Source organism: Nicotiana tabacum, chromosome 21, assembly GCF_000715075.1.
Source record: "Nicotiana tabacum cultivar K326 chromosome 21, ASM71507v2, whole genome shotgun sequence".
Taxonomy (NCBI): domain Eukaryota; kingdom Viridiplantae; phylum Streptophyta; class Magnoliopsida; order Solanales; family Solanaceae; genus Nicotiana; species Nicotiana tabacum.
The window spans coordinates 89,677,807-89,821,985 of NC_134100.1; the positions used below are offsets into that span (position 1 = coordinate 89,677,807).

Sequence of the window (144,179 nt, forward strand, 5' to 3'; positions counted from 1 at the left end):
AAAAACTGGAGATTGCCCCTATTCTTCAGGCGGGATCCTGCTGTCTCTGACTTGAACTTGAAAACTGAAAGTTGACCCTGTTCTTCAGGCGGGCTCCTGATGCCTCTCTAACTTGAACTTGTAAACTGAAAATTGACCCTATTCTTCAGGCAGGCTCCTGATGCTTCTCTAACTTGAACTTGAAAATTGAAAGTTGACCCTGTTCTTTAGGCGGGCTCCTTATGCCCCTCTAACTTAAATTTGAAAATTGAAAGTTGACCCTGTTCTTCATGCGGGCTCCTGATGCATATCTAACTTGAACTTGTAAACTGAAAATTGACACTGTTCTTCAGGCGGGCTCCTGCTGCATCTAACTCGAACATGAAAATTAAAAGTTAACCTTGTTCTTCAGGCGGGCTCCTGGTGCCTCTAACTCAAACTCTAAAAGAATTCTGAAATGACTTCCCTCGTTCTCCAGGTAGGCCTGCTAATGACTTGAAACTTAAAATGAATTCCCTCATTCTCCAGGTGGGCGCCTGCGACTTAAAACCTGAAATAAATTCCCTCGTTCTCCAGGTGGGCGCCTGATGACTTAAAGATTGAAATGAATTCCCTCGTTCTCCAGGTGGGCGCCTGATGACTTAAAACTTGAAATAAATTCCCTCATTCTCCCGGTGGGCGCTTGATAACTTAAAACTTGAAATGAATTCCCTCGTTCTCCAGGTGGCCGCCTGATAACTTAAAACTTGAAATAAATTCTCTCATTCTCCAGGTGGGCGCCTGATGACTTAAAACTTGAAATGAATTCCCTCGTTCTCCAGGTGGCCACCTGATGACTTAAAACTTGAAATAAATTCCCTCATTCTCCTGGTGGGCGCCTGATGACTTAAAACTTGAAATGAATTCCCTCGTTCTCCAAGTGGCCGCCTGATGACTTACAACTTGAAATAAATTCCCTCATTCTCCAGGTGGGCGTCTGCGACTGACTTGAACTTAAAATAAATTCCCTTATTCTACAGGTGGGTGCCTGCTAATTACTTGAAACTTAAAATGAATATGCTCATTCTCTAGGTGGGCGCCTGATGACTTGAAACCTGAAATAAATTCCCTCATTCTCCAGGTGGGCGCCTGATGACTTAAAACCTGAAATAAATTCCCTCATTCTCCAAGTGGGCGCCTGATGACTTAAAACTTTAAATGAATTCCCTCGTTCTCCAGGTGGGCGCCTGATGACTTAAAACTTGAAATGAATTCTCTCGTTCTCCAGGTGGGCGCCTGATGACTTAAAACTTGAAATGAATTCCCTCATTCTCCAGGTGAGCGCCTGATGACTTAAAACTTGAAATAAATTCCCTCATTCTCCAGGTGGGCACTTGATGACTTAAAACTTAAAAACTAAAAATTCCCTCGTTCTCCAGGTGGGCGCCTGATGACATGAAATGCACACCCGAATTTGGATTTACGGATCGTGACCATGCCACGGGAACCGTACCCATGGTCACGATGATTTATTATTAATCGCGCCTAAAATGCCTAAACTGTATCAAGCGTTGTAAGAACACAACATTATCCCTAGCTTAAAAATATAAAGAAACAAAAGGGTAGCAGTTTTAGGATGTGTAGAGAAATATAGAGCAATTAACAAGTAAAATTCACAAAGATAAATCAGTAGGATTCCAGTATACTTATCAAAGTTAAAGCTGCTTTGCTTTTCCTTTAAACAAAAAAAAAGCTATTTAACTACACTAATCCTCACAAAAGAATGGTAATGGGCCTCACATGTGCATTATAGAAAAGATTAAAAGAAACAACAGCAAGAGCAAGCTTTTGGTGATCAAATTTTTAAGTCAGAATAAGAAAATATCAACGTGAAATCCATGTTTAATGCAAGTAAACAGATGAAACTAAAGTTTTAAGTAGCAAACCTTACCAAATTTTTAGTACTAAATTTCATAGAAACAGAACCCTCATTAACACATTAATGAAAACAGAAACTATCAAAATTAACGTGGCCAACGTAGTTTCGTTCATCTCACATTAACATAATTAAATAGGTAACTCAATGAAACACCGTTAAGGATAGTCAAAATTACGAAATTTATTTAAGAGTAGAAGAGAATGAACCTTTACAATTGCTTGACTGCTTCTTTCAAAATTTGAACAAGAGTGAACCTCTGACCGGAGCTTTTGCCGGTGAATCCGGACTGAACCGGCAACTCAAGACCTCAACGACAATCTTGATCGGAGTTATATCTAACCCGAAACTTATCCTCAATGTTTAATTCATCTCTGCTTTGCAATTTATTGAAGCTTTGGCAAAGAAAGTGATAGAGGACTGTGATCGAAAAAACCACCAAATCGCGAACTCGACTCGATCGGAACGGAATACCACCGTAACCGACCTCGGCAATGCCTATTTTCGTGTATGGTTTTAGTGACTGTTTGGGGTGTTCTTATAGAGGATTTTGGATCTGGTTTAATGATGTTAACAAGGATGAGCTACAAGTGGAAGAGCTAAGGATGGCGTTGACCGTGATGCTGTAGCGAGAGCTGCGTCACTACCATCTATGCGCAACAGTTGCTGCCATCTTTCTTAGCTCTATATGTTTTCTCTCGTGCCCTCCTACTCTCACGATCTATTTTTTTCTGTGTGTGTATTTATCTTTAGGTAGGGAGAAGGGGCTTAGGGTTAAGGATTGGGCTTGGATTTAGGAAATTGGGTTGGGTCCATGTCTTGTTGGATTTTAATTTTGGGCTAAGAAGACTAAAATAATATAATGTATTTATAAAAAATATAAAATTACTCTTAATTAATTAAAATAAACTTCTAAAATAAAACTAAATATTAAAACTGAAACTATTTTTGTATTTTCAATTTTTGTGCTTTAAAAAATAGAATTAAAATTAATAATAAAGTGAAATCCTATAGAAATAAACTCAAATAAATATTCTAAAAAATACTAGGACTATTAAAAATAATTTTAATCTGCGGGTCACAAATTACGTGCTTACACTTAACTAACGTGCAGGTAGATTCCACCCTTGCGGTGCTTCAAAGAAGGAAAAAGGCAATAGGCTGGACATTGGCGGATATTCGGGGTATAAGCCCCGCCTTCTGCATGCACAAAATCATATTGGAGGAAGATGCCAAACCCTCCGAGGAACATCAAAGGAGGTTGAATGAGTCCATGCAAGAGGTAGTCAAGAAAGATATCATCAAGTGGCTAGATACATGGGTTGTGTACCCTATTTCTGATAGTTCATGGACTTCGCCGGTACAATGTGTCCCAAAGAAGGAGGGCATGACTGTGATCACAAATAATAGAAATGAATTGATCCCCACAAGAACTGTCACTGGTTGGAGGGTATGCATGGATTATAGAAAGCTGAACAAAGTGACCCGCAAAGACCATTTTCCATTGCCATTTCTCGACCAAATGTTGGATAGACTTGCCGGGCGTGCTTATTATTAATTTTTGGATGGGTACTCCGGGTACAACCAGATTCTCATTGCACCTGACGACCAAGAGAAAACTACCTCCACCTGTCCGTATGGCACATTTGTATTCTCACGGATGCCGTTTGGTTTGTGTAATGCAATGGCTACCTTTCAGTGGTGTATGATGGCAATATTTACGAATATGGTGGAGGACTCCCTCGAGGTGTTCATGGATGATTTCAGTGTTGTGGGGGATTCCTTTGAAGAATGTTTGGATAATCTTGACAAAGTGTTGTCCCGATGTGAAGAGACCAATTAGTGCTTAATTGGGAAAAGTGCCACTTTATGGTGGAGGAGGGCATTGTCCTCGTCCATAAGATCTCCAAGAACGGTATTGAAGTGGACAAACCAAAAATTGAAATGATATCAAAACTCCCTCCTCCAACTTCCGCCAAGGGAGTGAGGAGCTTTCTTGGTCACGCGGGGTTTTATCGAAGGTTCATCAAGGATTTCTCAAAAGTGGTGAACCCCTTGTGCAAGTTGTTGGAAAAAGATGCAAAGTTTTTGTTCAACGATGATTGCATGAAAGCTTTTAAGCTTCTCAAGTATAGATTGACTACCACTCCCATCATTACCACACCCAATTGGAGCTTACCATTTGAGCTCATGTGCGATGCTAGCGACATTGCAGTAGGAGCGATTTTGGGGCAAATGATCAACAAGATATTTCATCTGGTTTATTATATAAGTAAAATAATGAACGACGCATAAGTCAACTATATGGTAACCAAGAAAGAGTTATTAGCCATTGTCTTCGCCATGAAAAAGTTCAGGCCATACCTCATGGGTGCCAAAGTGATTGTGCACACCGATCACGCGGTACTTCGTTATTTGATGAGTAAAAAGGACTCTAAGGCTAGGTTGATGAGATGGGTTCTTCTTCTACAAGAATTTGACCTTGAAGTCATAGAACATAAAGGGAGTGAGAATCAAGTGGCGGACCACTTGTCCCGCTTGGAAGAGGAGGGAAGGCCCCATGATGGCCTCGAGATTAATGATTCGTTTCCGGATGAACAACTCCTCTCCATGTCTGTGACTGGGACACCTTGGTTCGCCGATGTGGCTAACTTTCTTGTGACCGGCATTGTCCCGAATGCGCTCTCTTCAAACCAAAGGAAGAAGCTCAAACGGGACTGCTTGGATTATTATTGGGACGAGCCATTTCTTTTCAAAATTTGCAATGATGGTGTTATCCGGAGATGTGTTCCGCAAGAAGAGTAATTGAGTATTCTTGAAGCTTGCCATTCCTCACCCTATGGTGGTCACCATGGTGGGGCGAGAACTGCTACAAAAGTCCTAAGCTGTGGATTCTATTAGCCTACCTTGTGCAAAGACGCTAGCGAGCTCGTTAGGCATTGTGATGAATGCCAAAGAGCCGGTGGAATTTTCAAGAAGAATGAAATGCCTCTCACCACCATCCTTGAAATTGATATTTTTGACGTGTGGGGCATCGACTTTATGGGGCCATTTGTGAGTTCATGTGGGAACACTTATATTCTGGTTGCTGTTGATTATGTTTCCAAATGGGTTGAAGTTGTGGCTCTGCCCAACAATGAGGCACAGAGTGTGGTGGCTTTCTTAAAGAAAAATATCTTCACAAGGTTCGGCACCCCAAGGGCTATCATTAGTGATGGGGGTTCTCATTTTTGCAACAAAGCCTTCGACACTTTACTTTCTAAGTATGGTGTCAATCATAAGGTGTCAACCCCTTATCACCCATAGGCTAGTGGACAAGTTGAGGTCTCCAACAGGGAGATCAAGAGTATATTATCCAAGACTGTCAATGCAAACCGGACTGATTGGTCAAGGAAACTTAACGATGCTTTATGGGCCTATCGTACAACTTACAAGACTCCAATTGGTATGTCACCGTACTGGTTGGTATTTGGGAAAGCATGCCATCTTCCGATTGAATTAGAGCACAAGGCCATGTGGGCGCTGAAGAAGTTGAACCTTGAATGGGATGTAGCTGCAAATCTCCGAGTAGAGCAACTAAATGAACTTGATGAGTTCCGGTTCCATGCTTATTCCAGCTCGTCCTTATATAAGGACAAGATGAAGTACTTACATAAAAAATATATCCAGAACAAAGAATTCAAGGAGGCTGACTTGGTTCTTCTATTCAACTCTCGGTTACGGATTTTTCCGGGAAAGCTCAAGTCAAAGTGGAGTGGCCCTTTTGAAGTGGTGCATGTAACTTCGTTTGGTGTTCTCGATTTGAAAAAGAAAAATGGTGAAATCTTTAGAGTCAATGGGAACCGAGTGAAGCATTACCTTAGTAAGATTAATGATAGCCACGTAGTGGCCTTGATCCATTTCAAATGATGATGATAACATGCGTCGTGCCGCGACGTTAAATCAGGCGCTTCTTGGGAGGCAACCCATGTGTTTTTCTTTCTTTTGTTTTTTTCTTAGATTAGGCATTGTTTTGGATTAACTGGTTATGAAATGTATGTAGGAACTGGTTGTGCAGTGCAGGATTTTGACAGGAAAAATTTGACTAAGTGTTGGATGTTCGCGGACCGCGCCCAAAATTTCGCGATCCGCATGAGCATTTCGCGGGCGCATATTTTTGTCCACGGACGCGTACTTGGAAAGAGCAAAATGCCAACTCTCTAAAGTTAGACTGTCAAAAATCCTTCAGAGATCGCGGTCGCGCTCCAATTTCGCAGACCGCGTTGAATTTCGCGGCCGCGTCCAATATTTCGCGGACCGCGCCCATGTGCTTGAAGCTGGTCTACATAAGATAACATAGCGCGGACCGCGATAGAATTTCACGGCCGCGCTCGGGTAAGGCGGTGGGTTCCACAATTGATTAGTATAAATAAGGGTTCTTTAAACATTTTACAGTTTTCGAACCCTAACGTTTCACCGCACAAAAAAAAAGCACTGTTCATCTCATTCTACTCTCAATTTTCATCTCATTCACATTAAGAGTTCATTTCCTACTATAATTTTACAACTGGTATGTTCAATTCCATGGTGTGATTTTATCTTTTTCTTTTCTTTTCTATTTGTTTTAATTTTTCTTTGTTAGTTAGGGTTAGATGCATGCCATGATCTCAAATTAATGCTTAATTGATACTTAAATACATATGGGTAGTGTTTATATGCCTAATAGGGGTTAGGGTTAGTAACTTTATATGGTTAATTGAACTACGTTTTTGCACACTTAGTGAAAACTCTAGTTATCAGTGTTCATAGTACTGATATTATTGGAATTTTGCGGCCGCGGTCCATTTTACGCGGTCCGCGATAGGGTAGGCAGCCTCGTTCATTTGTTTCGCGGTCCGCGCTACCCCAGCTTTTAGTTACTGAGTGAGTGCTAAGAGTTCACGGCCGCGGTCACTTTTACGCGTTCCGCAGCTGCGTTCATGTTTTTGCGGTCCGTGCTTGTGAACTTCAAAGAGTCTGTTAATTGCTTTTGCGACCACGTTTAATTTTTTGCGGTCCGCGTGTGTCCAAGATCAGAGAGTCAGTAGTCTGTACCTGACCTCTTCACGATCGCGTTCACGTTTTAGCGGTCCGCGATGGGCATTCGCGACCGCGTCCACTTTTTTGCGGTCCACGATTCCCTGGTTTGAGAAGCCCTATTGTTCATTTCATCTATACTACTTTAAGGCACAATTGAACCCCAATTCTAATTGTCTTTCACTAATTGTGTGTTGTAGAAAATGGTGTGATCTCATAGAGGAGCAGACAAATCAAAAGGTAGGGCAGAATCCTCCTGAGGCCGGGACAAAGGAAAGCAGGCTTTGCCCTTAGCAGCTCAAAGAATCATAAATAAAAAGAAAACCCTCACTAGACCTCCTGCCGATTCATCAGACACAAGTGAATATCTCCCATCCCGGGAGATTTCTGAGGGGGAATCTACACAACCTCAACAAGAGGCCCAATCACAACCCTTTCGCCTAATCGATGAAGCTACATCCTCTTCTAGGTCGTCTGATGGCTCAGAGGGAGGTAGTGAGGCATCAGAGCCATCTCCCCCACCTGATGCAACTCCGGCCTTAACAACTGCTCCTATCATTGTAGATGAGGATGACGAGGTCTCGGATGATGGCAGAGGGGGTGATACCAATGTGGGTGGTCTTGCTAGATCAAGGAAGCCTGAGGTGTGGGAGGATAGATTCGTGAGCGAGAAAGCATACCTCAAATTCCAGGAATGGTGGCCCCAAAGGTCGCTCACCCTTGAGCGACAGTTTATAGAAAAAGATCTCCTTCCTCACAATCCAAATGTCAAGAGACAGTTTGAGGAGAGAAAATGGTGAAAGTACTTCACCAGCAAGGTTCCAGATGCCAATAAGTACCTTGTCAAGGAGTTCTACGCAAATGTTGCCCACATCAAAAAGGGCACCACTGTGATAAAGGTACAGAACTTGAAGATACGGTTTGATGGCGGCACCTTGAACAAATATGCCGGTTTTGAGGATGTGGAAGTTGTACAATATTTGGAGAAGATGGCCCTAGATGAAGCAGCCCGGCCTTGGCTAGCGGAAGTAATAGCCATCGCAGGAACAACACCGGCCTGGCTCGCAGCTGGAGTCCCAATTGCCAGAAACACCCTCAGCTTTGAAGCCAAAGGGTGGTGCACAAGTATGCAGCCGGCTTGATCCTAGCCACCATGATAGTGTCATCCCACTCTCCCGGGAGATCCTAATAGCTTCCATCATGGCAGGGTATCCAATCAATATGGGGAACCTCATGTCCCAATGCATCTCCAAAGCAACCGAAAAAGAAGAAAGTTCCTACCCCTACCCCAACTTCATCACTATGTATCTCGAGGACCAAAGGGTATAGGGGAAGCACTATGACATGAAGGTGAAGCCGAAGAAACCTTTCTCCTGGTATAGCCTCCAAGCACCGGACAACCCTAAAGCAAAAGGTAAATCCACTACCTCTACTAGCCAGCCTGAAGAGCCAAGGGTAGTGGCCACCGGGTCAGGGCCTTCCACAGTAGCGGGACCTTCAGCCGCCATGCCTCCTCCTTCATCCGGGCCATCCATCACTATGCCACTATCTGTGCCCTCATCTTCAACTTACCCCCAGATTGCACTGCGGGTTTCTCAGACCTTATCCAACATCAACAACTAGATGCAGGCAGCTATATCAAAGCTATCTATCTTATCCAGTGCATTAGCAGCACAGTCAGCCCCAACACAACTTCAGGTACCTCCATCAGTGGAGGATTCATTGAAGGAGCTTTTGGACAACCAGAAGAAGCTCCTGGACAACCAAAAGAAGTTTCTGGAGACTTTGGATACTCATGGCAAGGTGATCAAGGATTTGAGCAAGCAGGTAAAGAAGATGAGAAAGACTCAGGCCTCAAAGGAGTCAGTGGAGAAGCTAAGAAGGAGGTAGAGAAGTTCACTTCTGCTAGAGATATCTCACTTGACTTGCTTATAGAGGAGACTGCCCCAGCAACACAGGTAGTAGAGCATGAGGCATGCAGAGCTCCAGTTAGAGGATTTGTGGTCCCCCAGTAAGAGGATTTGGAGATCCAGTTAGAGGACCCGAAGGGAGCTGATGATCCTATGCAGTCCGAGGACCCCACTCATGTGCCTGACCCCATGCAGACAGAGACCACATAGGGAGTTTTCTTTACTCTCTAACCCTTCACTGGTCTTATTTTGATATTAGCATTGAGGAAAATGCTATCTTTTATTTGGGGGGAGGGGGGGGGTGGTCCATTTTGATTTGGTGACATTGGTATGTAATAACTATGATACTATTTTTCTTTACCTTTATTTATCGTTATTTTCACTTTTGTTATTTTTCACTTTTGGTATGTATATAACTTTACCATTCGATGTATATATTCATTTCCATTTTGTATATATTTGTTTCACTCCATTATTGTACTTATTCATTTTATTGTTCGTAGTTTACTTCATAACTTCTTTCGTATTTTTCCTTAATAGCTTAGCTTCTTATTTCCTTTAGTAGCTTATTTTTGATTTTTTAGCTTCTTTTTACATTTTGCGTGATCAATAAGCCTTTGGTTTTCTTAATGTCACGGTTCTTTCTAAAGGTGGAGGTTGTGTGAACCGGGTGGCTCTTCCCAATGATGGATGGTGTGACAACCTTCTTAAGGGATCGAGTCTGTTTTCTTTTTGTTTTGGTGTATATAGTAGTAGTAATGAATAAAAGTGTCTCAAGCAGGCTTCACTTGGTACTAACACATTTACCTTCGACCTCATGGTTAGAGACAAGTTGATTGGCAAAGATTAGCTCTAGTTGTGACCTTTAGACTCTTGCGTTGGCTAAAACAATCATCGAGTGGTTTCCTTGAGCCATTTGTGATTTTAAATCTTAGCTAGGGTTGTTGTGGGCTCTCGACTCTATTCTCTTTAACAATCCAGCGGCTTGAGAGTTGAGGTATTGATTTGCAAGTCCAAGTCCCGTGCCAAAACGTCTAGAACTTTCCCTGAATGTTTGTCTAGGCGAAATTCTAAGTGTAGCTCGACTTGAGAAATGATTGTAGGCTCTCCTTGGTACAAGTTGAACTTTGAAAGCTTCCATAGCCTACCATTATGAAATCCCTAGTCAACTCCTTTGAGCCTAAGCCTTTTTCATTCAATAGCCACATTACAAGCCTTTATCCGTCCTATAATGACCCTCTCTTGGCACCCAATCTTTCCTTAGCATTCATAATGAAAAATTGGCAAAAGCATAAGTTTGGGGGAGAGACGAGTAAATTGAAAGTGATAAAAGGTTCAAAGAAGAAAAAGAATTGTTGAAAAGGAAAGGCAAAGAAAAGGAAGAAAAGCCAAAAAGAAATACGTCAAAAAGAAAGAGAAGGTTGAAAGGATTCAAAGAACATAATGATGAAAGGCAAGGAATGATGAGAAAAGGAGAAAAATGATTGTCATGAGTAAGAAAGAGTGACGGTTTGTCTCTCTAGTTCCCCTAAGGAAGAAGAAAAATGACTCAAAGGGTCAAGAAAGTATGAGCCAAAATGAGAAAATGGAGTGCTTAAGGAAAGATGAAACCATCATAGTTCGTTATGTCCTACCTTGATCCAAAAGCATTCATTACATCCCTGCTAAAGCCCTATATGATTTCAAGTTGAGTGAGCTTACATTAGTGGTGATTTACATAAGGGGCAAGCTTATGGTACTTAGAGCCGGACTTGTGGCATTCTTTAGAGAGTGATGAGAGCACTTCTTCACAATCCTTGTTTTGAGGGTTACATTCTAAAAAGCGAGATTTGCTCATGGAGAGTAGAGGAGGAGGAGTTTAGGATCCACAATGACCTACGTGAGAGAGCGAGCTTCCTTGATGAATTGAGTCAACTCTTGATGCTCTAGTGTCACATTAGAACTATGGAACTAAAAAGGGCATAACACAACGTTGTTGATAATTCATTTGTGTTGAGGGTAATTGTTAGTTCCAATTGATGCTTGATAAAGGCACCTTAGGCCAACTGAAATATCCTTTTCTTTTTCTTGTGGAGGTGGGAATTACTTTATTTCCTTAAGGACAAGCAAAAGCTTAAGTTTGGGGGAGTTGATAAGTAGGGATTTTAGCCTATTAATTGCTCTCTTTTACTTGTGTTTTGGGCCTAAAATGCGTGAAGGTATTCCTAGAAACTAACTTAATATGCTTGCTTGCAAGGATTGTTCAAAATGAGCCAAAGGAGCCATAATCAACTCATAAAGGAGTCAAAACTTGAACAAAAACCAAAACTGGACCAAGAGGTGTGGAACGCAGACCGCGACAAAAAAGTGCGGCCGCAAAAGTATCAACGTGGACGCGGCCATTATTTCGTGGTCTGCGATATGAAGAATCAGAGAGAGTTTTTTTAGGCACAAACATGAACGCAGACCGTGATAAGAAGATGCGGCCGCGAAAGTACCAGCACGACCGTGATGGGAATTTCGCGGACCGCGGTTGCTAAGGATCAGAGAGTGCATAATTCAAGCAAAAATGAGAAGGGCGGTCCATGTCAAAGTTACGCGGCCGCGTAAGTCTCTCACGCGGACGCGGTAGAAATTTTTCAATTCGCAAAACAAGGTTTAACCCAGGTCCAGATGTGAAGAAACGCGGGCCACGTTTAGAATTACACGGCCGCGAAAGCAAGTGTGCGGTCGCGGTCAGAATTACGAAGCCGCGAAACTTCCGCAGGGGTATTTTTGTTCGGAAATTTCAGCTTAGTATAAATAGATCTTTTTGTCAATTCTAGGTTATGTTATGTTTTTACTGAGTACGTGAGACGTCTAGGTTTTCCTTTTTGGGAAATTTTGTACAAGATTTACTTTATAACATTAGATTTTCATCTTTTAATTTTGTATTATGGATTATATCTTCTCCTTATCTTTGATTTCTGCTATTATTATGAGTAGCTAGACTCATAGCTAGGGTTGTGACTCAACCCTAGTGTGGGTATTTAATGGGTCTTGAATTTTAGGGCTTAAATGTTTATAGGTTAGTGATATTTAGCTTAGTTCTTGCTAGAATTATAGAATTAGTGGTTGCAAACACTGATTCATGCCTTTATGATTTAGTCTCTTCTTGAGAAAGAGGGATTAAGTTTGGGAAAACTAGGCTAACAAGGAATTGGGATGAACTCAAGAAATTGATAGCCCAAATTAAAGGGTTAATCCTAGAGATAGTAATACCCGACTTGAGCTAATATCACATGACTTGCATGAATACCCAGTTGGACTTGAGAAAGCCAAACTGGGCAAAATCACTCAAACTATCGAGAGATATAGAGTGAGTACTTGGGTGTGATGGCTATATTACAATCCCAAATTAATCAAGCTTGCCCTAGATTCTTACTACCTGTTAGATGTCCACCTAGGCGAAAGTCACTACCATCGTCCTTTTAAACACTTGAAAACCAACATCAAAAATATTGTACTTAGCTTTAATCTTAGCATACAATAGAAATAGAATCAACACCATCATATTTGGAAGTGCAATTAGGAACAACACACGTATATAGACTAAGATATAAACCTAATTCCAAATCAATTAACTCCCTTTGGAAATCGATCCCGACCTTGTCGGGTAAAACTGCATCGACCATCCTCGCTACTCAATAGTGGTGTAGGTTAGGACCCAATCAGTGCGTGGCACGAAAATGGATGCGAAAAAGGAGAAAGGTGAAGGCACAAAACAGCTAAGTGAAGACAAGGCACAGATCGCTTTGCGAAATGGAAGAATTTCAAAAGCTGAATCCGCGTCAATGCGCGCGGCGCGCGAAGGCAGACGCGGATTCCAGCTTTTCCCATCCGAAAAGGGATTGAAACGTTCCGCCCCTTAGCAACCCTAAGTGATATAAATACATCAAAGAATGACTTTTTTAAGTGTTACACAACATCTTTGAAGGCAAGAACAAGCAAGGAGAAAGACAGAAGATTCAGAAACGAGTTTTTATCTTTTTTCTTTCCTTTTATATTATTGGTGATGAATTCTTATATTGTAGTTGTGAAAACAATTATGAGTAGCTAAAATCTTTATTCTAGGGTTTGATGGAACCTCTTGGAGGATGAATTTTTGTTGTATTTAATATAAGTTTGCCTTTGGATTTTCTCTACTCTTTCCACTACATGATTATTATGGTTAATTGAAGGGCCTGCAATTGACTATGCCTATTTAGTGTGTATTACTTGGAAAAGGGTATATATTTAGGTAGTTGTTGAACAATATCACTCCTAACGTATATGAGGGATCAATACAGAGGGTTTAAAGGTGGGATTAGGAATAACAAAACATTGGTGCGGTCTTAGTGAGCGATAAAGTAGTGTCAGCTAGCGTAGTTCAGAAGAATACGTCGAGTAAATTTTTTTATTTGCTCGAAAGAGAATTAAAACACCTAAAGTGCTCACGATCGGTAGAGAGTATCTAGGCGAATTTATAGGAGACGTAGCAGGGAGGATTCCGATAAGAGGGGAAATCGTAACCCTAGACCTTTCCAATCTTGTCTACAACATTTGCTTTGTTAGTAATAAAATTACAGCTTTTTAATTACCTTGCTTTTAGTTAGTAAACACTCAACTCATTATTCAATATTTCTGAAAGTTGATTACTTGAATTCTTGCGAAACTAGCAGTTGTGATTAGTAGGTTAATTCCCTGTGGGATTCGACTCCGAACTTGTAAACCAGATTATATTTGCAATGACCGCTTAGTCCTTTTTATAAGGCATAGTTGGGCGTGATCAAATTTTGGCGCCGTTGCCGAGGAATTAATGGTTTTATTAATTACATCTAGAAGAATTGCTAGGATTCTTAGTTTAGTCAATTTTATTCATTTAAAATTCAGTTTATTGAAATTCTAACATTTGTAGTCTTGGGGATTACAGGTGCATGCCTAAAAACTCCACAAGAACTGGTGAATTGTTTGAAGTATTATCGGATCCTGAGAAAGCTTTCAAGGCATTAAATCGTGTAAACAAGAAGGACAAACGACAACAGAACTCAACAAAACAAATCGAACTAGACATGTGTCACGACCTAATTTCCCCTCCGTGTGACGTCGTGGCGGCACCTAGTCTCTACAACTAGGTAAGCCTAACACTTTGCGGAATAATGAAACAAAAATATAAATTTAACCAACTATTCAAAAATATACAACAATCCCCAAAACCCGGAACATCGTGAATCACAAACTACAGAAGGAAAAGTCTAGTGTATCTATACATCATAATATAACAAGGAAGATACATAAAATAATGGACATGAGAAAGAGTAGAAGGGGACTATGAGGTCTGCGGACGCGGCAGATATACCTTGAAGTCTCCAAAGTTGTCCCAGCTCACTGATAGTACGGCTGATAAGGTGCACCTAGATCTGGACACGAAAAACATGTGCAGAGAGTAGCATGAGTACACCACAATGGTACCCAGTAAGTGCCAAGACTAACCTCAATCAAGTAGTGACGAGGTTAGGTAAACGCCCTACCGGAGTAAATATAATAAATTAAACAGTAAAATATATAAGTAAAATTTACAGTAACACAGTTAAAGAAATTCTCGAAAATTTAACAGTTAAAGGAGCCCTCGGCTCAGAACGAAGTAAACACAATGGGGAATCTCCCGTAGTTCCGAATGAATATGCAGTACAGGGGGATCTCCCGGAATATGTCCGTAGTCCCAAAGTAAATATGTAGTGCTGGGGGATCTCCCGAAATACGTCTGTAGTCCCAAAGTAATTATGCAGTGCTGGGGGATCTCCCGGAATACGTTCGTAGTCCCAAAGTAAATATGCAATGCAAGATAAAATGACAGGTATGGCCTCGAATCATACAGTTTACACTAATCACAGATAAGGAAAATAGGGATTTAACTAAGCATGGCGCACAGAATGTCAATTAGGCAGTTAAAACACGTAACCATGCTTTTCTAGTCTAAACTAAACAATTAAACATATTAGTGCAAATTCAATAAGAGAAACGATTTATGATTTTAAAAGGATAAATGGGATTTTTGCAATAACATCCCGTGTACATACTCGTCACCTCACGTACACGGTGCCCACACACCAAATAATATCGAAATATCCTAAGGGGAAAGTCCCCAACACAAGGTTAGACAAGCCACTTACCTCGAACCAAGCTCAATCAATCAGTCACCATGCCTTTCCCACGAATATCCGGCTCTGAATGGACCAAATCTAGCCAAAACAATTACATATCATAAATACAACCATAATAGACTCATCTAATTAATGAAATCAACATTTTAACAAAAATTCCGAAACTAACTCAAAAATCGCCTGTGGGGCCCACGTCTTGGAATCGGGTAAAAGTCACAAAATACGAACACCCATTCACTCACGAGTTTACTCGTACCAAAATTGCTCAAATCCAATACCAAAATCTCGATCAAAACCCCAAAATTCGGCCAAGAACGTTTCTCAATTTTCACCCCAAATCCGAAATTAAACGATGCATTCAAGTATAGATTAGTGGAATATAACCATAAAGGAGTTAAGAATCGTTACCCAATCGATAACTCTGAAAATCCCTCAATCCCTCAATCCCTCGTCCAAAATCCGAGCTCCCAACTCAAGTTTTTGATAAAAATGGCACAACCCCCGTTTTTGGAAACTTTAATACTGCCCAGACGCGTCCTTCTTCGCGAACGTGGCCACACCCTCTCGTTCGCAAAGTACAATTTTCTTCGGCCCAAAAATCCTCCATCGCGAATGTGATGCACATGTCGCAAACGCGAAGACCACTCAGCTTGACCCTTCGCGAACGCGAGATCTCCATCGCGAACGCGAAGCACGAAATCTCACCTGTCTCCAGTTCTTCTTTGCGAACGTGAGGACCATGTCGCGAACGCGTAGCTTCGAGGTTCCACACCTTTGCGAACACGAGAGCGAACTCATGGACGTGAAGAGTAATTCAGATGCCCTTCCCAGATACCTTACGTGAATGTGAGGACTCCCTCGCGAACGCGATGAAGAAAATGCCTGCAATTGAACACCAGAAATCTGTAATCTTCCAAAGTCCAAAAGTGATCCGTTAAGCATCCGAAACTCACCCGAGGCCCCCGGGACCTCGACCAAACATACCAACCAATCCTAAAATACCATAAGAACTTAGTCAAGCTCTCAAATCACATCAAACAATGCTAAAATTACGAATCACCCTCCAATTCAAACTTAAAGAACTTGAAACTTCAAAATTCTACACTGATGCCGAAACCTATCAAATCACGTCTGATTGGCCTCAAATTCTACACACAAGTCATAATAAACATTACGGACCTACTCCAACTTCCGGATTCGGAAAACGACCCCGATATCAAAAATTCCACTACCGTCCCAAAATTCCAAAAATTCGACTTTCGCCATTTCAAGTCTAAATGAGCTACGAAGCTCCAAAACACATTCTGGACACGCCCCTAAACCCAAATTCACCTAACAGAGCTAACGGAACCGACGGAATTCTATTCTGGAGTCGTCTTCATACAATTCCGACTACGGTCCAAATCCTAAGGCTTAAGCTCTCATTTAGGGACTAAGTGTCTCAAAACACTCCGAAACTCAAAACCAATCATCCAGGTAAGTCACAATAGCAGAAATAGATGGAAAACAGTTAATAGGGGCTCAGGGCTTTAAATCTCAAAACGATCGGCCAGGTCGTTACATCCTCCCCCTCTTAAAATCATCGTTCGTCCTCGAACGAGTATAAAGACATACTTGAAACTGTTAAAAGATGAGGGTACTGGCTGTGCATATCCTGCTCGGTCTCCCAAGTCGCCTCCCCGACCGGCTGACCTCTCCACTAGACCTATAATGAAGCAATATTCTTTGACCTGAGCTTTCTGACCTGCCTGTCCAAAATGACTACTGGCTCCTCAATATAAGACAGATCCTTGTCCAACTGGACTGAGCTGAAATCCAATACATTAGTCAGATTACCGTGATACTTCCGGAGCATAGACACGTGGAATACCGGGTGAACTCCTGCTAGACTGGGAGGCAAGGCAAGCTCATAAGCAACCTCCCCAACTCGCCGCAATATCTCAAAAGGACCAATGAACCTCGGGCTCAGCTTGCCCTTTTTCTAGAACCTCATGACGCCCTTCATAGGCGATACCCGAAGCAAGACCCGCTCACCAACCATAAATGCCAAGTCACGAACCTTCCGATCCACATAACTCTTCTGCCTAGAATGGGTTGTGCGAAGTCTCTCCTAAATCACCTTCACCTTATCCAGGGCATCCTGGACCAAATCTGTACCCAACAATCGGGCCTCGCCCGGCTCAAACCATCCCACTGGGGACCAGCACTGCCTACCATACAAAGCCCCAATGGTGCTATCTGAATGTTGGACTGGTAACTGTTGTTATAAGCGAACTCTGCAAGTGGCAAGTATTGGTCCCATGACCCTCCGAACTTCATCACACAGGCACGAAGCATATCCTTAAGAATCTGAATCGTGCACTCGGACTGCCCGTCCGTTTGAGGGTGAAAGGTTGTGCTCAACTCCACCCTAGTACCCAACTCCTGCTGTACGGCTCTCCAAAACCGTGATGTCAACTGTGTACCTCTGTCTGAAATGATGGATATTGGAATACCATGTAGGCGGACAATCTCTCTGATATAAATCCCAGCCAACCTCTCAGAAGAATAAGTGGTCAACACTGGAATAAAATGAGCTGACTTGGTCAGCCGATCCACGATTACCCAAATAGCATCAAACTTTCTAAAAGTCCGTGGAAGTCCAACTACAAAGTCCATGGTGATCCGCTCCCACTTCCACTCTGGGATCTCTAACCTCTAAAGTAATCCACCCGTCCTCTGGTGCTCATATTTGACCTGCTGACAGTTGAGACACTTGGCCACAAACCCAACTATATCCTTCTTCATCCTCCTCCACCAGTAGTGCTGTCTCAAATCCTGGTACATCTTCGCGGCACCAGGGTGAATGGAGTACCGCGAGCTGTGGGCCTCCTCGAGAATCAACTCCCGAAGTCCATCTACATTGGGCACATAGATCCGGCCTTGCATCCCCATCACACCATCATCACCAATAGTCACATCTTTGGCATCACCTCATCGAACCCTGTCCTGGAGAACTAGAAGATGAAGATCATCATACTGGTGCTCCCTGATACGGTCATAAAGAGAAGACCGAGCAACCACACAAGCTAATACCCAGCTAGGTTCTGAAATATCCAATCTCATGAACTGACTAGCTAAGGCCTGAACATCCAAAGCTAAGGGCTTCTCAGCTGCCGGAAGATACGCCAAACTCTCCAAACTCTCTGCCCGACGACTCAAGGCGTCGGCCACTACATTGGCCTTCCCCGGGTGGTATAATATAGTGATATCATAGTCTTTAAATAGATCCAACCACCTCCGCTAACGCAAATTAAGGTCCTTCTGCCTGAACAAGTGTTGCAAACTCCAGTGATCAGTGTAAATCTAACAGGGAACACCGTACAAATAGTGACGCTAGATCTTTACGGCGTGAACAATAGCTGCTAACTCGAGATCATGAACTGGATAATTCTTCTCATTCACCTTCAACTGTCTAGACGCATAGGCAATCACCCTACTGTCCTGCATCAATACCGCTCCAAGGCCAATTCTCGAGGCATCACAGTAGATAGTGTAGGAACCCGAACCTGTAGGCAATACTAATACTGGGGCTGTAGTCAAAGATGTCTTGAGCTTATGAAAACTCTCCTCACACTCCTTGGTCCACCTGAATGGAGCACCCTTCTGGGTCAATCTAGTCTTAGATGCCGCAATAGATGAAAATCCCTCTACAAAGCGACGGTAATACCCTGCCAAACCAAGAAAACTTCGGATCTCTGTAGCTGAGGACGGCTTGGGCCATCTCTGCACTGCTTCAATCTTATTCGTATCTACCTGGATCCCCTCACTCGATACTATATGACCCAAGAATGCCACTGAGTCTAACCAAAACTCACACTTTAAAATTTTTGCATACAACTTCTTTTCTCTCAAGGTCTGAAGTGCAGTCCTTAGGTGATGCTCATGATCTTCTCGAGACTGGGAATATACCAAGATGTCGTCAATAAATGCAATGACAAAGGAATCAAGATAAGGCCGGAACACACTGTGCATCAAATGCATAAAGGCTGCTGGGGCATTGGTCAGCCCAAATGACATGACAAGAAACTCATAGTGACCATATCTAGTCGTGAAAGCAGTCTTCGGGATTTTCGGCTCCCGAATCTTCAACTGATGATAGCCAGAACGCAAGTCAATCTTGGAAAACACCCTAGCACCCTGTAACTGATCAAATAAATCATCGATGCGAGGTAAAGGATACCTGTTCTTCACTGTAACTTTGTTCAACTGCCGATAATCAATACACATACGCATAGAGCCATCCTTCTTCTTCACAAATAAGACCAGAGCACCCCAAGGTGATACACTGGGCCTGATGAAACCCTTATCAAGCAACTCCTGCAACTGCTCCTTTAACTCCTTCAACTCAGGAGGAGCCATACGGTAAGGAGGAATAGAAATGGGCTGAGTGCCCGGCAACAAATCAATGCCAAAATCAATATCTCTATCGGGCGGCATACCTGGAAGATCAGCTGGAAACACATCAGGGAAGTCCCTCACTACTGGAACTGACTCGACTGTAGGGTATCAATACTGACATCTCTCACATAGGCCAAATACGCATCACACCCCTTCTCAACCATTCGCTGGGCCTTAAGAAATGAAATGACCCTGCGGGGAGTATACTCTAAGGTACCTCTCCACTCTAATCTCGGCAACCCTAGCATAGCCAGTATCACGGTCTTAGCGTGATAATCAAGAAAAGCATAATGGGGCGACAACCAATCCATGCCTAAGATAACATCAAAATCTACCATACTGAGTAATAACAAATCAGCTCTGGTCTCAAAACCACTAAGAGCAATCAAACACGACCGATATACGCGGTTCACAACGAGAGAATCTCCCACGGGAGTAGATACATAAACAGGGGAACTCAAAGAATCCCGAGATATCCCCAAATGTGGAGCAAAATAAGAAGACACATATGAATACGTAGAGCCTGGGTCAAATAATACCGATGCATCCCTATGACAGACAGGGACGATACCTGTGATGACTGAATCTGAAGCAACGGCCTCTAAACGGGCTGGAAGGGCATAATACCTAGTCTGGCCTCCCCCTCTAGGGCGACCTCGACCTCCCCGACCTCCACCTCGAGCAAACTGAGGAAGTGGGGTGGCAGTTGGTGGTGGAAGAATGGCTGGAGGAACTGGTGGAGCACGTAGAGGCTGATAAGTTTGTGGAGGTGCACCCCTCCTGGCTCTGGGGCAATCTCTAACCAGGTGACGAGTATCACCACACTCAAAACAACCTCTCGGAAAATGCGGCAGCTGAGACTGACTCGGACCTGGCCTGCTGGACTGGCCGGTAATAGCACCTCGAGTAGGAGGCATACTGGCTACTGGCGGTGCATAATAGGGCTCCTGAGGTCTAGGAGGAGCTGGAACACCACTGGCTACTGGAAGAGCTGAATGAACAGGGCGACTCACAAAGCCCCTACCATAGCGTGCTGCTGGCGCACAAGCTCCTGAATAATGACCAATCTCTCGAGACCTCTTGGCCTCTCTCTCATCTCTGTACCGGGCAAACATGCCCTCCACTCTCCTAGCAATGCTCACTGCCTGCTGATAAGTGATGTTCATCTCCAACTCCCTGGACATACTGGTCCGAATACTGGGGTGGAGTCCCTCAATGAAGCGACGAACCCTTTCTCTAACTGTAGCAACCAGAGCCGATGCATGGCCAGCTAACTCACTGAAACAGACTGCATATTCCGACACAATCATAGTACCCTGGCGCAACTGCTCAAACTCTGCACGCTAAGCATCCCTGAGGCTCTGAGGAACATACTCACGCAAGAACATCTCTGAGAACTAAGTCCAAGTGAGTGAGGCTGCCTCGTCCGGACTAATCAGCTCATAGGCACGCCACCACTGATTTGCCGCTCCCCTCAGCTGGAAAGCGGTGAAAGAAACCCCATTTGTCTCCACAATGCCCATAGTACGGAGAATACGATGACTCTCCTCAAGAAAACCCAGAGCATCATCTGAAGCTAGTACACTGAAAGTAAGTGGGTGGTACTTCTTGCACCTCTCAAGTCTGAGATGCTCTGCCTCAGAAGCTGCTGCCCTAACCTCGGGCTGAGCTGGAGCTACCGACTGCATTGGTATAACCTCTGGAACCTGGTCGACCTGAACCCGCTGCTCTGGAGTACCGGCGACGGGAGTGTGTGCTCCTCCCCCATCCTGAGATGTGGCAGGAGCAAGTGGAATCAATCTAGCTTGACCTACTGGGGCTCTTCTGTAGCGGCTCGTGCGGGTTCTTTGGCTGCACCATGTGGACGTTCTCGGCCTTTACCCCGGCCCCGGCCTCTCACAGCTCTAGCAGGGGGCACGGGTGCCTGGTTATCAGATCCGCTTGTACGTGTCCTCACCATCTGTGAGAGAATAGAATACAAAAGTTTAGAATCTTTGAAGTCAATAATTTTTCGCACGACAAGGAATCAAAGTAGTGAAATTTTCCTAACAGTTCCATAGCCTCACGAAGATAAGTACAGATGTCTCTATACCGATCCGCGAGACTCTAATAAACCGGTTTGTGACTCACGACACCTACGAACCTAGAGCTCTGATATCAACTTGTCACGACCCAATTTCCCCACCGTATGACGTCGTGATGACACCTAGTCTCTACAACTAGGTAAGCCTAACACTTTGCGGAATAATGAAAAAATATATATAAATTTAACCAACTATTCAAAAATATACAACAATCCCCAAAACCCGGAACATCGTGAATCACAAACTACAGAAGGAAAAGTCTAGTGTCTCTATACATTAGAATCTAACAAGGAAGATACATAAAATAATGGACATGAGAAAGAGTAGAAGGGGACTCCGAGGTCTGCGAACGCGGCAGATATACCTTGAAGTCTCCAAAGTTGTCCCGGCTCACTGATAGTACGGCTGATAAGGTGCACCTAGATCTGCACACGAAAACATGTGCAGAGAGTAGCATGAGTACACCACAATGGTACCCAGTAAGTGCCAAGACTAACCTCAATCAAGTAGTGACGAGGTTAGGTAAACGCCCTACCGGAGTAAATATAATAAATTAAACAGTAAAATATATAAGTAAAATTTACGGTAACACAGTTAAAGAAATTCTCAAAAATTTAACAGTTAAAGGAGCCCTCGGCTCAGAACGAAGTAAACACAATGGGGAATCTCCCGTAGTTCCGAATGAATATGCAGTACAGGGGGATCTCCCGGAATATGTCCGTAGTCCCAAAGTAAATATGTAGTGCTGGGGGATCTCCCGAAATACGTCTGTAGTCCCAAAGTAATTATGCAGTGCTGGGGGATCTCCCGGAATACGTTCGTAGTCCCAAAGTAAATATGCAATGCAAGATAAAATGACAGGTATGGCCTCGAATCATACAGTTTACACTAATCACAGATAAGGAAAATAGGGATTTAACTAAGCATGGCGCACAGAATGTCAATTAGGCAGTTAAAACACGTAACCATGCTTTTCTAGTCTAAACTAAACAATTAAACATATTAGTGCAAATTCAATAAGAGAAACGATTTATGATTTTAAAAGGATAAATGGGATTTTTGCAATAACATCCCGTGTACATACTCGTCACCTCACGTACACGGTGCCCACACACCAAATAATATCGAAATATCCTAAGGGGAAAGTCCCCAACACAAGGTTAGACAAGCCACTTACCTCGAACCAAGCTCAATCAATCAGTCACCATGCCTTTCCCACGAATATCCGGCTCTGAATGGACCAAATCTAGCCAAAACAATTACATATCATAAATACAACCATAATAGACTCATCTAATTAATGAAATCAACATTTTAACAAAAATTCCGAAACTAACTCAAAAATCGCCTGTGGGGCCCACGTCTTGGAATCGGGTAAAAGTCACAAAATACGAACACCCATTCACTCACGAGTTTACTCGTACCAAAATTGCTCAAATCCAATACCAAAATCTCGATCAAAACCCCAAAATTCGGCCAAGAACGTTTCTCAATTTTCACCCCAAATCCGAAATTAAACGATGCATTCAAGCATAGATTAGTGGAATATAACCATAAAGGAGTTAAGAATCGTTACCCAATCGATAACTCTGAAAATCCCTCAATCCCTCAATCCCTCGTCCAAAATCCGAGCTCCCAACTCAAGTTTTTGATAAAAATGGCACAACCCCCGTTTTTGGAAACTTTAATACTGCCCAGACGCGTCCTTCTTCGCGAACGCGGCCACACCCTCTCGTTCGCAAAGTACAATTTTCTTCGGCCCAAAATTCCTCCATCGCGAACGCGATGCATATGTCGCGAATGCGAAGACCACTCAGCTTGACCCTTTGCGAACGCGGGATCTCCATTGCGAACGCGAAGCACGAAATCTCGCCTGCCTCCAGTTCTTCTTCGCGAACGCGAGGACCATGTCTCGAACGCGTAGCTTCGAGGTTCCACACCTTCGCGAATGCGATTGCGACATCACGGATGCGAAGAGTAATTCAGATGCCCTTCCCAGATACCTTACGCGAACGCGAGGACTCCTTCGCGAACGCGATGAAGAAAATGCCTGCAATAGAACACCAGAAATCTGCAATCTTCCAAAGTCCAAAAGTGATCCGTTAAGCATCCGAAACTCACCCGAGGCCCCCCGGGACCTCGACCAAACATACCAACCACTCCTAAAATACCATACGAACTTAGTCGAGCTCTCAAATCACATCAAACAATTCTAAAATCACGAATCACCCTCCAATTCAAACTTAAAGAACTTAAAACTTCAAAATTCTACAACTGATGCCGAAACCTATCAAATCACGTCTGATTGACCTCAAATTTTGCACAAGTCATAATCAACATTACGGACCTACTCCAACTTCCGGAATTGGAAAATAACCCCGATATCAAAAATTCCACTACCGGCCCAAAACTCCAAAAATTCGACATTCGCCATTTCAAGCCTAAATCAGTTATAGAGCTCCAAAACACAATCTGGACACGCCCCTAAACCCAAATTCACCTAACAGAGCTAACGGAACCGACGGAATTTCATTCCGGAGTCGTCTTCATACAGTTCCGACTACGGTCCAAATCCTAAGGCTTAAGCTCTCATTTAGGGACTAAGTGTCCCAAAACACTCCGAAACTCAAAACCAATCATCCCGGCAAGTCACAATAGCAGAAATAGATATAGGGAAAACAGTTAATAGGGGCTCGGGGCTCTAACTCTCAAAACGACCTGCCGGGTCGTTACATAATTTCTAATAGACAACCCAAACAACAGAAATAATGGGAATGACCCAAAAATCAAGGTGTGGCACCTCTTATGCCAGAAGCGGCCTTGTATGATTGGGCATAACCCACCACTGAAAATCTAGCAACCGAAATTTCAGTCCCTTAGATACAAGCAGAGTCATTTCAAATCACAAACAACATGCAATATCTGTTGCAGAACAAGGGACTGTTCTCCGGGTCTTACATTGAAGATCCACAGCATCATCTGAAAAATGTTTTGTCAATTTGTATCACTCAAAGGCAACCGAATATGACACTGGAAGTAATTAGACTATTACTGTTTCCATTCTCAGTGACTGGAGAAGCTCAAACTTAGCTCAATTCGCTCCTCATAAACTCCATCACCACTTGGGAGGAAATAGTCAAGCAGTTTTTGAACAAGTTCTACCCACCCAATAAAACTACCAAGCAAGTTGATGAGATATTGAGCTTTAGGCAGAAACCAGCTGAAACACTATAAGAAATGTGGGAGAGGTTCAAAGGGATGCTAGTTAAGTGTCCACATCATGGAATTCCAAATCAGATGTTGGGACAAAGGTTTTACATTGGATTGGCAGATAGCTTGAAGGCCAACATTAATACTTCAGCAGGTGGAGCATTTTTTTTAGCAAAACTTTCAGAGAGTGTAAGGTCCTGCTAGATAAAATGGCTCAAAACTCAGGATGGATGACAAGAGACACTACAATCACCCCTGTAGTTCACTCAGTAGCTTTGGACCCAAATAACTCCATAGCCCAGAATATGGCTACGATGATGACGCAAATGAGTATCCTCACTAAGAAGATTGATGAATCAGGCCAGAAGCAGGTACACATAGTTGACACGACTAATGGGGGCTTATGTACACCATGCATTAACCAACCATATGTGTGCTCGTGGAGTGGTGAAAGTGACAACCATAACTATCAGGAGAATATGAACTATGTGGGCAACTATGGAGGCCAGAGACAAGGTGGTTAGACTTGGGGACAACAGAATCAACAATATAGGCTAGCACAACAGCAGTACAATAATAGCACTAATCCTGGAGTTATGCGACCACAGGGTCAAGTCGTGCCTTACCAAAGGCAATAAGGATACAATCAGCAAAATCAACAGCTAGCTTATCAGCAGCATCAACAACAACAGATAGTGAGACAAGATGATTAGTTATCTGAAATTAAAAGGATGTTGCAACAACTGATTGGGTCTAATGAAAAAATGCAAGAGAAGGTTGAAGCACATGACTCAGCGATAAAAGGCATTGAGATTCAATTAAGGCAGATATCTATGGATATGAATAATCGTCCCTAAGAGACGTTACCTATGGACACACATGTCAATCTAAAAGAGTAGGGCCCGAAGCAGCTTATGGCGGTGAGTCTATGAAATGGTAGAGATTTTGATCAAAAGCAAGAAATTGCTCGCGAAAGCCGACCAACTGAGATACTTGTGCCAGTACCAATTGAGGTAGATGATTCAACGGGGTTAACAAAGGTAACGGTACAACATGCACAAGAGGAAACAAGCAAAGAAAAAGAGGTTGCAAAGGAGACTGAGAAAGTGCAAGAGAAGGCATCGGAAAAAGTGCCGGAGCAGGATCTAACTCAAGTCACAGGAAGTAAGCGACCTCCAGCACCCTTCGCGCAGAGGTTGGCTAAATATCAGAAGGATGAACAATACAAAAAATTCATGGAAACTTTGAAGCAAATTCATGTAAACATTCCTCTAATTGATGCTTTGAGGGAGATGCCCGGGTATGCAAAAATGATGAAGGACTTGATGTCACGCAAGTTTGACTTTCAAGACTTGGAAACTGTGACATTGACTCAAACCTGTAGTGCTATTGTGACAAGACCTATAGCTGAGAAGCTATCTGACCCTGGAAGCTTCACAATTCCATGCACCATAGGTAGCTATGCATTCGCCAAAGCATTGTGTGATTTGGGGGCGAGCATAAATCTGATGCTATTGGCTATCTATAAAAAGTTAGGCATTGGAAGAGCAAGGCCCACATCCATGTTACTACAACTAGCTGATCGAATGGTGAAAAGTCCATTAGGTATACTTGACGATGTACTTATGCAAGTTGGAAAGTTTGTGTTTCCGGCAGATTTTGTCATTCTGGACTGCCAGGTTGATGAGGAGATTCCCATAATTTTGGGAAGGCCATTCTTGACCACAGGAAGAGCTTTGATTGATTGTGAAAGTGAGGATTTAAAGATGAGGCTGAATAATAAAGAAATAACATTTAATGTGCAAAAGTCCATGCGGTGACCCAGTGAGTTTGCAAATTGCAATTTGATAGAAGCTGTGGATGTGATCATGGAGGAAGGTGATGAGGCACTTAATACAAACGACCCTCTTACGGCATGCCTCATGAACTTAGAATAGGTAAATGGTGAGGACTTGGCAGAGTGGGTGTTGGCTCTTAAAGGCCAAGGGTACTGGAAAAGAGAGCTCAAATTCGAGTCTTTACACTTAGAAGAAAGAAAGACCCCTCCAGCTAAGCCATTGATCGAAGAGCCACAACAGTTGGAACTAAAACCGCTACCATCTCACCTCATGTATGCTTCCTTGGGACCTAACTCAACTTTACCCATTATTATCTCATCTGGTTTGTTAGATGTGCAGGCAAAACAACTTTTGCAGGTGTTAATGGAGTGCAAGACTGCAATTGGTTGGACCATTGCAGATATTAAGGGTATCAGCCCGACCTTCTGTATGCATAAGATTTTACTGAAAGATGGGCACAAACCTTCTAGAGAACATCAAAGAAAGCTGAACCCCAACATGAAAGAAGTCATGAAGAAGGAAGTGATCAAGTGGTTAGATGCAGAAATCATTTTCCCCATCTCCGACAATAACTGGATTAGCCTAGTTCAGTGCGTGCCAAAGAAAGGTGGAATGACTGTGGTGCAAAACAAGAACAATGAGTTGATCTCAACAAGAACAGTCACGAGATGGCGAATTTGTATGGACTATAGAAGATTGAACAAGACCACCCGAAAAGACCATTTTCCCCTGTTGTTTATTGATCAGATGGTAGATAGATTGGCAGGGAGGTCCCACTTCTGCTTTTTGGATGGATACTTGGGGTATAATCAGATCTCTATTGCCCCGGAGGATAGAGAGAAAACATCATTCACCTGTCCATATGGAATCTACGCTTTCCTGAGAATGTCATTTGATCTATGCAATGCACCCGCCACATTCCAAGGTACATGATGGCCATCTTCGCAGATATGGTAAAGGACATAATGGAAGTCTTTATGGATGATTTCTCAGTGGTGATAAACTCGTTCGATGACTGCCTTAGGAATCTGAAAAGAGTGTTGAAGAGATGTATAGAGACTAATTTGGTTCTAAACTGGGAAAAGAGCCATTTCATGGTACAGGAAGGTATAGTCTTGGTGCACCTAGTGTCAAGTAAGGGCATTGAGGTGGATCGTGCAAAGGTTGAGGTAATAGAAAATTTGCCACCACTCACTTCCATCAAGGCAATAAGAAGTTTCCTTGGCCATGCCGATTTCTACAGGCGGTTTATAAAAGATTTTTCCAAGATTGCTAACCCTTTGTGTAAATTGCTTGAAAAAGATCACCCCTTTGTGTTTTCTGATGACTGCAGGGTAACTTTTGAGGAATTGAAGAAGAGGCTGGTGTCTGCACCTATCATAGTTGCACCCTACTGGGAACAACCATTTGAGCTGATGTGCGATGCAAGCGATTATGCTATAGGAGCAGTACCGGGGCAGCGAAAGGAGAAGGTCATACACTCAATATACTATGCAAGTAGAACCCTGAGTGGTGCCCAACTAAACTACACAATGACCGAGAAGGAGATGCTAGCAGTGATGTTCGCATTTGACAAATTCAGGTCATACCTGATAGGCTCGAAGGTAATTGTTTATACTGACCATGCTTCCCTCAGGTACCTAATTGAGAAGAAGGATTCAAAGTCGTGCCTGATTTGATGGGTGCTGCTACTACATAAATTTGACCTGGAAATCCATGACAGAAAGGGAACGGAGAACCAAGTGGCGGATCACTTGTCCAGGTTGGAAGGAGCAGAGAAGAAGGTTGAGGTAGACGAGATCGTTAAAACTTTCCCGGATGAACAACGGTTGGCCACAAGCCTTGAGGTAGCGCCATAGTATGCAGATATTGCAAACTACCTGGCAAGCGGTATTATTCCCCACGACCTATCCTCTGTACAAAAGAAAAAGTTCTTCCGTAATTATCGTATGTACTTTTGGGATGAGCCTTATCTATTCAGGATTTGTGTTGATAACATGATCCAGAATGTATTCCCGAGATAGACCAATCTTCTATTTTGCAGGCTTGTCACGCATCCCCATATGGTGGCCATTTCGGGGGAGCAATGCCAACTGCAAAAGTGTTGGAGTCGGGCTTCTACTGGCCGACATTGTTCAAAGATGCACACTTCTAGGTGAAGGGTTGTGATGAATGCCAACGGACCGGGAATATTTCCCGCCGACATGAGATGCTCATGAACCCAATTCAGGAGGTGGAAGTGTTTGATGTGTGGGAAAGTGATTTCATAGGGCCTTTTGTCAGCTAATATGGCAACAAATACATACTTGTAGCTGTGGACTATGTGTCAAAATGGGTAGAGGTTGTGTTGCTCCCTACAAATGATGCAAATAGAATCATTGGTTTTTTGAGAAAGAATATATTCACCCGATTTGGCACTCCAAGGGCAATAATCAGTGATGGAGGCACTCCTTTTTGCAATCGAGCTTTCGCAAAGTTGTTAGAAAAATATAGTGTGTGCCACAAGGTTGCCATCCCATATTATCCACAAACGAGTGGGCAAGTGGAAGTTTCGAACAGAGAGATAAAGAGCGTTTTGACAAAGACCGTGAATGCTACAAGAACGGATTAGGCGAGAATGTTAGATGATGCATTCTTGTCTTATCGTACCGCTTTCAAAACTTTGATTGGCATGTCGCCGTATAAATTGGTGTTTGGGAAGGCATGTCACTTACCCGTGGAGTTGGAGCATAGAGCTTTGTGGGCATTGAGGCAACTGAATCTCAATATAGAAGATATGAGTACAAGTAGAGTCATAGAGTTGCATGAGCTTGATGAGTTCCGCTACCATGCTTTTGATAGCACAAGACTATACAAGGAGAGAATGAAGATGATGCATGACAAAAATATTCTTGAGCGGAGTTTTAAACCTGGAGATGTGGTATTGCTATACAATTCGAGATTGAAATTATTTCCGGGCAAGTTGAAGTCAAGATGGTCAGGACCATTTCGCGTGGTAGAGATGCATTCAACTGGAGCCATCGAGATTACATCGTAAGATGGATCCCGCAAGTTCAAAGTTAATGTGCAAAGCCTAAAACATTATCAAGGCATGGTTGAGGAAGATAAAGTGATCTCGACCTTGTACTTGAAAAACCCTTAATAAGGAATAGCTCGAGTCGTGCCGTGATGTTAAATCAGGCGCTTCTTGGGAGGCAACCCATGGTTTTGTTGTAATTTGTCGTGCTGCGACGTTAAATCAAACGCTTGTTGGGATGCAACCTAATTTTTGTGTTTTTCTTTATTTTTCGTGTTTGGTTTTAAATTGTGGAAGTATTGACATGTTTATGAATGTTGCAGGAATGAGATTGTGCGAATTGGAATGACTCGGGGTAAAGAAATCATGACAAAAGGCCGAAGGTGGCTAAATTTGAAAAGCTGAAAAAATGGCTAGCACTGGGCTCGTCTAAATCTGCTCCTCGCGCGAAGGCAGACGCGGCCTAGGCCAGCCAAACGAAAAAAAAATAGTAAAGTGGGGGCATGGCGCGCCCCACTTTGCAAAATTGTTTTTCTTTATTTTCGGCTAATTTTGTTTCCCAGGTATGTTATTTCAAACACCCCCAACCCTTGTTCTCTCTCCCAACATAACATACCCCTCCAGTTTCCTGTCCTCTCTATTCCCAACCCTCAAGCCCCGCTTTTGCCTCTCCCTCTCACACCAAGACCCCCCTAATCCCTCGTACGAACTGGTAAGACCCTCCCCTCTTCTTTTCTGCTCGTTCCTATCCCTTCCCCCATGTAACAGACCCCTCCCGTTTCCCTTAGGTTTATTTTTTGCTTTTCTACTTCTTTTTTGATATGGTTTATTTTAGTAGGTAATTGAATTTCGAATTTTAGAGCATAGTTTGCTCAAGATTTTGTTGGTTGTTGTGCATAGTGAGGTGACAAACTATAATTTCCACCACCTCACTCAAATTGGGAGGGCAAAACACATGTTACTTGCATTGAAACATGATGGTAAATATTATGCATATAAGGTGTTCGAAAAACTGCCCGAATGAGAATTTTGATAGGTTTTGCGAAGTCTGAGTAGCAAGACTCATTGTTTTGGTAATATCAACATCTCTTGAGTGTGGAGTAGCCGTTTGGGGTCTTTGCACTTAAATTGCATTCATTTTAGAACGAATGTCAACCCGCGACCAACTTAGGCACGACTCGTGCACGACGTGTGCATCGTCCTACCCACTTGATTTTCAATGATGCTAAGTAATCTTATATCAATGCAATTAAGTGGTAGTAGACACGTGTACCCTGGTTGCACACTTATGCTTTCGGGCTAAGTGTGGGGTGCAATGTATACTGCTATGACTCAATGTTACATATTATACTAATATGTGTTTTGTATCTTTTGCAGGTGATATGGCCGTCTTTAAAACACCAACTAGAAGCCATGGAGCTTGTGGTAGTGGTAAGCCACCCTCAAAGAAACCACCAAGTGACAAGAATGTAGTGGAGAAGGGTGCTACAGAGGCACAAACAAAGGCTAGGCATGCTAAGGAAAAGACTGGAACTTCTGAGGTGGACACTGAGGCCACCAACCTGAGCACTGAGCAGCCTGAGATATGATGAGGGAGTTTCTGACACCCACTATACTATTAATCATTTATTGTATGTTTATGTGATATTGTGCAACTGGGGACAGTGCACTCTCTTAAGTGTGGGGTGGGGGTGTCAGAATTTAATTTTTGTGGCAGCATGTGTTTAATTGTTAGTGATATATTTTGCTATGATCACACTCAAGGCCATTGTAATTGTATAATTGTAGTTAGCTTTTTATTGGCGTAATTTCGGATTTTCTTTAAACCACGGTTCTTTTCCGAGGATGCCATTTTTTTGAACCGGATAGTCTTAGGTAGTTTTTTTTTCTTTCTCAAACTTTTAAAAGAATTTGTAGACTTTGCCCGATGATGGATTGCCTAGACAGATTTCTTGAGGGTTTAAAGTCTAAAAAAAAACTTTTCCTTTGTTTGTTTTGAACTGATATTGGAATGGGAAGAGATTGAGTATTGTGCTTCATGACATATTTTATATCGGGGCTTAGACCTGGAGCATTTGTGCTTAGTACTTTCCTCGTAATTCTTGTGATTATGTGCCTTGAGAATATATGTGACTTTACTTTGACTCTTGGGCTCATCTTTTGACTCCTGTTATGTACTTCCTATATGATTTAGTTCTATGATGACTGTGCTTAGCTGCTTTAACTTGAGAGTCAGGTCTGAGCCGTCTTGAGTAGGTCATGTTCATTATACGAGGTGAGAAGTTTGAGTTGTACTTTGTGCCATCCCATGCTAGTCTAAAATTTGCCCCGTGTGTGAGTCGAAGCAAAATGATTAAGTATCGTTAGGCTAGGAGATGATATAGGCATTTCTTTGATTGACCATTGAGCCACTTTTGTCCACCGGTGCCAATATTATCCATAGTCAACCCTTTTGAGCCTCTAAACCTTTTCCTTGGCACCCACATTACAAGATTAATTCCCCTTGTTCTTAATCAAATCTTGTTCACCCTTTACCTTCGAAAGCACTCAAGTCACTATAAGAGTAAAGAGAGAGACCGGGTAGCTTTTGAGTGGAACCATAGGAAGGCCGAGAAGGCGCGTTGTGTTTAAATGAATTACTAGCTAGAAACACCAAAATTAAGGGGAGTGTAAAAAAGGAAAAAAAAAACAAAAAGATTTTGAAGTACACCTCCTAGGTATTGATTCGGGCTAGTGAGCATCTATGTGATGATATGCTTAAAGAAGAAGGGCCTAATCGTGTATTGGTTCGTGGCATGATATTGACTTGGTCGTGATAAGAAGGTGTTTGAAAGTGAAGTGTAGTGTATTAAAGTGCTTAGGAGGGATAGTCACTATTTTTTCCAAATGTATCCTACCCGTCCCTTAGCCCACATTACAACCTATGAAATCCTACTTGATCCGAGTCCGTGCGAACTTAAATTAGTCAAGTCTTACACTACGGGCAAGCCTATGGTACAAACTTGGGTGGCATATGAGTTATTTTTGCGAGAGTGAGTGAATTCTTTCGATTGGAGAGTCCTTAACATATACTTAAACTTATGTTTGAGTGTGTGGACTACTTCCTCTCTTTGATTTGTTGGTAAGGGCATATGATTTGTAAAATATTGGTAAAGGCCTTAGTTTTTGAGTTAGCACGAGAAGCGAGTCTTTGTTTGGGATGTATTGGAGTCAAATTTTGAGGTTAGGATGTTAGCGAGAGTCACACAATTATTTTAATTAATCTTGGCATGACGTAAAACTTGAGAAAAAATATGAATAGTGCTTATGCTAGGTTCTAAGCATTGGTATAAATCATTGTTATTGGCGTGAGTCTTGAGTAGGTTTGGAAATTTGTTTCTTGCCAATGAGCTTAATTTTATTCGCTCGAGGACGAGCAAAAGTCCAAGTGTGGGGTGGTGATAAATGGCCAAAAGTGCATGATTTTGAGTGTATTTTCATCTCATTTGTCGTGTGAGTTGCAGGAGATTACATGATATTTGAAGTGAATTATACTCATTACGTATTTCTTATTTGTAGGAGTGAGCTTGAATGATAATGGAGCAAAAGATATCAAATTATTGCAAAAAGAAAAAAAATAGAAGGATTGGGAGCTCGTCTATTCTCGTGCATGGCATGAAAACGGACGCAAAAAAGGAGAAAAGTGAAGGCACAAAACAGCGAAGCTAAGCAAAGGCACGGATCGCTTCGCGAAATGAAAGAATTTCAAAAGCTGAATCCGCGTCAATGGGCGCGCGACGTGCGAAGGCAGACGCGGATTCCAACTTTTTCCATCCGAAGTGGGATTGAAAAGTTCCGCCCCTTAGCAACCCTAACTGATATAAATACATCAAAGAATGACTTTTTAAGGGTTACACAACATCTTTGAAGGCAAGAACAAGCAAGGAGCAAGACGGAAGATTCGAAAACGAGTTTTTATCTTTCTTCTTCCCTTTTCTATTATTGGTGATGAATTCTTATATTGTCGTTGTCAAAATAATTATGAGTAGCTAAACTCTTTATTCTTGGGTTTGATGGAACCTCTTGGAGGATGAATTTTTGTTGCGTTTAATATAAGTTTGCCATTGAAATTTCTCTACTTGTTCCACTACGTGATTATTGTGGTTGATTGAAGGTCCCTCAATTGACTATGTTTATTTAGTGTGTATTACTTGTAAAAAGGTACATATTTAGGTAGTTGTTGAACAACATCACTCCTAACTTATATGAAGGATAAATACGGAGGGTTTAAAGGTGGGATTAGGAATAATAAAACTTTGGTGCGGTCTTAGGGAGCGGTAAACTAGTGCCAGCTAGCGTAGTTCGGAAGAATACGTCTAGTAAATTATTGTATTTGCTCGGAAGAGAATTACGACACCTAAAATGCTCACGATTAGTAGAGAGTATCTAGGCAAATTTATAGGAGACGTAGCAGGGAGGATTCCGATAAGAGGGAAAATCATAACCCTAAATCTTTCCAATCTTGTCTACAACATTTGCTTTGTTAGTAATAAAATTATAATTTTTTAATTACCTTGCTTTTAGTTAGTAAATACTCAACTCATTATTCAATATTTCTGAAAGTTGATTACTTGAATTCTTGCGAAACTAGCAGTTGTGATTAGTAGGTTAATTCCCTGTGGGATTCGATTCCGGACTTGTAAAGCAGATTATATTTGTAACGACCGCTTATTCCTTTTTATAAGGCATAGTTGGGCGTAATCAATCCTTTTATTTTAAATTCATGTATTATGCTAATGTAATATTATTTTTCGGCATTTAGATGATAGTTGTATTATTATACGTAAAATTTCTCTCATTAATTAAATTTTATTTTTTCTTCATATAAATAAATATTTAAATCATCACATGCCATTATTAACGTGCAATGCACGTTCATAGATAATAGTATATATATATTTGGTGGTGGTGATGACCAACGGTGGTGCTTGCGAATGCCGACTAGAGGCGGTGGTTGGTGGTGGTTTTGGTTGATGGTGGTAGTTCTTGGTAGTAGCTAGTGGTGATTGGTAGTGATGTCGATGGTTGAGGATGGTCGTGGTGGGTGGTGATAGTTAATGATGGGTGTTGGTGTTGGTGTTGGTTGTGATTGAGGAAGGTGATGGTGGGTGGTGGTAGTTTATAATGGTGGGTAGTGCAGCTAGTTGTTGATGGTGATAGGGTGGTTAGTTGTAGTAGTTGAGGTAGATAATTGTGTGCTTGTGGTTGAGAATGATGGTGGTGGATGGCATGATGGTAGTTGATAATGATACGCACAATTAATAATAAATGTTGATGATAGCATCTTAATGAAATTAAGTATTTGTTATAGATCTTAATCATACATACTTATTCAGATCTATAACAAAGACTTAAATGAAGCAAGTACGATGATAACATCATACTTCATTTAATTAAACTCAAATAATTAACCATTGAGAAGGGAAGATCAATTGGCCAATAATGTGACTCGAATAATAAACTCTTGCTCAGTAATTCGTTTTTGCTTTTTTAGGCGTTGCCTATGATTCAACTTAAAAGAATTAAATGAAAACTATACACTTTCGTGTTTAGACCGGCAAATAGACTTAAAGTAGAAAACCTTTGATACTTTTCGACCCTGATCAAATTTTAGTGTATGATTGAAGTTGTGCTAAATTGCCAATGCCTGTTTTATCTTTGTTGTCAATGGAGAAATCAACTAGTCCAAAAGAAGACCTCTTTAGAAAAAGTATGCCGAGATTGGTGAAGTTAATTGATACAAAGATTCAATGTGGTCCTTTGCTTTGCGCATTAGCCGGCATGAAGAAAGTGTGGCATTTTGGACAAAATAGGTCGTGTCGGAAGCAGAATTTTCATCAAAGAAATTTTAAAATATAAAAAGTACATATACAAAAAATTAAAAGGATTCAATATCTAATATATGTACATAAAAAAGATTGACTTTATATACACAATATAATTTTTGAACGAATGAAATTCGGCTAAACTCTTTCTGCCCACTTAGCTCCCCAAAGAAGGGGCAAGCTGCTTTACATTATGACGAGCTTTCAGTTTAGCTCGGAAAAACGATTATTCAAAGTTTTTGTCGAATTGTACTTTCTCCGTTCACTTTTATTTATCCATTATACTAAAAATATATTTTTATTTTTATTCATTTTAGCAAATAAAAAAATAAGGCGATCTTTTTTTTTCTATGTTACCCATAGCATTAACTATTCATTTCTCAAATTATTTTGCAAGACTTTTTGAAATGCTATCGTTATTATGGATAAATTTGTAAAATTCATACTTATTTACATTTTCTTAAAAAGAGTGCAAAATCAAAGATAAACAACTAAAAATGATAGGAGGAAATACTAGCATCTCATAGTTAAATAAAAATAAGGAGAGATTATGCATTAATTAATTATGATTAGCTAACTATAATTTATATAAACATACATTATATACCTTTGTGTCAAATTTAGTTTGCTTTGATTCCTAGTCAAACTAAAGATACAACAGCCACATAATTTCAGCTACTGAGTATTATTATTTGCAAGACTTCTTACACGAGTCTTTCAGTTGACCCACCTACCTGAAATGTTCTCCCAGTTTTCCAAAGATTGAGTGAACTTTAACTACAATACAAAAAACCCCAGTTGCCTGAAACCAATTTCCACTGTGATCCTTCAAGATTTCCATAAAAAAGTGAACTTTAAGCAGAATATCAAAACCCCAGTTGCCTATCAGCAAGTTCAGTTGTGATCTTTCATGATTTCCATAAAAGAGTGAGCTTTAACGAGAATGCAAAAAATCCCTGTTGCCAAAAAGCAATTTTTACTGTGATTTTTCAAGATTTAGCTATGAAGAAAGGATCTTTAGCTCCTAATCTTAAACTTTCTCTCCCTCCTCCTGATGAAGTTAATCTCTCCAAATTCCTGTAATTACTTTACCTCCCTCTCTCTATATGAGTGTCTCTGTGTGTGTGTGACACATCAAATGTTTCTAAAATAGATACTTATGCTAATTTCAAATCCACTGTCAAAAAAGAACAGTTGGTGCAGTGGTATTGTGTGCCTACTGACCTAAAATCTTGGATCCGTTTCTTATAACACTCTGTATCTGTGGCTTTTTTTTGCTATGTTTATGTATTTTGATGGGAAGTTTTTGGTATTGTTGTATAGGACTGAATCAGGGACTTTTAAGGATGGGGATCTTCTTGTTAATAGAGATGGAGTTCGAATTGTCTCACAGAGTGAAGTTGAAGCTGTACACTTTCTTAATGTTTTACTGTGTCTTAATGATTGTTCTTTTTTGTTCTTGTACAAATTTTATCATTCAGTATTGTGGTATGTTGGTTTGTAAGATGATCGCTTGCTTAGTCTAAATTGGGTTAAAAGAACTTGCATTTGGAATTTTGAAAATTTGAAGTGAAATGTTTAGCTAGCAAATCTAAATGCACATTGAAGTGAATTTAAGCATTTGAATTTAAAACTGTGTTTAGGAACTAATCTTAGATGAAGGGTCCAAATTAGTATTTAAGCATTTGAATCTAGACCTGGACAATTTTCTTTTACATAAGCGACACCAATTAGTTGGAATTATATTTAGTTATGTTAGTACGTATACTTCAGGTTCAATGTTAGCAAAGAATCTTTCAGTCTTGTTAGAGATTTTTATGCTAGTAGAAAGCATAGAGAACTTCAAGTGCTGGAGAAGCTAAGTTTTTCTATAATTTCGGACTGAGACGGGGTTAAATAGTGCGACATGGATAATGGGGATTCATATAGCAGTGTCAAACTTTTGGAATGAGATATAGTTATTGTAATCCAGACTTGGGCATTTTGTTGATGTATCTTCTTTGTATGCACTTATGGAATCTATTGCAACTAACATGGCATATTTTATTCTGGCATTTGCAATTTTTTCCTTCAGCCATCAGTTATACAGCCATCAGACAACCAGTTATGCTTAGCTGATTTTGAAGCAGTTAAAGTTATTGGGAAGGGAAATGGTGGTATTGTGCGGTTGGTTCAGCATAAATGGACAGGACAATTTTTCGCTCTCAAGGTATATGTAGCTACCATCTCTATTCTGCTTATCATGGTTGTTGGTGATTCCTTTGATTAGCAGGAGACTGTCTACAACATATCATTTTGATATTTTTCAAGAATTTGGTGTGATATTCCTTTAAAAAATGAAAAGAAGTCCTAATCTGAAAAAAAAAAAATGAGAGAAGAAGATTTTGAGGATTGCGTCACGAATGAGTAAAGAGCGCAAATGCTTCCACAGACATTTCGTCCCTATTGATTCATTTCTTGCCTTATAACTTCTGTTGTTGGTAGCAATATATGCATTGATTTTGTGGGTTTTATTCACTTAAATATTTTGAAAATATGTCACCTCTTTTTACCTGCAATCTCCACCAATCTACTGGCTACACCGTTTTTTCATCTTACTGACTACCTTAAGAAATTTGTCCTCTAAATGAATAAATACATTAGTTGGTTCTAGTGTCCAATTTTTCATGTGCATATCTCACCGCCTCCTTACTTTACCATCTATGCTTTCTTATTTCCCGCTGTGATGAGCAGTTTTATTTTTATTCAGGTTATTCAGATGAATATTGAAGAGTCCATGCGCAAGCATATTGCTCAAGAACTGAGAATTAATCAGTCATCCCAGTGTCCATATGTTGTCATATCCTATCAGTCATTCTTTGACAATGGTGCTATCTCCATAATTTTGGAGTACATGGATGGTGGCTCCTTAGCAGATTTTCTGAAAAAAGTCAAGACAATACCCGAACGATATCTTGCTGCCATCTGCAAACAGGTAACAAGTGAACAATTTGAGTTCCTCAAAGAGAAGACTTTGCTCGAGTTCTAATCTTATCAAACCTTGCTCCTTCACCAATTAGGTTCTCAAAGGTTTGTGGTATCTTCATCATGAGAAACATATTATTCACAGGGATTTGAAACCTTCGAATTTGCTAATCAATCACATAGGTGATGTCAAAATCACTGACTTTGGTGTGAGTGCAGTGCTGGCAAGCACATCTGGACTTGCTAATACCTTTGTCGGCACTTACAACTATATGTCTGTGAGTATCTGCGATCTTGTTTTTCTAAAAGCGAGTATAATACTAGACCGCCTATGTGTAGTACAATCTGCCTATGCTAAAAACCAAGTTGCTGATGTTCTGTTGTGTGCTACAGCCGGAGAGAATTTTAGGAGGCGCCTATGGTTACAGAAGCGACATTTGGAGCTTGGGTTTAGTTTTGCTCGAGTGTGCAACAGGTGTTTTCCCATATTCACCGCCCCAAGCAGATGAAGGATGGGTTAATGTCTATGAACTTATGGAAACTATAGTTGACCAACCAGCACCAAGTGCACCTCCCGACCAATTTTCTCCACAATTCTGCTCATTCATATCTGTGTGGTAAGTACCATAATTTCAGATTTAACTTGCTTCCAAATCTTACAATCCTCATTAGCTTTGAGCTGACTATGTAGTTGTGTTATGGACTGTTCTTTGAAAGCTCATTACGCAATAACTTGTTTCAGCGTGCAGAAGGACCAGAAGGACAGATTGTCAGCAAATGAACTCATGGTAGAGATTGTTACTTTTTGTCTTTCTCAAAGTTTCTTATTAATCAATTACTCATATAGCGATTGTTTGGAATTCATGAAATCCAGAGGCACCCTTTCGTCACCATGTACGACGACCTGGATATTGATCTTGGATCTTACTTCACATCCGCAGGACCTCCATTGGCAACACTCACTGAGCTATAATTGGTATTTTTGACTGAGCTATACAAGTCTTTGGATCTTGTATGTTGTTTATTTTCCTTATATCATGTAACTGCTATCTGTGTTCTGGGTAGTTTCAACTTGTTAATAGCTGATGCAGTAATCTTTGGCAACATGTCTGGTATTAACAAGTCAAATATAAAGTTGCTTTTCAACCTGTGCTATATAATCTGTGTTTTGGATGCAAACGTTGAGTCTGTGTCTACCTTTTCAAAAACTTATAGTTGTGTTCTATCCTTACCAAGAGTTACGAAAGTCGTGGTTAACCGTTTGCTTGTCTGGAAACATGGATAAGGATTGTGATGCCAAAGAAACCAAAACAATTGATAAATCACCAATTATATGTCATTATAAAAAAATCACCAATTATATGTAGTAAATGGAATCATGGTGAAAAGTTAAAAGCAATCACTCACTTTTTTTTTTGGTGGGGGGGGGGGGGGGTTGTGTTTAAAAAAGAGAAAGCAAGTAAAGAATCAGCCTCTCAACGATCAAAAAAGAAAAGCCTGTCTAAGTCACTACTGCATTTGTGTTTTCTGTCAATAGCTTTCCTTGATCTGTAGAATTGGCAATTTCAGTCTCTGCTATTTTAGTTATTTTTTTTCTTGAGGTGCTCTAGGTAAAGAAAAATACTGAATAGGTTGTTTTGGCGCGAGTATAGATTTGTTTTAATTGAACACATTGTTGCAAATGAATTCATCCCAATACTATGTATACCAGCGTGAAAGTGTGGAAGGAAAGAATTAGAAATGAAATCTTAAAATCCCCTTCCCAGAAATAGTGTTCTTACTACTTGAAGATTAAATGTGAAGCTGTTTCATAGTTCGCAAGTAGCATCTCAACGTTCTCTCGATAAACTGCATATCATTGCTCGGACAAACTTCTTGCTTATATCTGACTTTTGACAACATTTATCATAAAAGTAAGTGGTCAATTTTAATTTTTCATTGTTTGTTCTGTTCCTGCTCAGATCTCACTTTTAAGTTGATCGTCCTGGTCTTGTTTATTGTACTTGTGCTCAAACTTTTGAGTCTGACTTCTTATTCTCGCAGGTTTTCTACAATGACTTGCAAGTGATGTTCCTGCAACCAGAATTTTGGCCGAGTAGCTTTTGCAGTTGTAACGTTCCACGGCAGCCATCATTGTACTTTTCAAGTCTTCTGTAGGTAGAATATGGGGTGTAACTGTGACATTTTCTATTATATATGGGATTCAACAGGAACAACTCTAGATATCCTTTTGATAGGGCTCATCTTTTACATTAATCCTTGGTGTTTGTCTTGGTTTACAATTTGACCTGTGCCTTTTGGCATATAAAGTAGTTTATCATCAGTTCTGAATGGAATGTAAAATATTTGGAGCTCCTATTTCTCCTTGGAATCAACTGAGAAGCTTTTCAATGGATCAACTTTCTTTATCTAGATTGAAGTTTTAAAATTTTGGAAATTAAGGGCAAAATAATAGAAGTTCAGGCCTGAATTTGATCAAATTCATCAACCTATTGAAAATAAGTGTATTACTAAAACTAGGCAGGACAAGTTGGACTATAGCTCCTCTATCCATTTGATCTAATCAAACATTTTAAATTTCTAACTATTTTGTCATTGTCTATTCATTGATTCAATCTGTTCTAATCTAGCAAAAACCTTCAATCCAGCCTGCTCATTTGACACCTCTAGCTGCCGCAAAAACACAACAATTTGATTCATTTGCTTGCATAGTTCTATGATTTTATCATCTTTAAAAGTAGCACCCAAGTTTGTTTTCCTATCACACCTAATCAACTTTCTTGGTATGCGCAAGACAAGAAATAAGGTAATGCAAGAGATTTAAAGAAAGAGAAGAAATAAAAAAACATAGTGTACCAAGAAAGTAGACTAGGATATTCATTCAACTGTTTAAGAAGGAAGCAAACTATTTGATTTTCCCACCAAGCTGTGTGAATCTACAAAATCTGGGGATAAGAACTGAAAAGGAGACTCTAGACAGATACAATTAAGACCATCTCTTAATGTTTGTATACACAACTTTCAAGTTTGAAAAAACTCCTATTGGTAGCTGCCAAGAAACCTACCCAGAGGTCCTATATATTGTTACTTTTACAGTTAAATGTTGTACATGGTTATCTGTGTGGGAAGAGGTCAGAACTTGAATTGAAGACTCAATGTGTTACCTCCAGAAACCATAAAATGTCATGCTGATCAGTCAGTTTTATCGTGTTCATGACAGAGTTACAGTATCCATTGATGCAGAATGGACAAGTATTTCTTTGTCATCAATTGTGCGCATGCCTGAGAAATCCACTGCAGAATCACCTACAAAAATATACTGACAGTCAATTTGCATATATACTTCTAGAAAAAGGGCAGCCCGGTGCACGAAGCATCCCTCGTTCATCCAGGGTCCGGGGAAGGGCCGCACCCCGAGGAGGTGTGATGTAGGCAGCCTACTCTGATGCAAGCATCAATGGCTGATTCCACGGCTCGAACCCGTGACCTATAGGTCACACGGAGACAACTTTACCGTTGCATCAAGACTCCCCTTCTTACATATATACTTCTATTTATGAAATTTGTTAAGTCAAACTCTCTTATGATGTCAGTACAGTATAGAATCTAACTTTCTTACAATCTAATGACAAGTTGCAAAAGCAAATACAGTTTTCCTCAAGCATGTAATAAGAGAATGTTTATTTGATGGGAAAATACATAAATTCCTCCCTAAACTAGTCCATGATTTCCAAAAAGACACTTAAACTTTGCCCCCCCCCCCCCCCCCCCCCCCCCCCCACACACACACACACACACATAGTTGTTTGAAGTCTCTTTATTTGATCAATACGTCATGCACCTTATGTGATTCAGATTAGAGTGGGACCTTTCCCACAATAGTACCTTGTCCAAAATGGTTCCATAAGGAGTATTAGAACACTCAAAGTTGACTATTGTGCTTTCATGACTCTAGGTGGATTACCAAGTAAATTCAGTTACCCTATAATGAAAAGAATAGCAAATTAGCAATTCAGCACTGAATTACTACTGAGGGCTCCAAACAGTTTAAACTATAGACAGCTAAGTGGTCTTTTTGTAGGGACCGGCCCGGGACCGGAACCGTTTGGTCCCGGGTTAAACGGTCCTGGCCCGCGGGCCAACGGATTTTTTTTAAAAAAAAATTAAATAGATATTAGAGACAAAAGGATGTTAAAAAAAACATCTAAGGCAATGCTTTGTAAATTTTATTATAGAATTGTGACCTAAATTTTATTTAACATCCTAAATTTTAATATTCAATATTTAATTACGAATATAGCTTATATATATATATACACTATACTATACTATATATACATCTTATATCGAATATAACTTATATATATACTATACTATACGTACATCTTATATAGCTTATATACTATACACTTAGTGTATATATATATATATATATATATATATATATACACACACACACACACACTTACTTTTTAGTAGTAACATGAAAGGACCAAAGTATGATACTTTTTAGCTGGTATAAATATGGGATGATGGAAGATCAAGTTTTAGCTCAACTCAGATTACAGTTTTAACTAATTTCCCACTCTTAGATATATTATCCTCTCTATCGGCTAGCTACACAACTAATTTCATGAAAACTTGATCTTCCATCATCGCATATTTATACTAGCTAAAAAGTATCATACTTTGGTCCTATCATGTTACAATAAAGTAAGTAATAGTAACAATTATAGAATAAAATTAGAGAGAGATTGTGATAGATTGATGATTTTGTAAGAAAAATGAAAGAATGAGGGGGTATTTATAGTTGAAAATAGGGAAAAAGTGTAATTATAAAAAGTTTGGGGTTAAAACAAAGTTGGGGGGTTTAAATGGCTATTTTATAAATAGCCAACGGCTATTTTTGACAGCCCAACGGCTATATTTTAAATTTTTTTTAAAAATATAGCCGTTGGGACCGTTTGGCCCGCTAAGAGACCGGTCCGGTCCCGGTCCCTAGCGGGCTAAATGGTCCGGGGACTGGCGGGCCAAAGCACAGGACCGGCCCACCAGGCCCACTAAAACCGGGCCAAACGGTCCTACCCCGTTTGGCCCGTGGTCCCGGGCCTGGACCGGCCCACTTGCCACCCTTACATACATAATATATAATGAAAGTTAAAATAATCAGCAAGATACTGAAGTTTTCCAAATCCAGGAAGTTGATAAAATGTCAAGTTGAGTGCATGACCAATCATCTAAGAAATTAAAGATGCTACACAAAATTCTAACTGATGCCATAACTCAGGAAATGCTTTATTCATGTCATATACCTACTTGTAACTTAAGTCCAATGAGAGCATTAAGACATACATCAACACAAGTGAGCATTATACATTATTACCAGTCAAATTGTAGGTCATGCTGTCCAGTCAAATAGTAGGTCCTGCTGTCTAAATGATATAGAAGTTCAGAACTCATTCGAGCACTCATACAGGCCACGACATACATAAGTATTAGCAGTGACTTAATAGATGATAGAGCATGCAACATGAGCTCTCTTCGAAAAAAAGATGACAGAACTATTATCGTCTGAGAGGATATCGACGTCACCATACCTGAAGAATGTCTTAATCCTTTGACAGCCTCAAAATTCTTGTAGGTATAGCCAACAAAACTTAAATCTTCGGGAATCAGACGCTTCTGCCAAAATAAATATTAGAGTAGAAAAGATTTACTTAAGCATGGCATGGGGAGAAAAGGTGTTCTGGAAAGGAGAACCAGAAAAGTAAGCAAGAGAAGAAAGTGCCAAAAATGATGATAGCAAGGTGCGCAGCAAAACATGATCACATTCAGTATGGAATATGGAGATGTCAAATATTTATTATCATGAACGGAAGCCAGTGCCCTGAGATCTGGTAAGTAGAACGATCGCTGAATGTAATGTACATCAGTTGCGAAAAAACTCACCTTTCTATGGGGTCCTGAACTATTTTTTGCTGGTGGCTGATTTGCCTGAAGAGAGTTGCAATTGTACATCAGTTGTGGAGGTTTTCTTAACGCAGCATTATTAACAACAGTTAAAAGATGAATATCAAATTTATCATCCAAAACGAAGCTTGAGTATATTCAAATGAAAATAAAAGATGCTAAGTTTATCAGTTTTATCCAGAAAATGGTCCTGTGCTTTTGGTGATAAAAATTAGCTTTGATCCTCCAATTCTGTTTTTCATTCTCATTTTGCTTTTAATTCTCCTCTTTTACTTTTTCACTTCTTCTACACTTCACTTTGTTTTTCTCCACTGTGGTGCAAAACGGAAGGGCTTACATTAATGAGAGAAGAAAACATACTCTAGAGGGAATTAGGGTCCTGCATATATGCACAGTCAGTCACCACAGTCATTGTTGATCGGTATCATAAGCTCATCTTTAGGCACCAAAATAACAAATAGGTCTATAAGATCACCTAGGTTAACTTTTAATCACTGCATACCCACAAAGGTAGCTTGTGTAGTAGTGAACCATGTGGATGTACCGTCACGATCAAATTACAAAGATGAAATATCACTTCTCACAAAATTTCTCTACAATTTGAAAAGAAAGAACAGAAATAGAATATGATATAAAATGGCAATCACCTCATCAAACTTCATGAAATTTTGAGTGTCAAGATCATCATTGACTTCTGGCTTATAAGCTGCCTCCATGTCATAAAGTTTATCCCATTTTATATCTTTGAACCAGGGGTGAGCCTGATTATATTCATGAATAAAACATAAGAATCTATAATTGATTGATTGTAACACTTTCTTTGTAACACAAACCTTTATTTGCTCTGCTCCTCGACAACCAAGGCGATTTTCAGCATCACAAAGCAATCTACAGATCAGGTCTTTGGCTTCAGGACTCAATCTTGTTTCCTCTGGGAACTTTAAGTGATTTCTCCAATGAACAATCTATAGAACCAGAACAAGTGTCAAGGTATAGCATTTAAGTCATGCTACATAAGCATCCAAACTGAACTACCATTAGATAATTTGATTGTTAACTAAACACAAAGGATAAAGGCACAATCCCGGCGCCATTATCAATGTTGAACATGAGAAAGTAGATTTCCTTTCCAACCTTGTAAAGTTTGTAGTGTCAATGCTGCTTACAGAAACAAACAATCATTCAAGTGCAGACCACTATACCTTTCTACATGTTGTTATTGGATCTTCAGAGTAAAAAGGGGGATAACCAACGAGCATCTCATACATGATGGCACCAAGTGACCACCTGAACGAAGCAACAAGTAAAGAGGATAATTGATTTAGAATACTAACTTTACTTTGTCTATTCAAAAGGTGACCATACCTAAAAGAGAAGACATAAGTGAGACGTGCGCGCTATGCTTAGCAACAAGTACATGAAACAGTCACGTTTAAACTTCGCAAAGGAAAGCAATCAAAAACTTTTAACAACACCAGCCAATTAAAATCCATGTCAATCACAAACAGTAAGAAAACCAACCAATCACATTCCACTCCATAGCCTTTCTTCAGTAAAACCTCAGGAGCAATATAGTCAGGAGTGCCCACTGTTGAAAATGCCTGCGATAGAAACAGAAAATATTACAGGTTCTGGTAACTAATTTGTTTTAGACAACAAATATTGTCACAGAAGGTAGTAACAAAAGGTCACTTCTTGGAATAGTAAATGATACTTCTAGTTCGTTTCCATTACTCATATGAAGATGATCTAAGCACTTTCCTGCATTTTCAGACGGTCTCCATCTGACTTAAGAGATTTCGAAAATTACGCTTTCAAAGAAGACTTCTGTAAAGCTAGAATGTGATAAAGAATGTACCAGGCATAAGCAAATAAAACACATACTGGTTGATCGTCACTTTGAGCGGGAGAAAGTTCCGAAGTGTCATTCAAAAAGCATAAGGGGAATTGGGAACGAAGTTGTTGACTTGTTCATTAAGCATTTAGAGGATAAACAAGTGAAGTAGACTTGTAACAAGCTTGGCATGCATGACATTTACATTATACGCCATCTTTGGGTCGGGGATAAGGGCAGTCTTGTCTTTACAGTTGTAGACCAATATCTGTTACGTCGATATAAATAAGAGTAATTCGTGACACTAGTCATTCCCCCTATGCTTTGTATTTCAGTCTTAACAAAGTTCATCTAAGTACTTGAAATTTTTCAGATGGTCCAAGCTGTGTATAACATTTTTGTCTTAACAAAGCTTATCGCTTTTAAGCAGCAACTTCTTAGTGCTAAATTCAACAAAATCATGTTTACTAACTTTGTTAAATGTCTCCGGTAAAGTATCAGCTAAAGCTACGTATCCAACAAGGGCACTTTTTTAATTATAGCTATATTCTTTATGCATTTTTCAGATCCATATGAATAATTTTGTCTAAAACAGGCACATCAAACAAAAAGAAAGAGACCATGTAACAAAGCTTACCAAGAAAAAGAACAAATGGAGAGTACAGGAAAGAAAAAGTGATTTTATACTATTTCTCAATGCAAGTGGAGTCTTAAAAGTGACTATACACTTCCCCTGATATGTCATTTATCAACCAAATTATTGGAGCTATGTGTCCCTTATTGCGTTGCAAAGTTCACACTATGCAGGAATAGTGGTGGTAGATAGTTCTGCATATGATTTAATCAATACTCCATGTACTAAACTTATGGAGAAAGAATTATGTTATTTTCCCAAAACCAATTGTTCTGGTACTAGTCCTAAATATTAATTATGATCCTTGACAAGGTGGGTTGCTCTGATGGTAAGCGCCCTCCACTTTCAACCAAGAGGTTGTGAGTTCGAGTCACCCCAAGAGCAAGGTGGGAGTTCTTGGAGGGAAGGATGTCGAGGGTCTATTTGGAAACAGCCTCTCTACCCCAGGGTAGGGGTAAGGTGTGCGTACACACTACCCTCCCCAGACCCCACTAAGTGGGATTATACATGGTTGTTGTTGTTGTTGTTGTTGTTGTTGTTTATGATAGTTATCGGTGGTGATTTATGAGAAAATAGCTGTGCTTCTGTTAATAATGTCCTACTTACTAATTTTCTCCTGTTTATCTGCCAATGCTGCAGTTGTTCAAGGGAGCTATTCCAACAGCTTCCAGTTCCCTTGTTAGCAGATCCCCGTGCGTTCTCATCATCCATCACTTCATTTTCATTTATAGGAGATAAATTCGAACAGTCAAGCGGCTTGCATAGACCAAAATCAGATAACCTCATGTGGCCATTTTTGTCCAAAAGAAGATTGTCAGGTTTAATATCCCTACAAAAAAAAATGTTATGTAAAAGACATAAACCATTGTGCATTGAGATCATTTCAAATCTTTTACCAAGTATATTAACTACCTGTGTATGTAGTTATGCTTATGAATAGACTCTATGGCTAAAACACTTTGAGCAATGTAAAATCTTGCGACTGTCTCAGTTAATGTCTCCTCCCTCATCAGCAATGTCATCAAATCACCACCGGGCAGATATTCCATTACTAGATACAAGTAGTCAGCATCTTGGAAAGAATAATAAAGTTTTACAATAAAGTGGCTTGCTACTTCAGCAAGCAAATTCCTTTCGGCCCGAACATGTTCAACCTGTAATGTAAAGAGATGGTAAGAAAAAACAGATCACTTCTAAAAACAAATTATGCTGCATTTCCTTGCATATCTTGATAGAAGAAGCAGAGCAAAAGACTAGAAATAAAATCTTATTTAATAAAGGTGGATACTAATTGGCGCCTTAAGCATGTTAAGAAGGATTTGATCTCACCTGCCCCCTACTTAGCATTTCAGACTTCTTCAACTTTTTCATTGCATATATATTACCAGATATTTTGTCCCGGCACAACCTGACCTGCAAAATAGATTAGCATAAGAATCAGCAACTCATTATTGTTGGGAAAAATAATAATCCCGCCCAGAAATAATATCCACGGCAAATAATAATAACACAAGAGAGTAACAACGACACCAACTCTTTTAATGGGGTAAAATACAATACCCGAGCGGAGCAATATAACCACTATAATATTACAACTTAGTAGTGTCAAGAGACTACTACAATTTTGAAAGAAATAACACTCTTTATTTAAAAACACTTCACTACAATATTACTCACATACACTATTTATCTCACAGACTACAATCTGTGGATTACTCTCTCTAACTTCTATTGCTTCTCTCTTATTTTGGTGTGTTTGAAATGAAGAATGGAGGCATCTATTTATAGTAAGAGATGTCATCCAACTACTACAAAGAAGATGGCTTGTTGTTGATTTAGTCCTAAAATTTTTCAACAAAGTTAGGCACCTCCCATTTTCTTCAACAAAGTTTTCAACAAAGTTATGCACTTTCCATTTTCTTCAACAAAGTGGTCAACAAAGTTAGGCATCTCTCTTTTTCTTCAACAAAGTTGTCAACAAAGTTAGGCACCTCTCATCCCATTTTTTCTTCATTTCTTTTTTGTTTTTATTTAATATGAGCCCCACTCTCCCTTAATTTTGATTTTTCTTTTTCATTCCAAGACAATCTCAATCTCTGAAAATCCTCAAACTCAAGAGGCTTTGTAAAGATATCTGCAGCCTGATCATGAGACTTCACATATTTAAGCTTGACTTCCTTCTTGGTAATGCACTCTTTGATGAAGTGATATCTTGTATCTATATGCTTGCTTCGATCATGATACACCGGATTCTTGGCGAGTGCCTGTGCAGATTTGTTATCAATACAAATCTCTGTAACTTCAATTTGTGGCAAATTGAGCTCCTTCAATAATCTTCTTAGCCAAATAGCATGACAGGTACATGATGTTGCTGCTATATATTCGGCTTCACAAGTCGAGAGAGTAACTATGGACTGTTTCTTTGAACTCCAAGAAATAACAGATTCACCCAAGAAAAATACAAAACTAGTTGTACTTTTTCTATCATCAATATCTCCCGCATAATCACTATCACAAAATCCCATAAGGTTGAAATCATTAGAAGAAGAATAAAATAACCCAAAGTCGATCGTACCTTTTAGGTAACGAAGAATTCTTCTAGTGACCTTCAAGTGAGTGGAGGTAGGAGCTTCCATGAAGCGACTTACTACTCCAACCGCAAAGAGTATATCTGGCCTGGTACAAGTCAAGTACCTCAAACTTCCCACAAGACTTTTGAAAAATATGGGATTCACTTTTTCTCCTTCATCAAACTTGGACAATTTTGTCCCACTCTCCATCGGTGTATTCACGGGGTTGCAATCGAGCATGTTGAACTTCTTCAATATCTCTTTTGTATAGCTTTCTTGAGAGATAAAAAATCACATCCTCCATCTGCTTCACTTCTAGGCCCAAGTCGTATGACATGAGCCCTGCGTCTGTCATCTCGAACTCACGAGACATATCTTCTTAAAAGCTTCAAACAAACTTGGGTTATTACCCGTGAAAATAAGATCATCAACATAAAGACAAACAAGTAAGATATCTCCATTAGTATGAACTTTAAGGTAAAGAGCATATTCATGGAGACAACGAGTAAACCCATTGTCTTGAAAATACTTGTCGATGTAACTATTCCATGTTCGTGGGGCTTGCTTTAATCCATATAAAGCTTTATTCAACCGCAACACTTTATCTTCATGGGTTTTGACCATAAAGTCCAATGGTTGTTCAACATAGACTTCTTCTTCAAGATAGCCATTCAAAAAAGCTGACTTGACATCTAGTTGATGGATCTTCCACTTTATTTGCGCCGCCAAAGAGATGAGCAAACGAATCGTCTCCATGCGGGCAACAGGTGCATAGACTTCTTCATAGTCAATGCCTTGCCTTTGCTTGTAGCCTTTAGCCACAAGTCGTGCTTTGTATTTCTCCACATCTCCATCAGCATTCTTCTTTGTCTTGTGTTCCCATTTAACTCCAATTGCTTGATCCCTTGGGAAGAGTTGTTAACTCCCAAGTGTTGTTCTTCTCTATTGACTTGATCTCCTCCTGTATGGCTTGTCTCCACCTTTTGTCTTCAACAGCTTCATCAAAGTTCATTGGTTCACTATCAGCAAAGAGACAATATAAAAATCAAAATTAGTAACTTCTTCTGTGTCCTCATAGAGCTCTTGAATACTCCTTGTCCTTTGCGGTTGTTCATTTGAACTTTCTTGAGAAGAGGGAGATGCAACATTGGTTGGAGAAGGAGGTGGAGTTGTATCCTGCACAGGTTCCACGGTCTCTGGTTCTTCTTCGTACCAAAGTATGGAAGAAAATCATATGAAGTTTCTTCCTGAGCTTCCCAGTTCCATGCCAATTCTTCATAAAATTCAATATCGCGACTTACCACCATCTTGCCGCTACTTGGATTGTATAGCTTGTAGCCTTTTGAATTCGTATCATAGCCAACAAACGCATGCTTGACACTTCGATCGTCAAGCTTCGCTCTCCCTTGATTTGGCACATGAGCATAGGCTATGCTCCCAAAGATTCTCAAGTGCTTGACACTTGGCTTTCTTCCACTCCATACTTCTTGAGGGGTTTGATCTCTAACATTCTTTGTTGGAGACATGTTGTTCAAATAAACTGCACAAGATACAGCTTCTGCCCAAAATTCCTTGGGCATATTTTTAGCTTTTAACATACATCTAGCCATATTAAGAATCGTTCGATTCTTTCTCTCTGCAACTCCATTTTGTTGGGGTGAATAAGGTACCGTTAGAGGGCGACGAATTCCATGAGATTGACAAAAGTCATTAAATTCTTTTGAAGTGAATTCGCCTCCTCTATCGGACCTTAAAGCTTTTATTTCATAGCCACTTTCTTTTTCTACAAGTACTTTGAAATTTTTAAAAGCAGCAAAAGTTTCAGATTTTTGGTTCAAGAAATAAACCCAAGTCTTTCTACTAAAGTCATCAATGAAGAATAGAAGTATTTACTTTTACCAAAGGAAGGTGGATTGATTGGTCCACACACATCAGTGTAAACAAGCTGAAGCGGTTTGGTTGATCTTGACATAGACTCCTTTGGAAAACTCCTCCTTGCATGTTTTCCAAGAAGACAAGCTTCACACAATTGATTGGGATAGCTTATTGATGGTATCCCATGCACCATGTTCTTTTCTCCTATTGATTTGAGCGCTTCAAAATTCAAGTGCCCAAATCGCATGTGCCAACACCATGATTCATCTTGCACATTAGCCTTTAAACACTTTGCATCAATTGTCTTAAGATTCAGAGAGTATAGTCTATTCTTAGCCATATGCACTTTAGCAATTAGAATTCCACTTGAATCTCTAAGCCAAAGATGCATATTTTTCATGTGGATGTCATATTCCTTTTCAAGAAGTTGGCCCAAACTCAAAATATTACTTTTTAATTTTGGGACATAATAAACATCTTGAATTAACTTGTGGTCACCATTTTTAAAGGAGATCAGAATCGTACATATCCCTTCGATTTGAATCTTTGAGGTATCTCCAAAGGACATATTACCTCTCACCGTTTTATTGATCTCCACAAACTTCTCTTTGCATCCACACATATGATTGCTTGCTCCATTGTCCAAATACCACGAGCTGCAATCATTCCTGTCTTCTTCCTTGAGTGCCATCAACAACGTTGACTCAACTTCTTCTTTCTTGTCATCAACAAGGTTAGATTTTTCTTCAACATTGCTACGACATTCCCAAGAGTAATGGCCAAATTTATGACAATTATAACACTCAATTTTTGATTTGTCATACCTTTGTCCATTATTTTCTTGGTAGTAGCCACGTCTTCTTTCCTCCTCTATGTCCACGACCACAACCTCTGAATGTCCGGTGGATTTTAACTTCATTGTTGAAGTTATTACCGTTACTTCTTCCTCTTCCATGACTGCCACGGCCTCGTCCCCGTCCATTCCCTCGATAACTCTTTTCACCTCCATAATCCTTGAAGGGTGCCTGAGTTTTAAGAAGTTACTCCAATGGCACTTCTTGTCTCCTTTTGATCTTTTCTTCGTGGGCCTGTAAAGAGCCCTCCAATTGCTCTACCATCATAGAGCCTAAATCTTTAGACTCCTCAATAGCACACACCACAAAATCAAATTTAGGTGTTAAAGTGCGAAGGATCTTTTCTACCACACAGACATCTTTTATGTCCTCCTCATATCTTCTTAATTGATTTACAACATCCTTCACTTTTGAACAATAATATGAAATGCATTCGGATTCTTTCATTTTTAAAACTTCAAAATCAGCCCTTAAAGTTTGAAGTTTTACCTTCTTCATCTTGTCAATTCCTTGAAGAGAATTTTGTAAAATCTCCCAAGCTTCCTTTGAGGTGGTAGCATCTGCCACCTTCTCAAACATGGCATCATCCAAACATTGGTGGATGAGCGTGAGGGCTTGTTGATCCTTCTTCCTTGTCTTTGCCAAGACATCTTTTTCATTTTGAGGCAGAGTTTTCTCATTATCGGGTTTTGCATACCCTCTATCTACGATTTCCCACACATCCTGAGAGCCAAGAATGACTTTCATACATAGACACCATTTCTCATAATTATCTTTTGTGAGATGGGGTACTGAAAAGACAGCGTACCATTATTTGCCATGGCTCTGATACCACGTTGTTGGAAAAAATAATAATCCCACCCAGGAATAATATCCACGGCAAATAATAATAACACAAGAGAGTAACAACGACACCAACTCTTTCAATGGGTAAAATACAATACCCGAGCGGAACAATATAACCACTATAATATTACAAGTTAGTAGTGTCAAGAGATTACTACAATTTTGAAAGAAATAACACTCTTTATTTAAAAATATCTCACTACAATATTACTCACATACACTATTTATCTCACAGACTACAATCTGTGGATTACTCTCTCTAACTTCTATTGCTTCACTCTTATTTTGGTGTATTTGAAATGAAGAATGGGGGCCTCTATTTATAGTAAGAGATGTCATCCAACTACTACAAAGAAGATGGCTTGTTGTTGATTTAGTCCTAAAATTTTTCAAAAAAGTTAGGCACCTCCCATTTTCTTCAACAAAGTTCGGCACTTCCCATTTTCTTCAACAAAGTTGTCAATAAAGTTAGGCACCTCCCATTTTCTTCAACAAAGTTAGGCACCTCTCATCCCATTTTTTCTTCATTTCTTTCTTGTTTTTCTTTAATATGAGCCCCACAATTATCATTGGCAAACATATTTCGTGTGACCAAGAGGTCACGGGTTCAAGCCGTCGAAACAACCTCTTCCAGAAATGTAAGGTAAGGCTACATGCAATAGACGCAATATGGTCAATCCCTTTCCTGGACCCCGTGCATAGCCCGAGCTTAATGCACCGTGCTGCCCTTAACGTCCAATAGAAGGACCAAGGAAATTTATCTTCCAAGAGCAGTAATTTACCTGAATACTACAGAATCCTATGGAAGCAATTAAGATTTTCAAACCTAATTAGGACGCTCCAATAACAGCAATTATTATCATACAATGCTACATAAGAATAGCAAGAAATACAAGAGCAAAAGCATCATGAGTGACTCCAATTATTAAATGTCTAGGTAAATTTTTAAAACTAATTATGCATCTTGATATCACAATATGCTTGTGGATTTTGCATGAAAATCGAAGAAATCATTAAACATGCTCCTTCTGGTTAAGCATATGAAGTTATAATTCAGTCTTCAAAAGTTGAACAGCCCATATAACAAAACTTAGCGGGAAAACATAATCCCCGGAGAATGAAATATTTTTCAACCTAAAGATATATACGAATCTCAAACCTCTCCAAAAGCTCCTCTTCCAATGATCGTCAAAAGCTCAAAATCATCAACAGAAATCTTATGACGCTTTAGCCGGATATACTCTGTCTCTTTTCTCTCCAATTCCTTTAGAAAGTTCATTTGTTCCTCCTTTGGTACACCAGAGCTTTCCAATTTCCTTTCTAGCAGTAAACGCCTACAGTTTATAGAGCAATAATACATGAGGATCATCATAATATCACTCTCCTTCAGTGTTTGGCTAAGGTCACCTATCCAAGAGGATCATCATAATATGATTATTTTAGGCTGGCTTTCAGCTACCACATTGGGACTTGCTATACTTTGTACAGGTTTCCATTCAAAATCCAAAAGTTGTCTAAAACAAATGTTGCACATCCAATAACATGTTGCACATCCAATAAATGTTGTTACATGTATGTATATAGACATGAAAATCCAAAATAATGTCTACATAAGTTGATTATTTTCGCACTGGCTATCAACCTACCACATTGATACCAGCTACACTCTGCACATATTTCGGCTTCAAAAATAAAATAAAAAGCTGTCTAAATCAAATGTTGCATTCAAAAATTCATCAACATGAAAACTTTAATAAATATTGTAACAGAAATTCACAATCTGCTTAGTTTACATTGGCTGTCAACCTACCAGATTGGACCGGCTACATTCTGCACATATTTCCCATTCAAAATATAAAGTTATCTAAAAAATCACATGTTGCATTCCAAATAAATGCTGTAAAAACGTATTTACATAACATGAAAATTCAAAATAAATGCCCACATGAAAATTCATAATGTGACTATTTTTACCTGTAGCCGTCAACCTACCACATTTGGACGATCGAGCTACAGTTTGAACATACTTCCGATTCGAAATTTAAATATATCTAAAAAATCACATTTTGCATTCGAAATAAATTATGTACAACAAATTTACATAAACATGAAAATTCGAATTTATATATTGGATAAAAAATATGAATGAATATAATCTAAGATAGAAAATTAGGAACCTTTGTTTGCGATCCTGGATGAGTTTCATGTGCGATTTATAATGATCTTCGATCAATTTTTTCGCGGCGGCGACACGTTCGAGCGTCAAACTAGAACCTAATTGTTCCTCCAATTCTTCCTCTTCCTCCTCCGTTAATGCCACCACCTTACTGTGTTCTTCCTCCTCTCTGTTCTTCGCCATATTAGTATTATAACCTCACACAAATCGATCGCCTTTTCTTTCAAATCTCTTGTGTTATTTCATATGGCGAAGAAAAAGAAGGGAAAATTGAAAATTTGATCGAAAGGGGAATTGGAACGGAGGAAATTTGAGAAACAGAAAATGGGAGTGAAAGGAAGGTTGTTAGCTTTTTAAAAATGGTTTATAAATTTTGTTATTTGCAAACGTGGCACTGTATTTTCGGTTTGGTCCCACTTTCATTGTGGGACCCGTGTACTTTTGAAGGTTTTCTATTGTGGGGAGAGCCACGTCAGACTATTGGGAAATTTCTAGCGATAATCGCGGGTGTTCCGAAGTAGCCGTATAAAAGGACACTCCATTTGAATAATTTCATGTCATTATTAAGCAAATACAAATAAAAAATATTAAAAGTTTTACGGTATATATTTTTCAAAGTTCGAATACACACCTAAAGTTATAATAATTTTTTATTTAGATACTTCAAATAAGCTTTGTTTCGATTGAACACTTATAGTAGGCCTAAAGTATACCAATTAGACACGTTACGCTGACATTGTTGATAACGTGTAATGTGTATCGCACCGTATAGAATGCTCTTTGGCTTGATGTTTCTGGTTATAATTTGCCAAAAAATGAACCACAAGTAATAGGCTTTTTAAAGTAAAAATAATGTAACTAAAAGATGAAAATGTGTATGAACATATATTTATGTGTCGAAAATACTCCTAAGACATCAGTAAAGGATAATGAACATGAGTATTCTACATGTGCAACTCCCGCTATTAACCATGTCAGCAGAATATGTTTGATTGATACACTTTGAATCCGTTACACGTGTTCAATCGGAACAAGGCCTACTTAAAATGTCAAAATAAAAAAATCGCGATAACTTCAAATATCTCCATATGTATTCGGCCTTTTCTAAACGTGCAGAGCTACAGCAAAAATGCCAACAATTAAAATATATCCTCTCCTAGTATGTTTCCATTCTAAAAATCTTTTGATTTCATTGTGTCCTATCTTTTGTTAAATTTACATAGATTCCCAAAAATTTGTAAGTCTTAGAGACAAATTTTTCTTAATATGTAATTTTAAGTCTACCTCGTCCTTTACAAGCACCCTTCACTCTATTAAATCTTTAACTCACTATGATAAGCGGTATATTTGAAGGTCGACACAAAACATGAAAAAAAAAAAATTAGACATAACGAAAAATTTATTCTCAAATTTTTTTCGACATGTCATTTCTTGTAAGACGTAAGTGCATATCATTAAAGTTAATATAAAAATTGAAAATTAAAGATTTTCGCTTTTAGAACATATGTTAATTTTTTTGGAGCTTCGATTTTTTCCTCCATTTCTCTTATTAACTTCTTTTTGTTAATCAATCAATATGCTTTCAATTTTAAGTTAGTTATGAATCATACGTATCAACAACAACAACAACAACCCAGTAAAATTTTACTAATAGGGTCTAGGGAGGGTAGTGTGTACGCAAACCTTACCCCTACCCCAAAGGAGTAGAGAAGTTGTTTCCGAAAGACCCTCGGCTCAAGAAAACAAAAAGACAAAAGGACAAAAGGAGACAATATTAGTATCACCACAACAATCATAGGAAAAATATGAACACAATGAAATACAGAAAAAAGATGCAAAGCAAAAGCGATAGCTAGTAAATGAATAATACGTATCAATTCTTGTATAATTTAATGTTTAGATGATCCGTAATCAGACTATTTTTATTCAAGATTTCAAACGATCGTCATATTTCCTCTTAGATCAACTATTCTTAAAGCATGATTAGAGTTGGTTATACTTTTTTGTTTTGATAAATAAATTTTAAATTTCACATTAAATATATTTGTTTTGACAGTCAAAACAGTTATGCTTTTTTGGATTATGAGATACAGTCAACTTCGACCAAATTGCATCTGTCAGTCTATTCTAAGGTCAACAAATTATTGAGGAAAATGACAAGAATTGTTGCTATCCTCATCATGACGCTAGCATTACATTTGAAAACCCATAGAAAATACACTACTAATTCTTGCCCATAAGCTTAGCATTTTTTTCTCTTTTGAATTGGTTTAAAATTTTAATTTTAAAAAAAATAGTCCAGTACACAAGGTATCATATATTCACACAAGGTTCGGGGAAGGGTCGAACCCTAAGAGGTGTGATGTAGACTGTCTATTCTAATGTAAGCATTAATGATTGTTTTTACGGCTCGGACCCATGACCTATATATAGGTCACACGAAGACAACTTTACCGTTTAAAATTTTAATTTGATGGATTTAATTTTTAGACTTTTATCATAGAATCTGTTGTACTGTAAAAATTATGAATTTAAAATTCTAGTAATTTTTTGCACATATATCAACTTTCTATGTCGAAAATGCTATTCGAATTCTACGAGTTCAACTAAAGCGTAATAAGATTACACTCATTATGGATCTACATACAAAATCCGCCTCTACAAATGAACTTGAAGCAACTCATTTGAAAACCCATAGAAAATAGACGACTAATTCTTGCCCATAAGCTTAGCCATTTTTCTTGTTTGAATTGATTAATAATTTTAACTTAAAAAAAATAGAGGCAACCCAATGCACAAGATATCCCGCATTCATGCATGGTTGGGGAAGAACCGCATCCTAAGGGGTGTGATATAAACATTCTAAGCTAATACAAATATTAGTGGCTGCTTCCACGACTCGAATCCGTAATTTATAAGTCACACGGAAGCAATTTTACTGTTTAAAATTTTAATTTGATGGATTTTTAATTTTTTGATTTTTATCATAGAATCTGTTGTACTTTAGAAATTATGAGTTTAAAATATAACTTTGAAATTATAGTAATTGTTTGCAATATATCTACATTTTATGTCGAAAATGCTATTCGAATTCTACGAGTTCAACTGAAGCGTAGTAAAATTACACTCGTTGTAGATCTACCGGCTCTATATACAAAATTGGGGTATTATTTTTCCTACTATTATTTTGGGCAAGGGTATACAATATCATTTTCCCTATAAAATTCGCCTCTACATATGATCTATACAATCAAGAATAAGTGGAATCAGAGTAGTAAAATGAACTTAAGCAAGTCAATTTCATTGCTCCCCAAGTCTCCCCAATGGGACATGAGGCTATTAATGAGGTCAATAAAAATCTTAGTAACTTACAAAGATCAATTTAAAAGTTAGTGGGGTTCAATAAATCGTGACATATCTACAATTTTGTACAAATAGTGTCATAATTCGACTTCAACGTTGATCTATTACTCCATCCATTTCAATTTATGTGAACTTATTTCTTTTTTAGTCCGTGCAAAAACGAATGACTATTTTCCTTATTTGGAAACAATTTACCTTTATGCAATAATTTATAGCCACACACAAAATATATGTACATCATTTTACACCACAAGTTCAAAAGTCTTATTTCTTTTCTTAAACTCCGTATCAAGTCAAATGTATTCACATAAATTGAAACGCAGGAAGTATTACAATTTGACTTGTACTTTAGCTTGGGTTAGAATTGTGCTGGATTTTATGCTTTGTTACCTATCTCAAATAAAACATTTTTGTATTTTTTTCAGCTGACATTGACTTATTGTGTGTCTAGTAATTAGTTTTTTAAAAATATACCATAATTTACAAACACAAAAAAAAGAATTATAACCAAAAAAAGAAGTAAAAGATATATAAGTCAAAGGGAAATCTTCCAATTGTTTTTTGCAAAATTTCTTTGATAAAAAAGAAAAAAAAGACAGCTTGGTGCATGAAGCATCATGTATTCACGCAGAGTCCGGGAAGGGCCGCATCCCGATAGATGTGATGTAGATAGCGTATCATTATACAAGTATTAATGACTGATTCCACGGCTCGAACTCGTGAAATCAATCCTTTACTTGAAAAAAAAAGAACAAATCTTCTATGAAGAGTAAAAATTCATTAAAATTATTCTATAACATGACTTACAATAAGCCATGAAAAAATAAAATTACTCCTCAAGCATCAGATCAATACAAAAACTTGATTCAATCCCTAAAAATGTAAACAAAAATTTTAATTAAAGGAAGTTGGTGCCTGAGTAATTATGGTGCAAAAGCTTGTGAGCAATCTGATCTCTAGCCTGTAATGCACTCATAGATCTCACAATATTTTCTGGTACAATTTCATCATCAAACAAATCAAACCTTAATTCTGGACTTAATTCTTCACCTCTCATTTCACAAATATTATGCAAAACACAACAAGCTCCTAATACAACAGGCAAATCTTGAAGTTTCATTTCTGTTCTCTTTTGTAAACAACTCCATCTACCTTTCAATCTCATAAATGCATCTTTAGCAACTCTTTGAACATCTTCAACTTTCTCATTAAACGCGTGTTGCGTCCATGTTAAATTCTGGTGTGAAAACGGGACCAATATCCAATCTAATAACGGAAATCCTGAATTTCCAACAACCCAAATATCCTTTAAAAGTCCTCTGTTTGCTCTTTCAAAAAGAGCTGATTTTTCCAAAACTTGATCATCTGTCATTGAACCAGGCCAGCCAATACAAACATCAGTAAAAATTCCTTTAGGATCAACAACCCCTTGTATGGTTACTGAATAAGAAGTCTTTTGATTCCGCTCAGTATGTCTTTTGTTAAAATAAGCTGTGACACTGTCTTTTGGTGCTATAATCGGAACGTGTGTAGTGTACATTGATCCACCTACATTTTGTATACCTGAAATGGACTCGAATTCTTGTTTTAGTTCATTCATCTTTTCATCGTTAGGCCATTGTAAGAATTTCGCCATTAAAACGCCTTTTATTGCTGTGCAAACCTCGAGCACGAGCTTATGACAAGTGGATATACCAAGCCCAAATCGCTTAGACACTTCGCGAAGTGGTGCACCTGTGGCCAACCTCCAAATGCAAACTGCTACGCGCTGGCGAACAGGGATCGCCAGACGTAGCATTGTATCTTTTTTTGTAACTACTGATTCTAATTCACAACATATTATATCAAATGTAGCTTTGCTCATTCTAAAAGCTTTTTTGAATTCCTCTTCTGGAAAATCTGGATTGTTGCATTGTTCCCACCATGCATTTGACCTGTTTTTAACCCATAATCTTCTTTGTTGTAAAGGCTGAGAATCCTGTGGGATCGAAATCAACTCACCTGAGTTTTCACGACTACGTTTTTTACTAGTCATAGCCATTGTCTGATCATTCATCAAAACGGGGGAATTTTTCGCTAATTCTATAGGTTGAGAACACAAATTTAGTACTTGTGTGTCAATTTTTTCTTGATTTTTTTCCAACCCCAGAAATTTGTTTAGAATATTCTCAACTGGGTTGTGATCAAAATCATGAATTTTTTGCTTTTTGGGCAGGAGTGGATTAGAAGAAGTTGGAAAGTCAAGTTCTTGAATGAAGCTGAAGAAATTGGAACTAGGAGGAAAATTAAAATCTTCTTGTTGTGTAGGAAATGAGAAAGAAGAGATTAAATCCATTAAAAGTGGAGAATTTTTTTTTTGTTTTTCAGGTGTGAAAGTATTTGAAGTATGAAAGAGGAAAATATTCAATTGTGTGAACACAGAAGAGTATGAATTGATGAAATGAAAGTGGAGTTTTTCATATATATACATATACATGGATTTTGATACACGGTGTTTTGTTTGGGGGGGGGGGGGGGGGGGGGGGGGTTAAACTTACTCCCAATGACGTATCATTAAAAAAGTGGGGGGTGGGGGTGGGGGGTGGGTTGGACTGATAATTAATTTCGATAAGATATTAAAAGTACGTGGGTTAATATTAAAAGACTAATACGCGGTTGGGAAGAATAAAAGCGAGAAAAGGCCACGTTTTCGAAAATGGGAAAGACGAAGGGATTTTCCTTTAAATAAAGGTAACGAAGAAAAAGATTAAGTCATTAAGCAAACTTGCAGTGGAAAATTATTTAAAACGAGGAAAATTTCGCAAAACAAACAACAACAACAATTAGAACAAATTGGGGTCGGCGATATGAATCATCATTCCTTTCATTAAGCTCAAATATCATTATCATTATCAAAATAAAATAAAAGTACAATATATATATATATATATATATTAATAATAATAATAATTTTTATTGTTTGTGATGGAATTGAAAATTAGATCTAAATATTGTGAAGTGAAATTAATTACAAATTATTCTTATTCCACATTTAAAGTGGATTAAATTTATGTTATTTTTAACAATAACAATAAATAATGCTTCAGTCACAACCAAATTGGAGATTGGATATATGCCTCATGTTAAGCAAGGTTTGCTTGACCAAACACGTAAGACAAAGAAAAAAAATTGACTTCATGGATTGGATTACTACATTTAATTTCCTTGGATTATATGATTAAGCACATAGATTTTGAAGATGGCTGATTAATGTAAAATTAATAGGGAACTTTACATAACTGTCACAATTTAAAAGAAATATAATAAATTCTTAGCATGAAATCTAATATTATAGTTATGGTAGGAAAATATTTATATTTGTAGCACACAATTCCATTAAAATAGAAATATTAATTATCAATCCTTAAACATAAGCAATTTGAATGGAAAGTCAATAATTGTTTTGTACAAAAATCATGCATTTTCTCTCTCTTTTGTCTATTAGATTTCCTTCTTTTTCTTCTTCTTCTTAATTTTGTTTTCTGTCGAAGCCAATATATTTTCTAAATTTATTCCATTCGTTTTCTTTTTAATTATCTTTCTTAAGTTTTTCTCTTCATTCTTTCTTCCTTTCTTAACATCGCTATATTAATTCAATAATAATATATGTTAATATATACAAAACGTATATATAAAAAATATATATTGAATTAACACATATAAAATATACATAAAAAATACATCTTCAATTAAGATGACATTTAGACATGTGAAATATACATAAAAAATATATCTTAAATTTAATTAAGATGGCATATAAATATACAAAAAAAATACATAAAAAATACATCCTGAATTAAAATGGCACTTGACATATAAAATATATTTAAAATATACATTAAAAATACATCTTAAAATAAGATGGCACTTCACAAATAAATATATAACAATTATATACATAAGAATACATTTTGAATTAAAGTGATACTTGATATACAAAGTATAAAAGACGTATAAATCAATACATCTTGAATTTAGGTGGCATTCAATATGCATAAGATTTTAAAAAATGGAGTGAAGAAGATGAATGTTGGAAAGGGAGAATGGAGATGGACAAAAAAGTACCTCATGTAATCAGTGAGCCAGTTAACTTATTAAATTTTGAGCTTAATTTTTATAATATGCTAATAATAAAAAAAAATGCTCTTTATAGAATAAACAATAAATGATACTATTTTTTTAAAATAATAGTTAAAAAATGATCAAGCGTGTAAAAAAGCCAAATTAATACTCTATTTATCCATCTCCTATTCCTCATTCAATCCTCATGTATGATTATTCAATTTCAACTAATTAATTTTTCTTTCAATTATGCTGTCACGACCCAAAATCCCACCACATGTGTCGTGATGACACTTAGTCTTTAAAACTAGGTAAGCCGAGTACAATTACATTTCGAGACATTTTTTTTGAAACATATAATTTAATACAAGTGTCGAAACCAAAAGTGGAAATAATTATAACAACCTCCCAAGATTGGTACTACTGAGTCACGAACTCTAATTGAATACATGCAATGATCTCAAGGATCAAATGTATAATATTGTTCGAATAAGAGTTAACAGTACAATAAAAATGGAAAGACTCCAAGGGACTGCGACGACCAAGCAGCTCTACCTTAAATCCTTGCGATCATACTCTAACCTCTGTCCGAATCCGATATCGCCAATACCTGGCTCTGCACAAAAATGTGCAGAAGTGTAGTATGAGTACACCACAGTCGGTACCCAGTAAGTATCAAGACTAACCTCGGTGGAGTAGTGACGAGGTACAATCAAGACACTCACTAGTCTAATAACATGTGCAACATAGCATACAAAAATAATAATAGGAAACATATAGCAGTGATATCAATAATAATCAACTAGTGATATAAACAACAAGGCAGCAAGAACACCATAAATATTGCTCAAACGAATACTGAATACAAGTACAGCCAATTAATCAAGTCCTTCAAAATATACATCTTTTATCTATAAATATTTCAAATAAAAATCTTTAGAATGTAATCCTTTCAATTAAATATATCTCGAATATACTTCCTTCAAATAATTATCTTACGAATATAATTCTTTCAAATATATTCTTTCGAATATAATTCTTTTAAATAAATATCTTTCGAATATAATTCTTTTCAAGTAAAAGTCACCACGTGACACCTAATTTTATAATCATAAAAATTACGGGTCTTAGTCCACTTTCATATTTTCATGGCACCTCGTGCCCATATTTCTATCACAACCGCACGGACAACTCACGTGACAATAATAAAATCATCATATTTTCCCGGCACCTCGTGCCCATATTTCTTTCATAACCGCATGGACAACTCACGTGTCAATAATAAAATCATCATATTTTCTCGGCAACTCGTGCCCACATTTCATACCACATCCGCACTTACAATTCACGTGCCAATAATATAAACCGCCCGGCAATAGCCATAGGCTCACAATTTCAACATGAATCATACTATTATCAAGTTTACCGAAACAACAAGACAAGTTGCACAAGAGATAAAAATAAACACAAGAAAAATTACAACATCACATAAAAATCACCAACACAATAATCTCACATCATCGCGTATCATCTCTGACAATAGCTACCCTTATCTTTCCTATAGCCACCCGTATCACTCCATAATGATATCCTCCTTTATCCCTCCGCCCTGACAATATCAACAGCCACCCTTATCGCTCCTATAGCCACCTTTATCTCTCCTATAGCCACTCTTATCTCTCCTCCCAGACAATACCACAACACACATAACCACAGTGAAATGTCACCCTTATACCCACATAATATCAATAGTGGAATACCACCCTTATGTCCTCATAATAATAACTCAAACCACACAATAAATTTACACGGAATATCATCACGACAACACAGTACAATAGTTCATATCACAATTTGCCCATAGGCCACAACCAACTCTAAAGATACAACAAAATCATTTAATTTCACAGCAAATAGCCCAAGGCTCAATACAACGTATATGAAACCTCAAAAACAATAACAAGGATGGAAAAGTAATTCAGCATAAGACAATGCCTTCTTTAATCCATTTTTTTTTATAAATATATTAATGCCTCAATTTAAACTTATTTAATAATTATTTGCAGATAAGGAATCCATAATGAAATTATTTCCAAGAAATGTCAACCCAACTAACCACGGTATTTCACATAAAAATCAAAGTGGCAATCTTACCAAATTATTATATAAAAACAATCTCGGCAAACAAGAAATGAGGCATGGCAAATAAATAATTTAATAAGCTCCAATAATTTTTCCAATTTAATACTTAAGGGTGTCTACAATTTTAACCGATATAATTTGCACATATAAACCAAGTACGTACTCGTCACCTTGCGTATCCGCTTTCAATCATATAATTTTCACGTAAGACTCAATGCCTAAGGGGAAATTCCCACACTCAAGGTTAGGCAAGATACTTATCTTTTTGAAATTAGACCGATATTTCAAAATAGCCTTCTTGCTTGAATTGACCTTCGGACAGCTCAAACCTATCCAAATTAATTGTATAACTTCATTAAAATTCATCGAAAATAATTCTGGATAATAAAACGTCAACTTAAAATTTTACATTATAAAGTCAATCAAAAGTCAACGCGGGTCCTGCCTCCCGAAACTCGACAGAATTTTTACGAAATCCGAATACTCATTCCGATACGAGTCCAACCATACCAATTTTATCAAATTCTAATAACAACTCGACCTCCAAATCTTAAATTTTCATTCTTGAAAACTTTTACAAAAATCTTGATTTCTTCCATTTAAATCCGAAATAAATGATGAATATAATCATGAATTTATGAAATATAATCACTTTCGGATATAGAATACTTACCCAAGTTGAAGTCGTGAAAAAATTCTCATAATCGCCCAAGAACCGAGCTCCAAAAATCCAAAAACAAAATGAAGAAAATGACTATTTTTGGTCCTTATGTTTTCTGTCCAGAATCGCTTATGCGGCCAGCATTTTCGCATCTGCGACCTCACTTTTGCGAGCCAAAATGCGCATATGCGAAGTCCCAGTGTCCAATGCCCAGCAGTAGCTCGCATCTGCATCTGCATTTCAGTTTCCGCACCTGCACTGTCGCAGGTGCGCCCAGTCCCTCGCTCGTGCGACCTCACGACCAAGCTGCCCAGTTCACTGCCAGTCGCTTCTGCGATGATATCATCGCTTATGTGACGAAGCTTCCGCAGAAGCAAAGGCACTAGCTGCTGTCCAGAGATAGTTTCAGCAACAGAAATTTTCAGCAGCTTTGGCAAGTCGCCAAACTATCCGAACTCCGTCCAAAACTCATCCGAGCCAGTCGGGACCTCGTCTGAATATACCAATAAGTCCCGCAGCATACCATGAACCTACTCGGGTTTTCAAATCATATCAAACAACGTCGAAATTTCAAATCGCGCCTCGAGTCGAATTATAAGTTTTCAAATCTTCCAACATTTCTAATTTGCGCTGAAACGTAACAAATCAATCCGGAATGACTTGAAATTTTGCACACGAGTCATAAATGACATAATGGAGCTGTTCTAATTTTCGGAATCGAAATCCGACCTCGATATCAACCAATCGACTTACGGTCAAATTTATGAATATTTCAAAAACTTCAACTTTCCAATTTTTGCCAAAATGCGCCGAATTGTCCTATGAACTTCCAAATCCAAATCCGGGCATATGCCTAAACCCGAATTTACCATACGAAGCTATTAACATCATCAAAATTCCATTCCGGAGTCGTTTACTCAAAAGTCAAACTCCGGTCAACTCTTTTCATTTAAGCTTCAAAATTAAGAATTGCTCTTTCAATTTAATTCCGAACCTTCCAAAACCAAACTCGACCTCATGCACAAGTCATAAAAGATATTACGAAGTTGCTCGAGATCTTAAGTCGCTGAATGAGACGTTAGTTCTTAAAACGACAAGTCGGATCGTTACATATGCTAAATGGATAAAATATTACTTGCATTGAATATTTATATTAAATTAGTAGATACATGGTATTTGTTTGTGCATAAACTCTCACTTAATCATAGTTAATTAGTATATATTTTGAATTTATCAAATCATTTGAAAAATTCATATAACTTGACAGCGAAGTGCGGTATTAGAATAACGTCCAAATAGGGGCGGATCCACCATGCGATTAACGGTTCGTTTGAACTCGATAATTTTTGTCTAAATAATATATATGTGTTCGAAAAATTACTAAATATTTATAAATATTTTATTGTGAACCCAGTTACTGTTAAAAATTTACTTGTGCTCGTTGTAAGAACCCATAAACATCAAATCTTGAATCCGCCTCAGCGTCCAAACAATTTCAGATTATAGTATTCTTCTCCTATAGAGGGAACAAAATTCAATTAGTATCACTCTTTGCATCATCAATGTCAAAGTCCCATAAAGTATTTACTCCAAATAGGAGCACAGACACTCTAACATGGAATAAAGTGTTTAAAATAAATCACATCTGATTTCTAACTTGAAATCAACGTTTCTTGTTGTCAATTACCATTGTAAGAGGTGCACCAATCTTTCTAAAAACTGCCTCTAAAACTCCGATAGTTTACTAAAGGCACTAAATTCAAAATATATTATTATACTCTTAAACTTTTTTCGTAAAGTCCATGCGACAATGAGACACAAAAGAAACTCAAACGACTTTGATCTAAGTGGTAAGAGTGCAATACGTGATGTGTAGGTTAGGAAGGTACAATTATATAACCAAAAAAATAGATTTCTCAGTTAAAGTCTACATTTAGGAGAAAACGGGTTACTGATAACCAAGTTTTACTTCACTTCCACAATAACCTTTTAGAAAAATAACAAAGGTAATAGAGAAAATTATCAAAGAGAAATAAGGAATGAATCAATAATCAATCCCTAAAATCAAGGCTAGAAACTTTGATAAAGCAGAGAATAATGAAACGTATTTCAGTAGTAATCGTAATCTTCCTCTACAAATGAAATTCTTTATCCTTATATAGGAGCGTACAATCATAACGGTTTCCACACTTAATTTGGATTCATTATGGGCATTAATTGTATTGATTGCCCATTATCATGGATAACCGTAACTGACATATTTATAGCTATAGATTCCTTATAACTGCTCTGATTCCCCTTCCTTATTTACTTCTGGTTCGTGTATCTTCCCCTCTTTTTAATCTTTATTCATTTCAATCACGCCTTTTCTTTGACAACTGTCTGGTCCAGTTCTTTTCTCTGTACTGTCTCGTGGGTGTTTCTCCCGTACCTTCCTTGTATTCTTAATTCCATTAATTGAGTGTGCCATATGTCGCTATACCGTTATTCCACACGTCATGTTTCATCAGCTTGCTAATATTTCACGTCAGAAGCGGAGCAAGGATTTGAAGTTTATGGGTTCAGGGTTTTAATTCTTTTAAGTTACTGGGTTCTAAATTAATAATTTATACATATTTAATGGATTTTTAAAGACAAATATATGGATTGGACCAAAGCGACTGGATTTCGCCGCACCCGTACACAATGGGCTAGCTCCGCCCCTGTTCCACGTGTAATGCCTTTGTTCCACCAATACAGATAGTCCCCCCCCCCCACTTTCTAAATATTCTCAACTAAATATTCGAGAAGTGGTAAGTTTTTATGGCAGGAATTATTTGCCGCCGTTTTTCGAGTATCATCATGTTTCCTTCAGAATCGATGCAACGTATGTCACATCCATTTAATGCCCATGCCGCGTGGCTTCCAATGATTGGATCTGCACTTTTTCAGTGCTTTTTAGGGTTTTTTCTGCGATTGCACCAGTCACGAAGTGATGATTCCATTATGACGCTTCATAATGACCAACTTTAACGACGATCATGTCTTCTTATAAATACTTCATTCTTTTTTGATTTCTTGGAGTCTTCCTTCTTTAGTATCTATTACATTATTCCTTCTTTGTATTTCTGCATCCTTCCTTCTATATTTCTTTGAATAATCATGTCTTCGATAACACCAGACCCCTGCAAAGTTCTGATTGTTGATGAACTTGCTCCTTCTACTGCCCCTACTAGAAGAAGGAGAGGTGGTAGACTTCGAAGCCTTGGTTCATTATCTAATCGTGGTTCTTCTTCCCATAGTGGTTCTGTTAAGCCATCCTTTTCTAGACCTAGGCTCATCTAACCCCTAGATCTTCTTCTAGGAATAGAGATTTAAATGAACCTGTGCGTGAGCCCACAGTTGCAGAGATTGTTCAGCAAGAATTTTCTTTTGTAACTTATCGTGAAACCATAAGAAATCAAGTTTCTTCTATAGCCTCCCTCAATCCTGCTGATCTTTACCCAAGTTTAATCACTACTGGTCTTCTTTCCCTGGTTCGACGAGAGTGTTACTGGAAACCATATTTTCGAGTTTTAGTCCCTGGTGCCAATTAGAGAATCACCTCTTATAATGCCAGTTTCTCCTTTGTTTATACCTACCCATTTACTTTAGGGTTCAAGCCACCTATTGATCCAATAATCATTGAGTTCTGTCGTTACTTCAACGTGTGTCTTGGCCAGATTGGCCCAATAGTATAGAGGGCTATTGCATACCTTCGTTATTTGTCGGATCTGGTTTTCATGCCTTTTACCTTTCGGTACTTGCTTCATCTCTACTCCCCCAAATTATTTCGTGAAGGAGTTTTTTCTCTCGTGGTTAGAAGTAAGAGAGTATTGGTTAGCCCTGAAGACGATCGTGACCGTTGTTGGTAAGCCCGTTTTGTTGCTGCCCCCACTAGTGGGTGAAGAGAACATGCCCTTTCCGGAGAAATGGAACTCAGCACGTAAGTTTTTTATTTTTTTTATATCTTAAAGAACTTTATGTAATCATATACCCAATTTTCAGCAACCATGGAAGTTTTTGATGAGATTCCCAACTTCCGTTCTTGGGTAGAAAATATGTTAATTGTTGTTCCTATGGAAAAAAGATCTTGGAAATACCTTTCTCAAGAAATCGATTGGAAAGCGAAGACGCACAATACTTTTTACCTTCATTGTTCTTCTTTTTCTCTTTCTTGCTTATACAAGAATTTTTCTGTCACGACCCGAAATTTCCACCTTCGGGACCGTGATGGCGCCTAACATTTCACTTGCTAGGTAAGTCAACGTTAGAATAATCTTAACTATTTTTAAGCAAATTAAATTAAACGGAAGTCAATTACTGAAATAAAGTGCGGAAGACCATAACTATCGAATCATCAAAATACATCCCTGAATCTGGTGTCACAAGTGCACGAGCTACTAGAATAATACAAATAAAGGTCTGAATAAAATTCAAGTTGTTTGAAAGATAGTACGTAGCTAAGCTAAGATAGAAGGGGACTTCTGAACTGCAGATGCTGTGTAGTTATACCTCAAGTCTCCTCTGGGTAGCTGAATCCGAGCAAGTCTATGGTACTCCGCTGGGACCAACTCCAAAATCTGCACAAGAAGTGCAGAGTGTAATATGAGTACAACCGATCCCATGTACTCCGTAAGTGTCGAGCCTAACCTCGACGAAGTAGTGACAAGGCTATGATAAGACATGTACGTAAATGACATGTACAAGCATATACAAATACGAAGCAACAATAACACAATAGTTAACAATTTATAAATTTGGGAGGGAACATGCGAAGGGGAATGATATAGAAATTTCAGCAGGAGAAGTGTCACGTAGCAGCCAATTAATTCATCAACAATAAAATGAGCAACTGATAATATAAAAATGGCACGGCACCACCCTTCGTGCTTTTACTCTCATTCTTTCCATAAATTGATAAATAAGGTATAATATTGGCACGACATCACCCTTCATGCTTTAACTCTCTTCTAGCACGACATTACCCTTTATGCTTTTACTCTCTTTGAAAACGGCACGACATCACCCTTTGTGCTTTTACACTCAAAATGGCACAACATCACCCTTCGTGCTTTTACACTCAAAAGGGCACGACATCACCCTTCATGCTTTTACACTCTTCCTTACCATGAAAATAATATTATAAATTCGGAAGAGTATTTAAATGCGGGGATATATACTTATCAATCAATTCAATTCCAGAATACCGACTTCATCTTCTAAAATATTCAACAATAATTAAACTAGCAATAATCTCATAAAAAATGATCAAATAAACAATAATAATTTAAGCAGGAATATTTTTAATTAAATAGACAATTATTCATAATAAATAAATTCCGCCCGCATGCTTTGACTTAACCATAACGCATAAGTACTCGTCAGCTCACATATACGTTATACCCGCATATTAAATCACGTAGTAAATAGACAAATAAGTCTTACTCTCTCAGTCAAGGTTAATCACGTCACTTACCTCGATTTGCTACAAACTCAAGATTCCAATAGACCTTTGCCTCGCAAATTGGTGTCCGAATGTTACAAATCTAGTCACAAACAATTCAATATAATCAACACAAATTATAGAAATCAATTCTATATTGCTATTCGCCGCATTAGTCCCGCGTATGTTCCATCAACCAAGATTTCTGTGAGTCTTGCCCAGGAGCGGATTTTAAGTTCTTCTTCTTCTTCAAAAAGGAAAACTGACAGTACTCATGGCTCTAATATTGAAGAAACATAGGAAGGTTCTTTGGTGTGAAGGCCACGTGTTAGGAGACGTGTGGTTTCTGATGATGAAACTCTTTCCTCTCATGACCTTCCATTAAGTTCAATTCCTTTTAGACACAGGTGATCCAGAGAGCGCTCCTTTGGTGATTTCTGATGAAGATGTTGTTGATCCTCTCCCAAGTTTTGGTGATAGATTGTTCGTTCAAGGCTTCGAGGGTGAAGAAGCTTTCGGGCCTGTTTCGGAAGAATTTCCCCTTGCTTCCCTTCCAGCTTTAGTTTCCATTAACGCCCCTGTGTTTTTACCTAACGCTACTCCTGCTGTTATTCTCGTGACTGCCTCTACTCCGTCTTCTATTCCCGTGGATGCTTCTCATGCAGAGGTCGGACCTTATGGCAACAGGAAGGAGATGAAAAGAGTTGTTATCGAAGTCCCTGAAGGCGGGAATTTATTGAGAAAATCTGGTCAAGCTGACGTGTGGTTGGAGCCGTTGAAGACGAAGGTCCCAAGGGTGATGTAGATGGACTTGTTCCTGGCGGGGATAATGTTCAAGCCTCTTCTTCTCAAGTTAGTTCTTCTTCACCTGTTGATGATTCTCCCATGGATGAAGCTTCCATTGATGATGCTCCTTAGTTTTCTCCCCCTTTTTTTCTTAGCTTTTATTTAGATCTTCCTTGTGCTATTTTTCTCTTTGCTTAACAACGTTTTGTAAGATTTGTTTTTGGCTACCCCTGTCTTCTTTTGGGGTTTAATGACAAACTTAACAACTTTTTTTTCCCAAGGCTTAATATATATATATATAAATGTTTTGGTTGCTTTTGCCGCTTATTCTGCTCTTTGATATTTGAGCTTTTTCCTTGCATTTAAAAATGCCTTAACAATCCGTGGCTTTGATAAATACAGGTTTTTATAAAAGAGGACCCTTTTACGTTAATGACACTGATGAAGATGGCGTCTCATCTTCATATTGGTGTAAATATATGAAAGATCAAGTAGACATGAAAAATGAAATATTTTGAGGAAGTTTTATGCTTTGAACTTTCAAATAAATTTCGTACATCATTTTTATAATTATTCGTACAATATTTTCACAACTACTTTCTTTGTAGCAGATTTTAGAATACAAAATTGGGTCTATTATCCCGTGACTACATTTTTGCTTTAACCTAAAACTCGTAGGAATATGGAATATCTTGCATCCTTTTCGCGAGTTCACACCCCTTTGAAAAATTCAAGGTTTCCTCAAGGTTTTTGATTCAAGCTGAACTGAACTATGCCTTTTTAGTTCTCTTCCTTCTATATGCATAGTCCCCCCAGTATAGGATCTTTGAAGTATGAAATCTCGAACACTGGATTACTCCATCCTTTTGGTCCATTCACTGAAAAGGAAAATACGAACGGGGCTCGGAGATATTCAATTAGATGATGACTGCATAACCCTTTTTCCATCAGAAAGGCTGCGACCTAGACCGGGAAAAATTCAGTATTTCGCGTGTCTTTCGGGTTTAATATCATTATTTGGTACGGGATAGCTTTTTGCCTATCATCTAAAATTGTTAGTAAAATTCAAAAGAAAAAAATAAAATTGAATCTGAGTGATACCTGACCATGGTACTTTCTTCGTCTAGAAGTAATACTTATTCAAATTAACTGCATTCCAGTTTGATGGTAGTACTTGCCATCCATGGTTTCCAACTCATATGCTCCCTTTCCAGCAATGCCTCAAACCCTATAAGGGCCTTCCCAATTTGGACTCAACTTACCTGCATTGGCCGCTATTGTAGATCGGACACCTTTTTGAGGACGAAGTTCCCAATCTTGAAGTATCTCAAATTAGCTTTCCTGTTGTAACATCGCTCAATCATCTGTTTTTGAGCCGCCATTCTAATTAACGCTGCTTCTCTCCTTTATTCTAATAGATCTAAATTTACTCGCATCTCCTCCTCATTTGACTCTCCAGTATCATGTGTGTATCTCGTACTTGGTTCACCTATTTCTATCAGAATTAAGGCTTCAGCACCATATAGAAGTGAAAATGGAGTCTCACCCATACTTGTTTTTGCTATCGTTCGATAAGCCCACAATACCCCTGGTAACACTTCCGGCCAATTGCCTTTTGACTCCTATAATCTCTTCTTCAAGTTATTAATAATAACTTTGTTTGTTGACTCAGCTTGCCCGTTAGTTGTAGGGTGGTAAGGTGCGTATGTAATCCGTTTAATCTGCCAACTTTGAAAGAATTCTGTGACTTTTATGCCTATGAACTGCGGGCCATTGTCACACACGATTTCCTTTGGAACCCCAAATCGGCAGATAATGTTTCGCCAAATAAAGTTCCTGACTTCTTTTTCTCGTACCTGTTTGAATGAACCTGCTTCTACCTATTTTGAAAAATAATCTGTTAAAACTTATTGGAACTGTACCTTTCCCTTAGCTTGAGGCAACATGCCTACAATATCCATGCCACACTTCATGAAAGGCCATGGTGAAATAACTGAATGTAACAGCTCTGCTGGGCGGTGCATGTTATTGGCATATCGTTGACATTTATCGCACTTGGCTACAAAGCTTTCTACTTCTTCTTCCATTTTTAGCCAATAATACTCTGCTCTTATTAGTGTCTTTACTAATGATCTTCCCCCGGCGTGATTGCCACAGTGCCCCTCATGTACTTCCCTCATCACATACTCCATTTGCGATGAGCCGAGGCACCGTGCTAAAGGTCTGCCAAACATCTTTCGATATAAATTTCCATGAATTAAGCAATACCAGGCGGCTTTTTGGCGAAATATCTATGACTTCTTCTTGTCTTCGGGTAAGATTCCATACTGCAAAAAGTTAACAAATTCGTTCCTCCAATCCCAAGTTAGGTTATTAAAATTTACCTTGCTCTTGTCTTGATCAAGTGCCGAATGAAACAAATGTATCACGATAGCATTTTCTGCATTTGTTACTTCAGCGACAAACACTATATTTGCTAACGCATCTGCTTCTGCATTCTTTGCCAACGAGGTATTTGCACGGCCTTCCATGACTGAAATTGTTTAAGTAATTCTCGTACCTTTTTCAGGTATTGTTGCATTCGTGCTTCTCTTACTATGTAAGTCCCCTGCATTTGGTTAATCACCGGTTGCGAATCACTTTTGATTATAATCTGCTCTATACCAAGTTCTCGTGCTAGTTCCAAACCTGCAATCACATCTTCATACTCTGCCTCATTGTTGGTGATTGGATAATATTTTAGTGCCTGTCTTATGACTTCCTCTGAAGGTGGAATTAGAATGATTCCTAAGCCCGCACCTTTAACATTTGAAGAACCATCGGTAAATAAAATCCAAGTCCCCGGATTAGATCCGGAGAATACCTATAGTTCCTTTTCCGCTTCGGGAACTAAATTCGTGCTGAAATCTGCTACGAAGTCTGCTAAAACCTGCGATTTTATTACAGTTCTGGGCTGGTATATGATATCATACTCACTGAGTTCTATTGTCCATTTAGCTAATCTACCAGATAGTTCTTGTTTATGCAATATATTCCTCAGGGGAAAAACATTCATTAAAGAAATAGGATAACATTGGAAATAAGGTCTTAACTTTCTAGATGCCATGATTAACGCTAAAGCAAGTTTTCCCAAATGGGGATACTGTATCTCAGCATTTAATAAATATCTACTAACATAATAAATTGAAGATTGTTTACATTTATCCTCTCGTACCAACACCGCGCTTACCGCCACTTCCGACACAACAAGGTAAATGATTAGCCTTTCTCCGTCTTTTGGTTTGGCTAGCAAAGGCGGTTTTGACAAATACGATTTTAGGTCCTTGAGGGCTTGTTGGCATTCATCAGTACATTCAAACTGATTCTGCTTTTTCAATACTGAAAAGAATTTAAAATTTTTTTATGATGATTTTGATATAAACCTCCCCAGGGCTGCTATTCTTCCTGTTAATCTCTGTACTTTTTTTTTGCTTGTGAGTACATCTGGTATTTTCTCGATAGCTTTGATTTATGAAGGATTTACTTCAATACCCCTGTTAGTAATAAGAAAGCTTAAAAACTTACCTGAAGCCACACCAAAAATGCACTTTTCTAGATTTAGCTTCATATTGTACTCGCGGAGAATTTTGAAAGTGTTTGACAAATGTTGAAAATGATCTCTCACCTGTGAAGACTTGACCAACATATCGTCAATGTAGACTTCCATAGTTTTTTCGAGATGTTGTTGAAATATTTTAGTCACCAATATTTGGTACGTGGCTCCAGTATTTTTAAACCAAACGACATGACTTTATAACAGTAAGTCCCCCTTTGAGTGATAAATGAAGTTTTTTCTTCATCTAGAGGATCCATCTTTATTTGGTTATATCCTGAATATGCATCTAAAAAACTTAAAATCTCATGTCCTGCGGTAGAGTCAATTAGTTGATCTATATGCAACAAAGAAAACGAATCTTTAGGACAAGCCTTATTGAAATCAGTATAATATACACAAACTCGCCATTTTCCATTCTTTTTGGGAACTACCACAGTATTAGCTAACCAGTTAGGGTATTTTACCTCTCATATCGACCCAATTTTTAAAAGCTTTTGTACCTCATCTTGGATTACTTAATTTTTGAAGGATCCTTGCTTCCTCTTATTTTGTTTGACAGATGGATATGATGGGTTCTCATTCAGTTTGTGGGTCATCACTTCTGGAGGTATACCCGTCATATCTGAATGCGACCAAGCAAAGTAATCTGTGCTAGCTTGTAAAAATTTAATTAACTTACCTTTCATTTCTGGGCATACATTTTCTCCGACGTGAACTTTTTTGTCTGGACAATGTGTAAACAACACTATACCTTCGAGTTCTTCAGTAGTTGTCTTAATATTTTCATTTTCTTCTGGCTCTTGAATGACATCATGTCTTGAATCAACGTCGGTCTGTCCTGGCATGCCTTCAGTTGAGGTCTTTGCATCAACATCCTCAACCGAGTGCTGTAGTTGCTATTTTGCGTCTGCATCATTAGTTACCGTGCTCGAAACTACCACCGACTTGATATTCCTTGAAGCTTGTTGATCTCCACGAATTTGACGGATCCCCCACGGTGAAGGAAATTTGATAACTTGATGTAAAGTAAATGGGACGGTATCCATATCGTGTATCCATGGTCTTCCCAGAATTATATTATATGCCATGTCCGCGTCTATTACCTGGAACTTCGTATCCTTCACAACTCCTTCTGCAAACGTAGTGAGCAAAACTTCCCCTTTTGTGATAACGCTTGAATTATCAAACCCGGACAGAGACCGTGCCTTTGGAATCACTTTGTCATCAGTTTGCATTTCGTTCACCACTCTTAGCAAAATGATGTTCACCGAACTACCTCGATCAATCAAAACTCATTTTACGTTAGTATCGTGTACAAGTAAAGATATTATCAGTGTATCATTATGAGTAATCATCAAGCCGTCCACGTATTCATCATCAAATGTTATATTGTCTCCATCCAAGACTTGGCGAACACGCTTCCCATGAGTGACCATGACTTTTGACATCTTATTTGCAGTTGTATATGTTACACCATTGACCTCATGTCCCCTGGTTATTACATTGACTGTTCTTTTTGGTAATGGAGGTTTCGGAGGTTCCTGTATGTTCTTCATGTACGATTGTCTTCCTTTCTCGCTGAATAGGTCAGTTAGATAACCTTACTTCAACAAATGCTCGACTTCTCCTTGTAGTAATCTACAATCTGCTATTCTATGACCATGATTGTTGTGAAATTCACACCAAAAATCTGGATTCCTTTTTCTCGGACCTGATCTCATCTCTTTGGGCCACCGCACCTTATCTCTCATACCTCTTAAAACTGCTACTAACTCAGAGGTGCTAATATTAAAGCTGTAATCTCCAATCCTCGTATGTGTATTGGAATCGTTGCTTCGTGTATCCCGTTCCTTTCTGAATCTACATGAAGAACTCGTATCTTTTTGCCTCGATATTGAGTCAAATCGTACGTTCTCTTATTTAGATCGAGAGTCTCGGCCCACAGGTCCTATGTAAGGCTCGTACCTATTCTTTCTGGTCCTTTTTTTTGATTATGAACGTCTCGATCCTGCTCTTTCATCATCCCTTGGTTGTGTAACCGTATCTTCTTCTATCTACAACTTCGTATTGTACATGTTGTACACATCGTTCCAAGTTGTTGATGGAAATTCTCTGTGATGACCTGATAGGTCATCTCATATTTTAAAACCTAATTCTGTGATCTGAAACCTTAAAACAAATCATGTTTTAGCCTTCCTGGATTTGCATGCGTAGTCCGGGCGTCTTTCCAGAAAGCTTTTATGTTAAAAACTGAGAAAAATATGAAATTTTACCTTAAAATCCACTTGAGTTGACTTCGATCAAAGTTTTGAGGATTCGAATTCGTATTTTGATGGTCCCGGTGGGTCTGTATCATTATTTGGGACTTGAGCATATGCCCGTAATCGAATTCGGAAGTCTCTAGCCCGAGATATCGGACTTTGTCAAAATTTGAAAGTTAAAGGCTTAATGAATTTGAAATATTTGACCAAAGTTTGACTTTTTGGATTTGCGAGTCATTACTTCGCAATGCGATCCTGACAGAAGATGGAAATGTTCGCAAATGCGAACTCTGATCTTGCAAATGCGAGATCAAGGGCCAGTTCCCGGGAATACCAAGTAGTAATAGCATCCATCTAGACATCTGAAACCGTCCGTGCTATTACATTGAGCTGTTATTGTTGTATTTATGGTTCTTAGGTGACTTGTCGTTAATGCCCTGTTCTTATTCTTTACCTTGTTTGTTATTGTGTCACTCATGCCTTCTACTTGCTAAACTTGCAAATACCATGCCTACTTCCTGCTGTCATAATTATATCTTTGTCGTATCTATTTTGGCTGCACTTAGTCCATGCCTTATACCGTATTAGTCATTCATGCTTCTACTTGTTAACGCATAAAGATCATGTGTTCCCCTCTTATTCGTTATATTTGTATTTATGCCTCCACCATGCTAGTTAGTTGAAGTTACATTCTTTTTTTTCTTCTGATTGTTGTCATCACCTCTATGCTTCCGCCTAGTCTGTTACTGATGCCCTTATGTACATTCTCGTTCATTATTGCTACTTGCGTATTTCCTACTTTGTCATTTCTGTTATCAGCATTTCTGCCATCCGGTTGGTACTGTTGTATGTATATTTGGTGAGGATGAGATAAATGCACGAAGGGTGTTGCCGTGCAATTGACTTGATATCAGAGTATATTCCTCACGTTATGAAATTTATGGGGTGACTATTGTGGTTTATTGGCTTCGCTCTAAGGAAAAGATTGGTTGAGATATTGGAAACTGTTGAATTATGATCTCTTCTAGTACTCTGTTATTGTTTTATACATCCGTTTCGTGTACTCTATATTTTTATACTATAGTATAGATCTATTGCTAGATTTCGGTACAAATTTTTATTAGTGAGCATTGTTTTTACTAAAATGCCTCGTCACTAATTCGACGAGGTTAGACAAAATACTTACTGGGTACATGGGGTCGGTTGTACTCATACTACACTTCTGCATACAGACTTTGGAGCGGAGCTGTTGGTGATGTTGGGAGCTGACCCTGAAGATGTTCATGCATTCCGGATATAGCTGCTACTTGTCCTTGGTAGCTTTAGATTTTGTTAATTTGTTTATGTAGCTTTCGAACAGATCGTGTAATTATTTGTATCAGCTTTGTAAATTCTAAGTCTTAGAATCTCATGATTTGTACTACCAGTTCTTGGGTTAATTTGTAAAAGTTCAGATAATTTTTCATTATTTTCCTACAATTTCATTTGGATTGTATTGACTGTTAGTTGGCTTACCTAGCGGGTCGAGTTAGGTGCCATCACGACTAGTGATTTTTGGGTCGTGAACACTACTTCGACGAGGTTAGACAAAATACTTACTGGGTACATGGGATCGATTGTACTCATACTATACTTCTGTACCTTGCGTGCAGACTTTTGGAGCTGAGCTGCTGGTGATGTCGGGAGCTGACCCTGAAGATGTTCATGCATTCCGGATATAGCTGCCACTTGTCCTTGGTAGCTTTAGATTTTATTAATCTGTTTATGTAACATTCAAGCAGATCGTGTAAACTATTTGTATCAACTTTGTAAATTCTAAGTCTTAGAAGCTCATGATTTGTACTACTAGTTCTTGGGTTAATTTGTAAAAGTTTAGATAATTCTTCATTATTTTCCTACAATTTCATTTGGATTGTATTGAGTGTTAGTTGGCTTACCTAGTTGGTCGTGTTAGGTGCCATCACGGCTAGTGATTTTTGGGTCGTGACAAGTTAGTTGGTTTGATGTGATTCTGACGTCCGGTCGTGACAAGTTAGTTTCAAAGTTTTCTTGAAAAAATTCATTTGATTTGGTGTTCAATTCATAGTTTTAGGTGTTATTTTGGTATTTTGATCGAGCGAGCAAGTTCATATGATGTTTTTAGACTTGTGTGCATAGTTGGTTTAGAGCCCCGAGGGATCGGGTGAGTTTCAGATAGGCTATAGAGTGAATTGGACTTGGAACAATTGCCGGTGTCTACAATTTCTGGGAACTGGCCTCTGATCTCGCATTTGCGAGATCAGAGTTTGCATTTGCGAACATTTGTATCTTTTGTCAGGCTCGCATTTGCGAGCCATTTCTTCGCATTTGCAAAGTTTGCCTGGGTCAGCCTAGGCTCGCATTTGCGATAATGAGATCGCATTTACAAAAGGCCAGTGTCCGCATTTGCGATAGGAGCTGGGGAGGGAGATTCTTCGCATTTGCGATCATTGGGTCACATTTGCGGTCAAGTTAGGGTTCACATTTGCGAACTTTTCATCGCAACTGCGATGATTGCAGAGGTGTGAGAGTCTTCACAAATGCGATGGATTTCTCGCATTTGCGAAGCCCAGGTCGCAAATGCGACATCTGTAGCTGAACAAAATATGACTTAGACGGGATTTTTGGTCCATTCTTCATATTTTCAAAACCTAGAACCTTAGAGGCAATTTTTCTAAGACTCCTTCTTCCCCAAATCGTTGGTAAGTGATTCTAACCTATTTTCTTTCAATCTTTCACTACATTTCACAAGTTTTCAACCTAAAATCTAGAGTTTGCATGGTGGAATTGGGAGTTTTTGAGTAGAAATTAGGGATTTGGTAAATTGGGGATTTAGACCTCAAATTGAGGTCAGATTCCAAAACAAATCACATAACCGGGCTTGGGGGTGAATGGGTAATCAGATTTTGGTCCTAATTTCGGGTTTGGACCAAGCGGGCCCGAGTGTTAACTTTTTGAAAAATTGCCTAAATTGAATTATTTACAATCGTGGGTAGTTCCTAAGGCTTAATTTGAATCGTTTGGTTGGTAAATTGCTAGATTCTATTGGTTCAGAGGCTTGTTTGAAAGGAAAAGCCGTGGTTGGGCTTTGAGTTTGGTCTTCGGAACGAGGTAAGTGTCGTGGTTAACCTTGACTTGAGGGAATAAGACTTGTTTGTCTATTTGCTACATGTTTAAATGTTGGGGAACAACGTATATGTGAGATGATGAGTACTTATGCGTTGTAGTTGGGTTAAAGCATGTAGGTGGGGCTTGGTTTCTTGCAATTATAGCTTCCTTTGTTCATGTTATCCGTACTAGTATTGTTAGAGTGATCGTTCTTATCATGTTTACGGATCTTCTGGTGATAATTGAGTATTGATTCCGAAGTTGAGGTTGATATTGTGGAACCAAATATTGAAGTAAGGCTTGTACTTGTTATTCTATCTCTCTGTTGTTATTTGTTCATTGCATTATGGTAAGGGAGAGTGTTAATGCACGAAGGGTGATGCCGTGCCATATTGTGAGTGTTAATGCATGAAGGGTGTTACCGTGCCATATTGTGAGTGTTAATGCACGAAGGGTGATGCCGTGCCATATTGTGAGTGTTAATGCATGAAGGGTGTTACCGTGCCATATTGTGAGTGTTAATGCACGAAGGGTGATGTCATACCATATTGTGAGTGTTAATGCACGAAGGGTGATGCCGTGCCATGTTATGAGAGTTAATGCGCGAAGGGTGATGTCGTGCCATCTATTGATTTTATGGTGAGGTTGAGAGTAAAAGCACGAAGGGTGATGCCGTGCATTTTTCCTTTACTGTGTTTACTTGTTCTTATTGGTTCATAGTATATTGGCTGTTCAATTTACCATTCTACTGTAGTTCTCTATCTCGTATTCCCCTCAGCATGTTCCCCCTCCCGATATTACCTATCAAATTCTTTTTCCTTGATGTTATTTGTACATATACTGTTAAATTGTACAAGTTTGTTATATAGGTGTCTTGTCATAGCCTCGTCACTACTTCGTCGAGGTTAGGCTCGACACTTACCAGTTCATGGGGTCGGTTGTACTGATACTGCACTCTGCACTTCCTGTGCAGATTTTGGTATTGGTCCTAACTGATCGAGAGGCGTAGCATCTCGAACTGGTTCATCGAAGACTCAAGGTAGATCTGTTGGCGTTCGTAGACCTTGAAGTCTCCGTTTATCTTTTCTGTTTTTTTACTGTTTCTTTCGTCCAAACAATTATATTTTTTTCAGATTTTTACTTGTAGTAAATCCTAGAAGTTCGGGAATTATGACTCCAGATCCGGGTTGTAGTAAATATTGAGGCTATTATATTATTCCGCACTCGCTTTAATTCGTTTTACCTTATTTGCTGTTATTTATTTAATTGAATAAGGATTGTCTTAATAATCCTCTAACGTTAGCTTGCCTAGAAAGTAAAATGTTAGGGGCCATCATGATCCCGAAAGGTGGGAAATTTTGGGTCGTGACATTCTCACAAAATTTCCTTCAGCCTCCTCGTGGCTTCTGAACTTTTCTCATTTAAATTGCTCGCGAACGCCATAGCTGCCTAGCTATCAGGTACTCGAGGTAACATCATCCTCTCCCTTTGGAACCTATCTACGAATTCCCTAAGTAACTCCGTATTCCCCTGTTTTACCTTAAAGATGTCTTCCATCCCTTTTTTAACTTTCTGAGCTCTCGAACGTGCTTTTATAAATGAATCTGCAAGCTCAGCAAAAGAATCAATAGAGTTTTCAGGTAAGAGAGAATACCACGTTAATGCTCCTTTCATGAGTGTTTCACCAAACTTTTTAACCAAAACTGATTCGATTTCTTGCTTGGTTAAATCGTTGCCCTTCACGCCAGTTGTGAACGTAGTTACGTGATCTCGAGGGTCAGTTGTTCCATCATATTTTGGAATATCAGGCATTTTAAACTTTTTAGGAATCGGCAAAGGTGCTGCACTTGGCTTCCATGGTTGTTGTGAATACTTATCAATATCTACTACTTTGATCACGGGCGGCACGCTAGGTATTTGCTCTATGCGATCATTTTGCTCCTTCAATTGTTTCTACAAAGTTAGTACCAAATTTTGTAAGTCAGTATTATTTGGTATACCTAACCATCCATCACGAGATTCATTGGGAGTTCCTCCACTTCCAGAATTATCGAGCCCCGAGTGTGGGTTTTCTAAGGTTGTTGTATTGACTGGTGGAGGAGTTTGTGGCGCATTAGGCAATCCCCTAACAAAGGCTCGAAGAACACTATTCACATGTTCTGCAATCAATTGCTTTAGAGCATCTTATTCGATAGTTTGTTTGTCCCCTTGTTGTTCATTATCGTGTGATGTAGATCTTTCAGGTGAACCGTCATGGGATTGTCGAGGGGATCCCGTTGGGGAGAGGAGTGGTGGAGTTCCCTCATGTGGGTTCAACTGGTTATTGTCGTTAACAGTTGACATAGTTGGTTATCAGAACGCAAAATTTGGAAAGTGAAACGATTATCAGATTTCCGGTAACGAAACAAATTTGTTTTACCAAAAAAAATAGATTTCTTAGTTAAAGTCTATATTTAGGAGAAAACGGGTTACTGATAACCAAGTTTTACTTCACTTCTATAATGACCTTTTAGAAAAATAAAAAAGGTAATAGAGAAAATTATCAACGAGAAATAAGGAATGAATCAACAATCAATCCCTAAAATCAAGGCTAGAAACTTTGATAAAGCAGAGAATAATGAAACGTATTTCAGTAGTAATCGTAATCTCCCTCTACAAATGAAATTCTTTATCCTTATATAGGAGCGTACAATCATAACGGTTTTTATACTTAATTTGGATTCATTATGGGCATTAATTGTATTGACTGCCCATTATCATGGTTAATCATAACTGACATATTTATAGCTATAGATTCCTTATAACTGCTCCGATTCCCCTTCCTTATTTAATTCTGGTTTGTGTATCTTCCCCTCTTTTTAACCTTTATTCATTTCGCTCACGCCTTTTCTTTGACAACTGTCAGGTCTGGTTCTTTTTTCTGTACTGTCTCGTGAGTGTTTCACCTGTACCTTCCTTGTATTCTTAATTCCATTAATTGAGTGTGCCACTTGTCGCTATACCGTTGTTCCACACGTCATGTTTCATCAGTTTGCTAATATTTCACGTGTAATGCCTTTTTTCCACCAATACAACAATATTATTTAGATCTTTGTCGTAGACAAGAGCATGGTATTTAAGTTGAGAAGGATAGAAGGACGAGCCTATTATCCACCAATTTTGAACCTTATGCTACTTGCCATCGAGGATTTCTCAGTTATAAAAGAAGAGATACAAAAAGAACTTGTTTGCTGATGTATGAATCAAACATGGCAAAATAAAAGTAGCTAACACAGAAAAACAGAGTTGAAATAAGAAAATAAATTCATCGAAAATATGAAAAAGAATACGAGTGTGCATAGAGGTGGAAAATTAGAACTAACGAGAAAGGTAAATATATATTTTTTAATATATTGATAGAGTAAAAATTGTTATTTACTCACTCATCTGTACAATAAAATGCTAAAAACTTAACATCTTTTATTAATAGTAATTATATAAGTTACGCATTATATATAATAATATAGTACTTAATATTTGTTTGGTCTTTAATATTATGGGCCTAACGCAATGACATTCATTTGCCCTATCGCGAGATGCTCCAAACCTTAAGTGGAGATGTCCCATGGGCCTATATACTTTTAGGGGCGGTTCAAGCACATATGTGACCTAAAATTAAAGTTTAATATGAGGCATATTTTAAGAAAAATAAGTTTTTATATATATATATATATATATATATATGAAGTCAATTCTTCTAATTTTTTGAGATACAAAGTTGTTAATATTTTTTTTTAATAATTGACTTCTTCCAAAAATTCATTTTCAATTGATAATATAGCATTTAATCTTTCTGGAGACATAGTTGATCTTAGCTAAGATTTTATCAATTTTTAATTTTCAAAAATTTATTTCCGCTGAGCTGTTATAGGAACTGTTAACATAAATCTGTAAGGAATATAAATATTTGGAAAAAAAAAATGAATCAAGTATTTTTATTTGATTGAGTATATAGTATCTTTTACTTGTAATATTTTTCTTGTCAAATCAATTATAATTCACACGTTAGAAAAAATATTCATACAACCTATTTTTAAGTAAGTTACATGTATTTTATTTAAATATTTATAAGCCTATTATTTCTTAAAAAAATATAAAAATTGCATGGGGCGCCTTATTTGGTCGCCCCTTTTTAACTTGTACTCGTTTTATTTTTTCGTTTGCATCTGTACTCGATTTTTTGTTAAAAGCGTTTTAAAAAAATGATTTTGCCCTTATTTAATAAAAGATTACTTTCTCTCTAAGTATACGACGTTCTCTTGTCTTTGTATCTCTCTCCTTCTTCGCGTTTTTTGATTCTTCTTTGAAATCAAACGGTTTTCGCCATTGCATTCTGGTTGATTTTGCAACTGTTTCTTCTCCAAAAAAATTAAGTATAATCACAGGTACGCTTTTAATGGCTACTTTTGTACATTGCATTAACTGTGTGTATGAGGTTTTAATTTAGGATCAATTTTATGATTTAATTTCTGAGTTTTTTATTGTTATTGATAGTAATCTTAGTTGAATCATTTTTCATTTTTTTATTTGTGCTAAAATAGTTTCCTAGGTTTTACTTTGATCAATGCATTAGTTTTGTAGGTTTTACTTTTATGGTTAGTGTTTTTAGATTTTTTGAAACTGTTTTATTGTTTTTGATGAGAATGCTATATATTCTTCAGTGATTTTTTGAGACGTTGAAATTTTTAAAAATTTTGAGATTCAAATAGATGATGCTATTAAAGTCTGATGTTTATAATACTTCAAGCATAACTTAAGTATGTAAAGTCTGAAGTTAGAAGGCTTTAAAATATAACTCAAGCCAAATTGTTCTGAAGTTTTTTAATGATTCTTCTGATTTGGTCTGAAGTTATACAAGCTGTAAAACATAAATTATGCCATAATGTTCTGAAGTTATTTATAACTTAAGTATGTAAAGTCTGAAGTTAGAAGGCTTTAAAATATAACTTAAGCCAAATTGTTCTGAAGTTTTTTCATGATTCATTTGATTTGGTCTGAAGTTATAAAAGTTGTAAGATATAAATTATGCCATAATGTTTTGAAGTTATTTTTTCCACCTGTAATTTTTTTCAACAGATGGCATCTAGGAAATTCCAAATCACCTAAAGATCCTAAAACACCTAAAGCACCTAGAATACGTAAAGCTCCTTCAGTCCCTGTTGTTGTACCTACAAAACCAGAAGAGAGATATTATGAGTTTCGAGATTGGTTTAACTGTCATGCTTACTGGAAGGGCAACCACAATTTGAAGGGTTTAATTGCATCTTTCTTGACTCCTGCACAATAGGAGAAGCTGAATAGTGATACATTTCGGTATATCATGGCTATGGAGAATTTCCATTGCAGCATGAAGTTGGTTCATTGTTTGATTCTTTATCGTGTATTCACCAGTGATCGAGATTCCATTAGTTTCAAAATTTTTGGTCATGATGTGTCATTCAGCCTTGAATACTTTCACATTATGAGTGATTTGAGGATCATAACACATAATGTTAAAAAATTAATTAAACGAGATAGTAAGATTTTGAAGCGCTATTTTGGAAAGTCTAAGGGTGTGACCTTGAATGACATTCGAGAGTATATGATACGAAATCAAATTAAAAAGGATGATGTGAATTTCAAACATGTCTGCGAAAGTGATGAAGATGATGTGAAGCTTAGGTAAATTCTTATTGTGGAGTCTATTTTGTTCGGAAGAAAACATGAATCACATGTGTTGGAGGAGTATGCATCTATTGTTGAAGACAATGAGGCTTGTGTTAATTATCCTTGGGGTAATGTGTCTTATGAGAAGCTTATTACCTCAATGAAATATGCTTTGTACAACAAAGACAAAACCAATGCAATTGAGTATACTGTAGGTGTATTTCAATATCCATTATGTGTTTAGTTCTATGAGCGTTTTCCACATATTCAGGTCAAGTATTTAAAAGAGGACAAATACAATGATGTCCCTCAGGTTCCCAGGATGTTACGTTATCCATGTTTGGGAGATTCTAAATTTAAGGAACTTCTCGCGGATTACTTCAGTAATCACGGTGTAAGTTAATACTCTTTATTTTTCCTTTTTTCTGTAGCTTTATTAATATGTTGATGTAACGACCCGGCTGGTCGTTTCGAGAGTTATAACCCCGTTTTCCCTATTTCTACTTCTTTTTATATTATTCAGCTATATTATGTTATATCGGGTTAGTTGGTTCGGGACTGGAGTGGTTTCGGAGTGAATTGAGACACTTAGTCTCTTAAGAAGAAACTTAAGTTGGAAAAGTCAACCGGATGTTGACCTATATGTAAACAATCTCGGATTTGAATTCTGATGGTTCCATTAGCTCCGTTAGGTGATTTTAGACTTAGTAATGCATCCGGAATAAAATTTGGAGGTTCGTGGTAAAATTAGGCTTGAATTGGCGAAGTTGGAAATTTGGCGATTTTGGTCGGTAGTGGAAAATTTGATATCGGGGTCGGAACAGAATTTTGGAAGTTGGAATAGGTTCATAGTGTCATTGGTGACGTGTGTGCAAAATTTGAGGTCATTCGGACGTGGTTTGGTTGGTTTCGGCATCGGTTGCTGAATTTGGAAATTTAAAAGTTCGTAGGCTTGAATCCGAGGGTAATTTGGTGTTTGGATGTTGTTTTGAGTGATTCGAAGGTTCGACTAAATTTGTATGTTGATATATGACTTGTTGGTATTTTTGGTTGAGGTCCCGAGGGCCTCGGGGTGATTCCAGGTAGTTAACGGATTTGTCGAAGTTGGAATTTACAGGTGGAGTTGCTGCTTCTGCTATTTCCACACCTGTGGAAGGAGGAGTCGCAGGTGCGAGGTCGATGGTGCGTAAAGGGGGTTCGGAGGTGCGGGAAATGCTGGGCTAGGCAGGATGCGCAGGTGCGAGAAGGCTATCGCATCTGCGAGCCCGCAAGTGTGAGACATTAGGCGCAGATGCGGAAGGAAGGAAGAAGGCTGGCTTCGCAGATGCGGCGCGCCACACGCAGGTGCGACTGGTTTGCCGCAGATGTGGTGTCTGGGCGGATAAGTGAGTTGCACAGGTGCGGCTGCTTGGACCGCAGCGCGGGTGCAAGTAAATGTCCGCAGGTGCGAGAAGCCTGGGCAGAGGGTACATATTGCACACTTCGCGAATTGTGGTGCATTCTTCACCAGTTCTATTCGGTTTTGGAGCTTTTGGGAGAGATTTGAAGAGGGAATCAAGGGGGTTTTCATTGAGCTAAGTTACTTGAGCCCTAATACTCGTATATATGGTGATTTCCTGTTGTTTAAACATGTAATTAGTGAAAATGGGGGGTTAGGGCTTGAGATTTTTGGAGGAGTAATTTAAGAATTTGAAGGACCAAAAAATATCGAATTTTTATGAATTTGGTATGGTTAGACTCGTGAGTGAATGGGCTTTCTAGTTTTGTAAATTATGTCGGATTTCGAGATGTGGACCCGGGGGCCGGGTTTGATCTAATTTCGGATTTTGGTCTAATTTTGTAGCTTTTCTTATGGAATTCATTCCATTAGCGCGTATTGATGGTATTGTACTGATTGTGAATAGATTCAGAGCATCTGGAGGCCGATTCCAGAGGCAAGAGCATTGCGGGGTAGAGATTGGACCGGTTTGAGGTAAGTAACGATTGTAAATCTTGTCCTAAGGGTACGAAACCCCGGATTTTGTATCATTCAACTATTTTTAGTAACGCACATGCTAGGTGACGGGCGTGTGGCATGCACTGTTGGGGATTGTGACTTGGTCCGTCCATTAGAAATTGTAAAGTTGCATATATTATTGAAACTATATGATACTTATATGTTTTAGAAAGAGTTTCTGTAAATTAGGCTGAATGCCATGTTTGGGCCTTGTGCTAGTGTTGTTTGGACACTTAGGGGCCTTTTCTTACTATCCTCTCACTGTTTTCGATTGAAAATCTATACTCAGTCATGTTTATACTGTTTACCGCATAACTCAGTTTTATGACTCGATTTTGATGCATATAAATATTTTGGGCCGAATGCCCTGTTTTACTGAAATGCCCGAGTGGCTTGAGAGGTTTATGACTGAGTGAGGCCGAGGGCCTGATTTGTGAGGATATTTATGGGATCGGGCTGCACGCCGTAGCATGTTGCATATTTATGAGATCAGGCTGCACGCCGCAACATGTTTGATATAAGCCTAGGGCCTGAGTGATTTATGCCATGATTTGACTTGATATAGCGCTTGGGCTGAAGAAGCCCCTCCGGAGTCTATACACACCCCTAGTGAGCACAGGTACCTATTGAGTGCGAGTGCCGAGTGCTGAGTGATTGGGAGGCATGAGTTATTGTGAGGTATGCCCGAGTGGAAAAGAGTGATTGTGAGGTATGCCCGAGTGGTACGAGTGACTGTGAGGTTTGCCCGAGGGGCTGTATATGAGTGATGTTTTGCCCGAGGGGTTGTTTATGATTTCATCATTTTTGTTCACCTTTGCATTTTTCCTCTGTTTGAAAACTGTTGAAAAATATCTTTAAATGATTTTTACTGGAACTGGGTTTAAACGAGATGTTTTGATTCAAATCCTGATTTTAAAAGCATGTGGTATTTTACTGAGATTTCCTGATATGAATGTTATATGCTTTATTGCTCGTCACTACTGCTCAGTCTTTATTTATTGTTGTTACTTACTGAGTTGGCGTACTCACGTTACTCCCTGCACCTTGTATGCAGATCCAGGTGTAGCTGGACACGGTGGCAGTTGTTGAGTGTTCTTATTGTAGATTTTTCCAGGGATAGCAAGGTAGCTTCCTAGCGATCGCTGCCCTGCTCTTCTCCCTCTTATCTTCCTTTAGTTGTATTTATCTATTTTTTCCAGAATGAGTTAGTATTGATATTGTTAGATAGATTGTAGTAGATGCTCATGACTAGTGACACCCTGATGTCAGGCTTTTCCTTCCGCACTTTTATTTTGATTTGAACTCCTTTACGAAGGTTTTTATGTTAAATAACATTGAAATTTTCTTTGAAATGAAAATATCGGTTTGTTTTGGAAATGAGTCGGCTTACCTAGTTCCACGATAGGCGCCATCACGACAGGGGTTAGTTTGGGTCGTGACAGATTTGTATCAGAGCCTAGGTTACATAGGTCTCACGAGTCATGAGCGGGTTTAGTAGAGTCTTGCGGATCGGTACTGAGACGTCTGTACTTATCTTCGAGAGGCTGCAGAACTTTTAGGAAAAATTTCCACATTCTTGAATTCTTGTCGTGTGAATCTGTTGATTCTAGTAACTAAACATCTGTTGTTTCATTCTCTCACAGATGATGAGGACTCGCACTACCGGTCAGGAGGACCAACCACCAGTACCACCAGCCAGGGTCGTGAGAGGCCGAGGCCGTGGTAGAGGCCGTGGTAGGGGCAGAGGTACAGCCCGTACAACAGCTGGGGCAGTACCTGTAGATCCACCAGTTGTCCCAGGTCAGGACCAGGTTCCAGTTGTTGATGCACCAGCTCAGGCATCACCTGTGCCTATTGTGATTCCAAGCCTTCAGGAGGCGCTAGGTCAGATTCTGACAGCGTGTACCGGCCTTGCTCAGGCGGTCTCTATATCGACGGCCGCAGCCACTTCTCAGGCCAGGGGAGGCACTCAAACTCCCGTTGCTCGCACGCCCGAGCAGGTTGTTCAAGGACTTCAGACACCGGAGGCACCACCAGCCCAGCCAGTTGCAGTTACTCAGGATTATGTGGTTCTTGCTATGCCTGAGGATGTTCAGCGTAGGTTGGAGAGATTTGGGAGACTCCAGCCACCACCTTTAGTGGCGCAGAGAGAGAGGATGCTCAGGACTTCTTGGACAGATGTCAGAGGATACTCCATACTGCTGGTATTTTGGAGACTTGTGGGGTCTCGTTCACTACCTTTCAGTTTTCTGGGGTTGCACTCAGATGGTGGGAAACCTACGAGAGGCGTAGTCATGTTGGCGCAACACCCCTTACTTGGCAGCAGTTCTCTGTGGTCTTTTTGGAGAAGTTCGTGCCTAGATCCCGCAGAGAGGAGTTGCGCAGACAGTTTAAGCGGCTTCACCAGGGTGATATGTCTGTGACGCAGTATGAGATGCGATTCTCGGAGTTGGCCCGTCATGCTATATGGTTGGTCCCCACCGACAGGGAGAGGATCATGAGGTTTATTGATGGTCTCACTTATCAGCTACAGTTGCTCATGACCAGAGAGAGGGTTTCGGGTGCTACCTTTGATGTTGTTGTCGACATTGCTTGGTAGATTGAGATGGTTCGCGGTCAGGAGAGGGTTGAGAGGGAGGCCAAGAGACCTCGTGGACAGGGTGGATTCAACAGTGCTCCTTTTGGGGGTCAATTTCAGCACGGTAGAGGTCGTCATTTCAGATAGGCTCAGTCAGCTCGGGCATTTCACCGTGGTGCATCATCTAGCCATGGTTCTCACAGTTCTCATAAGGGACACTCATCACTTAGTGCCCTTCCAGCTCAGAGTTCGTCTCGTGCTCCACCTGTTCAGGGCTCCTCTATGCCAGGGTCCTCTACCAGTTATCCCGGTGCTAGGGGTTCCCTTTAGTTTCCGCCACCAGCACCCGGGAGTTATTTCGAGTGTAGGGAGTTTGGGCACATGTGGAGGAATTGTCCTCATCGTCATGGAGGTCTATCTCAGCAGAGGAGTCAGCCTCCGACTTCAGCACCAATTACCTCACCACCCGCCCAGTCAACTCGAGGTGGAGGTCAGTCAGCTAAGGGTCGCCAAATTAGGGGGTGGCCAAGCCCGTTTCTATGCCCTCCCTGCCAGACCAGATGTTATTACTTCAGATGCTGTGATTACATGTATTGTCTCAGTTTTCCACAGAGATGCCTCAGTATTATTTGACCCTGGTTCCACATATTCATATGTTTTCTCGTATTTCGCCCATTTTCTGGATATGCCCCATGAGTCTTTCGTTTCATCTGTACGTGTATCTACTCCTGTGGGTGATACTATTATTGTGGAACGCGTGTATCGGTCATGTGTGATGACTATTGGGGGTCTGGAGACCCGAGTGGATCTATTATTGCTCAATATGGTTGACTTTGATGTGATATTGGGTATGGATTGGTTATCCCCATGTCATACCGTTCTAGATTGTCACGCTAAGACGGTGACGTTGGATATGCCGGGATTTCCGAGCGTTGAGTGGAGCGGTTCTGTAGATTATGTACCAAGCAGGGTGATTTCATATTTGAAGGCTCAGCGTATGGTTGAGAAGGGTTGCCTATCTTATTTGGCATTTATGAGGGATGTTAGTGCAGAGACTCCTACTTTTAGTTATGTTCCAGTAGTACGTGATTTTTTGGATGTGTTTCCTGCAGACCTGTCGGGCATGCCACCTGACAGGGATATTGACTTTGGTATTGATTTGGTGCCGGGCACTCATCCCATTTCTGTTCCACCATATTGTATGGCACCGACGGAGTTGAAGGAATTGAAAGAACAGCTTCGGGAATTCCTTGATAAGGGGTTTATTCGGCTTAGTGTGTCACCTTGGGGTGCACCAGTTCTATTTGTAAAGAAGAAGGATGGTTCCATGAGAGTGTGTATTGATTACAGGCAGTTGAACAAGGTCACAATCAAGAACAAGTATCCTTTGCCTCGTATTGATGATTTATTTGACCAGCTTCAGGGAGCGAGGGTGTTCTCCAAGATTGATTTGAGGTCCGGTTATCACCAGCTGAAGATTCAGGATTCAGATATTCTTAAGACAGCTTTCAGGACCCGATATGGCCATTATGAATTCTTGGTGATGTCTTTTGGGCTGACCAATGCCCCAGCAGCGTTCATGCATTTGATGAACAGTGTATTCCAGCCCTATTTGGACTCATTCATTATTGTATTCATTGATGACATCCTGGTGTACTCTCGTAGCCAGGAGGAGCACGCTCAACATTTGAGGATTGTATTATAGAGATTGAGGGAGGAGAAGCTTTATGCAAAGTTCTCCAAATGTGAGTTTTGGCTCAGTTCAGTAGTATTCTTGGGGCACGTGGTGTCCAGTGAGGGTATTCAGGTGGATCCGAAGAAGATAGAGGCGGTGCAGAGTTGACCCAGACCGTCTTCAGCCACGGAGATTAGGAGCTTTCTTATTTTGGCGGGTTACTACCATCGCTTTATGGAGGGATTTTCATCTATTGCATCGCCCTTGACCAAATTGACCCAAAAAGGTACTCCATTCAGGTGGTCGGATGAATGTGAGGAGAGCTTTCAGAAGCTCAAGACTGCTTTGACCACAGCTCCAGTGTTAGTTCTGCCATCAGCTTCAGGTTCTTACACTGTGTATTGTGATGCCTCGAGGATAGGCATTGGTTGTGTTTTGATGCAGGAGGGTAGGGTGATTGCCTATGCCTCGCGCCAGTTGAAGACCCATGAGAAGAACTATCCTGTCCATGATCTTGAGTTAGCAGCCATTGTTCACGCCTTGAAGATTTGGCGCCATTATTTGTATGGGGTTCATTGTGAGATCTATACTGATCACCGGAGTCTGCAGTATCTGTTAAAGCAGAAGGATCTTAATTTGCGTCAGCGGAGATGGTTGGAGCTTCTTAAGGACTATGATATCACTATTTTATACCATCTGGGGAAGGCCAATATGGTGGCCGATGCTTTGAGTCGCCGAGCGGAGAGTTTGGGGAGTTCAGCATACCTTCCAGTAGCAGAGAGACCTTTGGCATTGGATGTTCAGGCCTTAGCGGGCCAGCTTGTGAGATTGGATATTTCGGAGCCTAGTCGGGTATTGGCTTGTGTGGTCTCCAGGTCTTCTCTTTATGACCGTATCAGGGAGCGTCAGTATGATGACCCCCATTTACTCGTTCTTCAGGATAGGGTTCTGAGAGGTGATGCTAGGGATGTGACTATTGGTAGTGATGGTGTGTTGAGGATGCAAGGCCGGATATGTGTGCCTAATGTAGATGGGCTTCGGGAGTTGATTCTTGAGGAGGCCCACAGCTCGCGGTATTCTATCCATCCAGGTGCCGCGATGATGTACCAGGATTTGAGACAACACTATTGGTGAAGGCGGATGAAGAAGGATATAGTTGGGTTTGTAGCTCGGTGTCTCAACTGTCAGTAGGTTAAGTATGAGCATCAGAGACCGGGTGGCTTGCTTCAGAGATTAGACATTCCGGAGTGGAAGAGGGAGCGGATCACTATGGACTTTGTAGTTGGGCTCCCACGGACCTCGAGGAAGTTCGATGCTATTTGGTTTATTATGGATTGGCTGACCAAGTCCGCGCACTTCATTCCAGTTGGTACTATTTAATCTTTAGAGCGGTTGGCTGAGATTTACATCCGAGAGATTGTTCGCTTGCATGGTGTTCCAGCTTCCATCATTTCAGATAGGGGCACTCAGTTTACATCGCAGTTTTGGAGGGTCGTGCAGCGAGAGTTGGGTACTCAAGTTGAGCACAGCTTTTCACCCTCAGACGGACGGGCAGTCCGAGCGCACTATTTAACTATTGGAAGACATGTTGCGCACTTATGTTATTGACTTTGGGAGTTCATGGGACCAGTTTCTACCACTCATGGAGTTTGTATATAACAACAGTTATCAGTCGAGTATTCAGATGGCTCCGTACGAGGCTTCATATGGGAGGAGGTGTAGATCTCCGGTTGGATGGTTTGAGCCGGGTGAGGCTAGGCTCTTGGGTACAGACTTGGTCCATGATGCATTAGATAAGGTGAAATTGATTCAGGAGCGGCTTCGCACGACGCAGTCTAGGAAGAAGAGCTACGCGGATATAAAGGTTTGTGATGTGTCTTTTATGGTTGGAGAGAAGGTTTTGCTGAAGGTATCACCCATGAAGGGCGTTATGAGGTTTGGGAAGAGGGGTGAGTTGATCTCCCGGTTCATTGGGCCTTTTGAGGTGCTTCAGAGGATTGGGGAGGTGGCTTATAAGCTTGCCTTTCCACCCAACTTGTCGAATGTGCATCCATTGTTTCATGTTTCCATGCTCCGGAAGTATATTGGAGATCCATCCCATGTTTTGGATTTCAGCATAGTTCAGTTGGAGGGTGATATGACTTATGATGTGGAGCCGGTGGCTATTTTGGATCGGTAGGTTCGAAGGTTGATGTCAAAGGATATAGCTTCAGTGAAGGTGTAGTGGAGAGGTCAGCCTGTGGAGGAGACCACCTGGGAGACTGAGCGGGAGATGCGGAGCAGATATCCACGCCTATTCGAGACTCCAGGTATGTTTCTAGACCCGTTCGAGGACGAACGAATGTTTAAGAAGGAGAGGATGTAACGACCCGGCCGGTCGTTTCGAGAGTTATAGCCCCGTTTTCCCTATTCCTACTTCTTTTTGTGTTATTCAGCTATATTATATTATATCGGGTTAGTTGGTTCGGGACCGAAGTGGTTTCAGAGTGAATTGAGACAGTTAGTCTCTTAAGTAGAAACTTAAGTTGAAAAAGTCAACCGGATGTTGACCTATGTGTAAAAGATCTCGGATTTGAATTCTGATGGTTCAGTTAGCTTCGTTAGGTGATTTTGGACTTAGGAGTGCGCCCAGAATGAAATTTGGAGGTTCGTGGTAGAATTAGGCTTGAATTGGCAAAGTTGGAAATTGGGCAATTTTGGTCGGCAGTGCCAAATTTGATATCGGGGTCGGAACGGAATTTCGGAAGTTGGAATAGGTTCGTAGTGTCATTTGTGACGTGTGTGCAAAATGTGAAGTCATTCGGATGTGGTTTGGTTGGTTTCAGCATCGGTTTCCGAATTTAGAAATTTAGAAGTTCTTAGGCTTGAATCTGAGGGTAATTTGGTGTTTGGATGTTGTTTTGAGTGATTCGAAGGTTCGACTAAGTTTGTATGTTGATATATGACTTGTTGATATTTTTGGTTGAGGTCTCGAGGGCCTCGGGGTGATTCCGGGTGGTTAACGGATTTGTCGAAGTTGGAATTTACAGCTGAAGCCGCTGCTTCTGCTATTTCCGTACCTGCGGAAGGAGGAGTCGCAGGTGCGCAAAGGGGGTTCGCAGGTGCGGGCAATACCGGGCTAGGCAGGATGCGCAGGTGCGAGAAGGCTATCGCATCTGCGAGCCCGCAGGTGCGAGACCTTGGGCGCAGATGCGGAAGGGAGAAGGCTGGCTTCGCAGATGCGGCACATCACGTGCAGGTGCGCAAGCGCAGGTGCGACGGGTTTGCCGCAGATGCAGAGTCTTGGCGGATAAGTGAGTTGCACAGGTGCGGCTGCTTGGACCGCAGCGCGGGTGCGAGTAAATGTCCGCAGGTGCGAGAAGCCTGGGCAGAGGGTACATATTGCACACTTCGCGAATTGTGGTGCATGCTTCACCAGTTCTATTCGGTTTTGGAGCTTTTGGGAGAGATTTGAAGAGGGAATCAAGGGGGTTTTCATTGAGCTAAGTTACTTGAGCCCTAATACTCGTATATATGGTGATTTCCCGTTGTTTAAACATGTAATTAGTGAAAATGAGGCGTTAGGGATTGAGATTTTTGGAGTAGTAATTTAAGGATTTGAAGGACCAAACAATGTCGGATTTTTATGAATTTGGTATGGATAGACTCGTGAGTGAATGGGCTTTCTAGTTTTATAAATTTTGTCAATTTCGTGATGTGGGACCAAGGGCCGGGTTTGAGTCAATTTCGGGTTTTGGTTTAATTTTGTAACTTTTCTTGTGGAATTCATTCCATTAGTGCGTATTGATGGTATTGTACTGATTGTGAATAGATTTGGAGCATTTGGAGGCCGAGTCCAGAGGCAAGAGCATTGCGGGGTAGAGATTTGACCGGTTTGAGGTAAGTAACGATTGTAAATCTAGTCCTGAGAGTACGAAATCCCAGATTTTGTATCATTCTACTATTGTTTAGTGACGCACATGCTAGGTGACGAGCGTGTGGGCGTGCACTATTGGGGATTATGACTTGGTCCGTCCCGTAGCAACTGTAAAGTTGCATACTTTGTTGAAACTATATGATACTTATATGTTTTAGGATGAGTTTCTGTAAATTGAGCCGAATGCCATGTTTGGGCCTTGTGCTAGTGTTGTTTGGACCCTTAGGGGCCTTTTCTTACTATCCTCTCACTTTTTTCGATTGAAAATCTATACTCAGTCATGTTTATACTTGTTTACCTCATAAATCAGTTTTATGACTCTATTTTGATACATATAAATGTTTTGGGTCGAATGCCCTGTTTTACTGAAATGCCCGAGTGGCTTGAGAGGTTTATGACTGAGTGAGGCCTAGGGCCTGATTTGTGAGGATATTTATGGGATCGGGCTGCACAACGCAACATGTTGCATATTTATGGGATCGGGCTGCACGCCACAACATATTTGATATAGGCCGAGGGCCTGAGTGATTTGTGCCATGATTTGGCTTGATATAGCGCTTGGGCTGAAGGAGCCCCTCCGGAGTCTGTACACACCCCTAGTGAGCGCAGGTACCTACTGAGTGCGAGTGCCGAGTGCCGAGTGCTGAGTGACTGGGAGACATGAGTGATTGTGAGGTATGCCTCAGTGGCAAAGAGTGATTGTGAGGTATGCCCGAGTGGCACGAGTGTCTGTGAGGTTTGCCCGAGGGGCTGCATATGAGTGATGTTTTGCCCGAGGGGCTGTTTATGATTTCATCATTTTTTCTCACCTTTGCATTATTCCTCTGTTTGAAAACTGTTAAAAAATATCTTTAAATGATTTTTACTGGAACTGGGTTTAAACGAGATGTTTTGATTCAAATCCTGATTTTAAAAACATGTGGTATTTTACTGAGATTTCCTGATATGAATGTTATATGCTTTATTGCTCGTCACTACTGCTCAGTCTTTATTTATTGTTGTTACTTACTGAGTTGGCGTAATCACGTTACTCCCTGCACCTTGTGTGCTGATCCAGGTATAGTTGGATACGGTAGCGGTTGTTGAGTGTTCTGATTGCAGATTTTCCTGGGGATAGCAAGGTAGCTGCCTAGCGATCGCAGCCCTGCTCTTCTCCCTCTTATCTTCCTTTAGTTGTATTTAGCTATTTATTTTTCAGACTAAGTTAGTCTTGATATTATTAGACAAATTATAGTAGATGCTCATGACTAGTAACACCCCGATGTCGGGTTTTTCCTTCCGCACTTTTATTTTGATTTGAACTCCTTTACGAAGGTTTTTATGTTAAATAACATTGAAATTTTCTTTGAAATGAAAATATCAGTTTGTTTTGGAAATGAGTCGGCTTGCCTAGTTCCACGATAGGCGCCATCACGACAGGGGTTAGTTTGGGCCGTGACAGTTGACGTATTCGTTTTATTTTATTTTTCCTAATATACTCTTTTCTATTAAACATAAATATCAGACATTTAGGGTATTGGAGATAATTCTTATCGAAGAGGAATTGAATTCAATACTTTTAATTGGACAATTACCATGCATCCACAATCGTTCGAAGATAGTGAATCCGGTTCCTTCAACTGGTGAATCACCACGTAGTCGGAGTCGATCAAAAGAAACGAATCAAACTCCTGTAATTGGAGAATCACCTCGTACCCAAAGTCATTCTAAATGTTCTACAACAGTGTTTGATGATGAATTAGTTAACACAATATGTCGTGTAAGTTTTTTTTTGTGTTTAGTCTGAAGTTTTTCATACTATTTTTTGCTTAACTATAGCATGTTTTATGTGAAAATTTTGTTCTGTATTTTGCTGAACTTCAGCATTGTTTTGAGTTGAAGTTTTTGTTCTGTGTTTGTAAAACTACAACATGTTTTGTTTACAAATGTTGTTCTGTTTGTGATGAACTTCAGCATTCTAGGAGCTGAAATTTTATTTTGTGTTTGTAAAACTAAAACATGTTTTGTCTGCAGTTTTTGTTTTGTTTTTGATGAACTTCAGCATTCTTGGAGCTGAAGTTATGTTCTGTGTTTGTCAAACTATATCAATTTTTGTTTGAAAGTTTTTGTTCTGTATTTGATGAACTTCAGCATTCTTAGAGCTAATGTTTTTTCTGTATTTGTAAAACTACAATTTGTTTTGTCTGAAGTTTTTATTTTGTATCAGCATTCTTAGAGCTGAAGTTTTTTTTGTATTTGTAAAACTACAACATGTTTTGTCTGAAGTTTTTGTTTTGTATTTGATGAACTTCAACATTCTTAGAGCTGAAATTTTGTTATGTGTTTCTATTTCTGAAATTGTTGAGTTGTTTCCATTTTTATACTAGAGGGTAACGAAGGAGGTTAAAAATCAGGCAACATAAGAAAGGTGTATGATCAGGAAAGAAGTTTTTCAAGAGTTTCAACGGGACGAGCGAGTTGTTATTGTGGACAAGGTTGTGAAAAAAGTTAAGGTAGGCTTATTTTACAGAGAAGTCTTTTATCCTGCTAATATTATTCTTTTATTCAGAATAATCATTGTTAGTAATTTTTTATAGGAATATTTTGATATGAAGTTTGAATAGTTATTTGAGATTGTCGATTAGTCAAAAGGAAGAGATGTGTCACGACCCGAATTTGTTTCTGTAGGATGTCGTGACGGCCCCAATTTCCCTCCGTAGGATGTCGTGACGGCACCTAATCTCTAAGACTAGGTAAGCCTAACAAATATGCGAAAATAACTGAAATAATAATTAAAGTCTCAAAACTCAACAACTAATTTAAGGAAAATCTCCAGAACTCAGAATATTTACAATAGTCAAAAACTCGGCGAACTACAAGTCACAAGCTCTATGAGTGATACTGAATATCTCTATACATTAGTGTCTAAATAAGGATAAGGAAATAAAATAATCCGGGTGGAGGGGGAATCCGAGGCCTGCGGACGCCGGTAGGTATACCTTGAAGTCTCCGAAAATTGAACTCCCGCTAGTGCTTGGACTGGTAGGAAGTACCTGGATCTGCACAAAAAATATATGCAGAAGCGTAGCATGAGTACACCACAATAGTACCGAGTAAGTGCCAAGCCTAACCTCGGTAGAGTAGTGACAAGGTTAGGTCAAGGACCTACTGGAATAAATAAGAGAAACTGTACAAGTGTAAGGTAGTGTAGTAGTTAAAGCAATGAAATAGAAACAATAAATAATAGATCAAGGTTAGCTACACGGAACGAAAGCAAATAATGCAACACGGAAAGAACAAGGAATGATATGTTAAGGAAGCAAAACAACCAAAGACAACTGCAGCAATAGAGAAATATCAAGTCACTACCGCGGGAGCCTTGCATTTAGTTTTGAAAATTATTTTCCCGAAATAGCATCCCGCGTTTTATCCCACCTTATCACATCGCATGGCTTCTAGTAGTTCCCCTACTAGCCACGCGTATCAAGCCCACCTTATCTCACTGCATGCGTTTTAACCCCAAAACCTTATACCACCGCATGCGTATCAATATCACAACGTATCACAAGCCGTACCTCAAGTGCCCAACATCACAACTTGCCACAGAAATTAACAATAATAGTATTTTCACAATAAAGAGTCCATAGCTCAACCACAATATACACAAGAGTCTCAACAACAATAACCGTTAGTGAATAACTCAACAAGAATAGCATTTCACAACTTAACACTTTGGCTCAATGCAAATCACGACCCTTATAACTCAATACCAATTTCAACAACAAGATATTCCAAGAAAAACAACTTCAACTAAAGAGTTCAACGGTTAAATGATGAATACAGAATAAAGGAAATAGGAACTTCAACTAAACATGTAGAGCAATTAGCAAGCAAGAGATAAAACAAGTAGAACATGTGAAATAGACTAGAAATGATGACAAATAACACGTTAAGGTAACTCAATTAAGGCATGAAAGGAATCTACATAGCTAAAACCGGTAACTTTCTACATTTAGCCCGTGTGCACACTCGTCACCTTGCGTACACGGCTTTCACATATCACAAATATCACAAACAACACTAATCCTAAGGGGTAATTCCCTCACACAAAGTTAGGCAAGACACTTACCTCAAATCACGCTAACTCAATCCACTAGTAGGCCTTTCCCTTGATTTTCCAACTCCGAACGACTTAAATCTAGCCAAAACAACTTCATACCATAAATATAAACTATAGGAAACTAATTCGATTAATAAAGTTATGATCTTTGCAAAGAAATAAAAAGTCAACTCACAAAGTCAATCTGGGCCCACGTGTCGAAACCCAACCAAAATTATAAAATCCAATTTTGATAATGAGTCCAACCATACAAGAATTACTCAAATTCGACCTCAAATCGCCTTTCAAAACTCAAAATTTTAGTCTAGGAAGTTTTCACAAATTTTCCCCAAATTTCCAACTCAAATCCCTAATTAGATGATGAAAATAATAATAGATTCATGAAATATAGACTAATCCGGGTTAGAATCACTTACCGCAATGATTTTCTTGAAAATCCCTCGAACAATTGCCTCACACCGAGCTCTCTAGGTCCAAAATATGAAAAATGAGATAAACCCTCATTTTTGAAATTTAAGTTCTGCCCAGGTGTTATTCTCCTTCGCGATTGTAGAAATTGCTTCACGATCGCGAAGCACAAATGCATAGGCTGCCAATTTAGCACTCCGCGAACACGAGACACCATGTATGAATGTGGCACACTGCCTCCATAATCTACGCAATCGCGGTCCACTTCACGCAATTGCAAGGAACAAAAACGTGTGGACAACAACCCCCTCTTCCTTCTTCGCGGACGCGACCTCCTTCACGTGTTTGCGATGCACTGAAAGCCAACCTTCCGCAATCGAAGACCTCTTCTCGCGATCGCATAGAGAAAATTGCCCACAGTTCCAAACTACTCTTCGCCATCGCGTTAACCCACTCCCGATCGCGTACGAGGAAACCTGTAGCAGCATATTCAGTAGTCTTCAAGGTTTCGAATTACACCCGAGGCCCTCGGGGACTCAACCAAATATACCAACAAGTCCTAAAACATCTTACAAACACGCTCGAAATGTCAAAACACATCCAACAACACTAGAACCATGAATCGCGCATCGATTCAAGCTTATGGAACTTATGAACTTCCGAATTTCAAAACTGTCACAACCCAAAATCCAACTAGTCGTGATGGCACCCAACCCAATCCATCAGGTAATCTAATTAACAACTATCCAATTTAATGAGATTTATTAATAAAAGAAATGATAATGCCACTGCTTTTATACAAGAATTTTCCTAGGACTAGTAGTACAAATCATGAGCTTCTAAGATCTAGAGTTTACAAAGCTAGTATGAAATAAATACATCATCTGTCCGAATGTACATAAATAAATTTTTCATAAGTCTAGGGCTACCATGAACAAGAGGTAGCTGTAATTGGAATACAGGTACATCTTCAATGCTAGCTTCCATCATACACGACAGCATCAGCGTCCAAAATCTGCACGCAAGCTGAAGAAGTGTAGTGTGATTACAACCGACCCCATGTACTCGATAAGTAACAAACCTAACCTTAGGTTTAAAGTAGTGACGAGTTGGGACAAAGGTCAGAGTCCAACACAAATAGCCAACAACAACTCATAACAATATAATAAAAGTGGCACAGGAAATAATTCAGAGATATAATGTTCAGCTCGTTCGCAATTCCGGAAAATAGGCATGCTTTTCAAGTACAACAGTGAAAACCCAAATCTTTTACCGAAAGCACTAAAATATGATTAAGTTTTTAAAATCGTGATTTTATTTTCAAAACATTTTAACTGGTAAATCTTTCATTATAAAATGGCATGAGGAAAGTACATCTTTATGCCTACATGTCAATGTGTATGAGAAGTCATAAATGACGTGATACCGTACAACATGAGGAAAATGCATCTATGTGCCTGCATGACAAATGCGCATGTTGAATGCGATACAACATAGTGAACAACCATATGCATACTCTGAGAGTATCAATCCACCCAATCCTCCCAGTCACTCAGTCCTCCCAATCACTCAGTTCTCACAGCCATTCAGTCCTCACAGTCACTCAGCACTCGCACTCAATAGGTACATACGCTCACCATGGGTGTGCAGATTCAGGAGGGGCTCCTTAAGCCCAAGAGCTATAATAAGCCAATCATGGCATAAATCATACTAACATGCTGCGGCGTGCAGCCCGCTCCCATAAATATGACTCACAAACAGGCCCTCGACCTTACTCAGTCATCAATTTCTCCACTCTCTCGGGCTCACAATGTCATGAAAATAAGCCCATAAATAATGATATGATGTATCAGTAAATAACAACAGAGACTGAGATATGATATGCAAATGCATGAGTATGACCGAGTATGTAACTGCAATTTAAGCAAATAACTCCACAACAGATATGACCTCGGTGGGTCCCAACAAAATGAGCATATAGCCTAAACGTGATTTCTAACATGAATCACAATTCAATTACACTAACACATATAAATCTCATGGATAAAGACAGATTAGGTAACTACACAATACCGTAGAAAATAACCGAGTCATAATTCACACGGTGCATGCCTACACGCCAGTCACTTAGCATGTGTGTCACCTTAACACCTAAACACATATCACGTATATTCAGGGGTTCATACCCTCAACACCAAGTTTAGAAGTGTTACTTATCTCGAACAAGCCAAATCCAATACCGAGCAAGCCAAACGATGCTCCAAAAATGCCATCTCGCGTGTACCGACCTCCGAACGGCTCAAAATTAGCCAAAAGCAACTCAAATACATCAAATAAATCCTAAGGTAACAATTCCAATTGATAAAGGTCGAATCTTTACTCAAAAGCCCAAATTCAACCAAAAAGTCAAACCCGGGCCCGCACCTCGTACCCGATAAAATTTACAAAATCCGACAACCCATTCAATTATGTGTCCAACCATACTAGTTTCACTCAAATCCGATTTTGAATCGATTTTCAGAACTCAAGAATTCGCTCTATGAAACTTTAGTCAACCCCCCCCCCCCAAATTTTCTCTTTTGGAACCCCAATCAAATGCCAAAAATGAAGATAGACTCATGATGTAAAATAAAAAATGAGTAGAGAACACTTACCCCAATCCACATGGTGAAAATTGCTTCAAGAATCGTCTCAATCCGAGCTCCATAGCTCCAAATTTATTAAAAATGGCCGAAACCTTCGAAATAGAGTACTTTATAACCACTGGGCGAATTAATGAATCGCGATCGCGGAACCATCCTCGAGATCACGAAGAAGAAAAGCACTGCTCCTGAAAAATTCCCTATGCGATCGCATTAGTAGACTCGCGATCGCGGTACACCCAACTAACAGAACTACGCGTTCGCGGAAGCAACCTCGCGAACGCGAAGATATGACCAACACTGCCCAGTCCTGTCCCAAGAACTATGCGAACGTGTAGATGCAGATGCCAACGCGATGAAGACCATTCCCACTCTACGCAAATGCGGCTAACCAGTCGCGACCGTGATGATGAAAATGCCCCGCTCCAGATTTTCTCTACGCGATCGCACACAAATCTTCGCGATCGCGAAGACGAATTGAGGCACCATAAACCAAAACACACTAGCATTGAAAACATGAAGAAAAAATGGTCTGAAATCAGTCCGGAACACGCCCGAGCCCCTCGGGACCACGTTCGAAAAGTCCAACAAGTCTCGTAACATAACACGGACCCACTCGAGGCCTCAAATCACTCATAACAACATCGAAACGATTAATCACACCTCAAATCAAACTTAAATGAATTTTCAACTTTCAACTTCTGAAACTCGTGCCGAAACATATCAAATCAACTCGGAATGGACTCAAATTTTGCAAACAAGTCCCAAATGACATAACGAAGCTATTCCAATTCCCGGAACCACAATCCGAATCCAATATCCTTAAAGTCAACTCTCTGTCAAACTTATGAACTTTTCAAACCTTCAAATTCCCAAGTTTCGCCAATTAGCGTCGAATCCTTCTAGAAATATCCAAATGCCAACGCAGGCATACACCGGAGTCCAAAATCACCATTCGGACCTAACGGAACCATCAAAACTCCGTTCCGGGTCAAATTAAATAAAGTCAAACTTGGTCAACTTTTTCAATTTAAAGCTTCAACGATGAAATTCATTCTTCCAAATCGATTCTGAATAACTTGAAAACCAAAACCGACGATTCACTCAAGTCATAATACATCATAAGGAGCTACTCATGCTCCCAAACTACCGAGAGAAGTACAAACGCTCAAAACGACCGGTCGGGTCGTTACATCCTCCCCCACTTAATCATACGTTCGTCCTCGAACGTGCCAAGAGTCATTCCAAAGCCGTCAAATCGCCATGTAACCTTACCATGCGCATACCCGGGGTTGATTCCATGTCACCCTAATTCATATAACCCTGACGACACCACCAAATTTAAGATCCTTAATCCAACCTTAGTCCATAAACCTTAGAATCCAGCTTTTCAACACCCAGAATTTCCTATAAGACCCGAATCTCGCATCTACGCACTGTATAAGTATGAACATACTGCATCAAGCCATAACCATCACCCAAGACACAACCACATGATATATCACATAACTCGAATACTCATAGCAATAATTTCTAATCACCGTAGCTGCTCGATAACCAACCATCCAATACCGATAACAAACCTCATATCAAATAAAACCTCATTCTAAACCTTAGTACGCTGCTAATGATGAAAGAAACACACAGAAACTCATAACCACTCATCAGATCAACAAGTCATGGAGCCCTCTCTCATCTGACAGGAATCGTAGTCTAAATTCTAAGCTGACCTCCGATATTATTCCTCCATACATACTGTAATCAAATCCGATAGTACCTATTCTAGGTCCAATAACCTCATCTCGTCAAACACAACCATTTTATTGACATGCAACACCAATACAACCTAGAGCCACAAACCGTGCAATCCGTGCACCAATACGCAATAACTCAATACACCCAAAAATGAAAAATGACTCAAATGAGAAAACCGCCTAGCAAGATCAACAAGTACCACCACAACCACAATGCTATGAGCCTATCATACATAGTAGGACCAATACACATGAATCAATCACAATGGATAATATCTCAACATAACTACGTTGTAATGCGTGACCACATCCTAACATTGGTCCACATGAAATACCTCAAGCCACAATGCTCAAAATCAACAACCACGCGCAATTTGACGTCTAGTACCGAAAGTGCATGACCATGACCATGGAGAAGCGAGTAACACAATACCACAATTTGGAAAGAACATAACCAATGCACAAATCAATCATTCAACATCTTAGTACCCATCTCGCTCAAATTCTATTACAAGACCCAAACAGAACCGCACCATGTGTGCGTATAACCAACAAATCACCGTCCCTTGTGTCATAGAAGAGTAACTCATAGAACATATCAGATACAAATTAGATTAATTCGAACCGAATGTCACATCCCTCAACTATAGCAGTATGGAGTCAACCAATCCGACCCGGTGTAGAATACACATCCTCATTAGGCCTACTAATTAGCCCCCAAATCAACTTCGGACGTCTCTAATTTGATAAATAGCCTTTCAAAAGTCCATCATGATTAACCATAGTACGTGCTACCATATAGCTAACTTTGGCCACTTCTTCACAGTCCGCAACCCTGAAACAATCTGTTTCCGAGAACTTCCAGTCTCTAAATCCGTAGAACACATGAATCACCATAGCTGATCTCAACTCCACCACGCGAACGATTAACACATCTCTCATACAGAATCATCCCCACAATAGATTTCTGTGCCATATAGAAAAATCTGAATATCAGTAGTTGATCAACCAGGTGAGTACCACAATACCAAATGAAGCATTCGTAAGTCAACACTCAGTGCACCTTCTGAAATGTACGCTCTCTTTAGTCAATACCAAGTAGTAATATCATTCATCTAGTCATCTGAAACCACCAATGCTGTCTAAGAATTCATGCCCTTCCTTTCAAAACTAAACCATGACCTTGCACACCCAAATCTTAATCCCACACAACATACCCTATCTATCATGAATATGAAAAGTACATGAATCTCATAATCAACTCTGAGTCACAAGAAAACTACATACTCAATTAGCCAGGAACCTTCCATTGGATCTCATCCAGGAGAAAATCACAACACGCAACATGCTCCTCACGCCAGCAGGAAATATACACCCCGAACAGTGGTAGAAACCATTGAGAACACTTTGAAATCCATTTGCAAATAACCCAACTATCAGAACCGAACCCCTCTAACTCAACCAAGCCACGCAGGTGGCCAAAACTCAAGAGTGTCACGACCCAAAATCCAACTAGTCGTGATGGCACCAAACCTAACCCGTTAGGTAAGACAATTACCAACTATCCAATTCCAATAATAATTATTAAAGCAATTTAAGTGAATAAAGGTCTTAATCTTATACAATCCCCAATAACTAGTAGTACAAATCATGAGCTTCTAAGAATAGAGTTTACAAAGCGGAAATAAAATAAATACATAGTCTGTTTGAATAGTACATAAATAAAGCTTTTATAAATCTAAGGCTACCATGAACAAGAGGCAGATACAATAGGAACAAAGGTACATATTCAAATCCCACAACCATCGAGCACAGCAACAACAGCCAATATCTGCACGCAATGTGTAGAAGTGTAGTATCAGTACAACTGACCCCATGTACTGAGTAAGTAACAAACCTAGCCTTAGGTTGAAAGTAGTGACGAGCTTCTACCAAAGTCGGGTCCAAAACAAATAGTCCACAACAGTCCATAACAATGTAAAACAAATAATACCAGAAGTAACTCAGAGATAAAATGCTCAACTAAATCATGATTTCAAAAGTAATAGTTCAAGTACATCAGTGAAAACCCAAATCATTTACCGAAATTTATTTAAATATGAATAAGTTTGAAAGCAATAATTTTCCCAAAACTCCTTTCAATAATAAAAGAGATGTTTCATTTTCTTTCCAGATAACCTGTGCAAAACAAATGCATCACTATGCCCATCTGTCAAAGTGTGTGAGAAATCATGAATGATGTGATGTTGTACAACATGAGGAAAATACATCTCTATGCCTGTATGTCATGTGTGCATGCCAATGCGATGCAACTCAGTGATAAAATCATAAATAACACTCGGGATATCTCACAATTCACTCGTAAACAGCCCCTCGGACATACCTCATAATCACTCGTAAATAGCCCCTCGGGCATACCTCACAATCACTCACGCCTTCCAGTCACTCATCACTTGGCACTCGACACTCAGTAGGTACTTGCGCTCACTGGGGATGTGTACAAACTCCGAAGGGGCTCCTACAGCCCAAGCGCTATAATCTGCACAGACAACTCACACGCTGCACTGACAACTAACATGCTATAATATCATATCAGAATCCGCATGGACAACTCACGTTCCATAATAAGCCAATAAGGCCTGCTGCAGGCGGGCAGTCCCGATCCGTATAATAGTAATAATATATATAAAGCCAACATGGCCTGCTGCGGCGTGCAGCCCAATCCCAAAAATATCCTCACAATCAGGCCCTCGACCTCCCTCAGTCATCAATTTCTCCAGTCTCTCTCTCATGGGCTCACAATGTCATGAGAATAGCCCAAAAATGATGATATGATGTATCAATGAATAACAATAGAGACTGAGATATGAAATGTAATGAAATGAATATGATTGAGTATAAATTTTCAATTTAAAACAAATAATTCACAACAATATGACCTTTGTGGGTCCCAAAATACTGGCACATAGCCTCAACATAATTTTTTATATGCTTTTCAGCTCAATTTCTTTAACACATAAAAACGCACGGAGAATGCCAAGATTATTTAACTACAAAATTCTACAGAAATAATTATGTCACAATTTCTATAATGTATGCCCACACGCCCGTCACCTAGAATGTGCGTCACCTCCCAACAATTCACATAATACATATATTCAGGGTTCATACCCTCAGCTCCAAGATTAGAAGAGTTACTTACCTCGAACAAGCCAAATCCAATGCCGAGCAAGCTAAGCAATGCTTCAGAAATTCTATTCTGTGCGTATCAACTTCCAAATGGCTCTAATCTAGTCATAATTAATTTGATTCAGCCCACAAAAAATATAGGAATTAATTCCATGTCAAAATACTAATATTTTCAACAAAATCCGAAATTACGCCCCAAAAATTACCCATGGGGCCCACGTCTCGGAATCTGACGAAACTCACAAAATACGACAACCCATCTAATTACAAGTTCAACCATACTAATATCACTCAAATCCGACTCCGAATCGGTATTCAAACTTGAAAAATTTGTTTTGTGACATTATAGAAATTTCCTTCTATTTCTCTTGAAGATTCGATAATCTTACACCAAAAATGAAGATTAATTCATGAAATATAATCACAAGGGAGTCAAGAGAACTTACCCCAAGTTGTGTGGAAAAATGCCTCTCCAAAATCGCCCAAACCGAGCTCCAAAATCTGAAAAAGAAAAAAATCTCGGAAACCCACGTTTTAACATTGCCCAGGCATTTCCGCACCTGCGGTGCTTGGGCTCGCACCTGCGCATCCGCATTTACGAAACAAATTGCACTCCTGCGGACAATGCCAACCTCTCAAAACCTCGCATATGCAGCACGCAGATGCACATTACCCTTCGCATATGCGGCCTCGCGGATGCGGGCAAATTTCTCGCACCTGTGAGCACTACCCAGTCCACTCTTGGCCTCAAAACATAACACGGACCTACTCGAGGCCTCAAAACACACATAACTACAGAAGATCCATCCCAAATATATAAATGATTCGGACAAGATCCATCCAAGGAAAGATTTATCCCTAAATATAAAACCATTACGCTCACTGTGGGTGTGCAGACTCCGAAGGGGCTCCTTCAGCCCAAGTGCTATAACAAGCCTATCATGGCACAAATCAATAAAACATGCTAGGGCATGCAGCCCGATCCCATAATATCCTCAAAAAAATCGGTCCCTCGGCCTCACTGAGTCATCAACCTCCCCAGTCTCTCGGGCCCTCAATAATCATGCTAATCAGCCCAAACAATAATGATATGATGTATCAATAATGAATAATATAGACTGAGATGTAATATGCAAGCAAAACTGTGACTGAGTACAAAACAATAAATTAGCAGATAATTCAACATGTACACGACCTATGTGGGTCCATATAGTGCTAACACATAGTCTAAATATAATTTCTAACATGATTTGCAGTTCATTAACTATAACATATGAAAAATATATGGATAACAACAGATTGTCCAACTATTCAGTTCCATGGAATTAACTAAGTCATAATTCCTACGGTGCACGCCCACACGCCCGTCACCAAGCATGTGCGTCACCTCCAAAACAATTCACATCACACATATTACGGGGTTTCATACCTTGAGAACCAAATTTAGAACGGTTACTTACCTCAAACTGCGCAAATCTCTACTCAAATACGCTTTTGCCTCATGATTCGACCTCCAAATGCCTCGAGTTTATCGAACAAAAATGAGCACAAGTGACTTACCTCAAGAAAGCCCTCAACAATCCTCTCAAAAATCGCCTTAGACCGAGTTAAAATATCCAAAAATGAAGAAATATTGCGAACCCTTGAATTTAAGTGTTTGCCCAACCTTTTTGCTTCTGTGCCTCATTTAGCCGCTTCCGCGGTACCGCTTCTACGATCGACCATCCGCATGTACGAAACTCACTCAAAGCCAACCAACCACTTCTACGGTTGCAACCCTCACCTCTGCGGGTGCGCATCTGCGCAGATCATCCATTTCTGTGGACCAGCCTACCCAACTCCCTTCCGCTTTTGTGACACTCCACGCGCAGGTGCGAGTCTGCATCTGCGGAAATCATTCTGCATCTGCGCTCCACAGTACTCAATCCAACCTCCTCTTCTACGTTACTCCAGCCGCACCTGCGGATAACCCCTCGCAGGTGTGATCACACCAGAAAACTCCCAAGTTCAACAATGCACTAAGTCCCATTTGCGATCCGTTAACCATCCGAAATCAACCTGAGCCACCCCCGGGACCCCAACCAAGCATACCAACATGTCCTAAAACATGATACGAAGTTAGTCAAGCCCTAAAATCACCTCAAACAACATAAAAAACATGAATCACACCCCAATGCAAGCCTATTGAAACTAAGAAAATTCTAACTTCTACAAACGACGCTGAAACCTATCAAATCACACCCGATTGCCTCCAATTTTTTCACACAAGTCACAAATGACACCACTGACCTAATCTAACTGCCGGAATTTCAATCTGATCCCGGTAACCATAAAGTCCACTCTCGGTAAAACTTTCAAGTTTTCAACTTTTGCCATTTCTAGCCTAATTCAACTATAGACCTCCAAATCATAATTCGAACACGCTGCTAAGTCCAAAATCACCCAACGGAGCTAACAGAACCATCAAAACTCCATTCCAGAGTTGTTTATATATAAGTCAACATCCGGTCAACCTTCTCAACTTAAGCTTCCAACCTTGAGACTAAGTGTCTCAACTCATTCTAAAATCCCTCCAGACCCGAACCAACTATCCCGATAAGTCACATAACAAATATAAAGCATAAAATGAACAGTAAATAGGGGAATGGGGATACAACTCTCTAAATGACCAGCCGGGTCATTACATCCTCCCCCTCTTAAATAAATGTTCGTCCTCGAACGGGTCTAGAAATGTACCTGGAGTCTCAAATAGGCGTGGATATCTGCTACGTATCTATCGCTCAGTCTCCCAAGTAGCCTCCTCAACTGGCTGACCTCTCCATCGCACCTTCACTAAATCTATGTCCTTTGATCTCAACTTTCGAACCTGCCGATCCCAAATGGCCACTGTCTCCACATCATTAGTCAAATCACCATCCAACTGAACCGTTCTGAAATCCAAAACATGAGACGGATCGCCGACATACTTTCGTAGCATAAAAATATGAAACACTGGATGCACTCTTGACAAACTAGGTGGCAAGGCAAGCTTGTAAGCCACCTCTCAAAACACCCTTCTGGGTAACACCTTGAGCAGTGCATTCTCACCAACCATGAAAGCAATGTCATGAACCTTCCCATTGGCTTAACTCTTCTATCTGGTCTGCGCCGTGCGAAGCTGATCAACATCGTATGAACCAACCCAATAGCTTAGCCTCTCCCGACTCGAACCAACCCATCGGAGATCGACACCGTCTCCCATATAGAGCCTCATACGGAGCCATCTGAATGCTCGACTAGTAGCTGTTGTTGCAGGCAAACTCCGCGAGCGGCAGAAACTGATCCCAAGAACCCCTAAGATCAATAACACAAGCGCATAGCATGTCCTCCAGTATTTGAATAGTGCTCTTGGACTGTCCGTCCGTCTGAGGGTAAAATGTTGTACTCAACTCAACCTGGGTGCCCAACTCTCGCTGCACGGCTCTCCAAAACTGCGTGCCTCGATATGAAATAATGGACACTAGCACACCGTGAAGGCGAACAATCTCGCAAATGTAAATCTCAGCCAACCGCTCCGAAGAATAAGTAGTCCCAACTGGAATCAAGTGCGCGAACTTGGTCAGCCGATCCATAATCACCCAAATAGCATCGAACTTCCTTGAAGTCTGTGGGAGCCCAACTACAAAATCCATGGTGATCCGCTCCCATTTCCATTCTGGAATCTCTAGCCTATAAATCAATCCACGCGGTCTCTGATTCTCATACTTCACCCGCTGACAGTTAAGGCACCGAGCTACAAATCCCATTATATCCTTTTTCATTCTCCTCCACCAATAGTGTTGTCTCAAGTTCTGATACATCTTGGCGGCACCTAGATGAATGGAATACTGCAAACTGTGGGCCTCCTCAAGAATCAACTCATGTAGCCCATCTACATTAGGCATAAAAATCCGAAACTGCATCCTCAACACCCTATCATCCCCAATAGTAACATCTCTGGCATCAGCGTGCTGATCTGTGTCCTTAAGGAAAAGTAAATGAGGATCATCATACTGGCGCTCTCTGATGCGATTATATAAGGAAGACCGAGAAACCACACAAGCTAGAATCCGGTTGGGCTCCGAAATATCTAATCTCACGAATTGGTTAGCCAAGGCCTAAACATCAATTGCAAGAGGTCTCTCACCAACAAGAATGAATAAAATGCTACCCATACTCACCGCCTTTCTACTCAAGGCATTGGCCACCACATTGGCCTTCCCGGGATAATACAGAATGGTGATGTCATTATCCTTTAGCAGCTCCAACCATCTCCGCTGCCTCAAGTTCAGATCCTTCTATTTGAACAAGTGCTGGAGACTCCAATGATCTGTAAATACCTCACAATACACACCATAGATATAGTGCCTCCAAATCTTCAATGCATGAACGATGGAAGCCAACTCCAAGTCATGAACATGGTAGTTCTTCTCATGGGACTTCAACTGACGTGAAGCATAAGCAATCACTCTACTCTCCTGCATCAAGACACACCCAATACCAATCCGAGAAGCATCACAATACACTGTATAAGAGCTTGAAGCTGAAGGCAAAACTAGAATTGGAGTTGTGGTCAAGGCAATCTTGAGCTTCTAAAAGCTCTCCTCACACTCATCTGACCACCTGAAAGTAGCACCCTTTTGGGTCAAATTGGTCAAGGGCGATGCAATAGACAAGAAATCCTCCACGAAGCGATGATAATAACCGGCCAAACCGAGAAAGCTTCGAATCCCCGTAGCTGAGGACGGCCTGGGCCAACTCTGAAATGCCTCAATCTTCTTCAGATCCACCTGAATCCCCTCACTAGACACCACGTACCCCAAGAACTCCAACGAACTAAGATAAAACTCACACTTGGAGAACTTGGCATAAAGCTTCTCCTCCCTCAACCGTTGCAACACAACTCTCAAATGTTGGGCATGCTCCTTCTGGCTACGAGAGTACACCAGGATATCATCAATGAACACTATGACAAACGAGTCGAGATAAGGCTGAAATACACTATTCATCAAATGTATGAATGTTGCTGGGGAGTTGGTCAGCCCAAGCGACATCACAATGAATGCATAATGACCATAACGGGTCCTGAATGCTTTCTTTAGAATATCCGAGTCTCGAATCTTCAACTGGTGATACTCAGACCTCAATTCAATATTAGAGAATACCCTCGCTCCCTGAAGCTGGTCAAATAGATCATCAATGCGCGGCAAATGATACTTGTTCTTGATTGTAACTTTGTTCAACTGCCTATAATCGATGCACATTCACATAGTACCATCCTCCTTCTTCACAAACAAGATTGGTGCACCCCAAGGCGACACACTAGGACAAATAAACCCCTTATCAAGAAGTTCTTGAAGCTGCTCTTTCAATTCCTTCAACTCAACTGGTGCCCTACAATACGAAGGAATTGAAATGGGCTGAGTGTCCGGTAATGAGTCAATATCCCTATCGGGCAGCATGCCCGACAGGTCTGCAAGAAACACATCAGGAAAATCTCGCACCACCGGAACAGAATCAATAGAAGGCGTATCAGCACCAACATCCCTCACAAAGGCGAAATAAGATAAATATCCCTTCCCAACCATCCTCTAGGCCTTCAAATATGAAATCACTCTACGGGGAACATAGTCTAGACAACCTCTCCACTCAATCCTTGGCAACCCCGGCATCACCAATGTCACGGTCTTACCAATCGATACCCAAGATCACATCGAAATCAACCATACTAAGAAATAAGAGATCAACTCTAGTCTCCAATCCCCTAATAGTCACTACACACGACCGATATACATGGTCTACAATAATGGTGCCGCCTGCTGGTGTAGATACATGAACAGATGAAACTAAGTACTCACGGGGCATATCCAGATAATGAGAAAAATATGATGATCGTATTAGTGGAACCAGGGTCAAATAATACAGAGGCATCCCTGTGGCATACTGAGACAATACATGTGATCGATGCATCTGAAGCAACAAAATATGGTTTTGCAGGAATAGCATAGAATCGGGCCTGACCGCCACCTGATCGGCCTCCCCCTCTTAGGCGATCCCTAGTTGTCTGGGCCTAACCCCAAACTGGCTAGGTGGGTGGTGAAGTAACTGGTTCTGAAGTCGTAGTCTAACTCCTCTGCTGAGCTGGACTTCCTGAAAGGCGGGGGCAATATCTCTTTATATGACCCAAATCTCCACACTCAAAACAACCCCTCTCTAAAAATGGCGGCAAGTATTGAGGCGGATCCTAAGAACCAGAATACCTGCTAAAAGTACCCGGTGTAGATGAACCCTGAACTGAAGGAGCACAGGATGAACTCTGAGCTAGAAGGGCACTGAGAGATGACTGACTCTGCCGAGCATTGTATGAACTATGGCTGGATGATGCACCACGATGAACTGGACAAGCAATCTGAGCAGGCCTATACGGACGACCCCTGTTGTGGTAAGAGTGTCCCCCAGAATTAACACAACTGGGACCACCCGAACCTCAAGGCCTCTTCTCCTCCATCTCCTCACACTCCTGACTATAGACCATCCCTATCGGCCGAGCAATATCAACCACCTCGTCAAAGGTAGCACCAGATACCCTCTCCCGAGTCATAAGCAATCGCAACTGATATATGATCCCATCAACGAACCTCATGATCCTCTTCCTATCAGTGGGAACCAACCAAACTGCGTGGCTAGCTAACTCAGAGAACCTCATCTCATACTGGGTCATAGACATACCATCCTGACGAAGCTGCTCAAACTATCTGCGCAGCTCCTCCCTACGAGACTGTGGCACGGACTTCTCCAAGAAGAGAACGGAGAACGCGTGCCATGTAAGGGGTGCTACACTAACTGGCATGCACCTCTCATAGGCCTCCCAAACCTCTCAAGTCTCCTCTGCTCATCATCAGTCATTACGGGTCCCACCTAGGCCTGAGCAACTTCTACCGGCTGGGCTGGTAGTACCCTCGGTGTCTGAAGTCCCTGCATCACCTGCTCTGGAGTATGGGCGGCAGGGGTATGAGTACCTCCCCCGGACTGAGAAGTGGCTTGTGCAGCCTGATCCAAAACCACCTGAGCAAGGCCAGTGCAAACAGACAATATTGGTCTATTTTTCTTGTTTATTTTCTTAGTTTTGAAAAGAAAGAAAATGGCATCATATAATGAAAATTGGTCGGATGGTAGTTGTTCATACTTTGATGACCCTTGTCCTTATTGTGGAGGACCACACTCGTGGCAAAATTGTTTAAATTCTCCCGAGGGTGGATTGTGCGCACAATCTCAAACCCATGAGTGGAGTATTTGTGATAAGTGTGGTCGTCAAAATGGTCATTGGGATGATTATGCTTATTTGTCCTTCCCTTCCCCAAGCCCCCGCTATGATGATTCTACTTTTTGTGATGAAAATTATAAGGTTGAGGAAGTGGAAGAAATTGAGCATGGTCGAAATGAAGAGTTCAAGCTCATGTTAGAATGCCTACTTGAAGGAGCAAACAAAGAGCAAAATGCCTTGGAGGAGCTTTTGAAAAATAGTTTCCAAAATGATTTGGTGCTTGAAAGGTTAAACTTACAAATGGGAGAAATGATTGAAGCTTTAGAGGTCCAAAAAGCCTCGGAAGTGAATGATAGCCAAGAACCTTCCTTAGATGTGGAAGCCAAAAATCCTACCTTGGCACTTGATCAAAACCAAGAAGAACGCTCAAATGCTCAAAATGAGAAAATGATGCTCACGTTGGAGACCATTCTTGAAAATGAGGAGAAGAAAAGCTCGGCACTCGAGGACTTGAAACAAGGCTTGACTCAAAATGATGAGCACATATGCACATTGGAAAATCAAATGAAAATATTGGTTGAGGCTCACTATGCCCACCAACTTGAGAGTGTGGAAAGAGATCAAGAAGAGTCTGACATCGAGGAAGAAAGTGAGCTTTATTTTGAGGAATCAAGTATTGAACTTCCGACAACCGATTCCATGAGTGTTAATGATGCCAAGAAAAATATGGAATTAGAGTCAACCGGTGTAAGTGAAAATATAGTTGAAGTCGACTCTAGTTCGGGGGAAAAAAAGAATGTCAAATCCGGGAAGATTTACAATTTGAAGGCTTGAGGTTGCATTCCAAGCATTTTTCAACTTTGGAATTGCATGGTGATATGGGAATTGGGCCGTGCGAATCCATATGGAAGTGAAAAGAAAAAAAACAAGAGCCATACATTTTGCAATTTGCATATTCAAAAAGATAAAATGGCATTCCTCACATGAAAGTCAAGAAACGCAAAATGAAGAAATTAAAGTTTGGCTTGATCATTTACTTACCACCACCCCCGTTGCTCATGGTCACAAGCTTGATTCCAAGTTAGGTGCCTAATTCATATCGTCCAAGTGGTGAGAAAAGTGGTAAAGCTGATCCTCGTCGTGCCACGACATTAAATGCGGCGCTTGATGGGAGGCAACCCATCATTTTCAAAATTCTTAGTCGTTTTTTAAATTTATTTTTTTAGAATAGCTTAGTATATTATTTTTGACTAATATGCAAAGTTTTAGAATTTTTGGAGTTGATTTGAGTAGGTCGGGGTGACCGGACAGCCAAAAACCAGTAGCTGTTGGAAATTGCAGACGCAATGCTTCGCGCTCGCGATGGGCCTTCGCGTTCGCGAAGGTTTATGATAATTTAACCCTTCGCGTCCGCAGTGAGCTCCTCGAGTTCGCGACAATTTGGCACTTTTTACTCTTCGCGTAGGCGACAAGGCCCTCGCGAACGTGTAGGGTCAGGTATGTTTTTAAATTGTTAAAACACTAGAAACGAACAATTTACCCCCTTTTTTGGATCTAGAACAACTCTCACTACTCCTTAACCTTCAAAAATCAATTCTCCATAATCTTCAAGTCCATAATCTTCAAGCCCATTTGCAAGGTATGTAATGTCCTATCTTGTCTCTTAACTTTTTCTTCTCTTTCTTGGTGAAAAATTGTAACGACCCGGCCGGCCGTTTCGAGAGTTATAGCTCCGTTTTCCCCATTTCTACTTCTTTTTGTATTATTCATCTATATTATGTTATATCGGGTTAGTTGGTTCGGGACCGGAAGGAACTCGGAGTGAAATGAGACACTTAGTCTCATAATTGAAAACTTAAGTTAGAAAGGTGGACCGGATATAGACCTATGTGTAAACGATCTCGGATTGTAATTCTGATAATTCTAATAGCTCCAAATGGTAATTTTGGGCTTAGGAGCGTGTCCAGAATATTATTTGGAGGTTCGTAGAGGAATTAGGCTTGAAATGCCGAAAGTTTAATTTTTGAGAAGTTTGACTGGGGGTTGACTTTTTGATATCGGGGTCAGAATCCGATTCTGAAAATTGGAATGCCTTTGTTGTATCATTTATGACTTGTGTGCAAAATATCGAACGTGATTTGATAGGTTCCGGAGTCGTTTGTAGAATTAGAAATTTCAAAGTTCATTAGGCTTGAATTGGGGTGTAATTCATGATTTTAGCATTGGTTGAGGTGATTTGAGGGTTTGACTAAGTCCATATGATGTTTTAGGACTTGTTGGTATATTTGGTTGAGGTCCCGAGGGGCTCGGGTGAGTTTTGGATGGTTAACGGGTTGGATTATGGACTTGGAACTCTGCTGGAATTTTTCCATGAGAATGCTACTGACCCATGAGAAGAACTATCATGTCCATGATCTTGAGTTAGCAGCCATTGTTCACGCCTTGAAGATTTGGCGTCATTATTTGTATGGGGTTCTCTATAAGATCTATACTGATCACCGGAGTCTGCAGTATCTGTTAAAGCAGAAGGATCTTAATTTGCGTTAGCGGAGATGGTTGGAGCTTCTTAAGGACTATGATATCACTATTTTGTACCATCCGGGGAAGGCTAATATGGTGGCCGATGCTTTGAGTCGTCGGGCAGAGAGTTTGGGGAGTTTAACATATCTTCCAGCAGCAGAGAGACCTTTGGCATTGGATGTTCAGGCCTTAGCGGTCTAACTTGTCAGATAGGATGTTTCGGAGCCTAGTCGGGTACTGGCTTGTATGGTCTCTAGGTCTTCTCTTTATGATCGTATCAGGGAGCGTCAGTATGATGACCCCCACTTGCTCGTTCTTCAGGACAGGGTTCGGAGAGGTGATGCTAGGGATGTGACTATTGGTGATGACGACGTGCAGAGAATGCAGGGGCGGATATGTGTGCCTAATGTAGATGGGCTTCGAGAGTTGATTCTTGAGGAGGCCCACATCTCGTGGTATTCCATCCATCCGGGTGCCGCAAAGATGTACCATAATTTGAGGCAACACTATTGGTGGAGGCGGATGAAGAAGGATATAGTTGGGTTTGTGGCTCGGTGCCTCAACTGTCAGTAGGTTAAGTATGAGCATTAGAGACCGGGTGGCTTGCTTCAGAGATTAGAGATCCCAGAGTGAAAGTGGGAGCGGATCACCATGGACTTTGTAGTTGGGCTCCCAAGGACTTTGAGGAAGTTCGATGCTATTTGGGTTAATGTGGATCGGCTGACCAAGTCCGCGCACTTCATTCCAGTTGGTACTACTTACTCTTCAGAGCGGTTGGCTGAGATTTACATCCGAGAGATCGTTCGCCTGCATAGTGTCCCAGTTTGTATCATTTCAGATAGGGGTACTCAGTTCACATCGCAGTTTTGGAGGGCCGTGCAGCAAGAGTTGGGTACTCAGGTTGAGTTGAGCATAACTTTTCACCCTCAGACGGACGGGCAGTCCGAGCGCACTATTCAGATATTGGAGGACATGTTGTGTGCTTGTTTCATTGACTTTGGGGGTTCATGGGACCAGTTTCTGCCACTCGCGGAGTTTGCATATAACAACAGTTATCAGTCGAGTATTCAGATGGCTCCGTACGAGGCTTTATATGGGAGGAGGTGTAGATCTCCGGTTGGATGGTTTAAGCCGGGTTAGGCTAGGCTCTTAGGTACAGACTTGGTCCAAGACGAATTAGATAAGGTGAAATTGATTCAGGAGCGGCTTCGCACGGCGCAGTCTAGGCAGAAGAGCTACGCGGATAGGAAGGTCCGTGATGTGTCTTTTATGGTTGGGGAGAAGGTTTTGCTAAAGGTATCACCCATGAAGGGTGTTATGAGGTTTGGGAAGAGGGGCAAGTTGAGCCCCCGGTTCATTGGGCATTTTGAGGTACTTCAGAGGATAGGGGAGGTAGCTTATAAGCTTGCCTTGCCACCCAGCTTGTTGAGTGTGCATCCAGTGTTTCATGTTTCCATGCTCCGAAAGTATATTGGAGATTTGTCCCATGTTTTGGATGTCCGTACGGTTCAGTTGGAGGGTGATATGACTTATGATGTGGAGCCGGTGGCTATTTTGATTCGGTAGGTTCGAAAGTTGAGGTCAAAGGATATAGCTTCAGTGAAGGTGCAATGGAGAGGTCAGCCTGTGGAGGAGGCCACCTGGGAGACTGAGTGGGAGATGCGGAGCAGATATCCACGCCTATTCGAGACTCCAAGTATGTTTCTAGACCCGTTCGAGGACGAACGGCAGTTGGTTCAGGTCCGGAAGGAACTCGGAGTGAAATGAGACACGTAGTCTCATAATTGAAAAATTAAGTTAGAGAAGTGGACCGGATATGGACCTATGTGTAAACGAACTCGGATTCGAATTCTGATAATTCCAATAGCTCCGTATGGTGATTTTGGGCTTAGGAACATGTCCGGAATATTATTTGGAGGTCCGTAGAGGAATTAGGCTTGAAATGCCGAAAGTTTAATTTTTGAAAAGTTTGACCGGGGGGTTGACTTTTTGATATCGGGGTCGGAATTCGATTCTGAAAATTGGAATACCTCTGTTATGTCATTTCGTTTGCAAAACTTGAGGTCAATCGGACGTGATTTGATAGGTTCCTGAGTCATTTGTAGAATTAGAAATTTCAAAGTTCATTAGGCTTGAATTGGGGTGTAATTCATAGTTTTAGCGTTGTTTGAGATGATTTGAGGGTTCAACTAAGTCCGTATGATGTTTTAGGAATTGTTGGTATATTTGTTTGAGGTCCCGAGGGGCTCGGATGAGTTTCGGATGGTTAACGGGTTGGATTATGTACTTGGAAGTCTGCTGAAATTTTTCTGATGCACCATCTAGTTTCCTTCATCGCGTTCGCGAGTGGAGCCTCGCGTTCGCGAAGAGGAACTGAGAAGCTGGCAATCTTTTCTCTTCGCGTTCGCGAAGGGTGGACTGGGTGTGCATCGCGAATGCGAGAGGTGTTACACGTTCGAGAAGAAGACAGGAAGCAGCCGAGGATCCCAGGCAATTGGTCTACGCGTTCGCGTAGGGGTGACGCGTTCGAGTAGTGAGGGGGAACGAAGCATCGTGTTCTCGATAGGTTGAATGCGTTCGCGTAGAAGGCACTGAGGTAGAGGCATTTTGTGCTTCCCGAACACAAGGGTGATGTCGCGTTCGCGAAGGAGGAATTTGGACGGGAGCTATTTTGTGCTTTGCAAACGCGAGGCACTGACCGCGTTCGCAAACAAGAAAAGCATAGACAGTGAGTTTCAGTTTTTGACGATTTGGAGCTCGGATTTGAGACAATTTTGGGTGATTTTCAGAGGAAACAACGGGGTAAGTATTCTTAACTCAATATTGGTTAAATTACCCGAATCTATGGTTGTTTTTATTATTTAATTGGTGAATTGAGTTGGGAAAATTTGAAAACCGTCTTGGATTAAATTAAAGATTTGAGGGTCGAGTTAAGGTCGGATTTTGGTAAAATTGATATGGTTAGACTTGTGGTTGAATAGGCTTCCGGATTTTGTAACTTTTGTCGAGTTCTGAGGCGTGGGCCCCATGGGTAATTTTTGAGCTAATTTTTAGATTTTTATGGAAAATTATTATTTTCTTATGGGATTAATTCCAACGAATTTTATTGACTGAAACGAATTACTTATGACCAGATTCGAGGCATTTGGAGACCAATTCACGAGGAAAGGACATTGCAGAATAAGAATTTCAAGGCTTGAGGTAAGTAACGATTGTAAATCTAGTCCTGAGGGTACGAAACCCCGAATTTTGTATCATTCTACTATTTTTAGTAACGCACATGCTAGGTGACGGGCGTGTGGGCATGCACTATTGGAGATTGTGACTTTGTCCGTCCCGTAGCAACTGTAAAGTTGCATACTTTGTTGAAACTATATGATACTTATATGTTTTAGAAAGAGTTTCTGTAAATTGGGCTGAATGCCATGTTTGGGCCTTGTGCCAGTGTTGTTTGGACCCTTAGGGGCCTTTTCTTACTATCCTCTTATTGTTTTCGATTAAAAATCTATACTCGGTCATGGTTACACTTGTTTACTGCATAACTCAGCTTTATGACTCTATTTTGATGCATATAAATGTTGTTTTGGGCTGAGCACCCTGTTTTACTGAAATTCCCGAGTGGCTTGAGAGGTTTATGACTGAGTGAGGCCGAGGGCCTGATTTGTGAGGATATTTATGGGATCGGGTTGCACGCCGCAGCATGTTTGATATCGGTCAAGGGCTTGATTGTGAGAAAAAATGTGGATCGGGGCTGCCCTACTGCAGCATACTTTATTATTATAGCACACGAGTTGTCCATGCAGCACGTGAGTTGTCCGCGCAGATTATAGCACTTGGGCTGAAGGATCCCCTCCGGAGTCTGTACACCCCCCCCAATGAGCGCAGATACCTACTGAGTGCGAGTGTTGAGTGCTGAGTGACTGGGAGGCATGAGTGATTGTGAGGTATGCCCGAGTGGCAAGAGTGATTATGAGGTATGCCCGAGTGGCATGAGTGACTGTGAGGTTTCCCGAGGGGCTGTATATGAGTGATGTTTTGCCCGATGGGTTGTTTATGATTTCACCATTTTGCTCACCTTTGCATTTTTTTTCTGTGTTTGAAAACTGTTGAAAAATATCTTTAAATGATTTTTACTGGAACTAGGTTTAAACGAGATGTTTTGATTCAATTCCTGATTTTAAAAGCATGTGGTATTTTACTGAGTTTTCCTGTTATGAATGTTGTATACTTTATTGCTCGTCACTACTGCTCAGTCTTTATTTATTGTTGTTACTTACTGAGTTGGCGTACTCACGTTACTCCCTGCACCTTGTGTGCAGATTCAGGTGTAGCTGGATACGGTAGCGGTTATTGATTGTTCTGGTTGCAGATTTTCTTGGAGATAGCAAGGTAGATGTTTGGCGATCACAGCCCTTGCTCTTCTCCCTCTTATATTCCTTTAGTTGTATTTAGTTATTTTCCAGGCTGAGTTAGCCTTGATATTGTTAGACAGATTATAGTAGATGCTCATGACTAGTGACACCCCAATGTCGGGCTTTTCCTTCCGAACTTTTATTTTGAATTGAACTCCTTCACGAAGGTTTTTATGTTAAATAACATTGAAATTATCTTTGAAATGAAAACATCGGTTTGTTTTGGAAATGAGTCGGCTTTCCTAGTTCCATGATAGGCACCATCACGACAGGGGTTAGTTTGGGTCGTGACAAAAACAATAGAAGAACAACCATGGTTGTTTGGTCCTTAGGGTTCAAATTTTGAGTATTAAATGTCAAATGCGTGTGTGAAATTGGTTGTGCTTGCTGGGTGAGGTTGGTTGAGTGAAGATGTGTGATTATCAGTGTAAAACTTTGGGCAACATGTGTGCCAAAGTTGATTAAAAATGAGAAGAAAAAAAGGGCACATACACTATTTGACAAAATGCCTGAAAGAAAATTTGGACTGGGCGATGAAGACAACCTTCGCGAACGCGACGGTCTACTTGCGAAGGCGAAGGCCAAAATCTGGGCAATCAAAATTTGACTTTCGCGAATGCGATGGTCTGCTCGTGAACGTGAAGGCCAAATCTGGGCAACATTTCTTTTACTCTTCGCAAACGCATCGTCTCTCTCGCAAACACGAAGAGCAATCACTGGCAGTCCTTAAATTGGCGAAAAACAGTAACTTTGCACGGCTCTGCCCAGGACCTTTTTCGCCCATTTCTTTGGCCTAAATACTTCCTAATACATTGTTTTAAGTGTCTAAATGAGCTTTTAACATTGTTGGTCTATTTTGTAGGTACTTTGGGCTCAAAATGGTTCCATAACACAATAAAATTGAGCTAGAACATGGCCCCGAAGCGGAACAAGAGGAACCCTTTGATCATGACCGGTTTCTATGTGCAGAATGTAAGCGAAATTATGATGAACTCTTGTCAAAAACCATCGTCAGGGAAAGAGGCATTAACATGGACAAGGTTGAAGCTAAAATGTTAGGCTTCCACACAAGATTGGTAGAGAGCAGGTGGATTTGTTTTGCCGATAAACCAAATGATGCCAACCACATAATAGTGTTGGAATTTTATGTAAACGCGTTGCGGGGTGTGCAGGTCTATTTCAGCCCTGAGGTAATCAATGACCTTTATGGCCTTCCCAATGCCGATAATGAGGTCTACAGAGACAGAGCTAAAGCGGGAGGAAACTAGTGGTTAGTGGATAAATTACATGATGGGGTGACCCCAAAGTGGATGCCAGTGCACAAGGGAGTTGATTCTCATGATTTCACGGTTGAGGCAAACACATGGCTCTCTATTATCTATGCAAGAGTCTTGCCTTCTACAAATGACACTGATGTGACACCAGAGAGGGCACTGATAATTGCTGCTATCATAGATGGGCTACCTGGGAACGTGGGGGAGCACATTGTTAGAGAAATCGAGGAAGCCACCCATGGGAGGTCCAAGAGCCTATTCTTCCCATCCTTGATCACTCGACTATGCTATGATGCTAGGGTGTTAAAACACCCAAATGATGTTGAGAAAGGTCTGAGAAAGCTGATGATCCATCCTTTACTGAAAAGGGGACCCAATGACAAGCAGAAAAAGAGGAGAATTGATGTGGCATCCTCTTCATTTGGGAAGTTCTCTGAGGCCACCACTGATCCTGTTGGATCCTTTGCACCTGCACCAGGGTCATTTGACCCCATGGGACCACTCCAGTCCGGCCCTCACACTATGCGTCACTTATCCAGTCAGATACACGGAGTAGATGCACACATTAGGCAGCTCATAGCTGGCCTTCCTACTGGCCCACCTGGGGCTAGCACATCTACTGGCACTACTACTCTACTATTTCTGGATGGCATAGTCAAAGAGCAAAAAGAAATAACTGGCAAGATGGAGGCCATGAACAACAGGTTGGAAAATATGAGCCGCCGACAAAGGAAGATTGAGAAGCAACAGAGAAAGTTCAAAGCGCATGAAAAAAAGAAAAGAACATTTCTGTCCAAAATGATGCACAAGTTGAGTTCATTTTGTGGCTCACATGAATCAGAGGACGATGATGATGGGGATTTGGAGCTCACATTTCCCACCACCTCTAGCTCCGAGTGATGCAGTTTCAGGGAGCACCTCCTTCATTTTATCTTGTTTTGTTTAGTTGCATTGAGGACAGTACAACACTTTAGGTTGGGGGTGACTCATTTACATGTGATGATCTAGTTGGAGCATGATTATTTTTTTTGTGATAACTTGTGTAGATTGGTTGACGTAGTAGTTTATTAGTGATAGTTTGAAGTTTAATTGTATCATGTTAGCATTAATTTTTCTTGTTAGTTTTTATTTTTCATAGTAGTATTAATGAAATTCCTTGGTTTTTCTTTATACCGCGGTTCTTTTCCAAGGAATTAATTTGTTGAATCGGATGACTTTTCCCTGTGATGGATGGCGTGACGACTTCCTTAAGGGAATTAGTCTTGTTTAGTTTTTTTGTAGGTAAATATTTGTTTTTTAGTTAGTTTAGTAGCTAGTAGTGAATAAATTGGTTTTGGGAGGTTGATCTTGTGTCCATAAACCAACATGTGGCTTGCTTGGTGCCAACGTGATTTAAACCTCTGCATATGAATTCTTGATTTTTGAAAAATAAAATGATTGAAGTAAAGATTATTGTCATGACTTTTAGACTCAATTTTTGGCTTTTTGATTCACTAAATAGTTCCTTAGGCTATATGTGACTTCCTTGAGATTCATTGGTTTCAATTGGATTTTGGATTTGTATTCCACTTGAGTTTTCATGTGCCATGTGTGGTGAGATTTATTGTGAAGTTCTTTTGCATCATTTGTAGTCTAGAACTTACCCGGAATGTGCTTCAAGGCGAAATCCTAGACTAACTTGGTTGGAAAAATGATGTTGGGCCTTCCTCGGACCGCTATTGTGCCTAAACTTCCTACCCTTACATATTTTACCTAGTCAACCCCTTTTGAGACTTTAAATCCTTTCTTTGGCAACCATGTTACAAACTATCGTTCTTTATTAATTTTCTTTTGGCATCCTACCTCCTTAAGTACTTTGAAGTATGAACATAGGCTAAAAGCATAAGTTTGGGGGTGAAGGTTGGAAAAGTTATGATGTGAAAGTTGCTTAAAAGGTGAAAGATGATTTTAAAAAAAATGCTTAAAAGAGAAAAGGAGCAATATTTAAAAAAAAAGGTATTGTGAATAAATGGAAGACTAAGTGATATAAAAAAAAAGAAATGAAGAACGGGTGGAAAAGTTCTTGAAGGAAGTGTACTTTGATTGTTGGAAATTTGTAGTGCTTAGGGAGGTTTTGAGTCACTCTTACCAAATTGTGTCCTACCTTAACCAAAAGCCTAAACTACAACCCTTTTAAGTCCTAATTGATTTTGAACCAAGTTTGTCTACATTAGTGGAGAAATACATGAAGGGCAAGCCTATGGTACTACTTGTGTGCATTTGAATATCTTTGTGAGAGGGAGAGTTAATTCTTTCCATTTGATATCCCATGTATGTGTTGAATTGCAATTTATGAGTTGGGGATTCTCTCTTAAAGTGTGAGGGCACATGAGATTTGAATTGTGAATTTAATTCCATTTTCAATTGGGAGAAATGAGAGAGGGAAGATAATTGTGATAGAGAGGCAAATTTTGAAGCTTTAGTGTCATGACTTGGTTGCTACTTTGATTAATATAGTGTATGAGCACTTGAATTGAAGTAAAATTTGTGAGTAGTTGGTGATTCATATGCTTTGGATTAATTATTGGTACCAACCGAAGCCATTAGATTGTGCTTAAGTGAACCCTTTTGACTTGAAATAATGTTTGGTATGCCATTGAGCTTGATTGGTAATTTTATTAAAGGATGTTCTTAGTTGTTGAATTGCTTGAGGACAAGCAATAGTTTAAGTTTGGGGGTTTGATAAGTTGGTATTTTACCAACTTATTTCATCTTGATACTTAGGCTTTTGTATGATTTTGTTGATAAACTAAGGCATTTATTGAGGTTTATTGGCATATTTCAGGTGTCAACTGATTTAGAGGTGATGGTGAAGAAATCATGTGAAAACGAGTCAAAAAGGAGCTAAAATGGACAATGGAAGTCTGCCCAGTGAATTACCCTTTGTGAACGCGAAGGTCCATCGCGAACGCGAAGCATCAGAAAGTCAGACCTTCACGAACGCGAAGCAGCAAAACTCAAACCATCGCGAACGCGTGGGGATAATCGTGAACGCAAAGCTTAAAGAAACATACATTCGTGAACGCGAAGCTTTAGTTGCAAACGCGATGAAGAAATGGGCCGAAAAGCCTGGGCAGTTCTAGAATTTCATTATTTTGACCCCAAACCATTTAATACACAACCTAGCACATCTTGGAACATTTTTGGCAGATCTTTGGCTTAATTTTCAGTCCATATACTAGAGAGAACAAGTTTTGGAAGCTAGGGTTCTTGCACACACACTTAGGTCTTGAAGATTTGAAGCTTTTGGTTGAGAATTTCTTACTCTTTTATGCTCATTTCTTCATTTCCTTGCTTTGTATTGTATATCTAAGTGTGTAGTATTTATTTCCAACACTCGAATCTTGTTTATGAAAATATTCATATTTAATGTGTGGATTAAATACCTTGTTGTGCTTATGTATTGAACGATTTTTATTTATTATGAAGCGAGTTGTTATTTCTTTAATTATTCTTGTTCTTTAATGTTTCCAAAGGGATTAGCTAACCCTAGGACTCGCTCATTAACTTCGAATTAATTTTGAAAAAGATAATTTGGGATTGGGAAAGATTAACTTCGATCATTTTACTTGCTTTCTAGGTTAGTATAATTTTTGCATTTAGCTATAATATTTTCTTAACAACCATTCTAAGTGTTTGGCATTGCATAATAAGTGATAATTCTCTTATATTCCTAATCGCCTATATATTGTTCTCTGTGGGATTCGACTCATAGTTAGATAAATTATATTGCATGCGACCGTATCCATTTACTTTTCAGTAGTGGATTTGGACGTCATCAATAGGCGCTATCAAGATTTTGGGTCGTGACATTGTGCCCTAATTTCTTACTTTATCGGAGAAGTGCCAGGGTTTAATGCAATAAAGAGATACATTGGCCTACACTGGGCAAAAATTAGTGAACCAGACTTGTTCTTACATGAAGAAGGTTACTATGTCATTAAATTTCAGTCCATTGCAGATAGGGATGAAATTTATTATGCAAGCCCTTACTCAATCAACAACAAACCTATCATTTTGAAGTCTTAGACCCAAGATTTTGATTTCAGTGAAGAATTCCCAAGTGAGATTCCTCATTGGGTTAAATTTCCAAAACTATCGATGAATTATTAGGGTAGTTATTCTCTGAGTCGAATAGCAAGTGCTATTGGCACACCCGATTTTTGTTGATGTGTGCACAAATAAGCAGACTAGAATTTCATATGCTAGAATACTTATTGAAGTAGATGTGACCAGGACACTGCCTACAGAAAAAATTGTGATGGATTCTAATAGTAGGCAATTTCAACAACTGGTAAGCTATGATTGAAAGCCAGAATTTTGTGAAAAGTATCAAGTAGTTGGACACAAATGCCAACCACTAAGGAAAACTGATAATAATCAGCCGAGAAAAGGGAGGATTGTCCAACAATGGCAATACAAAGGTCCAATTAAAAAAGATGCAACTAAGGAGACTATAGAAGAGTAGAACATAGCCCAGGAGATACAACCTAAAAGCATTCAGAATCAAAAGGATCGGCAGCAGACTTTAACTGAAACACATGTGAGGAGGGAGTAATAAAGTGTGAGAGGAAGATCCCCAACTAGTCATGTGCAGATCATCAAAGAGAAATTAGTAGAAGCTAGTCCTGAGTTTAATTTGAGCAATTTCCATGTGCTATCTGTTGTACAAACTAGGAATGGCTTTGAGGCTTTGTAAAGGAGGAACTATGATGAGATCAACATACCTCTAGTCAGAGGTGGAGGACTTCATAATTGAATCATGAATTGGCTATTTTGGAATATGAGAGGGGTAAACAAGAGGTACAAGCAAGAGGAATTGAAAGATTATATCAAGAGTAGAGATATCAAATTAGCTGGTATTATTGAAACAAGAGTCAAAGAACATAATGTTGCTAGAGTAATTCATAACATAGTGCCTAACTGGGGAATACTGACAAACTACCAGCATGCAGTTAATGGATGAGTTTGTTTGATTTGGGATATGAATTGTATGTAGTAAGGCTACTAAGGGAAGAAGCCCAACTTATTCATTTCCATATTTAGAGCAGGACATGAGATATTGATGGTCTCCTTACTGTAGTCTATGGTTATAATATTTTAGATCAAAGGAAAGCTTTATGGGAGAACTTAAATGATATTTCAAAAGGGGTTAATGTAACCTGGCTAATTGCAGGAGAATTCAATGCAGTTATGTATCTAGCTGATAGACAAATTGGGAAACCTATTACTCAAGATGAAATCCAAGGCTTCTCAAACTGTGTACATGATTTGTACTATACATGGACTAATAAACAATAAGGAAGTGACTGGGTATGTAGCAGGATTGATAGATGTTTTGGAAATTATGAATGGATGATGAAATTGGGATATGTACTCACAAAATATTATGTTCCAAACATCTCTGATCATGCTCCTATGATAATATCCCTACACTCAGTTCATCAGAATGGTAAAGTACCCTTCAAGTTCTTTAATATGTGGGCAGATCATGGAGATTTTCTAGCAATTATGCAAAGCATATGGGAGCAACCACTTGCAAAGTGCAAAATGAGGAGCATATGGATGTAGTTTAAAGCAATTAAACCATTGTTGAAGAAGCTGAATAATGAGGAATTCAAGTGCATTAGCAGCAAGATTGAAAAGGCTCTACAAGACTTATCTACCATACAACATCAACTATACACCTCCCACACAGATGACCTCTTGGAGTTAGAGAAGATGACATTACAAAATTTAGAGAGATGGTCTTTGTTAGAGGAAAGTGCTCTTAAGCAAAAATCACGAGCTACTTGGATAAAGTTCGGTGACTCAAATACTAAGTACTTCTCAGCAATTATTAAGGAGAGAAACACAAGGAAAAACATATCTGAGATCACCTCTCTAACAGGAAGTAGACTGACAGATCCTAAAGCCATTAAGAGTGAGATTATAAGCTTCTATAAAGGGCTGATGCAATCAACCACTCACACCCTCCCAGCAGTCAACAGGAGAATTCTAAACAAGGGACCTAAGCTAAATCATCAGCAGAAGCTAGATCTTTGTGCTCTCATTTCTGACCAGGAAATATATGCTGGATTATGTTCTGTTGGTGATGATAAGGCACCTGGAATTAATGGATATAATGTTGTCTTTTTTAAAATGGCTTGGCACATAGTCAAAGAAGAAGTAAGAGATGCAGTAAATGAGTTCTTCACTACTGGTAAAATGCTGAAGGCTATGAATTGCACTACTATAACTTTAGTCCCTAAAGTTACTAACCTTGCCACAGTGAAGTAATTCAGACCAATAGCTTGTTGCTCTGTCCTCTACAAGTTAATTTCAAAGATTCTAGCTGCTAGAATTCAAAACGTGATTGCATGCCTCATTTGTAAAGCACAAGCTGGGTTTATACCAGGAAGGAGAATAACTGACAACATCATCTTAGCTCATGAATTGGTGAAATCTTATACTAGGAAGCATATCTCTCCAAGATGCATGATAAAAATAGATCTACAGAAAGTTTATGACTATGTAGAATGGATCTACCTGAAGCAAGTCCTGGAAAGATTAGATTTTCCATCAAAGTTCATAGCACGGATCATGGAATGTATACAAACATTTAACTACACCATCTTGATTAATGGGGAAACTACGGAGCCTTTTGATGTTTCTAGGGGTCTAAGGCAAGGAGATCATATATCTCCATTCTTATTTGCTATCGCAATGGAGTACTTTAGTAGGAGCCTTAATACACTTAAAGAGAACAAGCAGTTCAAATTTCATCCTAGATGTGCTAAACTAGGAATAACTCATCTGAGTTTTGCAGATGACCTTCTTCTATTCAAAAGAGGTGATGTGGTGTCAATTTCTTCTATACAACAATGTTTCCAGGACTTTTCAAATGCCTCAGGGTTGCAAGCAAACATGGGAAAGAGTTTAGTCTACTTTGGGGGTGTCACACAACAAACTAAAGAGGATATTCTAAAGCAACTGGGATATGTACAAGGTAAATTGCCATTCAAGTACTTGGGGATTCCAATATCAACTAAAAATCTCTCTCTAATTCAATGGCAGCCTCTAGTGGAGAAAATCACTACCAGATTTTTTTCCTGGATAGTAAAAAGACTATCATATGCTGGCAGAGCCCAATTAATCCAATCTGTGTTGTTTGGCATACAAGCATACATGGCACAACTCTTCACCTTACCCATGAAAGTGATTAAGCTCATTGATGCCTATTGTAGGGGCTACCTGTGGTCTGGCAATAACCAACTAACCAAAAAACCTCTAATAGCTTGGGAGAGAGTATGCACACCTAAGGCTGCATGTGGTTTGAATTTAACCAACATCCAACTTTGGAATAAAGCAGCTATAACCAAAATTTTTTGGGACTTAGCTCATAAACATGACAGATTGTGGATGAAGTGGATTCATGAATACTACATCAACAGACAACAATTCAATAACATTCGAGTGCCACCACAAGCCTGTTGGATGGTCAGACAAATTCTGCTACAACAGCTGCAATACAACCCCTCTCCAGGTAAAAGTACAATCAGGAGCATATATATACAGCTATTGGGAGATTACACTAGAGTTCCATGGAAATGTTTAGTATTCAATAATGATGCAAGGCCAAAGGCAAAATTTATTATGTGACTGTCGTTACATGGGAAGTTGCTAACAACTTTTGATTGCTTAGCTAGGGATTACAAGTAGACTCATGTTGTGTCCTTTGCCAAAACTATAATGAGTCAAGGGATCACTTATTTGTGCACTGTGAATATACAAAATAATTGTGGAAGGAGCTCGTGAGATGGATAAAACATGATCACATGCAGGCAGGTACTTGGGAAAGCCACTTGGATTGGATCATCAGCAATGCCAAAGGCAAGTCAAAGGCTGCTCATATATTCAAAATGGTGTACGCTAAAAGTATCTATGCAATCTGGATGGAGAGAAATCAGAGAGTATTTGAGAAGAAGAGCAAAGAATGTGACCAAAATGCAAAGGAGATTGCACATAGCTGCTGTGTTCGAGCTACGCCTAGAACCCGTATCTTATTAGACAAGTTTAAATTCTAAGTAGTAGCTTATGAAATAGGTAGATTTGGTTTCCCTTTTTTGTATTTTTCTACAGATAGCAAGCTGAGTTTGCTTGGCTATGGTTGTGTAATGTTTGCAAGTGGTAATTAATAAAAAGTTCAGTTAATTACCAAAAAAGAATGAAGTCTTTCAATTGATTAGGTACAAACTTTGGCTTTTTAGCCTGAAGTTATTTTTTTAGTATAGAAAAATTGTGGACTTATTAGACCGAAGTTACATTTTTTTTTGCATTTACTACCTACTTGTTGTCTTTTACCACCTACTTATCTTGTTACATTCAATTTCTCTGAACGTAAAATAGTAAACAAACTTGAAAAGTTACCTTGGCATTTATAGATATTAAATTGATTAGGTGCCAACTTTGGCTATATTAACAACCTCTTCTCTTGAAAATTTCATAGTCATCCATAGCCTTCTATCATATTTCTTTAAATTTATAGTCATCCATAGCCTTTTAGCTTTATTAAAGAAACAATGTATGATGCTAGCGGAAGCAGTAAGCTTACAATGGATGAACTTATGCAGAAGTGGGAGAGTTTAAAGTCTTATTGGAAGACTAACTTACTGTAATGACCCGGCCGGTCATTTTGACTATTGCAATCCCGTTCCCTCATTTACTGCTCAAATTAGGAATTACAGTTGTTATTTGGCTTGCCGAGGTAATTGGTTTGGGTTCGGTGAGGTTTTGAAATAATTTAGAGCGCTTGGTTCCAAGGTTTAGAATTTAAGTTGAAAAGGTTGACAGGATGTTAACTTATGTATAACGACCCCGGAGAAATTTTACTAAGGAAATTAAGGTTTGGTGGCACCGAAGTAGATCAATTAGTACAAAGATTATGCACCGATGTGTAAAAGAAAATTTGTCGTAAAAAGATCATTTTTCCGACCACTATGCGGTCGCAGAATCACTCTGCGGACCGCATAATGGTCGCAAAGTGGATCAGGAGAGGGGCAAGATTTGAGAAAAATCTACGGTGCACTATGCGACCGCAGAACAAGTATGCGTGCCGCATAATGACCGCAGACTGGGTCAGTAACGCCCAGCTCTAGAGGCCAAATTATGCGGCGGATATGCGGACCGCATACCTGTTATGCGATCGCATAACTGCGTCGGAGCTTCCATTCTTTCTAATTTTTTACGCGACCCAACTTCGATTTATAGCCCTTGAAGCTCATTTTTTAGCCAAATATGATATTTTAGAGAGAGGTGAGAGATTTTTTAGAGAGAGAAAGTGAAGACTTAGCCATTTATCCATCAATATTTGTTCAAGGTTTGAAGATTTCACAAGGATCTTGCTAGGGCTTCAAAGAGGTAAGAATTTCTTTCCTCAATCCTTCAATTTCGGGTTTGGAGTAAAAATGGGTGATTTATAGTGTGATTCTTGGGTGTAAGAGTATTATGTATACATAGCAATAAGGTTGTGGAAAGATTGTTAAGTTCAAATGGGTAAGGATTGGGTTGAAAATGGTAGAAATCTTCTTAGGCTTTAATTGAAGATTTGAGGGTCGAGTTGGTATCGGATTTTGGTGAAATTTGTATGGTTGGACTCGGGGTTGGAGGAGCGTTCATATTCTGTAACTTTTGTCGGGTTCCGAGATGTGGGCCCTACATGCAATTTTTTGAGTTAATTTCGGATTTTATTGGAAAATTAGTATTTTCTTATGGAATTAATTACAATAATTTATATTGACTGATTCGAATTAATTCTGGCTAGATACGAGACTTTCGGAGACCAATTCTTGTGACAAGGGCATAGCGGAATAAATAATTACACAGGTTGAGGTAGGTAACAATTATAAATCTGGTCATGAGTGTATGAAACCCCGAATTTTGGTATCATGTGATTATTTTAGAGGTGCCGCACATGCTAGGTGACGGGCGTGCATCGAGGGGATTGTGACTTGGTCCATCCCGAAAAACTGTAAAGTTGAATAATTTATTGTTTGCTATATGACCTCTACGTGTTGAAGAAATTTGACTATAAATCATGTTAGAAATCATGCTTAGGCTATGTTATAGTACTGTTGAGACCCGTAGAGGTTGCGTACTTGTTGAATTATTTGTTAATTGTTGTCTTGTACTCGGTCATGATTTTTCTTGTGTATTATACCTCAGTCTTTCTAGATATTTGTTGATATACTATGTTATCTTTGTTTGGGCTGATCTTATGATTTCTGAGAGCCCGAGAGACTTGAGGGGTTGAGGACTGAGTAAGGCCGAGGGCCTGTCGGTGAGGTAAGGATATTATGGCACGTGAGTTGTCAGTGCAAGATATTATAGCACCTGAGTTGTCCGTGCAGATTATTGCGCTTGGGCTATAGGAGCCCCTCCGGAGTCTGTACACACCCCCAGTGAGCACGAGTACCCATTGAGTGTGAGTGCTGAGGGCTGAGAGCCGAGTGATTGAACTGTTGTGACGAGCTGAGTGACTGTTGCCTGAGAGGTTGTACTTGCTTTGCATTTGTTGTTGCACTTGGTTGCTATCTGTCATTGTTGTGAAATCTCTGAAAGAATTTATATCCGGATTACTTGAAATTGAACTGTATAAATTGATTTGACTTAAACTGTCGAATTTGAAAGCATGTCTATTCTTTGCTGGAACTACTGAAAGTGAACTATGACTGTGTAGCTCGTCATTATCTTCAGTTCCTTAGTTATTATTATTACTTGTTGAGTTGGTTGTACTCATACTACACCCTCCACTTCGTGTGCAGATCCAGGTATTCCTGAACATAGTGGGTGCTGTTCATTTCGCGCAGTTGATTTTCAGGAGATTTTGAGGTAGCTGTCGTGTTCCGCAAACCTTGTCTCTCCTTCTCTATCTCCTTGTTTATTGTATTTGGTCTCAGACTATTATAGACCGTATTTTCTAGACTTGTACTCATATTAGATGCTCATGTACTCAGTGACACCAGGTCTTGGGAGAGTTGTATCGGAAATTGCTAGATCTTTGGTATTGTATTAAACGTTACGTTTTTAAAATTAAAGGAAATCGTGGGTTATTGATGTTGTCGGCTTGCCTAGTACTGAGATAGGCGCCATCACGACAGGTTAGGATTTTTTAGGTCGTGACACTTACCAATGACTAATCTTATGCAGAAGTGGGAGTAAATAAAGGTTGATTGGGAAAGAATCAAACCACAATTTTTTGCCGATGAATCATTCAGAATAGGTTGAACCTCGAACACAGTTGTGAAGGTTATTCGACCTCGTTCGACAAGGTTGTGCAGCACTTTGATTATTTTAAATTTCACATCAAGGACGACTATGCCAAGATGAAAAATAGCTTGAAGAGTCTTCCTTATCTTATGGACAGAGTAATAATTGAATAAAATCAGTTGTGTGATCAATTCAACAGGTTGAAGTGTGATCTCATGACTTTGTGGTCTTTTTCCTGAGTATCCTAGATTTATCTCTAATTCGGATGATGATTAGATATATCAAAAAATTGAGGAGTATTGTTCTGATGATGGTGGTGATGCTTAGTTTTTTTACTCCCTTTTTTATGTTTTTCTTCTGGATTTTTGTTAATATTTTGTATGGCTTTCTTTTATTTTGTGTGGTTTTTTTCATGTAATATGTTATATAAATGAAAATCATGTTTTGTGTATGTGTATAATTTATTTAAATTTTGAAGGCTACATTCTCATTTTAATGTAATAATATAGTACGTGTCAACCTAAAACTTCATGCCTTATAAGGCTAAAGTTAGAATATATAAGTTAGAAACTTCAACATTTTTGGCCTGAAATTATCATCTATAACTTTTGACAGTCAGACTTTATAGGCTGAAGTATTTTTGCAAACATTACCCCGTTAATAGGCATATATAGGGCTATAACTATAGCTTTTAAGATTCAGACTTATCCATGCTGAAATTGTTTTGTTCATTTCCTAAAACTTCATAGTAAACATGCTGAAGTTTTGTCCTACAGTGTATAATTTTGTAATGAGTTTTTCGTAAAATTCAGACTAAACATGCTGAAGTTTTTATATTTATTTGTTAAAACTTCAGACTAAACATGCTGAAATTTTGTTATGCAGTCTGTAATTTTCTAATGAGTTTTTGCAAAACTTCAAACTTATCCTTTTAGGCTTGAAATATTACTTTATATATATGAATACTTCATGCAGAAAGGTTTGTAGTTTTTTATTATATATATGTGTGTTGTGTGTGTGTGTTAATGATATGTATTTCACTTACAGTTTTTTCACGTTGAAGTGATTGCGTACTTTTTAGAATGCAACCAAACTTGTAAGCCGCCAACAAAAATAAGTGGTTTGTACTTCAAGAAATACATAAACGAGTATTTCTTAATCCAAGAGTTTTTTTTATTTGTATGAAAAAAAATCATATTTCACATATATCAATCAATAATGAAAGTCTAAATTCAGAATATCTATCTTCCTTTAGAATGAATTTTTATTCCAAGGATTATTGAACGTTGGAGTATTTTTCAGTGTGTTTCTTGGAATAGTGATGAGACGGTGGAGAAGACAAGCAAGTTGTTCTGTTATGCCCAATTTGTTTACAACGACTGCATTTGGTAGACTTCGGTCATACTGATTCAGTCGCAAGGATATATGTAATGACCCGACTTATCATTTTGAGAATTAACATTCCGTTCGGTGGCTTAAGATCTCGAACACCTTTGAAATGTGTATTATGACTTGCGAAGGTGGTCAAGTTTGATTTTCGGATGATTCAGGATTTAATTGAAAGAACAATTCTTATTTTGGAAGCTTAAGTTGAAATAATTGATCGGATAGTGAATTATATGTAAACGACACCGGAATATAATTCTGATGGTTCCAATAGATCCGTATGGTGATTTTGGACTTAGAAGTGTATCAGAATATTTATTTTGAGGTCTGTAGCTAAATTAGGTTTGAAATGGCAAAAATAGGAAATTTAAGTTTGGAAGTTTGACCGGGGAGTTGAATTTTTTATATCGGGGTCGGAATTCAGTTCTGGAAATGTTTTTAGGTCTGTTATATCATTTACGACTTGTGTGCAAAATTTCATATCAATCGAACTAGATTTGATAGGTTTCGACATCAAATGTAGAAGTTGGAATTTCTTAGTTTCATTAGGCTTGAATTGGGGTGCGATTCGAGGTTTTAACGTTGTTTTATGTGATTTGAGGTTTCAACTAAGTTCGTATGATATTTTACGACTTGCTGGTGTATTTTGTTGAGGTCCCGAGGGCCTCGGGTGAGTTTCAGATGGTTAACGGATCAAAATTTGGACTTAAACAGTTGCTGGAATCTTTCTGCTGGAAAATCGAGGCTGGAAAAAAATATCTAGGCTGGAAAAAATTAAGGCTGGAAAAATCGAGACTGGAAATCGAGGCTGGAAATCGAAGGCTGAAAATCGAGGTCAAAAAATCGAGGTCACGAAATTGAAGTCAGGAAATCGAGGGCAAGAAAACGAGGTCAGGAAATCGAGGGCAGCGCCTGGACAGAAACTTTAAGTTATAAAACGGGGGCTTCGTCCTATTTTCTATTTTTGACAAATTGGAGCTTGGGGAGAGGTGATTTTTGAGATATTTTCAAGAAAAAATATCTGGGTAAGTGATTCTAACTCGGATTTGGTCAATATACACGAATATATCATTGTTTTTATCATTTAATTAGTGTTTTGAGATAGAAATTTGGGAAAACTGAGGAAGAGTTCTTGGACTAGAATTTTCAGGTTTTGAATGGGATTTTGTTATTGGATTTGAGTAAATTTGATATGGTTAGACTCGTGAGTGAATGGGCTTTCAGGTTTTGTGACTTTTGTTGGATTTCGAGACATGGGCTTGGGGGCCGGGTTTAAGATGATTTCGAATTTTTGGCTATAATTTCATATTTTCTTATGAAATTGATTCCTTTAGCCTATATTGATTGTACAGTACTGCTTGTGGCTAGATTCGGGACGTTTGGAGACCAATTCACGAGGTAAGGACATAGCGGAGTAAGAAATTACGCAGTTTTGAGGTAAGTAACAGTTCTAAATTTAGCCCTGAGGGTATGAAACCCTGGATTATGTGTTATATGATTGATTTTGAGGTGATTCACATGCTAGGTGGCGGGCGTGTGGGCGTGCACCGTAGGAATTGTGACTTGGTCAATTCCATGAGTTTGTGTAGTTGAATAAATTGTTGTTACCCGTACATTTTTTCACGTATTAGGGAAATTGAACTATAAATCATGTTTAAAGCATGTGTTGACACTATTGGGACCCACATAGGTCGTGTACTTGTGAAAATATTTGCTAAATTGCTATTTTGCACTCAGTTTCAGTTCCATTTGCACATTTTTACCTCAAGCTCTCTTATTTATTGTTGATGCATCATATCACTGTTGTTGGGATGCTTATCATGATTTTTGAGAGCCCGAGAGACTGGAGAGGTTGATGACTGAGTGAGGTCGCGAGCCTAATTATGAGGATATTTATGGAATCAGGTTGCACGTCGCAGCATGTTTTATTGATTTATGCCATGATTGGCTTGTTATAGCGCTTGGGCTGAAGGAGCCCCTCCAAAGTCTATACACACACCCAGTGAGCACAGGTACCTATTGAGTGTGAGTACGGAGTGCCGAGTGCCGAGTGCTGAGTGATGGAGAGGAATGAGTGACTGTGACTATGAGGTTGGAGTGAATGGGAGGACTGAGTGACTGTTACTCTGAGAGGATGCATTGATTTCATTATTGCTGCATTTCAGATGTCATATATCATTGCTTTGGAAATTTCTGAAAGAAATTATCTTCTGTTTTAGTCCAAAGTTGATATGAAATTACTGTGGAATTTTAAATGTTGAACTTGAGAGCATGCCTACCCTTTTATGTTGAAAATTACTGTATTTGGACTTAACTGTGAAGCTCGTCACTACTCTCAGTTTTTATTTATTATTATTACTTACTGAGTTGGTTGTACTCATACTACACCCTACACTTCGTGTGCAGATCCAGGTGATCCTGGACATAGTGGGTGTTGATTCTTTCGCACAATTGATATTTCGGAGATTCAGAGGTAGCTGCCGTATTTCGCAGACCTTGTCTCTCCTTCCCTATCTCCTTGTTTACTGTATTTGGTCTCAGACTATCATAGACCGTGTTGTCCAGACTTGTAATGTATAGATGCTCATGTACTCAGTAACACCGGGTTTTGGGAGTGTATTTATATCCAGTATTTGTGAGATTTTCTCTTAAACTTAATTATTATGTTTTCCGTATTTAAAAGAAATTGTGTGTTATTGATGTTATCAGCTTGCCTAGTATTGAGATAGGCACCATCACGACGGGTGAGATTTTGGGTCATGACAATATACCTCTTTTTTTGTCTTCTTCCATGTAGAATCTCTACATCGGGAGGTTTTGTGATTTGAGATTCTACAATTTGTGGTATATCCCATGAATTTTGATCTCTCACAATATTGACATGCCCTTCATACGTTTTGAACCATATTGTCCTTGAATACCATTGTGAGTAGTAATCAGATTTCTGTGAATATCTCTTATTGATAGCAGCAATTGCGTATGAACAGGGCAATTCATCAAGTTGGAATTCCAAACAGTCACAAGTTCTCTTCTTTATGTCCATAATGAATTTCATTCCGTCATTATTTATTCTAAACAACATTGAATCAAGGTTGAATACCTTAGAAGGAATAAAAAAGTAAAAAACTATATTATTGTGTTATGGCTTCAAAAAGAAAAAGTATGAAGTTTTTTCTCTGTAAGCAGTAAATCACTTCAGACATAAAAAGCTGAATAAATTATGCATTAGTTAATTACTTCAGACAAAACATACTATAGTTAAGCAAAATACGGTATGAAAAAACTTCAGACATGTGTTTTTCTGTAAGCAGGCAGCCAATGAGATCATAAATACTGAAATTAATAAATATACTTACAAATATTTTGCAAACCAAGTCTATCTTCTTATTCATCTCTTCTTCTGCCCATATTGATACTTTGTGAAAAGTTTCATGTGCTATTTTTCTCCGTTCATAAAACCATTGTCCCAAATTTTCTTGGATAAAATCTAATATTCTTAAAACATACATCTCTCTCGCTTTTAGTAACACATAATTTATTGATTCTACCATATTTGTTGTCAGCATATCATATCGTCACCGTGGGAACCATGATCGAGCCCATCTCTCTAGTGGCTCTTCTATTATGTAATTGTATGTTTTCTTGTCAACACTTTTAATTTGGGACATAAACTAATTAAAATCTTCACGTTTGTATGACCTTGCAACGCTTTGGAAAAGATTTATTACCGTGCTTTTTGCATGTCTTTGCTTTAAATTCTTCTCAAAGTGATAGAGGCAGATACCATGGTGAGCTTCAGGATAATTTTTTCTAATCCCATGTGCGATCGATTGGTTTCTATCTGATAAGAAAACCAGTTCACGGCGGATTTCAATTGCTTTTCTCATTTCCCCGAAGAACCAAATGTATGTATCATTGTTTTCTGAATCTGCTACACCAAAAGATAGAGGAAAGATTAAATTGTTTGCATCCTTTGATACAGAAACAAATAGAGCACCACGATATTTTGACTTTCAAAATATTGCATCTATTGTAATCACGGGTCTACAGTTACGCCAACCAGCTATTGACGTAGCAGGAGCAAAGAACATATAAGCAAACTTGTACAGGTGAAACACAAAAATACAAATCATAAGGTGTGAAGTTTTCAAAAAAGAACAGTTGAAACATCAGACTGATGATTATTATTTTTTTGCTTACCAATTCTGCTGATCTTTTTTTATGCTAGTGTACGTTCCTGGGTTTATATGCACCATTATGTGTAGGTATGAAGGAAGAATCTGGTAGTTCTCTTCTGATGTCCCTCTCATACAAGCAATATCTTTTTGAATAGCGCGCCATGCCTTGTGATATCCAATTTTAATTTTTTTTTCATTTCACTTTCTATAAAGGCTGGTGTAACCTCAATCTTTTTATCCCGAACATGTTCTAAAATTTGCTCACTTATAAAATTTGATGTAGCATACTTCTGATAGAATTTTCTTACTGTCAAAAAGTAGTTGTATTTTTTCGACGACAAAATGGCAATTCTTGAAAGTTGAATTAGTTGTTAGCAAATGTATACAGGTTCTGAGCTCTTCATCTGAAGTTACAAGCATCCCTTTGTTTGTCTTTAGTTTGATATCAAACCATACTTTTAGTGCATATTTGATTGCATCAAAATTTGTGACCACTAATTTTCTTCAGAAAGTGTTGAATAATACTTGGCTATTAACCAGAACAAGTTTTGTATCATGATCCAAGTAGTTGTAATCAAAAGTTCATTTTCCATTGAAAGCAATAACAAGGAAAATCGAACTCATCTTGCAGTATGAAAACTTCAGCATGTTTAGTGTGAAGTGTTAGGAAATGAACAAAACAACTTCAGCATGGATAAGTATGAAGTTAAGCAAAAACTCATTAGAAAATTACATACTGCACGACAAAACTTCAGCAGGTTTAGTCTGAAATTTTAGTAAATGAACATAAAATTTTCAGCATGTTTAGTCTGAAGTTTAGAAAAACTCATTACACAACTACAGACTGCAGGACAAAACTTCAGCATGTTTTAGTATGAAGTTTTAGCAAATGAACTAAAAAAACTTCAGCAAGCATAAGTCTAAAGTTTTGCAAAAATTCATTAGGAAATTATAGACTGCATGACAAAACTTTAACATGTTTAGTCGGAAGTGTTAGCAAATGAACATAAAAACTTCACCTCGTTTAGTCTGAAGTAGTTTAGCAAAAAACTCATTACAAAATGACAGTCTGCAGGACAAAATTTCAGCATGTTTAGTATAAAGTTGTAGCAAATGAACTAAATAACTTTAGCATGTTTTAGTATGAAGTTTAGGAAAACGTAAATTGCGTACTGTAGGACAAAACTTCAGCATATTTAGCTTTATATTTCATTGAAATTTCAGACTTCAACGTAAAATAACTTCATGCTACATTAGCATGAAGTTTTAGCTTCAACGTGAAACAACTTCATGCTACAATAGCATGAAGTTTTAGCTTGTGTTTCATTGAAACTTGTAACGACCCGACTAGTCATTTTGAATATTTACGTTCCTTCCAACTATTTGAAGTCTTGAATCGCTTCATATGATGTATTATGACGTGTGTGAATCATCGATTTTCATTTTCAAGTGTTTCGGGATTAGTTCGGAAGAATAAATTCCATGTTTGAAGCCTTAAGTTGAAAGAGTTGACCAAATTTGACTTTTTAGTATTCGACCTCGGATCGAAATTTTGATGGTTCCGTTAGGATCGGATGGTGATTTTTAGACTTGGGCGTATGCCCGGATTTTGTATTTGGATAGGTCTAGAAGGTTTCGGCAATAATTGGTGAAAGTTGGAAATATTAAGTAGAAAATGGGTTTTAATTTGCACAATACCTACGTTTGAATGGGTATAACTCTCATAATGTGAAGATACTTTCCATGAATTTTGCACCTAGAGTGTAGCCCTTTGAGTCTAGTTTTTAACGCATCAAGTCGTTTGTCATTTGGACATTCCTACTAAAAGTTATGATCAAATTACTAAAGTTATACCACCCAATTAATTTGGCGGACAACGAAGCGAAACTCGCTTCGCCAGACCAGACGCGGATCTTATGCCTGCAGTGGACAGCAAAGTGAGGCACACTTCGCTAGAGTAGACGCGCCCCAGCTCCAGCTCTTTTTAAGCCAATTCGGGATTTATTTTCCTCATTTCACTTGGACGGATTTGGGATCTCTTCTCCACTCTCTCAAGACCACCAACTCCTCCTTTCTTCAAGGTAAGCAATCCCCATTATCTTGGTGTGAAATTTCATCATTTATACACTAGTATTGATGAAATCTACACATAAAATACTTAGATCTTCAAGAAATTTCTTCAAGAACTCAAAGGAGGGTTTTGCAAGATTTCTTCCAAAAGGTAATCCTACACCTTTAAACTTACATGTATGATATATTATGGGAATATGAGTGTAAATTAAGTATTGGAACTTATGGTATGGTGATTGGAAGCCATATGTTCCCAATTTAAATACATAACCATTGTAGAGATTGAAAGGTGATTATTTGATGGAATTTTGTTGGTTGGGTGTGGATGGATGGTCATGTATGTGATGTTGGAAGTTATGAATTATTTAAGAATGATAGTGGAATAAATTGTTGGTAAATGGTAGTAGTTGGATGAACTAATTCTATGGTTAAGAGATGTAGAGATTCATGCTTACTAGGTGTTTGATAAAATGCCTAAATGACGACAAATCTAGAAATTTATTTACTAATATTGATGCAATTGTGCTGCATTATTGTAGATTGAAATTTGTTTACTGTGGTGGACCATCGTAGTATTATTAAGGGGCGGATTTCAGATTTGAGCCGTCCGAATGTGGCTTCACTCGCGAAGATCATTTAAAGTATTGACTTAGTTTCGTCGAGGTAAGTATCTTACCCAACCTTGAATGGGGGAAATTACCCCTTAGGCATTGAGTCTTATGTGAAAATTGTGTAATTAAAAACCATGTATGCGAGGTGACGAGTACGTACTTGGTTTATATGTGCAAATTATATCGTAATTGAAACCTATGTGCGAAGGTATTACCGTGCCATTTGATGTGATATGTTGAATATACACATATATATCGGGTGAGAATGAGACAAGTGCATGAAGGTATTACCGTACCATTTGATGTGATATATTGAATATATTTCTCACACCAGAAAAGTTAAATGAGGTGTCACATGGTGACTTTTACTTGAAAGAATTATATTGAAAAGGTATTTACTTGAAAGAATTATATTCGAAAGATATTTACTTGAAAGAATTATATTTGAAGATATTTATTTGAAAGAATTATATTCATAAGATATTTATTTGAAGGAAGTATATTCGGGATATATTTAATTGTAA

At 39.3% G+C, this 144,179-nt stretch overlaps 3 protein-coding genes and 1 non-coding gene across 5 annotated transcripts; 1 reads left to right on the forward strand and 3 right to left on the reverse strand.

Moving 5' to 3' along the window:
• Window positions 1–24,724: 24,724 nt before the first annotated feature.
• On the reverse strand, window positions 24,725–24,831 carry LOC142175663 (small nucleolar RNA R71). Its single transcript, XR_012704756.1, has one exon. It is a non-coding gene; the product is annotated as a small nucleolar RNA R71 (small nucleolar RNA).
• An 11,285-nt stretch (window positions 24,832–36,116) lies between these two features.
• On the forward strand, window positions 36,117–40,848 carry LOC107832798 (mitogen-activated protein kinase kinase SIPKK-like). 2 transcript variants are annotated; one of them, XM_016660679.2, is made up of 9 exons: window positions 36,117–36,551; window positions 36,796–36,880; window positions 37,547–37,681; window positions 38,222–38,446; window positions 38,532–38,714; window positions 38,830–39,053; window positions 39,179–39,224; window positions 39,311–39,448; window positions 40,480–40,848. In XM_016660679.2, the coding sequence occupies exons 1-8, from the start codon at window positions 36,475–36,477 to the stop codon at window positions 39,407–39,409; spliced, it is 1,074 nt and encodes a 357-aa protein (XP_016516165.1). In that variant the 5' UTR covers window positions 36,117–36,474; the 3' UTR covers window positions 39,410–39,448; window positions 40,480–40,848. The 2 variants fall into 2 exon arrangements, with proteins under 2 accessions (XP_016516165.1, XP_016516164.1); XM_016660678.2 differs by having other exon boundaries at window positions 39,311–39,412.
• Window positions 40,849–41,289: 441 nt separating this feature from the next.
• LOC107798028 (uncharacterized) lies at window positions 41,290–55,542 on the reverse strand. The gene is made up of 12 exons (XM_075241613.1): window positions 55,197–55,542; window positions 54,179–54,353; window positions 48,204–48,287; window positions 47,787–48,028; window positions 47,481–47,703; window positions 45,928–46,007; window positions 45,609–45,693; window positions 45,240–45,371; window positions 45,054–45,167; window positions 44,386–44,430; window positions 44,034–44,118; window positions 41,290–41,742 (listed from the first exon to the last, which is right to left on the reverse strand). The coding sequence occupies exons 1-12, from the start codon at window positions 55,376–55,378 to the stop codon at window positions 41,648–41,650; spliced, it is 1,542 nt and encodes a 513-aa protein (XP_075097714.1). The 5' UTR covers window positions 55,379–55,542; the 3' UTR covers window positions 41,290–41,647.
• Window positions 55,543–59,324: 3,782 nt separating this feature from the next.
• LOC107827483 (protein ANTAGONIST OF LIKE HETEROCHROMATIN PROTEIN 1) lies at window positions 59,325–60,999 on the reverse strand. Its single transcript, XM_016654627.2, has one exon. The coding sequence runs from the start codon at window positions 60,891–60,893 to the stop codon at window positions 59,457–59,459; it is 1,437 nt and encodes a 478-aa protein (XP_016510113.1). The 5' UTR covers window positions 60,894–60,999; the 3' UTR covers window positions 59,325–59,456.
• Between the last annotated feature and the right edge of the window lie 83,180 nt (window positions 61,000–144,179).

Coding starts and splice junctions, on each gene's coding strand:
- LOC107832798 (XM_016660679.2), top strand. CDS start 36,475: ATGAAGAAAGGATCTTTAGCTCCTAATCTTAAACTTTCTCTCCCTCCT. Junction 37,682..38,221: donor GACAATTTTTCGCTCTCAAG/GTATATGTAGCT, acceptor ATTTTTATTCAG/GTTATTCAGATGAATATTGA. Junction 38,715..38,829: donor GCACTTACAACTATATGTCT/GTGAGTATCTGC, acceptor TGTGTGCTACAG/CCGGAGAGAATTTTAGGAGG.
- LOC107798028 (XM_075241613.1), bottom strand. CDS start 55,378: ATGGCGAAGAACAGAGAGGAGGAAGAACACAGTAAGGTGGTGGCATTA. Junction 45,694..45,927: donor TATGGAGTGGAATGTGATTG/GTTGGTTTTCTT, acceptor TGCTTCGTTCAG/GTGGTCACTTGGTGCCATCA. Junction 41,743..44,033: donor AGGATTAAGACATTCTTCAG/GTATGGTGACGT, acceptor ATATTTTTGTAG/GTGATTCTGCAGTGGATTTC.
- LOC107827483 (XM_016654627.2), bottom strand. CDS start 60,893: ATGGATTTAATCTCTTCTTTCTCATTTCCTACACAACAAGAAGATTTT.